Source organism: Molossus molossus, unplaced genomic scaffold, assembly GCF_014108415.1.
Source record: "Molossus molossus isolate mMolMol1 unplaced genomic scaffold, mMolMol1.p scaffold_m16_p_3, whole genome shotgun sequence".
Lineage (NCBI taxonomy): Eukaryota > Metazoa > Chordata > Mammalia > Chiroptera > Molossidae > Molossus > Molossus molossus.
The window spans coordinates 47,638,306-47,782,484 of NW_023425366.1; positions in this window are offsets into that span (position 1 = coordinate 47,638,306).

The following is a 144,179-nucleotide window of genomic DNA, read 5'->3' on the forward strand; positions in this document are numbered from 1 at the left end:
GCGCACATCTCCTTATTCCTTTTGTGTGCCCTATAGGTCAAGTCAAATATAAAGCCAGCTGGCAACGCAAAACTGTGGTTTGCAGAGCATCAGCCCCAGTATCACAGAACACACAAGGGGGAGAATAGAGTTGAAGTCGAGAGTCTACAGTTTAGCAACTAGCATAGGATTCTTATTCCAGAGGTTAAGCCAACCAATATGAGGTTTTACCAATGCACACTCATCCCGATTATGCACTCAAGAACCAGGGAAATGAACCAAAACACAGGGAGGGTCTACAAACACACTGGGTTTATAATAAGCCAGACTTGGGCCCAGACTCCATTATCACTGGGCCTCCAATGCCTCCTCAGTTACATGAGGGCCCTGATGATATTTTGAGCCAGCAATTGTTCTATATCCAATAGCCCTTGAAAAATCATATGGATATTCTTATTCCTTTGATGTATATTCAGGTAAATGGCTTTGTGCTTTGGGAAGGGCTGGTAGAATCACTACTGTGTACACTTGCTGTGGCATTGCAGAGTTCTCCACAAGGGAACCCAACCACTCCTTCAACTGATTTGCCTTAGATCTGAGAATTGGCTCAGGTCTGGAAACTGGGTGAGTGATTATAAACTTTCACTGGGGTAGCTGATAACAGCTTTCTGCTCATCTACTTTTAATCTCTTGAGATTATATAGATTAAGCAATGTTGGTTGTCCTCAAGAACAACATGACAGCCCTAGCAGCCACTGTGATCTTTCTGTCCTTAATGATAATGATGGCCCATCATTATCTCCTCAGCTCTTCATTCCCACTGACACTAGGGAGCGCAATAGCTGTCCTCTTTAGGCTAGTGTTAGCAGCATGAGACACTAGAGGTGCTGCTGATGCCAGGGGAGCTTCATCAGCCTGTATCCTAGTCCATGACAGGAGAGAGTCTGTTCATTGTTATGCTCTAGCACACTGTAGGTCATTATCACTCCACTCATCAGAATGCTTGGATTCAAGTCTAGATTCTACCAGTTACTTGCAGTATGACCTTGGGCAAGTTGCTTGGTATCTCTGTGTCTGAGTTTCTCTCCCTATAAAATAGGAATAATAATAGTATTTACCTTGAAGGACTGTTGAGTGGATTCAAAGGGGAAACACCTAAATTACTCAGAACAGTGTCTTGCATATCCTAAACTCTTAAATAATATTAGCTATTCTTTTTCTCGTTAAAATTAAAGAACTTGCAACAATGCTAACCATTATTGTTCAACATCACTCTAGAAGTGATAAAAAGCAATTAGAAATAAAAACAAGTGAGGTCAGATATTGGAAAAGAAGAGAAAATTATAATTATTTATGGGATTGTGTAACTGACCACCTAGGGAAAAAAACAAGACTACCAATGAAATTCTTCAGAATTAATAGCAAAATATAATAAAATGGCCCAAAGCAATAGTTTCTTCACATTCACAGTAGCCATTCAAACTATAAAATAATTACAGGGGGAAACCTTTGTAAGAGTCAAAGCACTTATAGAAGGGAAGCTACACAACTTTAAAAGCAGCTAGACAAACGGAGGGTGGTGAGTCTCACTATTGTAGAGATATCAGTTCTCAGAAAATGAACTTAGAAGTTAATCCCACAATTCCAATTCAAGTCCAAATGTCATATTTTAACTTGAAAATGATTCTCCAGTATATTTGGGAGAAAAATAATAACAAGTGTTAAAATAAGACCAATGGAGTATCTATCACTACCAGATGTCAAGAGTCATTTAAATAGTCAAAAAGTTTAAATATTTTTATGGATAAATAGGCAAAAGAAAAAAAATTAAAAAAACCTTTAAAAGTCTATAAAGAGTCCTGGCCGGTTTGGCTCAGTGGTTGGAGTATCGGCCTGCGGTCCAGAGAGACCGGGGTTTGGTTCCCGCTAAGGGCATGTACCTTGGTTGCAGTTTGTCCCCGGCCCTGGTTGGGTTGTGCGGGTGGCAGCCACTCGATGTGTCCCTTTCACGTCGATGTTTCTCTCTCTCTCTCCCTCTCTCTCCCTCTCTCTCCCTCCCGCTCTGTCTGAACAAAGGATGAAAAAATGTCCTCAGGTGAGGATAAAAAAAAAATGAACAACAAAAAAAATCTATAAAGAGACCTTAGATATATATTAAGTTAGTATGTTACAAAGATTTCATTTCAAATTAGAAAAAGGTAGATTAGCCCGTAGTTACTTTCCCGAACTCATGACTTATTCCAAAATAAATTCTTAATGGATAAAAAAAAATGAAGCTTAGAAATATGAAGCCACAAGAAAAAGTAAAATTATATAAATAATACATGATCTTGGGGTGGAGAAGGGGAAGGTCTGTGTAAGGTAGAAAACAAAGGATGAGAACAATAAATTTAAATATGTAAAAATTAGACTTGGTGTCATAAAACATCATGAATAAACAGAAACTGGGAAATATTTATAAAATAAATGATAGACAAAACACTGTTTGCTTTTTTTTTTTTTTTTTTTTTAAAAGAAGAGTTCTTACAAATTTATGGAAAAGGTATAAGCAGCTCAGTGTAGAAATGGCAAATAGCACAAAGGAACAAGCAACAAAAGAAAAAATAGTATATACAAGATAAATGTGTTTAAGAACCAAAAAATTAAACTGAAAGCAATGTAACACTATCCCCATTTTTTCGTATCAAATCAACAAATTATCATTTAAAAGTTGCAATATCCAGTGATGGTGGAGGTATCGGCAAATAGGCACTTCCATACATAGTTGGGGGAGGGTAAATGGCTACGTTATTTCTGGAAGTAATTTTGATACTGTGACTAAAAGCATGGAAAGTATGTCTTATAAGGTCTTCCTGAAAAAAATCAGCAGAGTTGTGGCCAAATATATACGCAAAAAGATGTTCCTCAAAAATGTTTATAATAGTGAAACAATCTAATATATATATAAATATATACACACACACACACAATCAAAATGGATCTGTTAAGTAAATTCATGTAATACTATATAGCTATTAAAAGTTAAATTTACCATCTCAGAAAAATGTTGTGATACTTTGCTGAGTGACAAAAGTAATGTATAAAATAAAATAAAATAAAATAAAATAAAATATGTACTATGCGATCAGCTTTGTAAAAAAAATACACGCACGTATCTATGCATGTGTAAAGAAAAAAGACTGACACACAGTGTTAACACTGGTCACCTCTGCACTGAACCTGTATCAGTTTTGTAATTGGAAAAGGAAAAAATAGGCATGTAAGAGGAAAACAAAGAAAATCTAAGGGCTCCACGACGTGACTGACCTCTGCTCTCAGGCTTTGGGTCTCAAGTTTACACGGAAGTTCCAGAAAAACAGAGAATGTAGCAAGTATATAGTGCAGCCCAATATTGTGACAATGTCTCAAACAATAACAAAGAAGTCTTTAAAAACTTATGAAATTCTGGGTCACTCTTTAAAAAAGTTGTTTCTCAATATTGTATTTCTTTTACTATTAAGAAATTCATGTTGGTGTCAAATGCATAACAAGTTACCCACTAAAGTTGATATTAATACAAATGTTTATCTTCTGTAGCCAGAAGGAAAAAAATTGAGGACAACTGCCCCTCTTCCCCTCTTGCCCCACAGTCATCCTCCCACATGACAAACCCCAAGATACCGGATTTAAGGGCCTCCCATTTGCAAAACACCTCCACGTTCCTCTTCATTTTTGGTGATAATCCAAGGCTACCCTACCAAACTCATATTTTCTCACCAAATAAAGGCACACTCCTTACCAAGGGCTGGCTCCGGCCATGGGAGCTGTTTTATCAGTAGTCGGAGTCCCTGGAAAACAATGTAAACTGGCTGCAGTATTTCACCAGCACTGGTCAGCATCAGTGCCTGGCGGGCCTCCTAGTGGATGGCGTACCCATAATTGATAACTGAATCTGAGTCTGAGACTACAGTGTGTAGTCTTGTTAAGGAGGAAGAGAACATGCTGAAAAGAAGTACAGCTGCAGCCATTGTTACAGTTGGATTTTATCTCAAGGACAGAAAAGCCTAACTCAGTGACTGCAGAAGCTAAATTCTTCTTCAGTACAAAGGAGAAAAATGCATGCCTACTACTGACTAGTTGATTTCACTCCATGGAGTAAACCAGGATGAGGAATATTGTTTTCATCCATGCATTCTACAGGACCCAGGATACTGATATGTAAAAGCACTTAAACATACACACTGTTAAGGCTCAGGGATGGGAAGAGCTGTTTTGAATTAGAAAGAGCTGGAAATATCTAAAGAGATCTGCCCAACAGCCCAGCACTATAAATAGTCCTGAGTGAGCCTGGCTTGTAGCTCAGGTTGGCCCGAGGCCTAAACTCCACCCTGGGGACTAAGACCCAGGAGGAATGAGGCAGACATGGAATCTGGGCCTTGTCTTACTGCTTCTCTGGTCATTATAGTTTTCTCAGGATAGTCAGTAAATACTTCATCCTCCCCCTCCTTTCTTCCTTGCATTTCTAAAAAACAAAACACATACAAATCCTCAAAGACAGAAATAAGTAAAGCAAACCTTTCCCGGTCACTTTCTGGAGTTAGTTACTAAGCACTGGAGGTACACAACCTAATTATTGGTAACTTTAAATTCACATTTCAAGTCTAGCAGGTTCATTGGCTCAGTGGTTGAGTGTCGACCCATGCACCAAGAGGTCACCAGTTTGATTCCTGGTCAGGACACATGACCAGGTTGTGGGCCAGATCCCCAGTGGGGAGCATGCAGGAGGCGGCCAATTGATGTTCTCTCTCATCAATGTTCCTCTTCCTCTCTCCCTCTCACTTCCCCTCTCTCTCAAATCAATAAAGGAGAAAAACATTTTTTTTTTTTACATTTAGGTGTCAGGAATCTCTGAATGGCTTGTTGGTAAACTAATGCTGTGTGGAAACTGTGATGATGACCCCACATTTCTCAGTTTTACTGTCTGCTGTCACTGTGTTATGAAGCCTGTGTTACGGGGGAGGTAGCTGCTATATTATCCCCATTTTAGAAATGAGGAAACTGAGACCTTGAGGCTTATGCAAACTCTCCCAAGGTTCCACAGCTTGCAAGTGGCAGCACCTAGATTCACAGCAGGCTGTCTGACTCCATGGCGCACGCTCAGCCCCCTGCACTGCACTCCAGGCTGTGAATGGTGTGGGTGGACTCATCCGCTCCACCAGGGAGCCTGCTCCTAGGCTGAGCAGTTCCTAGTTGAGTTGACAACCGGCCAAAGTTGGCTTCTGCCCTTCCCTTTCAGCATCCTCTTTGTCCCACCTCTCCACCTCCCTCCCTCTCCTTTTCCAGTTCTTCCCTACTATTTGAGACTAAATTGCTGGTCTCCCTGCCTTCCTTGGCTCAGGTCTTAATTCTGTTTAGGGACTGTCTAGAGTATCATTGAACAATGATTCTCAAACATGGTTGACCATCAAAATTACTGGAGGAACTTCCAAAAAAAAGCAAACTCCTTGATTTACAACTTGGGATGCATTAGTAGTTCTTCATCAGTAGTTATGCTGATGTTCCCTCAGTTTGAGAATAAATACCATAGTACACAATGGTCATAGTCCTATTGTTACGGGAGTAAAAAGTTAAAACCTGGCTGAACACAATTTAGCTCATCTGGTTCCCTAAAGATAAAAGTTGACCTAGAGCGCTAGTTTCTTGCCTATAGAGAATAGCTGTGTCTCTGCTTCGATGTGCTCCAAAGGGTCAGTTTCAGTGCCCAGACATCAGAAAAACACCACAGCAGCTTCCATTTGGGTGTTTGAAATGAATGTGTTCTTGGCTTGTGAAACTTACCCTGAAATGTTAGCACTTTGAAGGAGAATCGGCACTGGTGGTGGACTTCACCCGTTAGTACACAGCCGCGCGCTGGGGCAGAGCTGTCAGAACTTGTAAACATTGATTGCGCTAGTCCTCCAGGGACCTCTATAAAAACAGATAATTAAACAAACACTTTAAATGATTTTAAAAAATCAGAGCTGGTAAAGGTCCTGCTTCTCCCTTTTAAGTCTTTAACTTTATAACAAAGAAGTTCAGGAATTCATCCTGTTTTGAAATAATACATCTGCCGTCACAGGCAGATTTGCGGCTGCTTCTGATAAAGTTAAATTCTGCTGATTCCTGGAAGACTTTTTTTCAGAGACAAATGGTATCTCTGAGGTTCCTTTAAGTCTTCATTACTCAGACCTTGTATGTATGGCACATTTTTCACTTGGATCAGTCTGGGCCATGAATCTCAGATCACGAGGACTAGAAACTGTTTATTCGCAAGTCAAGAGTGTCATAGGCACTTTATGAATCTCAGAAGAGGATTAACCAGGGGGGTGATATAAATGTCACACTCAATCTTCCATTTTGACTGTGACAATTAACAATGCAAGTGAAACAATCTGAATACACAAAGAAGCTGGAGATTATCTGCCAAGGGCGGGCAGGTCTCTTGCAAATTACTGATGGAAAAGTCATCTTCCTCTCTGTAGTTAGAAATAACACACACACACACACACACAGAGAGAGAGAGAGAGAGAGAGAGAGAGAGAGAGAGAGAGAGGCAGCAAACTTCAACCATGTTTTAAAAAATAGGAAGCATCTGTCCTGCTTTCCCTCAAGACAGAATAAGAGAGAGGGGGCTTGCATTGCAACGGGAGGCATTAAGATTAAACTTTAGGAGAACTTCCGCATAGGAGGGGTTGGGAAGGGTCAAGGATACGTGAAAAAGAGAGTCTGCAGCAATCAGTTGATTACAAAGAATGAGGAAAATAATTTATATCTTGGTTTGACATTCAGAATATTTCCTAAATTGTGCCGAGAGAAAGATGGCATAGATTTGAAGGAGATCAGAATATGCTGTCCCCAAATATGCCACTTTGACATGATTACATTGAGCTGGAGGCAAACAAGAATCAACAGAAGCAGAAAGAAGCCTCAAATCTTTTCTCATCTGAGCAAAGGCAGAAACTTCTGAGAGATGAGACCTCTCCTCTCCTATGGGAGCGTTAAGGCATAAAGAAGACAAAAAGTCAGCACTGGGATGGGCCTGCAAACAAACCTCACTAAAGTAACCTTTATTTCCCAGTAGTTCCCCCCATTATTTCCTACTCACTTTCCCAGAATTTGCCACCCCTAGCCCCAACCCCCTTTTTCCTTGTCTTGTCACGACTCCACAATTTGTCAGTCTTTGTTAAAAAGATATATAAGCTCTCTCAGATATATATGCTCCCTCTCTCAGGCCTATCTGCTTTTTGGAGGTCTTCATTTTTCTATGAAGTCCTCCATATGCATATGTAATAATCAACAATTTCTCTTGCTAATCTGGCTGTTGTCAGTCTAATTTGCAGGGCCCCAGGCACTGAACCTAAGGGGGTAGCATAAAAAGTTTTTTCCCCTCCGTTATGGATTTATGTGAAAAGAGCAACCATAATAGTAACAACAAGATTCTTTTAGACACAGGACCCTCTGGAATAGAAGATGCTTGTGTTTAAATCTCACCTCTGCCACTGATTTGGATGAGTAATTTAATCTCTCTCAACCTTAATTTACACTTGTATGAACCGGGAATCATAATAGTAATATCTACAAAGTAGTTAAAATATGTGTAAAGTACTTAAGTATGAGACATCATCTATCTATGTATCTATCTATGTATCTTTTTATGTATCTATGTATCTAAGTATCTATCTAAGTATCTATCTCTATCTATCTATCTATCTATCTATCTATCTATCTATCTATCTATCTATCTTTTACTATTCTCCATATGGATTAGCTATGACTACTATCCTAAATGGCTTGCATGCATTTCTGTGTAGAGAAAAGGAGAATGAATTGACCAACATCTTGAGGTTCCATTGAGCCCTATGACTTCATAGTCCTGTGAAGACTCTAATGATTATTCAGTTTCATGCAAAGGCAAAGCCAGGTTGTCTCCTAAATTGTCCAGAAGGAGACTGAGATAGGAGACTCTTACATACAGCTACCTAATCATATTAGATCACTTGACATTTTTGGATGAGCAATAAGTTGATAAATGAGGAGGGCTGGTCACTGTCATGGTTGTTAATGAGAAAACCTACTATCTTGATAGTAATGAATTCTGATGAGGGAAAAGAAATCACCTCTGGGTAAAACTTGAAAATGTGCAGTCACTGCCTGGTTTTTGCCTGTGCATTTTCCTGGGCTGGTGTCAAAGAGGTGACTCAAGACTTAAACCTGGATAAATGCCATGCAAAGGATGAGCCCTGGAGCCATGGAGTGTGGTTTAGGGCAGAACACATCAGTGCCACAGAACTCATTCTGGGCTGCCCTTCCCTGCCAGCCCTTCAGAGAGAGGTCAGAAGAGCAAGAATAAGCATGTGCTTGGCCTTGACTGGTTTTAGTAGGAAAATTATGCAACTAAAAGCCCCACCTCTCGCCATGTTTTGACATGAAGTTGCATGTAATTGGGAAGGGCAGGAAGATTTTCTGCTATGGAGCACCTCTGAACATGCTCAACCATGGCTTAGGGGTGGTCCTAGCAAATGTGCAAGTTTCTCTGTTGCTAAAGCCAAAAACAAACAAACAAACAAAAGCCACTAGTATTATCCAACACAGGTCATCGTCAGCTAGAAATGTACCCTGTGGGTTAATAGCTGCTGTCTTCTGCCTCTAGGCAAGTCTGCTTTCATACTAGGTCAAATATACAAAGTTCAATTCTATTTCTTAGTCACCTTTCTGCTTAGTCCAGACTTTCCAAGACTAGGTTTGTAGTTGCTACTTGCCTGTATTTTGTAAGTTCTGAGATTTACTCTATTGGAGAAATAGTGCCCAGGGAAATGCAGAGAAAATAGTCTCTTTGATACTAGTCCAGGAAATGGATTTCCTAAGAACTAGGGTTTTAACAAGTCACAGTCTTCGTAGGTCTGTGGCATCATCTTATTTCTTACCTCCACCCCCGTGGCACAGCCAAACAGCCCTTCTCTGTTCCTTCTGCCAACCTGCCCACTCCTAAGATTTTTCTGTTTAATTCTGGGAAATTTATCTAAGAAAAGGATAAGCCTTAAAGCAAATAATGTACTGAAATGTCCTGGCGAGGAGTTGCCTGAGGAGTGGACCTATGGCTCTTCTTTTCCTCCCTAAAGCAGCTTTGGCCCAAGAACATCATGAACTTGGTAACTAGATATACTTTTAGAAGACAGACCTTCTATTTTAGAAATGGATTTACTGGCTGCTTTAAAATCATAGCTGCACACCAAGTAAATCAATGCAAAGTACTCTGTGTGCCAATTTGTTCCAGAGATACATACAGCTCCCTCAGCAATTATCAAGGGTAAGAAAGTAACCAACTTTCCATGTCGGGTGGAACTAAGATTATCTGTTGGGTACTCCTGTCCAGTTTGAGCGATGGTTTTGGAAGAGGGTTGTTGTCTTCCTGCTTCCTTCAGTGATACCTATCTTCTAAGGGTAGGGGACCCCCATGAAAAACAGTGGTTGTTCATCTCCCAAATTTTGCACTCCTAGCCTCTGCTCCCAAACACACTCCTGTCTGGAGCGCTGGCTCGCTAGGGCACTGGGCTAGGAATAAAGTGAGTGTGTGAGCAGGGGCAGGGGCGTGTATTAGTTTCCTAGAACTGCTGTAACAAATTTCCACAAACTGGTAGTTTAAAATAGCAGAAATTTGTTGATTCACAGTTCTGTAGGCTAGACATCTGAAACCAAGATGTCAACAGGGCCATGTTCCCTCTAAGGCTCTGGGTGAAGATCATTCCTCGCCTCGTCTGGTGGTTGCCGGTGGTCTTTGACATTTCTTGGCATGTGTCCATCGTCACTTGGCATTCTCTCCTGTCTTTGTGTCTTAATTTCCTTCTTTTTAAAATAAGAACACCAACTATTGGACTACAACCCACCCTAATCCAGTCTGACCTCATTTTGGCTTGATTACATCTGCAAAAACCCTACTTCCAAATAAAATCACATTCACAGGTTCCAGGGGTTAGGACTTGGAACATATCTTTTGGGGGGACACAATTCAACCACTCCAGGATTATGTTTTGGAAACTAGCATTCAGCCCTAGTTTCATCTTTGTTTACTCCTATATTGCAGGGACTGAAAGCCTGGGAACTATATTCTTCAGAATCCCTGAGTGTCAATGTTTGGATTTATTTTCTGCCAATAAGAGGCACTTGTGCAAAGAGACTTATGGCTCCTGTGGTATACCGCAAACACACAGGCCTCAATAAATGGCAGATGCGAGGTTCTGCACTAACTTCTGAGCGTCCTTCTGCAAATTGTCTCTTTGGGTGTTACAGGAAGCTGAGATCATCCATGATGGTTTTCTGAAACTCCTGTAATCCCAGACTTCTTGGAAGTGAATGATATCTTTTCCCAACCTTTGCTTCCTCCACCTGGTCAACAATTTTGTAAGCGTCCAGTTCCCTGAATTCAGTCTCTTCATTGAATACCTTGAGTGGTTCCCGTTTTTCAGACAAATCCTGATTATCAGGATTTGTGTGTGTTGGGGGGTTCATGCCTTGCTAGAGATATGTTTCAAAATCTTTAAAGGCATACACTCTGTCTGAAATCCCCTTCAGATTACTGAGTGCGGAAACACCTTGCCCCTCATTATACAAGTTGAAAATCACTTGTATAATGATTTTGGATTTTCATAATATGCTTAAAAGAGAGACAGAATGAGATTTCTCTGGAGAAGGGTACAGTCTTCAGGAGCCAGTACACTTCATGAGGTTACATTACAGTAAAATAAATAACCTCTAACCCCCGTGCACTTAGATGACCATGGAAACTGCAAAAAAAAAGTATGTATTAGTTTTTCTCTGACTCTCCATTGACTGATGAATTAGGTACAAACACCTCTCCTGACGTCCAGGACCATTTCCATAGTCCGCCAGGATATAGACTCCACGCAGACAAGGACTTTCACTGTTCCATCCTCACCCCCTATAACTGTGCCCAGCATGTAGCAAGTTTTTATAATTTTTCTTTATTGATTTTAGAGAGAGGGAGAAAGAGACAGAAACATTAATGAGAGAGAACATCGACTGGCCACTTCCTGCATGCCTCCCACTGGGGGTCGGGCCCACAGCCTGGGCATGTGCCCTGACCAGGAATGGAACTGGCAACCTCTTGGCACGTGGGTCGATGCTCAACCACTGAGCCACACCAGCCAGGCATATAGCAAGTTTTTAATAATGATTGTTTAATACATCAATGTACTTACTTTTCTAAATATGTTTCTCATTGTTTACCTACATTCCTATAGACTGCAGTCAAATTGCACTCATCCATCCCAGACATCTATCTCTTCTTTAGTTTTGCTGTACCTTTGCCCATGCTGTCATCTCTTTGTAATGGCTTCCCTCTCCCACCTCTTCCTTTGTTGAAATCTAGCATCTTCTAAGGCTTGTCTCAATCACTAGCCCATTCTACACAAAGGCTTTCCTGGCCTGTACCCCTGATTAGAGGCGATCTCTCCTTGCTTTGACCTCTGGAGCACTTTTAAAAAAAAATGGAGATACCATTGACATATAATATTGTACTAGTTTTAAGTGTACTCTCATCCACTTGAAAATTAATAACTTTACTTTTTAGAACAGTTTTAGGTTTACAGAAAAAATTCAGCAGATAGCACAGAGAGTTCTCCTATCCTTCCCCAGTGCAAAGTTTCCCCTATTATTATAACTTATTATGGTAAAATATACATAACATAAAAATTACCATTTTAATCACTTAAGTGTAGATTTCTGTGGCATTTTATCTTATTTTTAGAGAGAGTAGGAAGGAGGGAGGAGGTGGAAGAAGAAGAAGAAGAAGAAGAAGAAGAAGAAGAAGAAGAAGAAGAAGAAGAAGAGAGACATTAATGTGAGAGAGACACTCGATTGGTTGCCTCCTGCACACGCCCCGACCAGGGCCGGGATCTACATGCCCTTGCTCAGGAATCAAACCCACGACCCTTCAGTGCATGGGCTTGCGCTCTAACCATTGGACAACACCAGCCAGAGCACTGTAGCATTTTAATGAAGTATACTTACATTGTTGTGTCACCATCACAAGTATCTATCTCCGCAGCTTTTTGATATTCCCAACCTAAAATCTGTATCCATTAAACAATAACTTCCCATTCCCCTTTCCCTTAGTTTCTGGTAACTTTGACTTTACTTTCTGTCCCTATGAATTCTCTTATTCTAGGTAACTCATACAGGTGAAATCAAATAATATTTGTTCTTTTGTGTCTGGCTTATTTGCCTTAGCATAATGTCCTCAAGGTTCATTCATGTTGTAGTGTATGTCAAAATATCACTTCATTTTAGGTCTGGATAATATTCTGTTATATGTAGATTCACATTTTGCTTATCCATTCATAGCATCAATGGGCATTTTGGTTGTTTTCACCTTTTAGTGAATATGGGTGTACAAATACTTGTTTTCAATTCTTTTGAGCATATACCCCAAATTAGGATTGCTAGATCATATGGTAATTGTATGTTTAATTTTCGAAGGAGCCTCCATGCTGTTTTCTATAGTGGCTGCAGCATTTTACATTCCCATCAGCAGTGCACTGCACTCCAATTTCCCCACATCTTTGCCAACACTTGTTATTATCTGTTTCCTATATTATTAACATCTTGCATTACTGTGAAACATTTGTTACACTTAAGAACTGATATTGATACATTATTACTAAAGAAAGTTGATAGTTTACATTAAGGTCCACTCTGTGAGGTACAGTTCTGTGGGTTTTGGCAAATGTACAATGTCATTTTTCTACCACTATGGTATCATATAGAATAATTTCACAGCCCTAAAAGTGTCCTGTGCTCCACCTATTTATTCCCCTCCCTCTGAACACTTGGCAGCCACTCATTCTTTTATTGACTCTATAGTTTTACCTTATCCAGAATGTCATATAGTTGGGATCATATAGTATGATTACCTTTTCAGATTTCCTTCTTGCATTTAGCAATATGCATTCAAGGTTCTTTCACATTTTTTAGGTGGCTTGGTAGCTCATTTCTTTCTTTCTTTCTTTCCTTCTTTTTTTTTTGGTACATGCCCCTAGCGGGAACCAAACCCGGTACTCTCTGGTCTGCAGGTCAACGCTCCAACCTCTGAGCCAAACCGGCCAGGGCGCTCATTTCTTTTTATTGCTGAATAATATTCCATTTTATGGACATATTACAGTTTATCCATTCATCCATTAGAGGGCATCTTGGTTCTTCTAGTTTTTGACAATTTCTCCTGCACGTTTAACCTATTATCATACTGAAAATATTTTGTCTGTTATTATAGTTTTTAATGTGCAAGTTCAATCAGTTTCTACCTCCTCCACTCTATGAGATGATACATTTGTGATGGCAGAGCCTAATGTCTTTCTCACATGATTAGGCATAAAGTAGTGACGAAAGTACCTTGCCCCCAATAGGAGCTCAGCAAATGCTGTTCGAATTAATTACATTTTTAGATTTCTCACCCTGCTAGACATCCTGGGCCTTCAGGGTAGTCTTTTCAGGCTCATGAGAGTTGCAGTCCTGGGTAAGTCAGCTTGTGATAGCATTGGTAAGACTCGTCATCATCTGTTCTTCAAGGGAAATTGTGTTGGCTCTGCTAAGGTTGAGATAAGACTTTCATACCAAGGAAATGACCTAGTTCAGCTTTTGGCTGAGTCTCCTTGCATGATATTTGTGGTGCTGGCCTGGTAGTCATGAGAGGGATAATAAGTAAGAAAGATGGGTCCTATGGAGCTGGGGGCTCATGCAAGGAACCCATGCCTGCCTGTGGGGACCCAGAGCAAGAGTGCAAATGCAGACCCCCTTCTTGTACCACCCCTAGTTCTATCTAGTACCATGAGGGGCATTGCAAACAGAGTTGAAGACATCCCAGTCTGAATGTGCAACTTCTATCTACTGCTCTGGCCATGAAGAGCCTCCCCTTGCTCACCACTCAAGCCTATGGGTGCGCACATGCGCAGCAGTGGAGTTTGCCCTCAGAAGGTCAGATCCAGTAAAAAGGCCTACAGAGTTCTGGAAGTGGGCCCCCAGACACTGGGCAGGGAATCCTACCTACCTCGGGGTATGGACTGGAAGGGGAGGCCTGAGGACCTTGTGGGCACATCCTCTTAGCTCCATAAACTCCTCATCCGGATAAAGAAGGGCCAGAAGAGGGCCTTCTAAAGTGGGGGGTCTAGGGCAAGGGTTGATCTCCCAGGTCTAAGGTGAATACCGAAAGAGGCTTAACTGATGCTCAGGTCAAAAAAACAGGCCAAACTCAGGACAATACCTAGTGGGTCAGAAATTAATATGACTTTAGACATGAAAAAAAAATCTGTAGCTTTGTGTTATTATTGTTGTTGTTATTTATCATTGAGGTAGAGAGTTTTCTTCACAAATGTCACCCTGCAACGAGTGCAACATGAGTGCAGGAGGGGGCGGTTGGGCCGTGATGAGCTGAGCGGCTCAAACCAGCTCGGCAGAGACAGTTGTTAAACTGCCAGGAATCTTGTGAACCCGTTGTTAAGCACAGCTACTATTAGAAATTAAATTATATGAGTTTACAACTAAACAAATTATATTAAAACAGAGATAATAAACATACAAAACATTATTTCCTAATTATTTTTACTATTATCTGTGCCCTTGGAACTATTTCCATCACTGTGTCTGCATGGTAGAAATACTGTGTCCTGATATTACTGCACATCTCTTCCCAACTCCACATTTGGTAGCATCACATTGGTAACCTGAAACTGACCACAGAGGGACCATCTACACCACAGAAATTGGCAAACACCCAAGGTCCCTTACTTCGCTGCCCTCCTTCAGGCTCAGGCAGAGGCCCGTGCATCATTCCTAACCTCTGTTCTCGGCTCTTCCGAGCCACGTGCTTGGCTCCCAGGTCTGCCTCTAGGCCTGGTTTCTGCCCCAACCCTGTCCCCTGTCCTTCCCCAGCGGGAGAACACATGTGTACAGTTCACCACCTTGCAAGGTCAGATTCACTTGCTTTTGCCCAGACCCTGGGGTAAACCTTTTCCTGCCATTTCTGTTGATGAAGGAGAATCCTGGAACTACAGGATGAGCTGTTATAAAATGTGCTTCCTTTCAACTGTTTATCTATCTGAATCAGGATGTCCTTGACACCGAAGAAGAGGAAGAACAGGAGAAGGAGGGGTGGACGGAGGAAGAACAAGCCTTGGCAGCTGAGGCGGGTGGAAGAAAAGCCGCAGTTGCCCCCACAGCCCTCGGCACCTGGACGCCGATTCGACATAGGCTGCTCCTGTGGAGGAGGGATAATAGCTTAGATTTTCTTTCTCCGCATCCTCTCTGCCATTTGGCCCCGGGAAAAGGTGGAGGTGAAGGCCACAGCTGGAAGGAGGGAGATGTGAGATAAGAGCCAGACTCGTGGCGGGGAAAGCCTGCCCGACTGCCCCCTTTGGGGAGTCAGGAAGGCAAAGATCAGACACATAAACACCTCTGTGACAAAACCCCAAGGGGACAGTGGCAGTCTCAGATTGGTTGAAGGTCAGGTCAAAATCATGAGGGCAGCGGGGATGGCTGTTAGGCCAAGAAATGTCATGGGCACCAAGGTACCTGTTTGGGGGAGGAAGGGACCAGGACCTAGTCTTCTAATTCCTGATCCAGACCGCTCTCTGCTTTTCTTTTCTTTCTTAATTTTTAAAAGCTGTGTAATCCTAAAATATGGAAGAGATCAAAGTGCTGGAGGTGGGAGCAGAAGCCCACCCTATCTCATAGTTTCAGTCCTTCCCCAGATTCCCATTCCTCAGAACGTAGCTGGAAAATGACAGCAATGAGATGTGCTGCCTCCCATACCTTGAACTTGTTTCCATAAATAAAACAGAAGCGTTACCATGGTAACCTGACTGTCTGTCTAAATTGCCCCGTATAGACCAGATTAGCTAGGATCGATAGTGCCTCCTGAATGCAGAATTCCTTTCCTTTCATAACAAAAAATTTGAACAAATTATAGAATAAACCCCTGGGAAACGAGGTCTGAGTCAACAGTTAAATTGTTATCTGCAGCAACTCTTAAAAGCCCACGGGAGGATCTTCCCAGGGCAACATGGTCTCCAGGCCTGTGCTTTCCTGGCTGCTGTGACAGTCACTGTGTGGCCCTTCCCCAGCGAGCTCATCCTGTAGCTCAGCTTGTGTCATCAGAAAGGACGCTTCTGTCTATAGCATCCTGCTTCCCCGGGCTCGGCTGTCATGTGACGAGATGCTGTCTTTGGAGATGGACAGATTTTAACTGACACTCCCCGAGTGGCCTTGTGCAAACAGACCTCAGAGCAGAGGTAGACACAGGCCTCACCCCAGCGAGGAGCTTATTAAGAGGCATCAGCGAGCCCTGAAACCAGCGCGAGTCTGCTGTCCTTCCCCAGCAAAACCTGGGGGAGAAGCTCAGGGAGGGTGGTAATGCTGAGCTGGATTGCCTTTTTGAGTAGGAAGAGTTGAATATGGCTTTTTCCCCTGATCTGAGGGTCTACACAGAGTCTTGAGTCTCAGATTATCTTCCAACTGACTGGGTGTCTGAAATTCTGTGTCTTTTGCTTAAAATACAGATACTCCTAAGAAGGGCAGCAATTTAAACAAATCCCCAAGTTCCCATTAAGGTGTCAGGCTAGAATCTTGCTGGGCAGCATGGGGGTGTGTGTGTGTGTGTGGTTAACATGACCCACCATGTCCCAGACCTGCTACTGAGTCCTCACTCAGTCCACCCAACAATTTCGTGAGGTCTTATTATCTGTGGTTTTGTGTTCTTTTCCTTTCTTCCACAAACTCCCTCTTGTCTTGTCATAGCATTTTTTAAAGAACTTGCTATTAAATGTAATTTTGAGTGAAGAAAGATTAAAATTTTAAATTGCTAGCATGAATTTACAATTCATCTTTATATGGTGCTATCTTCGTTTTAAATGCAAATATAAGAGCATTTAATTCACATGCAGAGTCACCAAAATCACACAAATCGTATTTCGTAGCTCATACATGCATATGCAGAACAATGAAAACGAACAACTGTTTTCATTTCACTTCTTGATATGTGTAGATTCTACCACCTCCTTCTACCTTTGGCTTACTGGTGAGTAAGGAAGGTCTGAAAAGGAAAAAAACTACAGATTGATTGGCCTTTTTTTTCTTATATACCATCATTTTTTTAGTAAATGGTCAGTTAATACAGGGAAGTACCCTGAGTAAGAAAGGATCTGATAGAGTCCTCAGTGGTTTGTGTTCTTTAAAAAAAGTTTTTATTTTCTTTATTGATTTTAGAGAGAGAGGAAGGGAGAGAGAAACATTAATGAGAGAGAACATCGATTGGCTGCCTCCTGCATGCCCCCCACTGGGGATCAGGCCCACAACCTGGGCATGTGCCTTGACCAGGAATCGAACCAGCGACCTCTTGGTGCATGGGTCCATGCTCAACCACTGAGCCACACTGGCTGGGCTGGTTTGTGTCCTGTAGGATGCGATTGCCTTCTTTCTCCATTTGAAGCAAGTCTTCTGTGAAAGGAGTGTGGCCTCTCGGGGCTGTCAGCGCCTCTGTGACTCAGTCATAGCTACAGCAGTAACAATATTTAACCAAAGATCTGCTCCCTGTGGTTCATCCCAGTTGGCACAAAATGAACCATCACCCAAGAGCATAAGTGATAAGATAAGAAAAAGAGTATGTCTGTGTCCATGCAGCTACAAATAACTCTTTGAGTCAAGGTTAAATCTCATTGTATGGTGGTGCTGGATCCATGGCAGGAGTGTGTGTGTGTGTGTGTGTGTGTGTGTGTGTGTGTGTGTGAGAGAGAGAGAGAGAGAGAGAGAGGGAGAGAGAGAGAGAGAGAGAGAGAGAGAGAGAGAGAGAGAATGTGGGGGAGTATATTTGCAAAGACACATCTCTCTTATAAAAAAATGTGCTGTTGGTCTGCATTATTTCTTCACTGTCTTCTTCCCATGGGCGGGCAGCTCCTTAGATACAATGTTTGGGAATCCTGAAAGCACCACTGTTGAGACTTAAGGCTGTGGGCTCTGGAGCCATGCTCTCTGGATTTGAATTCCGGACTTGCTACCTGAGTCTTAACCCCATAACCGCAGGCAATCTGCTTACTTTCTTTGCCTCAGTGTCCTCAACTATCATATGGAGATACAAACGGAATCGACCTCAGAGGCCTGTTGTGGAGATTAAATGAATTAACTCCTGTGAAGTGCTGGACAGTTCTTGACACTTGATAATGGCTTGGTGTTACGCTGCTTTTCACAGGGCAGGGACTCAGATACGAAGTGTTTTGAAGAGCTGTTCAGCATATCATGAGATTTGGAAGCACACGAGAAAAAGAAATGAATTCTGCTACGGACTGGGTTTCAGTGACATAATAGCCATTAACAGATGGCATTGGAGAAGGAACAGCGATCACATTCGGGGGACATGCTCTTCCAAATGCTGGGACAGATTCCTCCTGTGAGTCTCATGAGTGAAATCACAATAGACATTTGTGTCCCTGAGTGCAGTGGGCCTGGGTGGCAGCAGCTGTGTGGGGCCAGGGGGGGATGGGTGGATCCTGGGGCTTCCTTCCTGGAGAGGGGCCTGGCTGGCAGGACCAACTTTGCTCACCCATTTTCTTCTCCGGCTCATAGCTCTGCTTACAGCATCTCTGAGGTTGGTAACTTTCTCCATTTCCAAGCTAACTTGTATAAGGAAGGGCATCCTTCAGAATGGGTTTATGTGGCATTCCCAAGTAGGTTGTGGGTGCTGAGATTGGATTGGGGCCTGGAGGAATAAAGCAGGAGGCTGGTGTGTGTATGTGTGCGTGTGTGTGTGTGTTTGTGTACACATACATATGGGATGATGGAGTGTTTGGAAGGACAAGTGGATGACATGGTATTCATTTGCACTGAGGAACATCTGGGGAAGCAAACCTCTTTCTGCTTCCCAATCCTTACCACATTTCTAGTTCCTCCATGTGAACTTCATGTACAGATCATCCACAAAACACTGACTTTGTGTTCAGGAAACACTGACTTAGGTCATGGACTGTCATTCCCAATCTTTGTGACCTTTAAAATAGAGCACAGGCCTCTGCTGGATGCTTAGGCTGTTTGGAGAGTGAGTTCAGTCACTATAAGTAATTTACCAGATAGGAAGAACTCTTGGACTCTCTCAGGCTGTCAATGATCTCAAAATGTGTTTTTCCCCATAGTGGATTATCTGTGGTCACCCTGCTCTGCTCCCCTAGCTGTCTGCTTCCCTATAGCCTAGGGGTTAGCTAGGAGAGAATCAGAGTTGCAGGGTAAGTATGAGTGGAGGTGCATGGTCCGTGGAGGTGCGGGTGACTTTCCAGAGCTGGAGAATGATATGGCCCATGTGGATATACAAGGTTTATGTGTATATACGTGGCATATATACATGATCATATATACATATGGCCTTTGAATGACCTCTTAAATTCTGTCTTTTTTCCTTTTCCTTTTTATGAGGAATAGGAATTAATGGTCTAACCTCACTGCACAAATTTGAGAAGATACTGGAGAAAGGACAGCTGGAGATGGCAAGATCAACCTTCAGTTTTCACTTTGGAACATGAAAGGGAGGTGAGAGAAGAGGTGAAAGGGAGAGAGAAAGACCTACTTCACATCCTCACCCTCCTTTTGAGGGCAGGTGGGCAGCCCCGGACTGCAGAGGATGAGGGCGCCTTGCCTCCTTGACCTAGCATCCCTGGGCAGGCTCTGGGTGCAACTTGGCTCTGAGTGTCCTGCCACTCTGGCTGCATGGGAGGGAGGGTTGAGAATGGAGCGCTGCCCTGACTCCTGGGTCAGCTGGGCCTCCCAGGTGACACTCTGCAGCCAGCTTGGGTCATTTGCATTTTCACAGCCAAAGGGCTGCTCACAAGATGTCCCCTGGAGATATTTAAGTTGCTGGACTCTAGAGCATCCCCAGGTCACTCCTGGCCCTTCGTCTTCCGGTTGGTCTCTGCAGCCAACTTCACATTTCTCAATTATGAAGAGGACGTTGTTGGGAACTTGGTGCCTGTGGGAGTTACAGTAATAACAAGATCAGAGCCAGTTCTTTTCCTCCTTTCCTCCCTCCCTTCTTTCCCAGTCCCTGAATTCTTTTCCTCTTCTTTCAAGCTTTTAAAATATGTCAATTCCTAGAAGCAAGACAGAGCCCAGTGGCCTGGGCCAGGCTTTGTCATCCTGCTTCCAGATGTGGAAGGAGGTGTCCCGGAAGGACAAGCTTGTCATGTTAAAGTAATGCAATTGTCAGGGACATCCTATGTATTATTTTTTTATTGCTGCTATGACAAATTATCACAAATTTGGTGGTTTAAAACAATACCCATTTATTGTTTCACAGTTCTCTAGGTCAGATATCTGGGTACAGGATGGCTCAGTGGGTCTCTGCTTATATTCTGGCGGGTATTGGCAGGGCTGTGTTCCTTTCTGGAAGCCCTGGGAATAGATCTGTTTCCAAGGTCCTTCAAGTTGTTGGTTTAATTTGGTTCCTTGTGGTTATTAGACTGAGATTCCTGTTTCCTTGGTGGCTGTCAGCCAGGAGCTGGTTTTATGCTCTTAAAGGCTGCCCATTTTCCATCTCATGCTTTCCATGTAACCCCTTCTCATACCTTAAATCTCCAACTTTTCCTTTTTACAGCATCTCACCAACTTCCAGCCAGAGTAAATTTTCTGCTTTTAAGGGCTCACATGATTAGATTGGGCCAATCTGGAGAATCCAGGATAATATCCCTATTTTAAACTCACTGACTAATAACCTTGATCTCACCTTCAAAGTCCCTTTTGCAATTAATATAACACATTCACAGGTCCCAGGGATTAGGGCGTGAACATATTGGGGCATTATTTGGCCTACCACACTCTATAAATAATTCATTGATGTTCTTGGCCGCCCAAGAATGAGAAACTGTCGCAACCATTGTCAGCGGGGTCTGCCTACCATTCCAGGGCTGAGTAGAGAAAGTGAAGGAACCTGAAGCAGATGCAGGGGTGGTCCTAAGGCACTGCTGTCACCGGAGGGAAGAGGGAGCCAGGTGCCTCCACTTGTGGGCAGGAGGTACTCGCAACAGCGTCAGAAAATGAATTTTCTAAGACTCACATGGGAGAACGGATGTTTCTCGTTGGCGTGGAATTACATTTCTGGGGTTGTGAAGTGCCATGTCTCTTAGTCCAGTCAGGAAGAGCAGCAGCTGTGGGTTTAGCAAGGCCAGAAACAAAGCCAAAGTCCAGAGTATCCGTTCCATGGTGTGGCTATGTCCAGATTAGTCTAGATTTAGTCCATTAATCCATTATGGGGGTCTCACATGGCCATAGGCCACAGGGGGCTCCAGGAATCTGGCACAGCAGCTAGGGGGGAGAGAGAGAGAGAGAGAGAGAGAGAGAGAGAGAGAGAGAGAGAGATCCTTTGTCTAGGTCTGACCCAGGGGTGGGGAACCTTTTTTTCTGCCAAGAGCCATTTGGATATTTATAACATTATTTGTGGGCCGTACAAAATCATCAACTTAAAAATCAGCCTCTAAATTTGGTCAGGCTAATTTGGTGAGGCATGTCATGTTAGTTGGAATTGGTTTCTCAGGCCTTATATGGCCCTTGGGCCAGATGTTCCCCACTCCTGATACTGTTCAAGTGTCGCACGCTTGCAGTGGCCACACCTATTTTGGTCACTGACTTGCTCCCAGGTGTGACGGACAGGTAGGCACCTCCCAAGACAGGTAGGCACATCCCATGTCACTCAGACCTCACTGGGCATGCATCTAAATTGCCTTTGTCCAGACCCTTCCCTCACCAGTTCGTGGGGAATAGACCTGGAGTATTAAATTAGCTTTTTTCCATTACCCCTTTCCTGTTAAATAATAAACAGTTTATTGCACCGATTATACTTCCACCCTCCAAATAGAAGCACCGTCTTCTTCTGAAGCTTGGAACTTCTGAACTGGACAGGCTCATAAGATCAGGATCTGCCCCTCCTTCAAGATGGGGCCATGGAGGCCCAGAGAGGTGACATGACTTGGCCAAGGTCAGTGGCCACACCAGAGCCGAAGAATTCTGAAAGCAACTGTTACAAAGCCTGCAGGGGCTTTACAGACGGGGACATCCCTCAGATCTTGCCTTTATGCACTGAGCCTGCAAAGGCAGGTGGCTGAACCAGACTGCACGGCCTTGAAGAGATAAGTGACTGTGGCTTTTAGGCTCTAAAAATTTTAAATCCATAACATTATGGCTTGGGGTCTATAGGATACGCCCGTGGCCTCCCTACAGCCTGAGGATAGTTGGTCAGGAAGGCCAGCAAGGCAGACCCCATGTTATCCTACAATTCTTACACATTCTCCTTGTCAATTCCCGGTGCCCTGGTGGCCCGATTCCACTGTCCCACCTTGGGACGGTCAGGACCTCTCAGGCTGATGAGGAGACGCGGCCAGGGACCTTTGTGAATGTTCTGACACCTCTGGGGGAGGAAGCCGGAGAGGAATTCTCTTCCTCTCCCTCTTCTCTGAGAGAGGGACGGCAGGCGACCCACGGGCTGGCGGCTGTTGCACATCAGCAGGCTGCAGGCTGCTTCTGTAAAGAGATGTGCTGCGTGTTCCGGGGCTTCCTTCTCTGCCCCCCTCTGTGTCTGGAGACACCCCGCTGCGCGGCTTACACGAGGCAAAGCAAAGTGCTCTTGGCTAAGAATACATCCGCCCCTCCCCGGCCATGTGCTTGGGAGGTGAGGACAGTGACTCACTGCATTTCTGACTCCGAAGAGACAAATATCTGAAAAAACTGCTGGACTAATGACAGGAAAAATATTGGTATTTTTAGCACATGAGGGCAGAGTTAGCTGCTGTTAAGTCCTGGAGGAAGGAAGCTTTTATTTGAAAAAACAGCTCTTTGCCTTGAGTGTGTGGGACGGTGAATAGCAGGGGCTCTCGAGTGGCAGGGAGGCCGAGCGGGGCCAGACGCTGCCCCCAGACACGCCCGGGGGTCTCGCAGCACAGCAGCCGGCGGGGAACCTGCCCGCGAAGCCCAGGCAGGGCTGCCTTCCCCACAGCCCAACGCCTCCCTCGGATCCCAGGACACGTCTTTGCCGATGCCAGTGAAGTGCCGCAGGGACAGTCAGCACCCTGCCTGGGCAGAAAGGAATTTTCTTAGAAAATTCATTTTCTAAAGCTGTTGCAAGCCCCTCCTGCCCACGAGCGAGCGAGCGCGGAGGCCTCTGGCCCTCTTATCCCCGGGGCGGCAGCAGGGCCTTAAGTCCAATCCTGCGTCCGCTCCAGGTTCCTTCCACTCAGCCTTCTCTACTCGGTGGGCTGTGCTATGCGGAGCCACAGGAGCACCCAGAGTCTTCCATGCGGGTCGCCAGCCCTCGGTTGCCATCCTGCTCTTGGGAGAAAGCTGGTGTATTCCCCAGAACTCATGCCAATGTCCCTGGTAGGCATGGGCGCTCTTGGTTGGAGATTTCTCTCGGTAGAGCTGCTGCTACTGTTGCTTCTAGGGTGATTCCAATCATTGCTCAGGGGTTCCTGCTGCCTGTTGACTGGAGACTCGGGTCCAGAGAACATGGGAGGTGTTCACAAAATGGCCAGTGTCAGTCACGGACAGCTTGGTGTGTGCTGGTCCAGGGCTGCAGTTTGGACATTTGTTCCCAGCGAAAAGCACTGCTCGTTGTATATCTACCAGCTGTTCTTCTCCCTTCTTCCCTGCTGGTGGGAATCACTGCAGGTAAAGGACTTAGGAGAGTACCTGGTGCACAGGAAGTGTTGGAGAAAGCTTAGTGCCTATGCCCAGTCTCTCCTGAAGCTCAGGCGTGGACAATTACACATTACCGGCCAATTGGACCTGAGGGGAAGGCTACTGGGGACTTCTGGGCGACATACAGGAAGTCATGGACATCATCCATTTCGGCTTCTTATGCTCAGGTCTCTATGTGATGCCTGATACTGTAGAAGCAGTTCTAGCCCGAGAGTAGTCCGACTTTGGATATTATGTTATTTGAGATTTAAAAATTGTTTCGTTGGCCCTGGCAAGCATGGCTCAGTTAGTTAAAGCATCATCCCGTGCACTGAACGGTTGTGGGTTCAAGTCCCAGTCAGGGCACATAGCCAGGTTGCGGGTTCGATCCCCAGTTGGGGCATGGACAGGAAGCAACCCATCAATGTTTCTCTCTCTCCCCCACTCCCTTCCTTGCTCTCTAGAATCAGTGAAAAACATATTCTCAGGTGAGGATTAAAAAGAAAAATTGTCTCATTGTTTAAACCTTCTAGCACTTACAGTCAAAAATATCTTAACCAATGTACCTTGTAACTGCACAGAAGGCCTTGCTAGACCTACAGTGCATTTAAACTCTGCATGTAATTAAATGTATCTGACAGTATTGTTAGGATGGTTCTTTGCTTTAAATTATTTTTTTTTATTATCATTATTTTTTTTTATCCTCACCCGAGGACATTTTTCCATTTTTTGTTCAGATAGAGCGGGAGGGAGAGAGAGGAAGAGAGAGAGAGAGAAACATTGATGTGAAGGGACACATCGAGTGGCTGCCACCCGCACGACCAACCAGGGCCGGGGACAAACTGCAACCGAGGTACATGCCCTTAGCGGGAACCGAACCCGGATCTCTCTGTTCCACAGGCCGACGCTCTAACCGCTGAGCCAAACCGGCCAGGGCTGCTTTAAATTATTTTTAAAAATTGAACAGTAACACATTCCCATGATAAAAACATCAAAAAGTATAAAAAGCTTACAGTAAAAAAATTTCCTACCCATCTTGGTCAGTCATGTGCCCGATTCCCAGGCCCCACAGTTTTTTGTCTTTATTTATCCTTCTAGAGATTTCAAAAATGAATATAAATAATAATACAAATATATTGTTTTTCCTCTTTGTAATATACATTTTCATATGCTATATATATATTATTCAGTACCTTGCTCTTTTCAGTTAATATGTTTTAGAGAATTTTCTGTATCAAAATATAAAGAGCTTTCTTATTTCTTTTTGTAGTTACAGAATATTTCATTGAATTTATTTAACTAGTCCCCCACTGACGAGTATCCAGGTTCTCTCCAATCTTTTACTGCTGACTATAGTGCTGCAATAAATAAACTTGATATATGCCATTTTGTAGATAGGCAAATATATATGTACTCTAACCTCCCCAGAGTGGAGTTGCTAGGTCTAAGAGCACATACATTTGGAATTTTGATAGCTATTGCTAAATTTCCCTCCATCTGGGTTGTAAAAATGTGTACTCCCACCAGCAAGGTATAACAGTGCCTGCTTCCCACAGCCTTGGCAACAGAACGTGTGATCAAATTTTGGATTTCTGCTAATTTTATGGTGAAAAATGATCTCTTAGGGAAGTTTTAACTTGCATGTTTCTATCGTGAAATTGAGAATGTAGAAATATATTTAAGAATAAATTGCATATTCTTTAAATTGTCTGTTTATATTTTCCATTTTTAATGGGTTATTGGCCATTTTTCTTATCAATCTCAAGAGCATTTTATATAGTAGAAATATTTTTCCATGTCTATAGTAAGTTGTAATTATGTTTTCCAGTTTGTCAGTTTTTTAAATGTTAGGGTTTACTTTTTTCAGGCAGAGATTTAAAAAAAAATTATATAATTGAATTTATTGATTTTTTTCATGGTTTCTGGATTTAGGGTCATAGTTTAAAAGCCCTCCACACTCTGGGATTATGAAAAATTATCCCATCTATTCATTTACTACCTTTACTTATTTATATTTTATATTTAAAGATTTAATCCACTTGGAACAAATCATGGAACACAGAGTGACATATGAGTCCGACATTAATATTCCCCAGATAGCTACCTAGTTGTCCCTCCCCCATTATTCAATACCTCCGTTTTCCCCATTGATTTGGTATTTGTGTGTGTGTGTATGTGTGTGTGTGGGGGGGTGTTCTCTCCTAGATGTGATTTTCTATTCTACTGGTTCATATATTCATGTGCCAGTACTATGTTGCTTTAATAACTGAGCTTTGGAGAATATCTTTATATCTGGCAATCCACTTATTTTGATTTCTTTATCAGAGCTTCCTTTTGCAAATCATTTTTGCTTATTTTTCAATATGAACTTTAGAATTCTTTGTTTAGCTACCCCTTCCCCCATTTTCGCGTTTATTGAGATTATGTTAAATTTAAAAATCAAATAAGATCAGCATATTCTTGATATAAGAAAAGTATAATCACATTGAGTCATCTTGTCCAAAAATAAGGTATTATTTGTTTATGTGCTCTGATGTGTCCTTCCTGTCTTAAAGATTATTTTAGTATATATCTTGTATTACTTTTTTTGTTGAATTTATTCATAAGAAAATTATCTTTGTTGTAGTTCTTATTAATATAAATGGAATTTTTCCATTTATTATCATCTTCTAGCTTCTAATTATTGACTGTTCTAGTTTTGTGCTCCACAATATTATTGACCTTTCTTACTGTTTTTGTAAGTCTATAAAAAATTGACTTCCTGGGGTTTTTCCATTAAACAATAATATCACCTGCAAATAGAATTAGTTTTATCTCTGCCTCTCGGTTTTTATTCCTTAAATTCTTCTCTTATTTGCATTTTATTGCCAGAGCGCCAGTAAAATGGACAAAAACAAAAAGAGAACTGGACAAATCCACACTTACAGTGGGCAATTTTAGTACATCTTTCTCGGTAACTGATAGAAGAATCACACACAAAAATTAGTAAGCAGTATGACTGACAAGCTGACCTAACTGACATGTGTAGAACCTGGTATCCAACAACTCCACCATGCACATTTTTTCCAGTGCACATGAAACATTTACCAAAATTGATTATATGCTGAACAATAAATCAAGTCTCAATAAACCTCAAAGGACTGAAGTAATCTCAAATGTGTTCTCTGACCACAGTGAAACTTATCTAGAAACAAAAAACAAAAAGATAACTAAAAAATCCCTAAATATTTGGCTTGGAGATTAAACCATATACTTCTAAATAACCCATGGGTCAAAGAAGAAATTAACAATGAAAATAAGAAAATATTTTTACCTAAATCATAATTAAAATATGACATATTAAAGCATATGATGTAGTTAAAGTATACTTTGGGAGAAATTTATGGCATGAAATGTATATCTTTGGAAAGAAGAGAGGCTAAGAAATTAATCATCTTAATTTATCTTTTAAAAAAATTCAATCTATCTTAATAAGCAGGAAAAATAGCAAATTAAACCCCAAGAAATACATAAGAAAGACATAAACTACATTGATTTTTAAATGCAAAGTGAACATCACATTAATAAAACAGTTATAATATATTATCCTTTTTATGTATCACTGAATTTAATTTGCTAATATTTTGTTTAGTAGTTTAGCATTTTTGTTCATGAGATTGCTTTGTATTTTTTAATTTTTGTAAAGAACTTGATAGGTTCAGGTATCTTAAAATGAGTTGGAGAGTTTTCTTCTTTCTTACTTAACTCATTTAGAGCTCTTCTGATGATGCCATTGGTCCTGAGGGGTTTTTTTAGTTGCTGTTTTTGTTTTCTTGTTTGTCTTTTGTGGGAAGTTTTTCTTTATGGGTTCCATTTCTTATAGGACTATTCAGATATTTTTTTTCTTTTGTGTCACTTTTGGTAAATTGTGTGTTTTTTAAGGAATTTATCCATTTCAACTAAGTTGTCAAATCTAGTGGCATAAGTAGTTTATGATATCCTTTTATTAACTTTTGAAAGTCTATATTATTTATAGATTTGTCCCCCTTTTCATTTCTGTTATTATTACATGGTGCCTTCCCTCTTTGTGACTGGTCTTGCCAATGGTTTATCAATTTTATCAGTCTTTTCATGGAACTAACTTTTGGCTTTGTTGATCCTTTCTCATATGATTGTTTTCTGTATCATTCATTTCTGTTTTTTAACTTTTATATTTCCTTCCTTCCTTCCTTCCTTCCTTCCTTCCTTCCTTCCTTCCTTCCTTCCTTCCTTCCTCCCTCCCTCCCTCCTCCCCTTTTCTTTCTTTCTTTCTTTCTTTCTTTCTTTCTTTCTTTCTTTCTTTCTTTCTTTCTTTCTTTCTTTCTCTCTCTCTCTCTCTCTCTCTCTCTCTCTCTCTCTCTCTCTTTCCTTCTTTTTTCTATTCAAGCACAAACTTTAATGTTCATCTGAAGGAAAAAAGAAAAGAAGTGGTTCATAACTATTAAAATAAGGAGAGCTTGTGATTCACCCATGACAAGCACACCTCATTTTATGTAACTCTTCTATAATCCATAGAGGATCCAGGAGGGATTATGAGGAATGAAATCTCATTGACTTAATAAAGGAGAAAAATTGTATAGTTATCTCAATAGCCTTAAAAAATAATCTGATATAATTCAGTATCCATTTATGAAAACAACAACAATAATAATAGTAATTTCTTAGAAAACTAAGAATGGAAGAAAATATCTTTAACCAGACAAAAGGTATGTATAAAAATTTATAGCAGCCCTGACTGGTTTAGCTCAGCAGTTAGAGCATTGGGCTATGGACCAAAGGGTCTTAGGTTTGATTTCAGGTCATGGGCATGTACCTGGGTTGCAGGTTCAATCCTCGCCTGGGTTGAGGTCATGCAGGAAGCAGACAATCGATGTGTTTTTCTCACATCAATGTTTCTCTCTCTCTCTCTCTCTCCCTCCCTCCCTCCCACTCTATCTAAGAAGCAATGGAAAATATCCTCAGAGGAGGGGAAAAAAAAAACCTATAGCAAATATCACCTTTAATGGTGAAATATTGAATATTTTCTCTCAGGAATTAGAAATGAGACAAGCATGCTTGCTAATATCACTTCTATTTAACAGTGTATTGGAAGTTCTAGGCAGTGCAATATGGTAACATACTTTATTTTTTAAGGATAAATGGATTGAACTATCATTATTCACAGAAGACAAAGTTGTGTATATAGAAAACACAAAAGAATCTACAGATAAACTATTGGCATTAATAAATGATTTAGTGAGATCACTGGCTAAAGGTCAATATGTAAAATTGAAGTATATTTCTCTATTCCAAGAACAAAATATTATAAAATTGATTTAAAAAATTATATTATTTAAAATAACATCAAAATATATCAAATACGTGATAATCTAATATAAGATGTGTAAGACCTCCACAGTGAAAACTAGAAAATTGTTGAGAGAAATTAATTAAACCTAAATAAGTGGAAGGATAGATTATGTTTATGGATTAAATAACTCAATTTAATAAAGATGTCAATTCTCAGCAAATTGGTCTATAAATTCAATGTAGTCCCCTTCGACACCCCAGCAGCTGTTCTGGTGGGAATTGACAAGCTGACTTTAAAATTTATACAGAATTGCAGAAGGCCAAGAATAACTAATACAATCTTGAAGGAGAAGGAGGAGGAGGAGGAAGAGAAAGTTGGAGGACTTACTTTAATGGATATCGTGTCCTTTTTTATTTTAAAGTTTTAGTATGTAGTTTAAAAAACAGTGTATAAGTGCACAGATAAACTACCTCCACCCCCACTTAAAGAAAAAAAGCAGACAGAATTCTATTGAGCTCTCAATAGAATAGAGCTCAGAATAGACCTACATGTATATGGACAATTTATTTATAACAAAGGTGGGGTTGCAAAACAATAGAAAAAAATGATATTTTAAATAAATGGTACTGGGACAGTTAGACATCCATTTGGAAAAATAAATAAATCTTAATGCCTAAATTCCAGGTGGATTGTAGATTGAATGTGAAAAGTAAAACAGTAATCTTAAGGAAGATTACATTTGAGAGTATCCCTATAAACTTATGAAGACAAAGATAAACAGAACACAAAAAAGTACTAATACGAAAATAAATATTTATAAATTGAATTACATTGACATTAGGATTTTCTGTTCATCAAAAGACACCATTAAGAGTTGGAAAGACAAGTCAGAGTGGAAGAAGATATTTTCAGTACATATAGCAAAGGGATCATCTGCAGAATATAAAAAGATATTCTCATATCACTAAGAAAAAGACAACAATCTAATTTTAAAAATGGGCAAAAGCAGAGACGTGGAAGTGGGGTACAGGCTGACAATCCCCAGAAGAGTGGGTGGTGGGGGAGAAATAAACCACAGAACTTATATGCATGTGTGCATGAACAATGGACATGGACAACAAAGCTGGGGACAGGGCGGGGAGGGAGAAGGAGGGAGGAATCAGTGGGGGAAAAAGGAGAAACATCTGTAACAAAAATAAATTAATAAAATAAATAAATAAATAAAAATGGGCAAAAGATCTGAAAAGGAACTTGGCAAATTCAATGTCCACTAAACATATAGGTACTTAGTCATTTTTGTGGTCAGTGATGTTTAAATTAAAGACCACAGTGAAATACCTCTATATACCTGCCAGAATGACTAACACTAAAAAGACTGATAATAGCAAGTGTTGTCATGGATGAGGAACCACTGGAACTCTCGGTCTCCTACTGGGAGTACAAGTTGATACAATCACTTTGGCAAAGTTTGGCAACTTCTAATAAAGTTAAATTCGCATCTATCCTTGGACCTATAAATTCACTCTTAGATATCGTGGGGGAGGAAGAAACTTTCCTCTACCTTTCTAGGTTCTTTCAGTTGGTCTAATAATCAAATTGATATGAGACAGAATATAAAGAAAAAATAACTAAATTTCAAATGTGTACCTATGGGAACCCCACATACATGAGAGGGCCAGGGGCAAAGTTAAAATGAGGTATATGTGGCATTCTGAGCTGAGGATGAGGGAAGGTGTCTTGGGGCTTCAGAGGGGAGGAAGGTTATTTGCAGAATATTAAGAAGAGCAGATATTCAGTAATTAGAAGTTTGCCTGGTCAGGGTCACTCATAAAAAGTTATTTCTGGCCCTGGCCAGTGTGGCTCAGTTGGTTGGAGTGTCATCTTATACACTGAAAGGTCTCGGGTTCAGTTCCTGGTCAGGGCGCATACCTAGGTTGTGCGTTGGATCCCTGGTTGGGATGCATATGGGAGGCAACCAATTGATGTTTCACTTTCCCAGTGATGCTTCTCTCTCTCTCTCTCTCTCTCTCCCCTCCTCTCTCTAAAATCAATAAAAAAGCATAACCTCAGGTGAGGATTAAAAAAAAAAAAAGTTAACTCTTATTATGGGTAAGGCCCCAAATTTAAATTCTTTAAGGGACAGGTAAAAGTTTCTCATGAGCCCACAGGGCCTGATTGCTTTCAGCTCGAAGTAATTCACATGCCAAAGTGGCTCATCTTGGGGAGGCCTATTCTAGACTTTATTAATATATAGGGTTGGGCAAAAGTAGGTTTACAGTTGTTCATATGGAAAATAATATAATTAATAAATAACAATACAAGAGTAAACTGTTTCGCATAATCACAATTATAAGCCCACTTTGGCCTCCACCCTGTGTAGCCAGCAGAAATACTTTTATATGTAACAAAAAGTGATACAAGGGAGTGTTCATTGCTGCATTCTTTGTAATAGCCCAACGCTGAAAACAGCCCAAATACCTTTCCATAGTAGAGAAGGTACACGTATGTAGCATGATATATGCATGCAGGGGTGAAAAATGAGTCAAGTACAACTCTATGCCTCAACATGGAGGATTTTCACAATCATGCATACTATACAATTGCATTATTTTTTTAACTTATCTTTATTGTTGAATGTATTACAGATGTTCTTCATTTTTCCCCCATTGACCCCCTCCTCCCCATTCCTGCCCCCTCCTGCCTTTTCCCACACTGTTGTCTGTGTCCATTGGTTATGCATATATACATATAAGTTCTTTGGTTTATTTCTTCCCACCCCTCAACCCCCCTTCCCTTTGAGGTTTGTCAGTCTAACAACCAATTTGTACTTCTTAATCCCTTCACCTTTTTCACCCATTCCCCCAAACCGCCTCTCATCTGGCAACCAACAAAATTTCTCTGTATCTATGAGAATGTTTCTGTTCTGCTTGTTCATTTTGTTTGTAGATTCCATTGTCGATAGATATGTATTCACTGCCATTTTGTTTGTTTATATTTTTTATCTTTTTCTTCAAGAAGACCCTTCAACATTTCATACAATAATGGTTTGGTGATGATGAACTCCTTTAGCTTTTCCTTGTCTGGGAAACTTTTTATATTGGCCATCGATTCTAAATGACAGCTTTGCAGGATAGAGTAATCTTGGTTGTAGGTTCTTGCTTTTCATCACTCTGAATATTTCTTGCCACTCCCTTCTGGCCTGCAAAGTTTCTTTTGAGAAATCAGCTGACAGTCTTATGGGAACTCCCTTGTAGGTAACTAACTGCTTTTCTCTTGCAGCTTTTAAGATTCTCTCTGTCTTGAACCTTTTGCATTTTGATGATGATGTGTCTTGGTGTGGGCCTCTTGGGGTTCATCTTGTTTGGGACTCTCTGCTTCCTGGACTTGTATGTCTGTTTCCTTCACCAAGTTAGGGAAGTTTTCTGCCATTATTGTTTCAAATAGGTTTTTGATTTCTTGTTCTCTCTCTTATCTTTCTGGCACCCCCAAGATGCGAATGTTGGCACGCTTGAAGTTGTCCCAGAGGCTCCTTACACTATCCTCAATTATTTGGATTCTTTTTCTTTTTGCTATTCTGATTGGGTGATTTTTGCTTCCTTATATTCCAAATCAATGGTTTGCTTCTTGGCTTTATGTACTCTACTACTGAATCTGTGTAAATTATTCTTTATTTCAGTTAGTGCCTCCTTCATTTCTGACTGGTTCTTTTTTTTTTTAATTCTCACCTGAGGACATTTTTCCATTTTTTGTTCAGGTAAAGTGGAAGAGGTAGAGAAGAAGAGAGAGAGAGAGAGAAACATTGATGTGAAAGGGACACATCAAGTGGCTGCCTTCCGCACAACCAACCAGGGCCAGGGACAAACTGCATCTGAGGTATGCGCCCTTAGGGGGAACTGAACCTGGGTCTCTCTGGACCGCAGGCCTACGCTCTAACTGCTGAGCCAAACCGGCCCGGGCCTGACTGGTCCTTTTTTATGCTCTTGAGGCCCTCACTAAGTTCACTAAGGTTCTCACTAAGTTCACTGAGCATCCTTACAAGCAGTGTTTTGAACTCAGCATCTGTTAGGTTGCTTATCTCCATTTCGCTTAGTTCTTTTCCTAGAGTTTTGTTCTGTTCTTTCATTTGGGACCTGTTTCTTTGTCTCCTCATTTTGGCTGTCTCTCTGTGTTTGTTTCTATGTACTACTGAACAAGAGGTATGGGGCTAGCTGAGACCAGATGCTGCTTGTTTGAAAGAATGTAGGAAAACCTGAAGCAGGATCCAAGATAGGCCAATGCTATGGTTAAGCAACTGGCAACAGCTTGGGTGGGCCTGAAAGTTGGGTGGGGCGGGGCCTCAGGGAGTCACCAGGGCGGGGCTACCAGTGTGAGCCAGGTCGCTGAAGTCCCAGATGTGGCAGCTGTCTGCCTCCCAAGGGAAGGGCTCACCAAAGGAACAAAGGCCTCTGACAGCACATCTGTCCAGGAGAAAGCCCCCTCTCCAGCCCTCACTCCAGTGCCAAACAGCTCAGTTTTTCCCCATATAACTGTGGTGCCTTTCAAGCTGCCTCCACCACACTGGAGCCTGGCAGGTGTGAGTTCAAGTAAGTCCATGCGCGGGCCCTTTAAGAGGAGCTTCCTGGGGCTCCAGCCACCTCAGCTCAGTTCCTGCTGGTTTTTCCAGCCAGAAGTTATGGGGATTCTCTTCCTGGCACTGGAACCTGAGCTGGGTGCTTGGTGTGGAACAGGGCTCCCTTAGACCTCAGGGAGAACCTTCCCAGCCGAGGTGTCCTCCTGATTTTTATCCGCCACACGTGGGTGTGGGACCAGCCGTGTGCCTCTGCCCCTCCTCGCAGTTTCGATGTGGCTGCTGCTTTAATTCCGTAGTTGTAGAACTTCCATTCAGCTCGATTTCAAGCAGTTTTGAATGATGGTTGTTATGTAGTTTAGTTGTGACTTTGATGTGGTTGTGGGAGGACACGATACTGCATTTATCTACGCCTCCATCTTGACCGGAACTCTACAATTGCATTTATGTGAAGTTCAATCACAGGCAAATCTAAACTATGGTGTTAGAAAAAACATTTGTTGTTTCTTATGCGTCAGGTGTCATGGTTATAAAACGTAAACTATGGTGTTAGAAATTAAGACAGTGTTTACCTTTAGGGAGAAAAGAAGACTGTAACCACAGGGGCTCTGGGGAGGCTTCTGGGTTGCTGATAATGTTCTGTTTTTCTGTCTGAATTGTGTCAACTGGGATGCTTTACTTTGGAGCAATTTACTGAGCTTATTAATTGTGTGCTTTTCTACATTTGATTAACAAGCCATTTGTTAAGCATCTAGTTTGTATGTGTAAGATTGTGCAGGGCACGGTTCTGTCTTCCTTTCACCTCTTTGCTAGCAGCACCCTGATGGAGGAAGCCACTTCTTTTTCTTCTTCTTCTTCTTCTTCTTTTTTTTATATTTATTTTATTTTATTTTATTTTTGTTACAGATGTTTCTCCTATTTTATCCCATTGACACCCTCCTACCCATCCCCTACACCCTGTCCCCAGCTTTGTTGTCCATGTCTATTGGTTATGCTTACATGCATATAAGTTCTGTGGTTTATCTCTTCCCTCCCCCCACTACCCCCTCCGCTGAGTATTGTCAGTCTGTACCCTACTTCCATGTTTCCGGGTCTACTTTATTCCTCAGACGGTTATGATCATTATATTCCACAAATAAGTGAGATCATGTGGTATTTGTCTTTTTCTGCTTGGCATGTTTCATGTAGGATAATACTTTCCAGGTCCCTCCATGTCGTCTCAAAGGATAAGAGATCTTTCTTTCTTACAGCTACATAGTATTCCATTGCATATATGTATGACAGCTTTTTTAATCCAACCTTGATAAACATATACACACCCAATATAGGAGCACCAAAATATATTAAGAATCATCTGGAGGACTTCAAAGGAGAAATTGACAGCAATACAATTATAGCAGGGGACTTCAACACCCCACAGACATCACTGGATAGATCCTCTAGACAAAAAATTAGCAAGGAAACAGAGACTCTAAATGAAACACTAGACCAAATGGATTTAATAGATATTTACGGAGAATTACACCCCAAAACTACAGAATTCACATTCTTCTAAAGTGCACATGGGACATTCTCAAAGATAGACCACATGTTATGACACAAACTAAATCTCTACAAGTTCAAGAAGATTGAAATCATATCAAGCATCTTCTCATATCACACTGGCATGAAACTAGAAATCAATTGCAACAAGAACATGCAAAGACATTTGAACACATGGAGGCTAAATAGCATGTTATTAAACAATGAATGGGTTACTAAGGAGATCAAGGAAGAAATTAAAAACTTCTGGAAACCAATGAAAATGAACACACAACAGCACAAAATCTATGGGATGTAGCGAAAGCAGTTCTGAGAGGGAAGTTCATAGCATTACAGGCCTACCTGAAGAAACAAGAAAAAATTTTAATAGACCATCTAACCTCACAACTTAAAGAACTAGAAAGCAAACAAAAAGAAAACCCCAGAGCAAGTATAAGGAAGGCAATAGTAAAGATCAGAGCAGAAATAAATGACATAGAGTCCAAAAATACAATTCAAAGGATCAATGTAACAAAGAGCTGGTTTTCAAAAAGATAAACAAGATTGATGGACCCTTAGCTAGACTCATCAAGAAACAAAGAGAGAAACCAAATACACAAAATCAGAAATGAAAGAGGAAAAGTAACAACTGACACCACAGAAATACAAAGGATCGTTAACAACTACTATGAACAATTATATGGCAACAAATTTGACAATCTAAGGGAAATGGACAAATTTCTAGAAACATATAGTCTCCCAAAACTGGACCGGGAAGAGATAGAAAACTTGAACAGACCAATAACAACTAAGGAAACTGAAGAGGTAATCAAGACTCTCCCAGCAAACAAAAGCCCAGGCCCAGATGGCTTCATGGGGGAGTTTTACCGAACATTCAAAAAAGAACTAACACCATTCTTCTCAAACTATTTCAAAAAATTCAAGAAGAAGGAAGACTTCCAAACTCGTTTTAATTCTAATTCCAAAACCAGAAAAAGACACTACAAAAAAAGAAAACTACAGGCCAATATCCCTGATGAACATAGATGCCAAAATCCTGAACAAAATACTAGCAAATCGGATCCAGCAATACATCAAAAAAATTATTCACCATGAACAAGTGGGATTCATCTCAGGGATGCAAGGCTGGTACAATATTTGCAAATTCAATAAATGTGATACACCACATAAATAAAACGAAGAATAAAAACCACATGATCATATCAGTAGATGCTGAAAAAGCATTCGACAAAATCTAACACCCATTTCTGATAAAAAACTCATTGCCCTGGCCGGTTTGGCTCAGCGGTTAGAGCGTCGGCCTGCGGTCCAGAGAGACCCGGGTTCAGTTCCCGCTAAGGGCACGTACTTCGGTTGCAGTTTGTCCCCGGCCCTGGTTGGTTGTGCGGGTGGCAGCCACTCGATGTGTCCCTTCACGTCGATGTTTCTCTCTCTCTCTCCCTTCCTCTCTCTCCCTCCCACTCTATCTGTACAAAAAATGGAAAAATATCCTCGGGTGAGGATTAAAAAAAAAACATATAAAAAAAACACACACACAAAAAAACTCATCAATCTGGGAATAGAGGGATCATATCTCAACATAATAAAGGCCATATATGAAAGACCTACAGACAACATCATACTCAATGGGCAGAAACTAAAAGCATTTCCCTTAAGAACAGGAACAAGACAGGGATGCCCACTTTCACCACTCTCATTTAACATAGTACTGGAAGTCTTAGCCACAGCAATTAGACAGGAAGAAAAAATAAAAGGGATCCAGATTGGAAAGGAGGAAGTGAAACTGTCATTATTTGCAGATGACATGATATTATACATAGAAAACCCTAAAGCCTCCATCAAAAATCTATACTTAATAAATGAATTTGGCAAAGTAGCAGGATACAAAATTAATGTCAAGAAATCGATTGCATTCTTATACAGCAATGATGAACTCACAGAAAGAGAAACTGAAAAAACAATCCCATTTACCATGTGGCAAAAAAATTAAGATACTTAGGAATAAACTTAACCAAAGAAGTAAAGGACCTATTTGCAGAAAACTACAGGTCATTGAAAAAAGAAATAGAGGAAGATATAAAAAAGTGGAAGCACATACCTTGTTCGTGGATTGGAAGAATTAACATCATTAAAATGTCCGTACTACCCAAAGCAATCTATAGATTCAATGCAATCCCCATCAAAATACCAACAACATATTTCACAGAACTAGAAGAAATACTTCAAAAGTTCACATGGAACCAAAAAAGACCCCGAATAGCCACAGCAATCTTGAAAAAGAAGGACAAAGTGGGTGGGAATCACAATATCGGATATTAGGTTATACTACAAAGTGACTGTAATCAAAACAGCCTGGTACTGGCACAAGAACAGGCATATAGATCAGTGGAACAGAACTGAAAACCCAGAAATGGACCCAAGGCAATACACTCAATTAATATTTGACAAAGGTGGCAAGAGCATACAGTGGAGTAAAGACAGCCTCTTTAATAAATGGTGTTAGGAAAATTGGACAACTACATGCAAAAAAATGAAACTAGACCATCAACTTACACCATACACAAAAATAAACTCAAAATGGATAAAAGACTTAAATGTGACTCATGAATCCATAAAAATCCCAGAAGAAAATGTAGGCAACAGAATTTCAGACAGCAAACGCAGCAGAATTTTCACGGATACATCACCTAAGGCAACAGAAACAAAGAAAAAAATGAACACATGGGACTACATCAAACTAAAAAGCTTCTGCACAGCAAAAGAAACAACCATCAAAATGGAAAGGCAACCCACTGTATGGGAGAACATAATTGCCAATGATACATCAGATAAGGGGTTAATTCCAAAATATATGGAGTGCTCATATAACTCAACAAAAGGAAGACAAAAAACCCAATTAAAAAAAGGGCAGAGGAGCTGAATAGACACCTCTCCAAACAGGACATACAAATGGCCAAGAGACATATGAAGAAATGCTCAACATCACTAATATCAGAGAGATGCAAATTAAAACAACAATGAGGTATCACCTCACACCTGTCAGAATGGCCGCCATCAACAAATCATCATCAAACAGCAAGTGTTGGTGAGGGTGTGGAGAAAAGGGGACTCTAATACACTGCTGGTGGGAATGCAGACTGGTGCAGCCACTATGGAAAACACTATGGTGTTACCTCAAAAAATTAAAAATTGAACTTCCATTTGACCCAATGATCCCACTTCTATGAATATACCCTAAGAAGCCTGAAACACCAATCAGAAAGAATATATGTACCCCCATGTTCATAGCAGCACTATTTACAACAGCTAAGATCTGGAAACAGCCCGTGTCCATCAGTAGACAAATGGAAGCCACTTCTTACCAGTTGGCCCGAGGAACAGAACAACGATGAGTGCAGCCAGGCTCTGCAAGTCCATCCTGAAAGTGGACAGTAGGCCCTGTCAGGCTTAGGTTGGAGGTTCAATTACTTTGATTGGTAGAGTCCACTTTGGTACTTTTCAGTTCATGACGGTTCTTTGTGCCATATTTAAATTTCCAAAGATAATTTTGCTGCTGATGGCTAGTAGGTCAAGCTCAAGTGACTCTCCTTGATTCAGGTATGTGACTCTGCCATCTGGAAGCACAGTTGGCAGGCAGCTTGCTGTGACCCCGGGATGCTGGGGTGGGTGGGAGGCAGGGTCAAGTCTGAGTTTGTGAAGAATAATGTTCTGACTCCAGACTAACTAGATCACTAAAGCTAAAAGAACAGTAATAACACATGTTAGTATTTGAGGAGGACTTGTTTGCATAATTAAATTGTTAATGACATCAGTGTGTCAGTCTTGTTTGTATCCAGAAGGAAGTTTTAGTTAGTTAAAGTTAAAGAAATAAAAACATTTTGATTTGCAGAGGTGATTAAATTGTGAGCAATTTTTTCTCTTAATGTTATAATATTTTTGTTTATATAATCAATGATAATAAAAACAAACCAAAGCACTGTCCCCCCAAACAGAAGAATGATCTTCATTACATGTATATTTAGGCAAAAGAAAAAATAAACAAAACAAAAAAACCCACTAAACCAGTATTTTATACAAATTGCATGGAGACATTTCTTAACTAATTTGCAAATTTAATCAAGCGATTTGGTCAAATTTGAATCTGACATTTGCTTATTTTCATGTGTCAGAAACAGAAAAATAACCTTCCATTTATAAATATGAAACTAAATTTAGATTAAGTTTTAGAACTCATTATTTTGACAGGTTTAGATGTAAGAGCTGACACTTACTGATGAAAATATTTCTTCGAGTGTATTTAACATATGGCCTCCAGCTATTGGAAAGATTTTTGCTGTTATAACAAAAGGTGGCTTCCAAATTGATGGATGACTGTTTTAATCAGAGTCTGGTCTCAATCTGGCCACTAAACATACCAGAATGTGTTTGGTTTGTTTCTTTGTGTTGAAATATACTTATACCCAAGAATGTCAGCACCTTTATTTATTTCTAATAAACTAATATTTATTGAGATTTACTTTGGGCAGGGACCTGCATACTAGAGTCTGTATACAGACAGTTGCCAGCTAAGTAAATAGTTGCTTGGAACTGGGAACTACTTTTCTTACAAAAAATAATATTATTTGCATGGTAGTTGCCCAAAATAGTCCAAGAAAGGAAATTTAACTCAGTATGTAGCTGAGCTTGTGCTGTTGCAAATACTAACCTGATTCTGGTTGCGGGGAGCAGGAAGACTTCAGTGGAGGTGAGCAGGGTAAATAGGGACAGGGAAAAACAAAGACAAGGAGGAAATGAGAAGGGAGGGGGGATGAAGGAGAAGATGGAGGAGGAAGAGGATAGGGAAAGAAGAACATAAAGGAGAGGTAGAAGACAAAGAGCAAGGTGAAGGAGGAAGCTGTCTCATTTGTTCTTTTCTACCACGGGGCTGTGTTCACTGACATTTCTTTGGCAGCTTCTCCTGTATTTTTGCACCCCTTCTTTTCCGATGCCCCTGTCCCAGATTCTCCAGTGTTCCCTAAGGCTGCTCTGAGTTCCCCAAGAAGGCGCCACACCCAGGTATGCTCACCCATAGGAAGGGATGTATGCCCTGAAAAGACCATTCTCCTTTCATTCTCGAAAGGTCTTGAATTCACTGCTGATCTCTCATAGGTGTTAAGAGGAAAGTCATCTGATCAAACTATCTCTAAGATGTGAATGATTATCAATCTGTATCTTTAAGCATTGTTTGAATTGTTAAAGTAGAAGCTGACGAATCTTTAGTTGGCAGGATTGTGAGCACCATGAAAAAACAAAGTGGGACATTCTGACCTTTTGGAACTAAGGGTTGCCATCTTTGGTCAGGGCAAAACCCTATGGACAAGCCAGGCTTGTCTGTGCCACTGAATCTGTTGTGGTCAGCTCCTGTAGGCTGGCCCGCTCCTTCCTTTCTTCTCTTCTTTCCATTTCTGAACCTGGATACTCTCAGAGCTTTGTGGCAGAAGTACACACCTGTATACATTTGTTTTTGTAAGGTAGAGGCAGGCTATTGGCGACTTGGTGACGACCCGTATCTGTGCTCTACATTATTGGTCCCACGTTGATGAAGAGAAAATTGAGATACTTAGGGACTAAAGCCATATCCTTTCCTGCACAAGGAGTACACGCATGTGACTTGTAGTGTCGGCCGGCACTGTCCAATGTGGCAGCCAGTTGTTGCATGTGGTTATTACGTACCTGAATAGTGCAACTGGGGAACTGAATTGTTAATTTTATGTACTCTCCCTGCATTTAAATGAAAACTGATACGAACCTTAGTTATTGGGAGACTTTTAAGTATATTTGGAACAACTTGGGTATGTAAATTTATTTATTAAACTGTAAGTTTTGTAAAATTGAAATATCTATCAAGTATGTCCATTGAAATGTAGCGTTTGAAGGCTGGGCACCCTCTGCTCCCACTGAGGACAACTCTGAAAGGCCACCTCAGCGTCTGGGCTTCTCAGTGGAGTCGCCGAAGCCTTAACTGATCACAGGCCACGTGCTCCTTTGGCCCAACCTGCGTTTTCCTCTTCACCCCCAGAAAGGTTGATTCCAAGAGTTTTTCTAAATAAACCTTCTGCCCACCAATGCCAATCTCAGAATCTGCTTCCTGGAAACCCAACCTGCTACAATGTATTTATTTTTAAATAATATAATAAATGCCTGGGATCTCTGGGACCTCAAACATTTGGGCTCTTAAATATCCATGATTGTAGGTTATAGCCAGTCAGCAACCTCATGAGCACCCAGCATGTGAATGCCCTTAACTGAGGCCTGAGAGTAGAATAGGCCTGAAGAGAAGGGTGGCCACGGCGAGGCTGGACCAGAGTAACTCTAAAGTTGTTCCCTGAGCCTCTACAGATATATTTGTATAGATAAAGGGAATTCTTGTCCCTAACACTCAGGGACTAGACTCAAAACTGAAAAAATGGTAGAAGTCATTTTCTGGGTGTTTGTGGCTATGGGCGGGAGGGAAAGATATTTAGTGAGTATTGAAAACCGAGCATAATCAAACAGAGCTCAATGCTCTGGTGGAAGTAGTACCTTGGGGAAGAGAAATTCTCCTAGTGGGCGGAGCTTTGAAGAATCCCCGTCATTGTCCGTTTGTAGGGAAAGAGAGACACAGGGAAAGAGTGTACCCTGCTTCGTGGGTGGTACATAGTGGTTTGGCCCATGGTTGGGGATCCAAAAGAAGCAACACTGGAGGATGGGAAAGAAGGAGGTTTGGAAAAGAGTTATACACATTGGCTCCTCTAAATAAACAGAATGGAAGAGTATTTGTAGTCTTTGAGGTCTCTCACCAAAGACTCCTCGCTGCAAAGAGGGGTTCTTAATAGTCAGATGAACAGAAGCACTTTCATTCACAAAGGCAGGTGACTGCCACTTCTGTGTGCAATTTGACAGCACAACCCTGAACTCCACTGAGGTGCTCAGAGAGGGTCAGCCAGGCACCCTGGGAAGGTTGATTGCTTTGGATTCTTTCTCTCAGATGGAGGGCAGTGATTTGTCCTCACTGGAATAGATTCTTAAGTTTAGATTTATTTTCCTACCTACAATATGTCTACTACTATTACAAGCTGAGAAGGAGTGAAGTTCACATGGCCTTGTGTCCAGTTGAAGAAATACTGTATTACTTATTCCAATTTCACACATGTTTAAGTTTAAGTTTTTTTTTCTTCCTCTATTTTTATCTCACTGACCTAGATAGGCCATGTTAGCCCCAAATTTGCACAAATCAATAGGGGATTGTGATAGAGCTAGAGGAAAAAACATCACCTAGAAAATCATGAATTGCCGCTGAATGCACAACTCATGAGATTTTGTGAAGATAGTTGCGTATGGCAGTTATTAACATTTTAATGTAAGTTTGTGAATCGTGAATATGGAGAGAGGTACATTTAAAGATAGTGAAGAGTCAGGGGGTGAACTCCAGTGAGCTTTTATTATTTTGGTGTTGATGGCTTAGCATCTGAAGCTTGAAGAATCTACTTGAGTCTGGGTGAGAGGGAGAGTTCCTTCCATAAAGAAATGCAGATGATTTTTCTCTGGTTTCTGAAAACTAGGGTAGTAGCACGTGCCTAGGCTTAGAGAATCAAGGCCGTGGTAGTGGTGGTGATCTTGGGAGTGCTCTGCAGGGCCCAGCAGTAGTGGCAGACCTACTGGAACCAGGCTGTTCTGTGGCATGACTCTACTCTTGTTTCTTGGCCTCCCTTCGTTTCTGCCTATTTTCTGAGCCTCTGCCTTAACATCCTTTGCAAGAGAGCATATTGATCATTTTTGTTGTTGTTGCAACCAAGAACCTCTTTTCTTTTCTCCGGATGCATTTAAGATTTTATTGATGTCATTTATGTTCCAAAACATTCCAGTGAGGTGATTTAACAGAGTACTTCTGAAATGGACTCTTCTGAACGTTGAGTGAGACCTTTCACCTTCAACACTTGTATCCTCCGTCAGCTTTGGGAAAGTTTCTTGTTATTTCACTGATTGCCTCCATCCTTTCATTTCCGCTCCTCTTTCTGGGAATCCTGTGAGTTGGATTGTCCCTATGTACCTCTTTCTTTTCTCTCTCTTTTCCCCTCTCTTTGTCTTAATGTTCTACATTCTGGGAAATTTTCAAGAATTTAATCTTTCAGCTTTAATTAACTTAAAAAAATTTTAGCAAACATATTCTTATTTTCTAAGAATTTTTCTTTTTTATGATGGTTTCTTTTTTATATTTATGTATTATGGATGTAGCATCTTATTTTTTTAATCCTCATCTGAGAATATGGTTTTTTAAATTGATTTTTAAGAGAGAGAGAGAGGGAGAGGTAGAGAGAGAGAAAGACCTCTCGGTGGCCTCCCACACATGCCCCGACCAGGGATCAAACAGGTATGTGCCCTGACTGAGAGTCAAACCCACAGCCTTTTCAGTATACGGGACGACACTCCAACCAACTGAGCCATTCAGCCAGGGTGGGTGTAGCATCTTTTTATCTCTCTCTGGAAATACTAATTAGAGTTTTTCCACTTTAATTTTCTTCTATTCTTTATTTTTCCTCCAAGGTCGTTTAATCTTTTATTCATCTTGGTCTTTCTATTTCACATTTTAGGTTTTCCATTTCACAGTCTGGTGGTTGTGGTTGTTTAAAATGAGACCATAGCAAAGCACCCCAGAAAGCTGTGTTGGTGGGTGAGTCTCGCTGACTGCGGTGGGCTCAGCTCTAGTGAGTGAGAAGGCAGCCACCCGTTCCGTGGGGGGTCTCTGCATGTCAGAACGGGGCATGTGGCGGCACACCACGTCCCACGCTGGATGTGCTGCTTTGTACCGGAAGGTTCATTCACATATTTTGTAGAGACAAAATTTCAGCTTTAATTTTAACATTTTTTTCTCCTGGGCTTGGAAATATATCTGGTTGCCAGATGTTTTGCAAGCAGTTATGTTGGAGGGAAATGTCAGGGGTATTATTCTATGTACAGACTTTCAATTAGTGACCTTGTTTCTATTCTCATTTCTCATCCTGCCTGCCATTGTCTGTATCTTCTTGGTACTTTCCAGTTCAGCTCCTACTTAACACTCCTCCATCTGCTTTGCATGTTTCAGAAAGATTTTGAAATCTTAAGTCTCCTGATGGATCTCTCTTGTGTTCTTTGTAGAGAGAGGAGAAAAGAAGCCCATGGGCTGAGTCTGTCACTTTGAACTAGAAGCCATAGGTCCTTTGAGTTGCAAATGGCTCTTTAATGGGCTCCCAGTTGAGAGTCAGCCACAACAGGACACATGACAATGTACCCTAGTCTGGGAGAATGCCCATGGTTTTTAGTGTACTTTCTCTCTTTTTTTTAAATCCTTGCCCGAAGATATTTTTCCATTTATCTTCAGATAGAGTAGGGGGGGGAGAGAGAGAGAGAGAGAGAGAGAGAAACATTGATGTGAGAGGGACACATTGGAGGGACACATTGATTGGTTGCCTCCCACACAATCCAGACCAGGGCCGGGGACAGAACTGCTACCGAGATACATGCCCTTGACCAGAATCGAACCTGTAACCCTTTGGTCAGTGGGCTGACGTTCTGACTGCTAAGTCAAACCAGCCAGGGCTGTACTTTCTCGCATGATCCTTATAGCTCTGGGATCCCCAGAGAGGCTGGGTGAGTGGAGCTGGAGAAGTAGCCTGGAAGGTGTCACTGGGTAGGGAGCACTAGGTCGGAGTGAGAAGACACCTCTGCTATCGGTCAGAAAGCTAATGGAGAGATATTCCCGTCTAGCATCAGTGTCAGATGTGGGCTTGGAGGTGGAAACAAGTGAGCTGGGTATAGGAGCAGCGCTGTCTCCTGGGTTGTTGTTGACTCTGAGGTGGTAGAAGGGGGACATGAGAGATGAGCTACGTGGGAAGCCAGTGGTAGAGCTTAGAGTCTGTGAGATGATGTAAACCATCAGTTCTGTAGGAACTTGGAGCAGACGTCCTGCTGATGAGGGTAAGTTTGGAGCCAGAAAATAGCACTGTCAGCAGTGTCACTGGCACACACAAAGGACAATGATAGATTGCACAGTCCCCCTCTCACATTTCCGGGCTAATGGAAGCGACAGTAGCATAGATGAATGAAAGCCACAGCTTGCCCATTAGTTTCAGCTTCCTTCCCCAAAGGCTTTCGCTGGAACTTGCAAAATGTGCATTTCTCCTCTTTGTCCTTCCTTTCCCAACTGTCTAGGAGAGACCATAGGACAGAAGAGGCAAGTCCCTGGAGAGAGAGGAAGAGATGAGGGACACCCCCAAGTTGGCTGATTGCAGACCAGGCTGTTTTGCATAATTTTTAGATGGGGGTCAAGGCAGGGTGCAGGCATTGGCTCAGCATTTGAAAGGCTCCCCTAGGTTGGTGGTGTCCGTGCCCTCCTCTGTCACCTTCTCCCCAGCACAGGTGACTCATCCAGCAACCACAGTAGACCAGGCTCTTGGTGGACGCCCTGCACTGTGCTGGTCCTCAGCCGTGCTTCCAAGACCAGCCTCTCAAAGACAACCATGGGCTCTGCCTTGCTGAGTAGAGGAATTCTGTCTGCCCTGTAAGGTTTTACAGTTGCTTTTCTTTCTCTTCTGGCTCCTCCTCTGAGAAAATTTTCTGGAACAGGTGCTTTTATTTTTCACTTCTTGCTCATTCTGGGCAGCGATCCATTCAAAGCCTGCCATTCTGAATTTGCTCAGCATAATCATAGTAGCCTCATCTGCAGTGAGTTTGCAGCTTCACCCTGTCCTGTCTCTGTCTCTGTATTTCTGTCTGTCTCCGTATCTCTCTCTCCACTATACATTTGGCCAAATCTTCCAGAGCTCTGGCTTTAGGAAAGCAGCCTCAGACGCACCAGACACGCGCATCCTGTGCCCAGTAGCAGGGCATGACACTTACTCCCCAGCCCCACCCCCAAGCACAAAAAGGTTTCAAAGCTTCCAGATTCTCTAAATAAAAATAGCCCATAACCCTTTTCTTCTGACCAGAGGGAGCCGTTTCTACCCAGAGGCCCTTCTTCTTGCAGGGCAAGCCCCAAAGCAGGCAAATAATCATTCATTTATGAAAATGAAAGATTCATGAGGGACTCTGCTGGGCTGCCAGCAGAGTTCAGACAGGTCTGATATTACTTTAATTTAATTAAGCTGTGTTTATTTAATCAGCCCAGAGATCCAGATCCTCAGGCAGGAGTTTGCTGCCTGCCTCTGAACCATGCTTTTGTCCGTGGGAGGAAGGGGAGGGCTGTGGTCTACCCAGCATGTTTGAAAGGTTTGGGGCCCAGGAGGCAGGCTGGCTGTGGTCTGGGTTCAGACCAGGTGCTGCAGGGACACTGTCTGCAGCAGCTCTGTGTGTGTGTGTGTGTGTGTGTGTGTATGCACGCGCGCACATGAGTGTGCAAAGCCCCGGGATCTCATTCTGCAGCAGGAGTGTGGGGGAAGCCAGGCCTGCCAGCTGTCTGTGTTCTCAGCCGCCCGGGAGGAAAGCAGTGGAGAAAGAAGGCTGCGCCCTGGCTCAAGGAGAGTTTCTGCGCGGGCCGCTCCACAGATCTCTTCGGGGTGCTTGTTGCGCCTGCTCGTTCCGGGCCCCACACCGAGACGTGCTGAATCACACTGAAGTTTAAGCTGTGTTCCCAAGTGTTACTATCCTCAGGAGTAGTTCTATTTTAAGAATTGAGGTGGGTTGGGAGAGGACAATAACTGAAACCCATTTGGATGGAATCATTACGCGGGTTTCAGGCACAGTGGGGAGACATTTGGAAACAGAGTGTTTTGAAGCCTCCGAAATCGCTCATGTTCAGGGCAGTGTCTGTCTTCCACATGGAAGGGTGGGTTTGAGGGGACAGCTGTGCTGTGGTGTCATGAACCAGGATGATTGGAGTGGATGTCTGAGCCGATGGTATAAGTCCCAGTTTGAGTCCAAAGGCTGAGACTCAGGGACACCAATATCCAGGGGCAGGAGAACATAGATGTCTCTGCTCAGGCAGAGAGCACATTTGTCCTTTTTCTTCCTTTTTATTTTATTCATGCCTTCAACTGGTAATGACTCTCTCTGTAGGTGTATATTTCTACTTTTATAGCTATCTCCTATTGGCCCTGTTTCTCGGGAGAACTCTGACTAATACAGTGTCCCCATGCACTCCTCGTAGGTGTGAGATGGCAGTGGCCATAGAAGGAGTCACATAGGATCATCCACTGACCAAGGTGAGTCCTCCTTCTTCTGCCTTATTTTGCTGAATAACTCTGATATTGAATGGAGATGGGTAGGAGAGGGATAGTGCGCTGAACCTGCTTTTATTTCTTGTCTTTTTTTACAAAACACACTGTCGTATACCTATTCAACACTTTCACTTATATTAACTCTATAATTCCTCCCCAAGGCATTGTAATACAAGTGTAAGTAGCCCATTTTAGAGGAAACTGAAGGTCAGATTGCCTTAAGGTCAGCCTAGGACAGAACCTGAACAGTCTAACTCAGTACCTTTTCCTCTAGACTTGCCCAATGTGGCAGCCACCAGCTACACGTGGCAGTTCAGCACTTGAGATGTGGTTAGACCGAATTGAGATGAGCTGTGAGAGTAAAATACAAAGATTTAGTACCAAAAAAAAAGTAAAATATTTTGTTAATGTTTATACTAATTACACATTGGGGCGATACTATTTTGAATATATTAACTTCAATACAGTATTAAACTTAATTTCACCAGTTTCTTTTCATTTTTCAAATGTAATATAGATACTATAAAAATTGTAAAATATACATATGGCTTGCATTTGTGGTTTTCATTCTAGATCTACTGGAGAACATTGCTCCAAATCAAAGCTGACATGTTTTCAGACTCACAACCTCAGGTCACACCAATACAGCCCTCAAATCACCCCAAGACTCCTGGGAGGTGAGAGAAAAACCCAACAGATTGCATGTTAGCTAAACCCCTGTTTTTCATGTTTTGATTTTTTATCACGAAAGGGAAGAAACTGAGCGCCATGGGGGTAACCCAGGGAGGGACCAGATGCTGATATACCAGGCGGCTTTCTTTGAAGTGTGATCTTGTGTCAAAAGGTCTTTCCAAACTTATTTGGGTTAACAAAGAACTGAGAAAAAGTTCAGATCTCCTCCACATTAAGGTCGGGTGAGTATGTGGGAAGAGATGGGGGTACCCTCTGTACTGAGACGTCTGTTGAAACAGGGGCCGACCAGCTAAAGGAGAGGGCCAGAGAGGGAGGGCAAAGCAAAAGCCTGGCCAGAAAGAAACGGAGCCAATGAGCAAGTGATTCCTTTATTCTCTGACTTACTCATTCACAAGCACATGTTTACAAGTTACTTATAGTTACTTATTGTCTAATGTTATCTACTAGGCACTGACTGTTCCCAGTTCTAGGGATCAAGTGATGATCTGCCATCACTAGATGTGGTTATCAACAACGTAGAAGATGGCTCACTACCTCCTCTAGGTTACGTTCAGGCAAGTGGGAAGGGGAGAGAGAAAGTGAGAACACTCCCTTTCCTTTTAAGGATATGACCTGCAAGTTGCCCACATCACTTAATTCACATTCCTTTGTCTAATGCTTAGTTACAATGCCACACCTAAAAGCAAGGGAGTCTGGGAAGTGTAGCCTTCATACGGAATAACATGTATCCAGCTAATTTATTTTTAATGAAGGAAGAAGAAAACAGAATTGAGGAATAATTCTCAGCACTGATAAACTGCACAACTACTGTGCTGACAATGTCAACAATAGGATTGCATCACTGGAAAGGCCAGATTCTGACAATTCTTATTTATTTATTTATTTATGTATTAATTTTTGTTACAGATGTTTCTCCTTTTCCCCCCACTGATTCCCGCCTCCCCCTCCCTCCCTGCCCTGTCCCCAGCTTTGTTGTCCATGTCCATTGTTCATGCACACATGCATATAAGTTCTGTGGTTTATCTCTCCCCCACCACCCCCTCTTCTGGGGATTGTCAGTCTGTACCCCACTTCCACGTCTCTGGGACTACCCCATTCCTCAGACTGTTATGTTCATTATATTCCACAAATAAGTGAGATCATATGATACTTGTCTCTCTCTGTTTGGCTTGTTTCACTTAGGATGATACTTTCCAGGTCCCTCCATGTCATCTCAAAGGATAAGAGATCTTTCTTTCTTACAGCTGCATAGTACTCCATTGTGTATATATACCACAGCTTTTTTATCCATTCGAGATTCTGAAAATTCTTAATAAATCTAACAGAATTTACTTATTTAAGGATAGAGAAGGAAGACAGCATAGTCAGGACTCAGAGAGATCAGCATCATTTTCCAGGACATACAGAGGCAAATGCTTCCAGAACACAAAATTCCTTCCAAGAGAATACACCCAGTTGCAGATGATAATATCCGAGAGTAGGGTTCATATTAAATTTTCAGGAAACCTAACTGATCCCTTTTAGGCCAGGGCCTATTCTAAAGAAACAAAATAGGGTAATGAGATGGAAGAGAGTTGGGGTGGGACATGTCTGGCGATTTAGTAGCAAGTGTGTATCTCTAGAGAGCTAATATTTACATCCCTGAAGAAGTGGAATGAGTTCCTTATAGAAAGTGTTCCAGGCATAAGGAACAGCAGATGCAAAGACTTTGAAATAAAGATTAATCCTGATGTGTAATCAGAAGCAAAGTTTTCCAGAGCGGCTGGAGTGTCATGAGTGAGATGAAGAGTGAACACAAGAGAAGGAAAAGAAAGGAGAAGATGGGAGGAGGAAGGCAGGTCTCAAGTGTAGCACTGGGGACAGGGAGCATCTGTATGAGACGGGGGAAGTAGCATGTTCCCGCCAGGTATTCTCTGGTGGTTGGCCCTTGGCCAGTTTCCCTCAGATTGCCTCAACCAGAGCTGAGAAAGGGAATTCTAACATCAGCTTTCCCCAAGCTCACAGTCTTCTTTCCTTCTATTCATTTTCCTTATCTGTTTACTCAGGACAAAAATCCTGGCCCTGCCCTGCCCTCCTCCCAGGGTTGTCATGAACATCAGATAAAAAAAGTGTGAGGGTGGCTGTCCTGTGAAATGTTGAGTTCTGAGGGAGGGAAACACAGTGTCCCACACCCAGTAAGGTTCAGGATATTATTATCTATATTGTTATGGCAGCAGTTGGTTTCATCAATTTTCAGGCCTTGACTACAGATCTCAGTTTTGTTTTGTTTTTTTTATCCTCACCTGAGGACATTTTTTCATTTTTTGTTCAGATAGAGTGGGAGGGAGAAAGAGGAAGGGAGAGAGAGAAACATCGATGTGAAAGGGACTGAGTGGCTGCCACCCGCACAACCCAACCAGGGCCGGGGACAAACTGCACCTGAGGTACGTGCCCTTAGCGGGAACTGAACCCGGGTCTCTCTGAACCGCAGGCCGAAGCTCTAACCGCTGAGCCAAACCGGCCAGGGCTAGATCTCAGTTTTGATTTTGAAAAATCTTTCTTTTCCCAACATACTAATTAATTATGGGTTTGTTTATCCTGTAAAAGTGGGTGCTTAGATATTTTTAGGAGATTCCCCTTTATCAAAGACCCCTGAGGCTTGGTGTGGAGTGGTATGTGTTGTACCCAATGAAACATTTGGATTGTTTGTTGGATGATAGCTCTGCCATCTCCATGCCTTTAAAATGTATATATGGATAGTCTGGCTGGAGTGGCTCGGTTGGTTGAGCATTGATTGTCCTGTGCACCAAAAGGTCGTGGGTTTGATCCCCAGTTAAGGAGCCTACAGAAGGCAACCAATTGATGTTTCTTTTTTACCTTTTTCTTTCTCTCAGCATGTCCTCAAGTGAGGATTTTAAAAAATGTATATATGGATATAACTTTACATAGAAGCCATCATATTCTGTATTTCTTTTCATGCCAACCTAGACATAACCTGTTTTTAAAAAGTGCCTCACTATTAAACTCTATTTGTTTACTTTCTCTGTGCCATATGCTTTTCCTGGAAAACTTTTTGAGTTTTGCTTAGCACAGACCTTTGGAACTGTTTTTCAAGGTTACTTTCTATTCCTGGAGGATGGGGAGTTGAGAGATGGTTTTGGACAGATCACTTCTTTAACTCCAGTTCCCTCTAAGTTTGAATCATTTATATCTACCCAGCTGTCCATTCATCCTTCCATTGAACATTTCTATATTCCAAATTTCCTGGCAGTACAAAGGACTGCAAGTACAAAGATGAAAAAGACAGTCCATGCCCATCAGGACCTTGTATGGTATTATAGAGCAGTGTTCTAGATGCTGTGAGAAAGGAATGTATGGGAAGAATGGGAGCCCAGAGGACAATCACTAATCCAGAAGTGATTGAAGAAGTCTTCCTAGAAGAGATTATATTTGCACTGAGTCTTGAAGGATAAAAGGGGTCAGGGAAAGCTTCCCAACTAGTGGGACCAGCAAGCACAAAGGCATATACTGGGGTGGAGAATTTAGTATGTACTGAAACTATAATCTATTTTATTTTTATTTTTTATTCCTTATCCGAGGATACTTTTCTATTTATCATCAGATAGAGTGGGAAGGAGGGAGAGAGAGAGACAGAGAGAAACATCGATGTGATAGAGCCACATCAACTGAATGCCTAGAGCACGACCCAACCAGGGCCAGGGACAAACTACAACCAAGGTATATGCCCTTGACTGGAATCAAATCCATGACTCATTGGTCCTCAGGCCTATGCTCTAACCGCTGAGCCAAACCAGCCAGGGCACTATAATCTGTTTTAATATAGTCAGAGCATCAGACACAGGATAAGGATGGAGAATGCTAAATGATGCTAGAAAAGTAGGTCATCAAGAGTCTTATAGGCCATGATAATAGTTTAAATCAAGGAGAACACTACGATAATTTAAAGTAGAGGAGGTATGAACAGATTTACAATTTTTGGAGGCTTCTTCCAGCTTGAGGGTGGAGCATGAACTAAAGGAGGCAAGACTCACTGAAGAAAATGAGATCAGTTGCTTGCTGTTAAAATGGTTGTAGGACACAATGAGGCCCTAAAATGAGGTGGTAGTCATGACAGAGAAGTGGATAATTAAAGACCTTGCTAAGGATGTAACCAGAACCCAAGTTCGGCTGCCTGCCATCACAAAAAACAACTTCATGAGACATATACTGATGAAAAAGAAAAGAGGTTTATTCATGTGCCAGAAGATGGGGGACTCCTGTAGCAAAGCCCATCTCTCCATCTCAGTGCAGGCAGAGGTTTTTATGAGGAGAAAGAGGGAAAGCAGAACAAAGAAATCAAGAGGAGGAGGTTGAAAAGTTCTTTATGTGCAGGCCAGTACAGTCCATTCTGATAAGGATCTTTAAACTGGTCAAGTGGCCCTGGCTGGCTTGGTCAGCGGTTAGAGCATCAGCCTGCGGTCCAGAGAGACTTGGGTTTGGTTCCTGCTAAGGGCACACATCTCAGTTGCAGTTTGTCCCCAGCCCTGGTTGGGTTGTGCGGGAGGCAGCCACTCGATGTCTCTTTCATGTTGATGTCTCTCTCTCTCTCTCTCTCCCTCCCACTCTAGCTGAACAAAAAATGGAAAAATGTCCTTGGGTGAGGATAAAAAAAAAATACATAAAAAATAAACTGGTCAATGATGTTCTAGTGTGTGTCATTCTGATCTTCGTCATCCTGGTTCTATGGTTGAAGGTCAGTAAATCTCCCAGAATTGGGATGACTGAAGGTCCAACTTTGCATTCTTCTGAAGTTAGTTCCTTGAATTCTTATACAAATATGCTGTTTATCTACAAGGTACATATTAGTCAGAGTCAGCATTTACAGAAATAACGTCAAAAGAATGGTAGGATAGGTTACAATTTCCCACTGTTACAAGGAGTGGGATTGACAGGATTTGGTGCCCGATTGAAATGTGGAGGTGATAGAGAAGGAGGAGGCTTTGGTGTCTGGGCGATCGCGATGCTATTAGTTTTTGTATGTGACACTGGAACGAGAAGAGCTTTGTGGAAGGGAGCACTGACTTCAGGTCAGACAGTCTGAGTGTGAGGACAGGGCCATTGTCTAAGTCTTGGGTGAAGATCTGAGAGGGAGACAGATTTGACAGAGATGAGTGTTAGTGTGGTTGCCCAGAGAGTGGTGCAGGAAGGAGAGAAGAGAGCATGGGCTGCAGTCCTGGGGACACCCACTTTTACTGAAGAACAATGAAAGAGCAGCGACAAAGGGACCAGGGGGACAGTCAGAGAAGTAGGAGGAAAGCTGGAGTCCTGGCAGCTGAGGCAACAGAATTTCCAGGAGTCACACATTACTGAAAGGTCACGTAAAATGGGTGTGGAAAGGGGTCCACTGGACTTAGTGACGAAGAAATCACTGACTGTCTTGGAGAGAGCATGTTTGGTGGGGGCAGGGATAGAGCTAGGACCGGAAAGGATTGAGGAGTGAGCATGTGAGGAAGTTAATAGAGAGAGTACAGGCAATTCTTTAAAACTGTGGCTGTGGAGGAGATAGAGAGGTTACTAGAGATGAACATGGGAAGGGTTGGCGAGTCCAGGGGCTCAAAGTGTTATTTTATTGCATTAATTTATTCACCTATTTCTTTTTTTTTTTTTTTTTATCCTCACCCGAAGATATTTTTCCATTTTTTGTACAGATAGAGTGGGAGGGAGAGAGAGGAAGGGAGAGAGAGAAGGAAACATCGATGTGAAGGGACACATCGAGTGGCTGCCACCCGCATGACCAACCAGGGCCGGGGACAAACTGCAACCGAAGTACGTGCCCTTAGCGGGAACCGAACCCGGGTCTCTCCGGACCGCGGGCCGACGCTCCAACCGCTGAGCCAAAGTGGCCAGGGCTATTCACCTATTTCTTAAGCATTTGTTATGTAACAGATATTGTGCTAGGAACCATGCAGGTACAAAGAAATGTAAGACATCTTTTCCAGTGTGCACAATTTGGTTAGTGAAGCCACAGAAATGCAGATTCCAGACCCCCCTTTCCTCATGTTTGCTAAGAAATGATGTGGTATAGTAGAAAGTACACTTTGGAGTTCAAATAGATCTGGGTTCAAATCTTGGCTCTGCCCCTTTCTGGCTGTGTAACCTTGGACAAGTTATTCAATCTCTCTAAACCTCGGTTTTCTCATCTGTAAAATAGAAATAACTATCTCAGCTGCGCAGATTCCTTGAGAGGATTTGAGATATTGTCCATAACTCCACATGCGTGAGGATTTTGTCTATATTACTCAATGTCGTGTCCTTGGCACCAAGCATAGCATAATGCCTGGCCCCTAGCAGGAAGTCAGTAGATATATGCTGAATGAATGAATGACAAGGTACGTAAATGTCTTGGGCCTACATTGGGAGTGCTCCAGAGGGGCAGCCATTCTTCCTCACTGCTGGGGAGCCTGTGACGATGTGTCACTAGATTTGTGAGGATGAGATTATGAATGAACAGACAAAAGGCTAAAGCAGCGGTTCTCAACCTGTGGGTCACGACCCCTTTGGGGGTCGAATGACCCTTTCACAGGGGGCCGCCTAAGACCATTGAAAAACACATATTTCCGATGGCGATTCATAACAGTAGCAAAATTAATTATGAAGTAGCAATGAAAATAATTTTATGGTTGGGGGTTACCACAACATGAGGAACCATATTACAGGGTCGTGGCATTAGGAAGGTTGAGAACCCCTGGGCTAACGCCTCTGGTTGGCAATAAGCCATAGGGTGGATGTCATCCTGACATTCCTGATGGGCGTGGATGGCTCAGGGAGAGAGGCCCTGGAGAGTCGCTCATGCCTGGCCAGAGGCAGGCCACAGATAGTCTTACCCAGGTACCAGGTAGGTGAGGAGAAAAACTGTGCTGACCTGCAAGTGGCCTCAGGTCAGGGGACAGGCTGCCCCAATCATGTCATCTGAGTGAGCGGCGTCTGGCTCTGTCCAGCTGCTCAGGACTTGTGGCTCTCGGTGGCCTCGGTCAGCTAAGATGGGCCTGCCTGACCACAGGTGCTGGGCGTCCCTGGCTCCCTTCCTGCCCACAGCTTAGATCCTCAGGGCAGCAGCAAAGATAAAAGCAAGAAGCCGAAGCAGTTCACCTCTGCACGAACCCCTGCCTGGTTAAATATAGAAACGTGTGGACTTTTTCTCTTCGGAAGAAGAATGCCTACTCACTCATTTTAAAAACATAGGACAACACAAAGAAACGGTCACTCAAAAATAACTAATAAAAGTATTTTGATGTGGTTTCAGGGTCTTTTTCTCTCTTTTTCTGCCCAGTTTTTAATATGCTTTCTGTCTAGTGTCCTTCTGTTTAGGGGCTTAGAGGAAGGTCAGAGCCTCTCTTCCTGGAAAAATGGTCCTCTGCGACCGGCAAAACCAGAGCGAGAGAGACGCGGTGCATGTCACGGGGAAGCCAGAGACTCGTTAGTGTCTATTTACCACCTTGCAGAACTCTCCGGAGGAAGAGCCTGAGATCATCATCTCCTGGAACAGGCTCCCCAGAGATTGCGAGCTCAGCATGTGCATGATGAATGCTGGCAGCCTGGGTGAGGGGATCCCAGGGGCGCTTTCATCTTCCCAGGGCTCCGTGGACAGCCAGGCGTTCTGGGAGGGCAGCTGATTTACTGTGTCGGGAGCGTGGGAGGGAGGCGGGAGGCTGCTGTGTGCAAGGGTGGGGTCAGAGCATGGGCATGTGCGTGCGTACACACATACACACACACACAGTGCTGAGAGGGTCCTGGACACAGCTCACATGCAGTAATTATGGCTGTCAGGTCTGTGGAAAACCGAGTGGTCATTTGTGCTCCAGTCTAGGAGCAGACACCAAGGCGTGGGAAGCAGATGTGGCCGCTGAAGGTCCACGGTTGGCCCACGTGGGAACAGGGAGCGACCCCATGTTCTTCAGCCTGCACGGCACTGATCCGTCGGTTATATGGCTTCCAGGCAAGTCACCTCTCTTGGTCATGAGTGTTCCTGTCTGGAAAACTCGGTTGATGTTCCCTGCCTCTCTCTGTCTCAAAGAAATGTTTTCAACATAGTATATGAAAGAATACAAGCCTGGGAGTCAGCAGTGCTGGATTTGAGGCCTGACCCTTGGGATCTTGGGCAAGTTGCTTTATCTATTTGAACCTCAGTTACCCTCTGTAACAGGAGGGGAATGATAACTATAGCAATAGTAGTAGCAATCTTGAATCTTCACTGTGGCCAGGCAGTGTGCTAAGTGCTAGGGTTATTTCATTTAATCCTCTCAACAACCTTATGAGGGAGGTGCTATTCCCATTTTAAAGGTGAAGAAACTGAGCCTCAGAGTTTAACTAACTTGCCCAAGGTCTCATACTTAGGTGATAGTATCTACTTCACAGGGTCTATGTAAGAATGATATGAACCGTTGGTGTGCTTTTCAACCATGAAACTATGAGACACGCACATGCAAACATACTCTATACTGAGTTGTTTTTTTTTTTCAATGTAAAAATACATTGAGTTTTTTTGGGGTAAAAGCCCCAAATTCTAAGTTATTACTATTTGATTTTATTCACCAAGTGCTATTGGAATTGCTGCTGAATGTCAAGAACTGTGTTAGGTGCTGGAGAGGAGGGTACCTCGCGCTCCCCGCCGTCATGGAGGTCACATTCGCAGATGAGGCGGCCACCCAAGTACACATGATGGCTGTGGGGCTGGGGCCGGTGGGGGCTGAGCTTTGTCCGAAACAAGTTTCCAGCCCTGGCCACTGCAGCCACGTCCACACATTCTAATCCCCCTGGGGGAAGAGGGGGCCCAGGCATCCCTGTTCTTTAAAGCCCTCCCAGAGAGTTCTGTGGCCCCCAGGGTTGAGAACTGCTGATCTGGACAGCTGAAGACACCTTGGAGGGGAACATTTAAGCTAGGGGCTGCTGCCGTTAGAAGATGGTTCGTTCTAACTGCAGCTGACAGCTTTGCCGGATGGAAGTTTCTCTCTTCTGACAGCGCGGGCTGCAGCCGCCCCCAGGGGTGGCTCCCAGGTGTGCTGCGCGTCCTGAGAAACAGGGCCGGACTGCAGGCCTGCCCACCCACACCCTCCTACTTGAGTTTGTCTCCTCTCATGGCATCAGAAAGCAGCTGAGAGAAGTGGTTTCCTTGGGAACCCGATGGCCCCACCTCTCACCTCTGCTCCGCTAGCTGCTGCTGAGCAGGGGCTGGGTGAGGAGTACACCAAGGGTCTTGGAGATACAACTTTGAAGACAGGTTTCTCCTTTTATCCATCAGTCTGCAGATGGGGCGCTGCTCCCCAGACAGGCTGCATCATGGGGTCCCCCTTCACGGCACACGGCCAGGCTTTGAAGACACAACCTCAGAAACCACATGCACGAACAGCTCATACAATTCTCACGTAATCCCTGCGAGGTGGACAGTATCACACACTGGGAGGCGTTGGAGAAGTCAAATAAACTCTGAGTCTCAGTTTTTTAATCTGTAAAATGGGGATAATACCTCCCTCACAAGGTGGTGGTGGTTGTTGTTTTTAATAAAAGTCTCAACAACATATAGGGACCCCCTCTGATGCTGGCATATGGGCTGAAGGCTGATGCCTGCCTCAACATTCAGGCTAGTAAATGAAGTCACACCGGGAATGTCCTTAGGAGTGTAGCCAGGAGGGCTGGCTAGTGCTGAGGCCCCGAGTGAGTGACACCTACATTGTCCCAGGCTTTGCTGGATGCAGGCAGGCACCCGCCACAGACAGGGGCTGCTCCTGGGACAGCAGTGGAGGCCAACCACTTGCCCCCATGCCAAGCAGGGAGGCTGGAGTCGAACGTGCCCATGCATTCCCCCCAAAGTTACCAACCAGATAGGTCCCCACCTCACAGATGTGGTGCAAGGTGCAGGGCAAAGAGAGTCCCGAAGTGTCCACTGGGGCAGTTTCCTCTATCCAGAGACATGTCACACATTTACACAGGAAACCTTGGCATCTCAGAGCTAAAAGTACTTTAAAGATTATCTAGACCAGCCTGCTCATTCACAGAAGAAGGAACTGAGATTTAGGGAGAGAGAATGACTTGGTGCAGGAGCAGAGCTGAGGCCAGGACAGGGTCTCCTGGCTCCTGGGCCTATGTCCATTTCATGTCTGGGATGGAGCTGGCAGAACTGTGCTCAGGTCCCTGCCCTGGAGCGTGAACATCTCCAGCCAGGCTCACCCCCAGCACGCACTGTGCGTGGGGCACCTACACCACTCACACCTTGCCACTCCTTTCTCTGATTAAATATCTCATGAATAAATGAGAAGAGATGGAGCCAGGCAGCATCTACTCTGTTCAGTTGTAGCATGTGTAACTATTCATTAATACATAGCCTTACTGTGCATTTATTAAGGAAATGCCCATTCTTTAACATGTAGTACTTGTCCTTGTGTTCAATGCAAAACTGGCACCAGACAGAAAAAGCAGCTCTGAACAGTTGCCTTCCTGCTGGATATGACACCTTCTCATCCGGATTGTTTCTTCTACGACTCAGGCTTTGCCTTTGACCACACATCCAGGGCAACACCACTCCCAGTTTGACCCAGCTCACAGCAGAGCTACTTGTCTTCCTCATTCTGGCCATGTGGGAGTCTTTCTAATCATAAAATGTTATAACTGGAAGGGATCTTACAGATGATCTGGCCCAGTGGATTTTAAGATTCTCATTTCCTTAGCGAGACTCTTTATAACAGAAAATCTTTTATTTTAATTTTTAATTTATTTTTTTGTTACAGATGTTTCTCCTTTATTACCCCATTGGCACCCCCCTCCCCACCCCACACCCGCCCTGTCCCCGACTTTGTTGTCCATGTCCATTGGTCATGCATACATGCATATAAGTTCTGTGGTTTATCTCTTCCCACCCACCCCCACCCCCTTCTGACGGATGTCAGTCTGTGCCCTACTTCCATGTTTCTGGGTCTACCGTATTCCTCAGACTGTTATGTTCATTATATTCCGTATATAAGTGAGATCATGTGGTATTTGTCTTTTTTTTGCTTGGCTTCTTTCACTTAGGATAATACATATTTTTCCATTGCTAGCCGGAGGGGTTTCTCAGGATACTGCTGGAATAAATATTTCTGAAGGCCACTGCAGGAGATTGAGATGTGGTAGAAAGATTTATTTGCATGGAATTACGTCCCTCAGTTTCTAAAATTCCGTTTCCCTTAATCTAGTCCTGGAAGAGGTGCAGCTGGGGATTCAGCAGAGCTAGAAGCAAAGCCAGTGTCCAAAGTTATCATCTCATGGAGGAGCTGGGTCTGGTTTAGCGTGGATGAAGCAGGGGCCGCAGGGCTAGAGGCACACCCTCTGGGCTTTCCTCTTGCCCTGCTCCCTCCACTCTGCCCAGCCCCCTGAGATAAAGGGTCCATTTCACAGATGAGCAAATGAGTCGCAGAAAGTGAAATCAGTTGGTGAGCAAACTTCTGAACCTAGAGTCTATATTCCATGACAAGTCACTCACCAAAAATAAGACATGCTTTTTTTCCATTTGTTAAGATTCTGATATTTTTGGCATTGAGTGAATAAAATGAGCTTTTTCTTTCCTAATGGGGTTACTCTTTTAATTAGCTTGTCAAACATTTGTCAAGCAGGTGATCTTACCAGGTGCTTAAAAAGTTCATGATCTGAATGGAAATATAAACAAAAATCAGTCCCTGGAGCTCATGAAAATCAGAGTGCCTATAATGAAGATCAAATCCCATTGCGAGTAACACGCGCCCCAAGTAATGTGGCTTAAACAAGATGGAAGTGTGTTTCTGTCTCACATTAAGATCTGGAGATAGACGGTCTGGGGATCGTATGGTGGCTCTCTTCCATAGAGTTCTCTGCCACACCTCAGAGTATTGTCCTCGACTTCTTGGACCATGATGGTGGCTGGAACTCAGCCGTATCGATCAGACAGCAGGATGGAGAAAAGGACAAAGGAAAAAGGGGGCAATGGGCCCAGACAACATGCATTTTAATGGAATTTTCCAAACACTGTCAGAAAGAAATTCTGTTTCTATGTCATCGGCTTGAAACAGTCACATGTCATCCCTAACTGCATTCCACGCAGCCATGTGCCCAGCGAAAAACTAGGGGTTGTATATAACGAAAGATGGGGCAAATGAACACTGAGGGTACTCTGCCCCAGAGTGAGTTTCTTGCGTTTTGTCCTCTATTCTTTGATTTCTATAAACAGAGTTTGAAGGAGCCCTAAGGTATCAAGTGTGTAAATGAAGGAAGTAAGGCGAACCCCAGAGAGGGAGGGGCTGGTGATGACCATTGGAGGCAGATGTGGGCCAAACGAAGTGGGAGTGGCTCAGTGGTCTGGGAGTCCATGTCAAGTGCTCAGCAAATTCTGTGCCTCCATGAGCTCACCTATCTCGCACCCTCGGCAAGGTCATGTAGGTCAATCGTTTGTTAACTGAACAATAATAATGTTGCTTAGTACAATAGAACATTATCTGGCACTAGCTCTTGTCGTGGAGGTAGAGGAGTTTATGGCGAAAGATATAAGGAAACAAAACAAGACAACAGGAAAATTTATGGAAACATTTAATACCAAATAGCCAAGGTGTGCCGAAGACCAAACATCGATTGCACAGAAACACGACAAAGCTAACGTGGAGGGGAAAAGCTAAAGTGAGATGAGGGTGTATAAAGCACCACTATTTCATTTTGGGACTAATGTTGGCAGCTGTGGACAGTTGGGCTGCTTTAAATAATGAATAACAATTATTGAATTATATTATCAATAATGACAGGACTCCTTTTTAAATGTAAGATCAGGTTTAAAAAGCGCTTGGGTCTTATCTCTGTGTACAATATATGAAGTATGGACAGTTTCCGATCTGCTGCAGTGCATCCCTGCACCTGAGATAGCAGTGCACCTGAGATAGCAGTGAATCTGAGATAGCAGTGCACCTGAGATAGCAGTGCACCTGAGATAGCAGTGCATCTGAGATAGCAGTGCACCTGAGATAGCAGTGCACCTGAGATAGCAGTGCATCTGAGATAGCAGTGCACCTGAGATAGCAGTGCACCTGAGATAGCAGTGCACCTGAGATAGCAGTGCATCTGAGATAGCAGTGCACCTGAGATAGCAGTGCATCTGAGATAGCAGTGCATCTGAGATAGCAGTGCACCTGAGATAGCAGTGCATCTGAGATAGCAGTGCATCTGAGATAGCAGTGCACCTGAAAGAGCAGTGCATTTAATAGACAGAACCGGTGCAGCTTTCTTTTGGGAAATTTCAATCTCATTGCAAGCAATTTACATAGAGAGTCCCAGCTTGAATTCATAGCTTCTATCTTGGTTGCTCTGGAGATGGCTTCTCTGTTGGAAAGGCAATTACAGTCCGCAGGAGAAGCCGGGCTACCATTAGTCTCCAGTTTTAAACATTGACAGGTGGAGATAGAAGTGGGGGTGGGGTGATTAATAAAGGGCTTAGTCTTTCTAGTCCACAGGAGGAAAAGGATTTAAGTGTCATGACTTCCCAGTTTCCAAAGATTTTTTTCCCCTGAACATTTCAAGCTTTTGACCAAAATGAGAACACGAGTCTTTTTGTAGTAATGAGTTTTGTTACATTAGGAATATAGGGACAAATACATGAAAGGACCAAAAGCCAACCCCTTGAAATTTTACCAAGCCATGGAAAAATAATCTAGCGAGACTATGAAATTTGTCTTGAGCTCCTGAATGTGGATGGCTTTGAAATCTATCCAGTAACTTTTGCTATAACCTTTGTTCTCAGGGAAAATGGACTCGCTCTCTGGTTGCGGGTGCTCGGTGCTATTGCACCACAAAGCCGTCTTTACGATGTGCCTGAGATAGCTTTTCCCCTTAACAGCTGAAAAGGTGAAATGGTTGTGTTTGCAAACTAGATCATGCTTCAGCCCAACAAACGTGTGTTTTATGAGTGACTCATTCTCTTCGAGGCCTGGCATAGCCCAGAGGCTTGTGCATTCAAATCCGAGGCCTGAGCTGGGACCTGCCAGCGTTGTCCTCTAATTGACTTCGGCATGAGGACCCCTGATTCCTCCTTCTTTAATCATCACCTTATATTTGAGGCCAAAAGGCTATAATTATTTGAGGTGGCTGAAATTTGAGTGACCCAGATAATTATCTCAGCAAGATGGCCTTAAAGTTTATTGACACAAATGCCAGTTTCATAAAAGGTTTGGTACAGAAGGTAAGTCCGTGAGACAGCTGGTTGACTGAGGTGAATTGACCATGAATGTCACCAAAGACACAGGACTCACCGGGGACTTTGAAGCAGTTATCGTTATTTCCATCATACAGTCAGCAGAGGATTATGGGAGGCCAGTTATCACACTTTGCATTGCCCACATTGAGGCTAAGTGCTCATCCCTCATCGTGGACCCCACAGCACCATGGTTTAGACTCCACACAGGCATATGCTGAGTCAGAAGGTGGTTGATGCGTCGAAACAAGTCAAAACTGTACTCTTCCCTACACTGTGGGTAGCCAAATTTAATACTCCGGGTAATAGTAAAATTGGCACACGTACAGATTTTTATATCTTACTTTATGCATCTATTTCTTTTATATGTTTAATGACTAAAGATAACACAATATCTGCCTGCTATCAAGTTTAAAAAATATGTAACAATCATCATTTGAATTTAAATGCACACAACTAAACCCTTGATACTCTATTTTAGGGTTTACTAGTTGTTGTTAAACAGTAAGACTTTCACATGTAGATAACCTAGATCACTTTGGGAATTAAACATATTTTTGTACCACTTGTCAAATCTACCTCTGCTGTGGGTAAACATAGTAGGCATGCCATGTTTCCCCAACTAGATTATAAATTACTGTGGATAGGTTTATATACATATAAACACATATACATATAAACAACACTTTTTTTTATCCTCACCTGAGGATATATATATATATATATATATTTTACATCAGATAGAGTGGGAGGGAGAGAGGGAAGAAGAGAGAGAAACATCGATGTGAGAGAGACACATCAACTGGTTGCCACCCACATGACCCCAACCAGGGCTGGGGACAAACGGCAACTGAGGTACATGCCTCAGCGGGAACCGAACCTGGATCTCTCTGGTCCACGGGCTGACGCTCCAACTGCTGAGCCAAACTGGCCAGGGCAACAACACATTTATTATCTCACAGTTTCTGTGGATCAGGAATTCAGGCAGACTCTGCTTCAAGATCTCTCATGAGACTGTAATAATGTATCAGTCAGGGCTGAGGTCTCATCTGGGAGAGTTTGAATGGGAAAGGATCCACTACCAAATGCACAAAGCTCACATGCTTTTTTTCTCCTCCAGCACTCAGCACATGCAATAGATACTGGTTAAAAACAAATAGGTGCTCTGGCCAGTGTTTCTCAGTGGTTAGAGTGTCAGCCCTCACACCAAAAAGTCACAGGTTTGATTCCCAGTCAAGAGCAGGTGCTTGGTTGCAGGTGCTAGTCCAGGTTGGAGGGCATACAGGAGGCAACCAATCAATGTGTCTCTCTCACACCGATGTTTTTTTTTTTTTCCTCTCTCTCTCCCTCCCTTCCACTCTCTCTAAAAAAAAAATCAATGGAAAAAATATCCTTGGGTGAGGATTAACAAAACAAAACAACAAATGAGAATTTTTGACTTATGTATATAGAAAAATATGGATTGGTAACAAAAAATGAGGGAAGCTAGTGTCCTGGGATTGACTACCTCTTTGAGGGAACAGATGGGGATAGAGATAATTGTTTTCCAATTTGACTGAACTATAACCAGCTTGTGAATATGCATCTGTACCAATCACAGCTCTGGGTGAAAAAGTGTAAATAACAATGCTAATGGCTCCTATTCATTGAACACTTAGCACGTGCCAGATACTGTGCTGAGCAGATGAGAAAGCAGAGGCATAGAGAGGTTAAGTAAGCATCTTGTCTAAGGGCTATGAAGCTAGTAAATGGCAGAGCTGGGAAATCTTATTCTATTAATGCCAAAGTGCACATTCCCATCTACCATGCGTTCCTGCCTCTGATAGATGATGGCCCTTTGGGCAGGGCGCAGAACAGTTTAGCTCTGTGGGGAGTGAGGTATACCACTGCCTTAATTGCAAGGTTCTTTTGTCCAAGGAAAGGGTTAAGAAGGGATTAAAAACTCTCCCAGCAAGGTACTGTTAAAATTACTTTCCTTCTTGTATAGGCCAATTTTAACAGCAAAGAGGCAATAAATCAACGTCTAACCCCTAGCATGTTTTAGCAGCTAGGGCCGGGGGGAGGAGGCAGTGACCATTCACTGTGGGCAGCAGGGTCTGCAGACTGGCAGTGAGGCTGGTCTTCCGGGCGGGGTGTCAGCAGAGCATGATGCCATGGAGGAGGGCAGGAAGCCAGTTGCACACAAACAGGCTATGCTCCTTGTCAGCTGTCCCCTTGGCCTCCAGCCAGGGCAGGATTTTCTCCCTCAGGTCAGGTTATTGTGCCCTTGTGGTTTGGGGGCTTCAAGGTCCCAAACCATTAATGTAATAATCATACCGCTCTGGGCAGGTTTCTGCCCAGTGTCCTCTGTGACATATTGCAAAGACAAATTAGAAACACATTAATCCGTCATAACAAGTCAGCCACCAACCATCTCAACTAGTAAAAATAACAACACTTGATATCACTGTGTATGACACCCAGACATATGTCCTTAAATACAGCACTGAGGAAGTGGCAATCATTACGTGGTTTTTTTTGTTTGTTTTTGTTTCTTTTATCCTCACCCGAGGACATTTTCCCATTTTTTTTGTTGTTGTTGTTGTTCAGGTAGAGTGGGAGGGAGAGAGAGGAAGTGAAACATTGACGTGAAAGGGACACATCGAGTGGCTGCCACCCGCACGACTGACCAGGGCCGGGGACAAACTGCAACCGAGGTACGTGCCCTTAGCGGGAACCGAACCCGGGTCTCTCAGGACCGCAGGCCGATGCTCTAACCGCTGAGCCAAACCGGCCAGGGCGGTTTTTCAATGGAAGAAGAGAGGCCATGATTTTCTTTGAACATTTTCAGACCCAGCATTTCCTGGGTAATAATGATAGAATTTATTTATTATTATTTTAATTTTATTTTTCAATTACAGTTTTCATTCATTATTTTGTATTGCTGTCAGGTGTACAGCATAGTGACAATAGTATACTTTATTTATTTTTTATTTTTTTATCCTCACCCAAGGACATTTTTCCATTTTTTGTTCAGATAGGGCAGGAGAGAGAGAGAGGAAGAGAGAGAGAAAGAAACATCGACGTGAAAGGGACACATTGAGTGGCTGCTACCTGCATGACCCAACCAAGGCCAGGGACAAACTGCAACCGAGGTACATGCCCATAGCGGGAACCAAACCCGGGTCTCTCTGGATCGCAGGCCGAGGCTCCAACCGCTGAGCCAAACCAGCCAGGGCGACAATCGTATACTTTAAAAGTGATCCTCCGGCAGATCTAGTATTTATTGTATGTCCTTTTATTATTAGTTACGCTTACAAGCGAGAATTTTTTGTTTTTGGGTAATCTTCACCCAAGAACATTTTTGCATTTATCTTTAGATAGAGCGGGAGGGAGAGAGGGAGGAAAGGAGGAAGAGAGAGAGAGAGAGAAACATCGACTGGCTGCCACTCATACAACCCCAACCGGGTTCGGGACAAACTGCAACTGAGATACGCGTCCTTAGCAGGAACCGAACCTGGGTCTCTCTGGTCCGTGGGCCGATGCTCTAACCGCTGAGCCAAACCTGCCAGGGCCAAGCTAGAATATTTGATGTTTCCTTATAACTGTGTAAATATTGCCAGGATGTATCACTAATTGGTCAAAAATGTAATATCGCATCCTAGATCTCCAGCACTTCCTTTCCTCCTGACAGGCACTGCCGGCCTAACTCCCCACCTGGACACCTTTACCACTGGGTCCAGGTGCAGGGGTCCCAGAGACCTATGTATCTCTTTTCTAAGTATCACTATCTATGAACACCCTAAAAAACACCCTACTTACTTCGGTTGCAGTTTGTCCCCGGCCCTGATTGGTCGTGCGGTGGCAGCCACTCGATGTGTCCCTTTCACATCGATGTTTCACTCTCTCTGTCTCTTCCTCTCTCTCCCTCCCACTCTATCTGTACAAAAAATGAAAAAATGTCCTTGGGTGAGGCTAAAAAACAACAACAACAACAAAAAAACACCCTACTTGACTGGAACAAAGTGGTAAAGATTGAGTATGGACAAGGGGAGGAAGCACTGTGGGTACCAGGCAGACCAACGAGTCTGAAGTGAGTAAGCAGTGAGGTGATGTACAAGAGAGAGTACATCAACTGCAGAAACAAACAAACAAAAGGTGACAGCTGAAAAAGAAGGGAAACCTGGAGCAACTACCTTTGCAGCAGTTCTCAAATTCTGCAGCATATTAAATCATCTAAGGAGTTTCAAAAAGTTTGAATATGGGCTAAGCTCAGACCAATTAAGTCAGAATCCCTGGGAGTGGCCCGCAAGCAAATGTATCCTTTAAAACTCTCCAGCCCGGGACCGGCGGCCTAGCAGAAGAGGCTGGCCCATTTCAACGTGTGGATGTGGTATCAGTTATATCTTACCGTGTAATTGCAATCTGACCCTAAAATTTATGTAGGAAAGCAAAGGCACTAGAATACTCAAAGTAATTTTTAAGAAGAATAGTTGGAGGACTCACACTACCTAATTTCTAGATTCAGTGTAAAGCTATAGTAATGGATATGTGTGGTAATGGGAATAGATCAATGGAACCAAACAGAAATTCTAAATGTGCATACACACATCTTCACAAACTACCTATATCTCTATCTATAAAATTGATTTTTAACAGGGCTGCAAAGGCAACACAGTAGTATGTTCAACAAACAATGCTGGAAAAATTGGATATCCTCTGTAAAAAAAAAAAAAAGAATCTTGACCCATAACTTTACCATATGAAGACGTTAACTTGCAAGACTATACACCAAACTAAAATCTAACATTATAAAAATCCAAGATAAAAAGATAAGAAAATGTACTCGAGTTAGGCAAAGATTTCTTATAGGAGATAAAAAGGCACAAACTAGCCCTGGCTGGTTTGGCTCAGCGGTTGGAGTGTCGGCCTGCGGTCCAGAGAGACCCGGGTTCAGTTCCCGCTAAGGGTATGTACCTCGGTTGCAGTTTGTCCCCGGCCCTGGTTGGGTTGTGCAGGTGGCAACCACTCGATGTGTCCCTTTCACGTCAATGTTTCTCTTTCTCTCTCTCCCTCCCACTCTATCTGAACAAATGCTAAGGATAAAAAAAAAAAAAAAAAGCACAAACCATAGAAGAATAAGTTCATAAAACAAACTTAATCACAATAGAAACTTCTGCTATTTGAAAGGTACTATTAAGAAAATGAAGCCCATCAGTGGTTGAGCATTGACCCAGGCACCCAGAGGTCACTGGTTCGATACCTGGTCAGGGCACATGCCCAGGTTGTGGGCCAAATCCCCAATATGGGACGTGCAGGAGGCAGCCCATCAGTGTTCTCTCTCATTGATGTTTCTATCTCTCTCTCCCTCTCCCTTCCTCTCTCGCTAAAAATCAATTTTAAAACATTAAAAAAAAAAGAAAATGAAGACAAGCTACAGGGTATATATATATCCTTTTTCTTTTTTGAATTAATTTGTGTTTTTTTTTTTTTTTACTTTCAACATTATTTTGTATTAGTTTCAGGTGTACAGCATAGTGTCTAGATGGTCATATCCTTTACAAATGGATCCCCCTGATATTTCAGGTACCCACCTGGCATCATACACAGTTATTACAATATTATTGACTACATTCATTCTGCACTTTACATCCCCATGACTATTCTGTACCTACCAATTTGTACTTCTTAATCCCTTGACTTTTTTCACCCAGCCCCCCAACCTCCTTCCCATCTGGCAACCATCAGTTTGTTCTGTTTCTGTATCTATTTTGTTTGTTCATTTATTTTGTTCTTTTGATTCCACTTGGAAGTGAAATCATACGGTATTTGTCTTTCTTGATCTGACTTATTTCCCTTAATATAATACTGTCTAGATCCTTTTATGCCATCGCAAATGGTAAGATTTCATTCTTTTTTATGGCTGAATAATATTCCTTTGTGTAAATGTATCACAGCTTTTTTTTATCCACTTGTTTATTGATGGGCACTTGGGTTGCTTCCAAATCTTGGCTATTGTAAAGAATGCTGTAATGAACACAGGGTTGCATATATTTTTTTGAATTAGTGTTTCTGTGTTTCTTTGGATATATATTCCAGAGTGGAATTGCTGGGTAATAAGGCAGTTCTGTTTTTACTTTTTTGAGGACCCTCCATACTGTTTTCTATAGTGGTTGTACCAATCTGCATTCCCACCACCAGTGCATGAGAGTTCCCTTTTATCTTCAGCCTCATCAATACTTGTTGTTTGTTGATTTATTATGCTAGTCATTTTGAGGAAAACATTTTTTGGGGAAAAAGAACAGAAATCTTAAAAAGACTGATATCCAGAATATATAAAAAACTTTGAAAACTCAATAATAATGAAACAAACCCTCAATTTTTAAAAGGAGGTAGAAGATTTGAATAGACACATTACCAAATAAGAGAGCTGGATGACGACGGGGTGCATGAAAAGATGCTCGACATCATTAGTCATTAAGGAGGATAAAATGTAAAACAACAAGGAAAATCACTAAATACCTATAAGAATGGATGACATTTTTTAAATTCTGAAAATAACAAGTGTTGATGAGGATGTAGAACCAATGGGACTCTCAAACACGGCTGGTAGAGATGTCACTTTGCTACAGCAAATGTCCCTACAATACTACAGCGAAGTGACGTTTGGAGAACAGTTTGACAGTTTCTTAAAAGTTAAACATACACTTATTGTGCAACTCAGATATCCTACTCCCAGGTATTTACCCAAAATAAGTTCAGACATATGTCCAGAAAATATCTTGTACATGAATATTTACAGCAACTTGATACATAATTTCCACAAATAAGAAGCAACCCAAATGTCTATAAACTGGTGAATGGTCCAAAAAAAATTGTGGTACATTTTAAAAATGGAATACTGCTCAGTTATAAAAAGCACTGATTTAGGCAAAACTACAGAAATGAAAATCAATCAGTTATTGCCAGGAGCTGGGGTGAAGGCAGGGAATTGACTACAAATGAATATGAAAAACCTTTGGGGGTGATGGCACTATTACTATATCTTGATTGTGGTGGTAGTTGCACAATGATCTATATATCTACAAAGGATACATTTTACTGTATGTAAATTGTATCTCAATACACCTGACCTTTAAAAAATTATAAATGAGAAATAGAAGCTCAATCATGATATCATTACTTCTAGTCAATACTGTACTGGTCCTGGTTGGTAAAATACCACAGAAAAAGGAAAGAAAAGGCTTCAAGATTGTCAATAGTGGCAGATGGTATAATTTTTCACATAGAAAACCAAAAATAATCAAAAGTTATTTTATTTTTAAAATTGATTTATTGATTTTTAGAGAGAGAAGAGGTGAGAGTTTATATATATATGTATGTGTATATATATGTATATGTGTGTGTATATATATGTATATATATACATATACATATATATATATATAGAGAGAGAGAGAGAGAGAGAGATTTGTTGTTCCACTTATCCACTTATTTATGCATTCATTGGTTGATTGTTGTATGTGCTCTGACCGGGAATTGAACCCTCAACCTTGGTGTATCAGGACGATGCTCCAACCAACTGAGCTACCCAGCCAGGGCAAAGAAAAGTTATTTTAATTAATAAAACTTTAGCAAGTGTACCAGTTAAAAAGAAATCTATATTCAGAAATCGATTCCATTGTTTACCTAGATTTTCACTTTTATAAAGATGTCATTTATGATGCCACCCAAAAGACTACCATGAATACATTTAATGAAAGATATGAATGATTTTCATGAAAAATTTAATACAGGAAAAGGGAAATACCTCTCCAGCTCAGTAACCGAGGTATTGTCCTGTTAGACTATCTATGAAATTATTAATAGAAGAATGATGAACCCATTGCTAGACCAGATTGGGATAGACTGAGAGGTTAAACTGGGGCACCTAAGTTTACTTAGGACAATATGAGGATGGTACATGTCCAGCAGCTGGGGCAGTCAGCTCTTTGTACTCCAACCTCACTTTTCATCTGGATGTTCGCAAAACCTAGAACCCTCTGATGAGTGGTAGAGATGGAAATAGAAACAAGAAACTCAGTCCAGATGACCTTCCTTTAATATCTGATTTATTATGGAATGTTAAAAATCATGAAATGATTGCATAGATTTATATAATGATCCCCGTTGTACCCACCATCCAGCCTTATAAACAGTTTATCATATTGCAGTAATGTTTTCACTTCATTCTATTTCTTTTCATGAGGAAACAGTTACGTGAAAGAAAAGGATAATTTTGTCACAGTGGGTAGCAGGGTAAGTGTGTTTACCATGGTTATAATGGGGAGCGAGGATTTCATTCACAGCATGGTTCACTGCATGATATATGTGAACACGTGTAGCTAGAGACGTGGTGCCTGGAGGGCTCACAGGAAAGGTGAAGGGTAATCGTTCTTTCCAAAAACCCTCAGAAGGTGAGCAAGGTGCCAGAAGGAGGACAGGCGGCTGTGCATTAGGATCACTGTCCACGGTGACGTCCTGAGTGTAAACCCAAGGGCATACCTAGCTCCAGGGCTCACAGGAACCAAAAGTGATGAACTGTGGCTAGTGGTGAGCAGAACTCCCTAACCCAGCTCACTTGGAATTGCTGGTGCTTATCTCTACTTCCATCGCCTGATTTTGGCCTGAGTGACTCACTAGGGTGTTTCCTTCCATATGGGCAGTTATTCAAGGCCAAGTTGTAAAGATTACAGGAGTGTTTGCAGAGTTTAGGGATCTGCATTGTCCTTGTTAAGGTTTCAGACAGTGTCTAAACAAACAAACAAAAAGGATGCTAAGAAAATCACAGGACCTTTAGGGTATAGTCTCAGGCCAGGGACAACTGTCTCGAGGAGTAAGCAGGGTATCTGGAGGACCTCAACCTTTCACGAGGCCCAGCCTCTTAAATTGGCTTTGATAGATATGTCCCCTTACTGCTTAAGTGTTGTTCTCTTATTTATTTTAGATATTCTTGTCCCATGGTTTAGCTGCATTTCTTTCACACTCAGTTTAAAAATCTCTCTCTTATGTGCAAAATCCTCCTAGGGATGTTTAAACCTGCTTCATTGATCCAGGAAATGGTGCCTGGTAAGAACTAAAAATCAGAAACGCTCCAGCGAGGTTTCAGTGGCAGAATCCAAGGAGTCCCAGAGATTTCTAAATTTGGCCAAAGGCTTTCCTGATTTTCTATTTCAAGTTTATTCACTTGAGGGTTTTTAAATCTGAAGATCGTTCCTTCCTTTTTCTGGTGTTATAAACAGAAGAACCCCGGCTTTACTTTGCAGCAGACTACAATTTACATTTTGGTCCTTCTGTGATGAGGTAATGGTTATATAATGAAGTGGTCAGGAGCAAAGCCATCGGTCAGACCACCTGGGTTCAAATCCCAGCTCTGTCACTATTTGTGACCTTGTGCAGGTGACTCACCCTCTCTCAGCATCAGTCTCCTTGTCTGCAAAATCAGAGTTGATGTGAGGATTAAATAAGATAAGGTGTGCATTAACACAGGTACTGAAACACATTAAGTGTTCAGTAAATGGTAACTCTTACCTTACTCTTATTATTATTTGGGTATACCCATACTCTTATTATAGTAAATATAACCATCTCTTGGCTTTCTGTAATGGCCTTGGAAATGAAGCATTAGTATTCCAGTTTGGGGGCGGGTTGGAGAGAGGATAAATAAACATACATCCTGTGTTATAGACTGCTAGCTATCAACTAATCTGTTTCCTCACATTCCTGAGGATATAACTAAAACTACATTTTCCAGTATCCCTTGCAGTTGGGTAATGCCATGTGACTAAGTTCTAGCCAACTGAATGTGAACAGAAGTCACATGTCTCATTTCTAGGCCTGGCCCATAGAAATCTCCCATAAACATTCCTCCATGCTGTTTCCCTTGGCATGGGGTGAGATGGTAGAGCCCCATCAGTCTGAGTTCTTGAATGACACTTGGGTGGTAGAGACAAGCCAACTTCTAGTTGAGTAGGAACAACCGCCTTGAACTGAGGTAAATAAACTTTTATGGTGTTTCAACCATTCTGTATTATTTGTAACAACAGTTAGTTCCAAATGCCTAGTACCATCTCGATCACGTCCTTTTTAACTAATACTCCTTTCTTGCTTCACGTTCCAATTTAAGATTCTTGAATTAAGAAAAAACATTACAACAGAAAGCTTCTTGAGGGACCAATTAACCAAACTCAACATCTGGGAGCTCCTATTGGTTTTATGGAGCACTTCAGCTTTTTATTTTCTAAGACCCAGGAATCTTGAGAATTAAGTTTTTTTAAAACAGAACTTTTAGGGTGGATGTGGGAAAGCTCAGATTGCCTGGATTTTACTATTCTTGACATTAAAACCTTACATGTAACAAGTAGGAGTCACTTAGCCATGTATCTCCATTTGAACATACCCAAAAGGGTTCATGAACATGAAGAAAGGCATAGTTGAGGACGATTGAAATTATTAATAGAAGTTAGATACAAGTTAGGATACACAGTTAATTGCAAAACCTTTAAAGAACATACAGTGGCCTGGGCAGTGTGGCTCACTGGTTGGACATAGACCCATGCACTGGGAGGTCGCCGGTTCAGTTCCCGGTCGGGGCACGTGCCCAGGTTGTGGGCCCAGTCCCCAGTGGGGGGCATGCAGGAGGCAGCCAGTTGATGTTCTCTTCCATTGATGTTTCTGTCTCTCCCTCTCCCTTCGTCTCTCTCTAAAATCAACAAAGAAATTTTTTTTTTTTTAAAAAAATGAATATACAGTGGATTTTCATATAAGTCTCCACTTCCTGCACTTTACAGAACACTCAGTCACCCTCAACAAATGAGGTTGAGGAAAGAGTCTTTGTTCCAGGGGCAATCCAATCTGCATCCTCTTCTGTGGGTTCCCTGTTGCTACTGTCCCAAGTCACTCTGTGCCCAAACCAATCCACCTTCCTTCCTTCCTTCTTTTCTTCATGTACTTGCTTTAAGTACTGAATCTTACTAATTAATGTTTAGAGACAGCTCTGCCTTTCTCCAGTGTGCCTGGCAAAATGTTGGCTACTTCCTTTACCTGGTAATAAAAGTGGCTGACTGACAGACCTTGATACTTCTGTAACTATGTGTCACCTCAGTAATCATCTCTCCAGCAACAGAGGCTGAAAAAGTTACAGACTTAACCTTGTTTCTCACACAGAAGGGCTTGGCAATGTTACATTTTTTGATTCATTTCTAATGGCTTATGATTTAAGGAGTCATTATGTAAATACAAGATGTACCACAAATTCAAAGCCTTTATTGGGTCCCCTAAAGGTAGGAAGACTTCCCCATGAGGCATCTAAGAAAAGTTCTGGCAATCTGAAAACACGTGTCAGGAATTTGGGAGCAGTGACTCACCAAGTCAAATAGGTGCTATGTAGCTCATAAATAGATGTGTAGATGGATAAATAAAACCCTAAGTGTCAATGGGTCAGCATTGTTAGTTTAAAAAAATAACCATAATCGCCCAGCCAGTGTGGCTCACTGGTTGAGCATTGACCCATGCACCAAGAGGTCACTGGTTTGATTCCTGGTCAGGGCACATGCCCAGGTTGTGGGCCCAATCCCCAGTGTGGGGCATGCAAGAGGTGGCCAATCGATGTTCTCTCTCATCGATGTTTCTATCTCTCTCTCCCTCTTCCTTCCTCTCTCTCTAAAAATCAATAAAGAAAAAAAAAACACCCATAATCAAAGATATAATTTCTCAGGATACACCACACTATAGTTACAAAGATTAAACTATTTCTTAAAAGAAAGGAACTTGTACAAAGGACAATTCCAAAATTCCATACCCTTCATATTCCAGAAGCATTTTCTATGAAGAGAATTCCAAGATGCACTGCAAAACTAAGAATTTTCTAATTTTTAGATCCTTTTTGGGAAAACACACATTGAAATTATGACCATAGCAACAATAAATGTGAACAGGTACTGAATAATTAATTGAAGTCAAGCCTTAAATTAGAACTCCACTTGCAACAGATTCAGTCTTTCTTGTCCTGCAGCTGGCTTTTTCCCAGCAGTTTTGATTTGCATTAAATTGGTTGTGAAGTTTTCCTTAAGAGCTCTCCATGGGATGAGAAAAAGGTTAGTATGTGGGCATACATCCTACTTAGAGAAGAAGAGAAAGGCATGTAGGTTGGACAAATAATATGCAGCAGGTGCTTTATAGATATATTTTTCCCCCAAAACCCAAGTTTAGTGTTCTTATTCCCATTTTGCATATATAGTTAAGCAACTTGAATGAGGTCACTGGCTATTAAGTGGAAGACACAGAAGTCCAATGCAGGTCTGCCAGGCTCCAAAACTCCTGTGTTTCCACTGTGCAATGCTCAGTATTTATCAACAGGGTGTGCATATTGAGTTCTTGTCCTATTTAATGGGGATGATTTAAGAAGACAATGCAAGAATGACTATTCTAATGTCAGCATGAAATTCTAGTGCTACATCTGAGCCCTAAAACTTTCTCTTAATACTTTAGTCAGGGTCTTGCTTCTTCCAATGTTCAACCCCTTCTGATCCATGCTGAGAGAACCTTTGAAATTAGTAGGTTTTGACTCATTGTGATGTAGTAGTACAGACACACGAGTGGGCTTTGATTTTCCAGTTCATTTCAGTCATCAAAGCTCACTCTGTTCTCCTTTCTCTAGCGAAGCGATTGTTAAATTTTGGTATACATAAGAAATGTCTGATGAAATTGTCTAAAAATGAATTCCTTGGCTTCCTCCTCGGAGATTCAAGAGGTCTATGATGAGACCAAGAATCTGCATTTTCCACACACTTCCAGGTCATCAGGAAAATTTGAGTTTGTAAGTGCCCTAATTTTTCTTATTGCTCTTATTTTCCTTTTTGTTTTTGTTTGTTTGCTTGTTTTGTTTGTTTGTTTTTAAATCTCACAACCACTTAGGGTTGGGATTTCTTTCATAAGCTGTGCTCTTTGGTTCTCCGAGCTGAACTGCTGGTGAATGGTCTGGGCTTATGAAGGATCAAGACTACGCAGAGAAACAGAGGTAAGATCTCAGAACCGGAGGCGCTGTAGATACACCGGAGAAAACTGCAAAGAGGTCCAAGCACCAGGTTCCGCATCCTGGGCGTCTGCCCAGTAAGCCATTCTAAGAAAAAATGGACCCCACACTCTGAAAGAGGCCTGCTTAGAAACCTGATAATTTAGATCCGTTTCTGGACTCAACCAGGTGGCTTCTTATTTCCTGTTCCTCTTTTACACCATCCAGACTCACATCAGTGTATTCCATTGAACAAGTTGCCATGGTGACAAGGCTCCATCTGGCTTCAGATCCAGGGACTGAGGGCTGTCTCATCTCCTTGGTTTGCACTGGGTGTTCAGCTCTGTGTCTCTCTCTAACTGCAGTTCCCTGTTCTGACTCCACTTTCTCAAACAGAACTGCCACTCCTTATCCAGCCCACATTCTGATGTTTCAGCCATCTTTCTCAGCTCAGTGCTCACCATGGTAACTCTCTGGACTTCCTCCATGCTCCAATATACCAACTCTCAGCATAGTTGTCACCCTGTATCAAACATCTAAACCACGGCTCACTGGTACTACAGGTAGATGAATTCAAAGCTGCCCATACAGCTATGACCAAGATTACTCTTTTATGTATGGACAGATCTCTCCATAGACAATCCAAAAACCTCTGTCATCTTTGTCAATATATTTATTAACAACCTGGATGAAGACACAGAAGGATGGATTTTCAAATATGCTGATTATGTAGACCTTAGATGAGAACAAATATGTTGGAAGGTAAAACTGAGATTCAAAAACATAGAGAGATAATAAGGTAACAATGAGTAGGGACAAATGTTGTCTTTAGGTAAAAAAACAACAACAAAAAAACCAACTGCACATACCAGGCACTGATAAACATTGACCCTTAATAGGAGTTAATGCAGGTGTGGCGAACCTTTTTCTGCCAAGAGCCATTTGGATATTTATAACATCATTCTCAGGCCACACAAAATTATCAACTGAAAAATTGGCCTGCTATATTTGGTCAAACAATGAACTCACCCCTAATATGATGGCTGGAACTGCTGCTCTTTGGTGATGTGTGTGATGGTAGCTGTTACTGATGAGGTTGCTACTCGCAATTGCTTTTCCAGGTTTGCATTGGTCAGTCTGGAGCATAGTTGATTCTTTGCGATGGTAGGTTTTGAAAAGAACTGCTCGCACCAGTAAGTTGTTCCCAACACAGTTGCGTATTTCAATGTGTGTCTCTCAAAGTGGGAAATTCCCACTGGCCATTTTCATCCGTGGGATAACTGCAGAGTTTGACACGCAAGAGGAACTGCTGTCACTGGAAGCCATGCATGGCACTGCAAAAGTGAAGACTTGTTTGAGAGACTTGTTTTATCAATGAAAAAACTTGAGCTAACATTTGAAAAGTTAAGTGGCCTTACTACAGATGGAGCTCCAGCCATGGTTGGCTCACAAAAAGGGTTAATTGCATTTGTCAAGAAAGAACTGAATTGTCTCAGTCTTGATCTAAGTGATTTAATTATATGCCACTGCATTATGCACACTAATTGAGACTCAATAATGTGATGTCAATAGTAGTGTCATGCATAAATTTTGTCAACAGTAGAGGGTTTGCCCTGGCCAGTTTGGCTCAGCAATTAGCGCATCGGCCCATGGTCCAGAGAGACCCAGGTTCGGTTCCCGCTAAGGGCACGTACCTCAGTTGCAGTTTGTCGCAAGCCCTGGTTGGGGTTGTGTGAGAGGCAGCTACTCAATGTGTCCCTTTCACATCGATGTTTCTCTCTCCCTCCCACTCTATCCGAACAAAAATGGAAAAAAATGTCCTTGGGTGAGGATAAAAAAAAAAAAAAAAGTACAGGGTTTAACAGCCACCAGTTTAAGGAGTCACTGAATGATCTTGACTCTGAGTACGGTGATCTGATCTTCTTTATCGCTGTGAAGTGCAGTGGCTGAGTTATGGGAACATTCTCATGAGGTTTCAAGAACTGAGAGATGAAGTCAAACAGTTCACAGATATGAAGGGAAAACCTGTCAGGGAACTCAATGATCACAAGTGGCTGTGTGATCTAGCGTTCATGGTGGACATTACCAAGTACCTCTCAGAGCTGAACGTCAAGATGCAGGGACCCAACCAGCTTCTCAGCTTCCTGCTTTCACACATGAAATCATCTGAAGCTAAACTAAGGCTGTGGAAAGTGCAACTCGAAATGAATAACATGGCACACTTCCCCACTCTGGAAGGACAAAGCCTTCTAGGACACTTGGATATGCTGGTGAATGTGTGAAACTAGTTGAGGCGTATAATGAAAGATTCAAGGACATAAAAAGTAAATAAGTGGAATTGAACATCTTTGCTACACCGTTCAATGTGCAACCAGCTGATGTGCCTGATGACCTACAACACAAAATCATTCGGCTGCAAAGCAATGATGAGCTAAAAGCTAGGTACACAACCTCCCACTGCTTGACAGCAGTTCCTCTCGCGTGTCAAACTCTGCAGTTATCCCACGAATGAAAACGGCCAGTGGGGCAATCATTTGTTATGTTCGTTGTCTTGTCACAAGCCAGAGAGAAAAAATGGAAATCTCCTGCAGAATCCTCCAGCATTTTTTCAATATCTTGTGTTAGGTCAGTAATCCGATCTGAGACGTTTCTCTGAGACAAACACTCTGAAATAATTTTACTTTGTCAGGTGCTAACAACTCCGCAGCAGCCACCATGCACTCTTTCAGCAACTCGCCCTCTGCACGAGGCCTCGGCTTCTTTGAGATTAGCTCACTCACTACATAACTTGTCTGAATAACACTGTCTCTGTCACAAGGAGGCCTAGTGAAAGTGGCTTGTGATTCCAAATTCTGCTGAAGAGCATTGATTTTATCCAGACACATTTGGCCTCCCAATTCATTGAGCTTAGCATGTTTTGAGATATAATGATGCTCCAGATTGACTTTTTTTCACTACTGCTAACGCATCACCACAAACTAGGCACATAGTTTGTCTTTGATGTCAACAAAAACAATAATAATCACTTGTCCATTTCTCTTGGAAAGACTGACACTCTGCATCAAGTGTTCTTTTCTTTGTAGTCGCCATTTGTAGGATGTCACACCACTTAAGTTTTAACAACTAACCAGTGTGTGTATCACCAGCGACATGATTGTTTTGCTTTGATCGCTGTTCTAATCCTGCATCTTGGATTTGGAACATATCCAATGTTCATATCATCGGCTTTTGAGTTCTTTTCTGTGTACTGTCATTTCCTTAATCATCATCTGAGATTCAGTTTTTGTGAGGATTGTTGATCATGGATGTGTGGATAAAGGTTGGATTGGAGTTATCATCTATGTCGACAGAGGAGTCAACAACATTGTCATCAGACACTGGAGGCAAAGTCATCAACGTCGTGAGGAATCATCTCATTGCATCTTGTCTCATCCTCACCAGATCGCTGTGGTGTGTTAACACTTTCACAACGTGTACACTTTTGCAGCGTGTACACTCCCAGCCTGCCTGGCACTGACTGTCCTCTGAGTCACCACAACACAGGCAGACAGGCCACGGGCAGCCCAGGAGAGAAGCATACGTGTCTGTCCCGTCATGTACGCGTATGTGTCCTGTCTATTCTGTAATGGATATTCCTTGCTTGTTCCTCAAAATTTATGTTATTATTATGATTTACTTAATATAAATGTATGTTGCTATGAAAAAAGCTCCTAGAGTTATTGAATTTTGAGTCCCACCTGTGGTTGCCTTGGCAGGGCCAGACCAAATGATGTTGCTGGCCTTATACAGCCCATGGGCCAGATGTTCCCACCCCTGAATTAACTTGAAAGTCACCTTAAAGCTTTTGTTAACTACGAGCTCACTGTGGGTCATTAATGTGACAATGGATATCAGGAGGCTAATGTTATCATCAGCTGTGTTAATAAAAATATCAACTCAGTATTAAGAGAAGTAGTAATCCCACTGGTTGAGGACATGGGGAGAAATCCCAACATCCCAAAGACGACACAAACCTGAAATAATTGTGTAAGGGCAGTGATGTCACAGAATGAGCTGAGACTTGCAAAAATAGACTATGTCTAGGGGATTTATTACACAGGTGGCTGGTATCAACTGCAAAGAGAAATGGTAAAAAATGAATAATGTGTGGATTTCATTCTGAATATATGTCTTTTGATGGGGACACTGGCAAGGAAACACATCCAGGCTAGTGCTGTGTTTGTAAATTGTATCACAGGATCGATATTCTAAGGAACTGCAGTATTTCACCTCTGGGAGAGGAGAACGGGGAGACGTGGTAATGCATCCGATATTTTGATGGGCTCTCACACAGAAGGAGAATTAGTGCCGTTCTTTCAAGGGTGGGCCCCACAGACTCAGGCTCTAAACACAAACTCGATTGGCCTATGGTCATGTCCCAGCCCCAGGAGCATGGGGTAGAGGCCTCCCCACTCCCACCAGTGCTCTGTGCTTTGGGGGGAAGAGGTCCTGAGCTATCCTAGGACTTGCTGCAGGTGTGTCTCCACAGTGTTCATGCGCACAGCAGGAGTGCGTCTGTGACCAGAGCTGGACGGCGTGGGGAAAGGAGTGTGTGTAAAGGAGTCAGGTCCCTACACAGGCTCAGGAACCTCATGAAGGCAAGGCCTGCCTAGCGCGGTCCGTTTTGAGCTTGGACCCTTGGTGTGGCGCTGCCTGGTGTCAGGGAGCTGGAGGTTGGCTGTCGCAGGGGAGGCCTGCTGGGAAGCAGTGTGCTCAAGAATGCGAACAATTTCCTGGCAACAGCATTGCCCCTGCTCTGCCAACGTCTGATGAGAAAGGGATGCAGGGCTGAGGGTGGAGGTTGGGGGTGGGGGAATAGGAGAGAGACACAGAGGCAGGGGTAGCAGGAGGGAGGGAGAGAAAAGGGGAGGAGGGTGAGGAGAGAGGCTGGCCTCTGGGCTTTGGTCTGGCATCAGCACCTGCTAGCCTCCAAGCACCACCAATTACTGAATCCACGAGAGTCTAAGGCAAAGAAATAGCCTGATAAAAGGAAGAAGGTGTTTTTTAAAATATCATCAGATCCCTCCTTGATCCTCCTAGCTGGTGATGTTACCAGAAAGAGGGCAGGGACCTCTGAGGAAGGAAGTGCTGACCACCAGAACCTCTGTAAAGATGTATAAATGGGCCACTGTAGTATCATCTTAATGCAGAGGTCGTCCGTGCAGGGAAGGAGAAGGGGTGGAGCAAGACTGCTCCCCAGGGGACTTTTGATGATGTCTGGAGACACTTGTCACAACCAGAGGAAGGGATGCAACTGGCATCTAGTGGGAAGAGGCCAGAGACACTGCTATAATACACAGGGCAGCCCCATAACAAAGACCTGCGCAGCCCAGGATATCAACAGGGCTGAAGTAGAGATATCACGCCTTAGGATTTAACACTGAAGCCTTTGCTGCCCAGTACCCAGAGCCACCCAGAGGAGCTGTGGGAACCGAGAAGACCTTAGGAATCATAGTTTTCACCTCCTGCAAGTGAGAAATTTGAGGCTTGTCCTCAAATTCCAGAGAGTGAGGAGGCTTGTCCAGGGACTCAGGCCTTGTGCTGAGGTGTTAAGAACCTTGGAGTAAGACAAAACTAGGTTTGAATTCCAGTTCAGTTATTTGACATCCATGTAACTTGGACAAGTTACTTCACCTCTTGGCACCTTGAATCTCTCGCTTGTTAAATGGTCAATATATTATAACTCTTTTATAGCACGATTTTAAGGAATGTGTGAGATAATGCATGTAAAATGCTTAACATAGGACATGGCATAAAATAAGTGGCACCTGTAATTATGAGTAGCAGAACTAGAGCTAAAATCTTGGCTCCTATCCCTAAGTCCTGTTTTCTTTGCACTGTATCACTTTAACGCATCTTAAACCACAGCTAGGCTTCAGTTCTGAGAGGCATGTAGTGTGTGATTGTGAGCTGTGGCTCTTGGTCCAAGTGGATCTGGATTCAAGTTCAGCCTGCCACTTACTTAATCTCTCTCTGAGCCTCAGTTTTCTCATCTGTAAAACAGAATAATGCTAAACCTACGTTATCGGCTTATTGTGAGACTTAAAGTGAAAACTCATTGAACACTTGAGTCCAGAGTTTAGAATATAGTAAGTATTCAATATGTTTTAGTTATAGCTAAAGTTTGTAACAGGTTGCTCTTTTTACATTGCAACTGTAACTCTCCTCCCCCCAAGAGGTGGAGGCTGTCTTTTTTATGAATGTGGGTGGACCTATGTTCTAGGGGGAGTGATACTTTGTGACTTTTAAGGCTAGCTAATAAAAAAATGATACAGCTTCTGCCTGTTTCTCTTAGGATGCTCATATTTGCAACCCAGCCTCCATACTATGAGGAAGGCCAAGTTGCCCCCACACAGAGGCCTGTTTGAGGAGGTACTACTGACAGCACTGAATTGCCCGCCGTCGTGAGTGGAACAACCAATTCTAGTCAAGCTGCCCAGCTGATGCCCAGTGAAGGGGATGAGCAGGCTCCACTGAATTCTGTCCAAATTGCAGAATCATGAGCAAAATATATGATAATTGTCATTTTAAAAAACTAAGTCTTGTTATGCAGCAATGGTAATTGAAATGATATTAATTTTTTTAAACTTTAAAAAAGGAATTTTTCTCCTGCCTGTATCTCCTCCTAAGCTTCATCATCAACACCAAGAACGTCAGACATGGTAGGAAGTATCGTTCTTCTCACCAAATCTCCTGTCACTCATCTGGAGAAGAATATCAAATACCACCACCAGTTGAGAATGTGACACGTGGAGACCGAGAAACCTGAGGGCTTATCTGAGAACATAATTTGACCAGTCTCTTTTGGTAACAGATTATTTCCAGGGCCTGAGAAGTTTCTTGAAGCTTATGGGTAAGATTCCCCAAGAGCACATAGTCCAGTATTATTCCCCTCCTTCCCTGTTTCCGTGGTTTCTGCCACGGGTGTGAGTGACAGGAAGGGCCTGTTTTGTCCACGTGAGCTTAGTCAGTCGCTGTGTCTCATTTATGGTTTCAAAGGATGTAGGTGGGATAGAGGGCAGGGTCTGGTGATGGACTGAGGAAGTTTTTGTCCTTCTCGGGGAAGCAAACCAGTTCTTTACACCAGCCGTGGTGAGTACACGTATGTCGGCGTGTGTGATGGAAGGGGGGAGGAGCGCTGCTGACCTTAGACGTGAACTTCCCGCTCTCCTTCTGCACACAGGAGTTGCTTGGAGTCCCCTTTCTTTTACCCCAGTGGGAACGTGGTGTGATTACTCAGATCCTAGGACTACTGGACCCAACAAGATCTCTTCTGAGGGATGGGGCAAGGGAGAACCCTACACTTCATTCACCAAGACAAATGAGTCCTTTTTGTGTTTTTACCAGAAACATAGAATAATAATGAGCTATCTGTTCCCTTCCCCAGGGAACTCTACCGATGGGTTTGGGAAGATGACCCCAGCTCTCTTGGGGCAGGTGTCTAAACCTGGGGTCCCAGGCTCGGGAATGGCACACGGTTACTTGCCAGTTTCTGGAGAATTGACAACATGTTAGATGTAGGCTCCTCCTACATCAAGCGGCAGGGAGACGTTTATGGTCTGAGAGCCCCTCTGTCTCCTCCACCAGCAGGGGTCCCCCTTCCTTGGAAGACCAGCAGGAGAGCCCTGGGTTCCACTCTAGGATGTGCTAAAAAGAAATGAATGGAACGTGGACTTGGTACGCCCTTTATATTCCTCAGTGACCCTGGCATTGGAGCCCACTTTTGGAAATGGCCTGGGAGAAAATGATCCCATGTAGCTGGAAGATGCTTTTAACCTTCAAGAAGCAGCTGCCAGCCCTGGCCAGTTTGGCTCAGCGGTTAGAGCGTCGGCCTGCGATCCGGAGAGACCCGGGTTCGGTTCCCGCTAAGGGCACGTACTTCGGTTGCAGTTTGTCCCCGGCCCTGGTTGGTCGTGCGGGTGGCAGCTGCTCGATGTGTCTCTTCACGTCGATGTTTCTCTTTCTCCTTCCTCTCTCTCCCTCCCACTCTATCTGTACAAAAAATGGAAAAATATCCTCGGGTGAGGATAAAAAAAAAAAGAAGCAGCTGCCGGCTTCTCAATGCCTCTCCAGGCCCGTTGGTGAGAAGACAGCCGAAAACCGGCACCTCTGCAAAGTGCTATTTGAGGAACTCGTCATCAAGATGTGCTTAATGTGGGAGCTGTTTTCCTGGGCCCCCCTTCATAGCTCTTCCTGTGCGAAAAAAAAGAAAAAGAAAAAGAAAATTGGCATGTTTCCTAATGACATTAATAGGGGATGATTTCTAGCATGTTGCTAGCTGTCACACACATAAGTTATGAAAGTTAAGAATCTGGCCCAGATGAGACATCCAGTGAGGCCGTCTGCGGGCAGTGGTGGTGCTGAATGGTTTGTGAGCAGAGTGGTGAGAAGAGGAGACTCTCCATTATGTCACTGGAGAAGGATGGGGCCCAGTCTCCCTTGATGGAGACTGACCCATGAATTATGCCAACACAAGTGGGCTTGTTGGCAGAGAAAGCACTCTGAGAGCTCCGTGGCATTCGATAGCTTTCCTGGGGGAGGGGGTAGTGTCTGCCCCTCTTTTCTGGGTCACAGTGATCTCGGTTTTTTGTGTTTTTTTTTGGCTTTTTATATCCAGTAGTGAAAATAGCCTTTCACCTCCAACAAATCACAGCACAGGACAGTGTGATTTATTTGCTGCCTTTGGACTTCCTGGTGAGTCCCAGGGGCAAATCTGTGAGGCCCCACCAGCAGCGACACCCTGTGCTCCCTGGACAGCGCTGTGGCACAGAAGATGCTCTGAGGAAGGTGAGGGGGACACAGACAAGGAGAACCCTCTTCATCCCACCAGCAAGCTGCCCCCTGGTCAGACTGAACTTGGGCTGTGAAACGGTTTGCTGATGCTCAGCTAAACCCCCTCTTGGCTGGGGCCTCCTTCCCTGGGTGCACCGGAGACTGGATTTTCCCAGGGAGTGAGGCTGGATCCAGAATGACTGAAGGCTCTCATCTGGCTCCCACCAGGGGTCTTGTAGCGGTGCCAAGCTGCCTTCGCCGCGTGACTGGGGATGGCAGTGGCTCAGGGGGGCAGCACACTGGAAGGGAAGGAGCTGGTGTCATCAGAACAGAGGCGCCTAGGAGGAAACTCTCCAGTCTGGGAGGCCTCAGCTAGGTTGCCTAGCAACAGTGCCCTGCTCCTCTCCACAGGCCGTCCAGGCTGCTGGGCCTCCTGTCAGCTTCTATCTACTCATTTGCTCCTTTGAAACTGCCCTTCATATGCTTTTAAACCCAGTTTCACCTGGTTAGAAATGCTCCTGGGGGTGTGGAATATGGGTCAAGGCAGCCGGGGTACATGTTGCTCTGGACCACAGAATGCCTAAGGGAGTTCTGCTCTGGGTTCAAATTCCAGAGCCAATACCCATTGGATATGTCCTCTTGGGCAAGTTTCCTAACCCGCGATGCTCGAGTTTCTCCATCTATAAAACAGGAAGAATAACAGTGCCCACTTCTACTGAAGCAATGTGAAGATTTAGTGCAGATGGGTAGATAGGTAGGTAATAGAAAATAGGTAGGAGATAGAAGGTTAGATAGAGAGAAGGAAGAAATATATATAGTAGATAGAAGATAGATTGGCAGAAGGAAAAATAGGTAGACAGATGGAAGGCTGGATGGATGGATGGATGGATAGATAGATAGATAGATAGATAGATAGACAGACAGACCTAGAAGGGAGCCTAGCACAGTGGAAGTCTATCTGTGTGTCAGTTATTAACACCCGGAGGGCAGCCACCACAAAGGCTTGCTCCCGGGTAGGGCAGAGATGGGTAAGATTTGGTTCCAGGCCTGCTTCTGCCAGTGCCTTGCTGTGGGGTCTTGAGCAAATAGTAACTTTCTTTCTCTGCCCTTAGTCTCCCATCTGGAAGATCAGAGGATGGAACCCAAAGGGCCTGCCTTTCCTCACACCCGTCCTTGCCTTATGACGTTGGGGTATGGATTGTGATTTGAGCCACCTCTGTCCCGACAGCTATGGAGGGAATTGGTGGCAGTGGGAGGGCCTGTGGTTGACCCCAGAGGGAAGGTAGAGAGCCATGGGCTACAAGCTCTCAGCATTGCCTCGAGGGGGGGTGTCTGGGCCAGACCTGGGAAGAGGTCAGGGCCCTGCTCGTGGCTCCTCTGCAGTTCCTCAAACTTATTTCTGGTAGTTGTTCTAGGGATGATAATGTTCGTACCTAAATTTTCACTTTGACCACTTCAAGTGGAATGCAGAAACCTTACCACCACATGTGTTCACTTCCGCTTCTACTTTATGTCATACATGTGTCATGTGTATTACATCTATATCATTACAGCCCCCTACCCTCAACAATGTTATAATTTTGGCTTTCAATAGGCATACATATTTTTAAACTTAAAAGGACAAAAGTAGTTGTATTATATTTACTCAAGTGCTTACCATTTCTGTTGCTCTTCCTTCATTTCTGAAGTTCTCATTTCCCCCCTGGGATCATGTCACTTGTATCTGAAGAACTTGCTTTGACATTTATTTTAGGGCAGGTCTGTTGGCAGTGAAATCTCTTGGTTTTCCTTCATCTGAGATGGCTTATTTCACCTCTATTCCTGAGGGATATTTTCATGGGATATAGAATTCTGAGCTGAGAGTTTTTTCCTTTCATGCTTCCATCGTTGCTCTGAAAAATCTTCCATCAATCGAGTTGTTATTCCCTTACTTGAAATGTGTCATTTTCTTCATTGTCTTTTGTTTTCAGTTTGATTATAATGGGTTTTATTTGGAGTTACCCTGTTTGGTGATCTCTGAACTTATTGAATCCATAAATTTGTCTTTCACTGAATTTGGAAAATTTTCTGTAGTCATTCCTTCAAAAATTACTGTTTTATCTACCAATACCTTTCTCCTCTCCCCAGGGACTCCAATGACATGCACATTAGACCTTTATTGTCCCGCAGGTCCTGAGGTTCTATTCATTTTTTTCAACCTATTTTCTGTCTGTTCTTTAGATCAGATAATTTCTATTTATCTATCTTCAAGTTAATGGACTTTTAAAAAAAGTTATCATCACTATTTTTTTGAAGATAAACTCCAACTATTTGAGTCGCTAGTGAATTTTTTTTATCCTCACCCGAGGACATTTTTCCAATTTTTGTACAGATAGAGTGGGAGGGAGAGAGAGAGGGGGGAGAGAGAGAGAGAGAGAGAGAGAGAGAGAGAGAGAGAGAGAAACATCGACGTGGAAGGGACACATCGAGTGGCTGCCACCCGCACAACCAACCAGGGCCGGGGACAAACTGCAACCTAGGTACGTGCCCTTAGCGGGAACCGAACCCGGGTCTCTCCGGACCGCAGGCCAACGCTCTAACCACTGAGCCAAACCGGCCAGGGCGTTAGTGAATTTTTAATTTTGAACAATGTCCTTCTCATTCTGTACCTCCACTTGGGTCTGTTGTTATTGTTTCTGTTTCTCTGGAGAGAACTTCTCATTCATTTCAGGAGTGTTCATTTTTAGCTCATAGAAAATGATTATAATAGATGCTTAGGGTCTTTATCTAATAATTCCAACATCTGGGTCTTCTTGGGATTGGCATCTGTTGACCGTCCCTTCCCTTTGAGAACTGGTCAGCTTTTCCTGGTTTTTGGTATGTTAGGTAATTTTGGATGATATCCAGGCCAGTTTGTATATTAAGTGGTGAGACTCTGGGTCCTGTTAAAATCCTCTGGAGAAGGGAGGAGCTTTTTGTTTTAACAGGCGACAAAGCCAGGATTTAGACTGTGAGTGCTGTCTCTCCTACGGAGAGTGGTCCTTTCAGTGCCCATGCAGTTCTCAAAGCCTTTGCTCTGCTTTGGGGGGCTGTCCTGCATATGCTGGGACTTCAGCAGTGATTTGTATGGTTTAGTTCTCACAGTTTTTGCTTCTTGGGGGGTGCTCCACACATGAACACTTGGCTGTGAGCTCAGGGTTTGTGTCAGCTCACACATAGAACTGTCTGCCCTTACCTAGCTTCCATGTGTACGAACATCTTACATGACCATGGTACGTTAATTAAAACTAAGAAATTAACATTGATATAATACTATTAACTAAACTAGAGGCTTTATCCATTTCCCCAGTTTTCCCATTAATGTCCTTTATTTCTGTTTCAGGATCTAATCCAGGGAACCACATTACATTTATTTATTATGTTTTCTTAGCCTCCCTCCAACTGTGACAGTTCTTCAGTCTTTTGTTGACCTCCATGACCTTGACTCTTTTAAAGAGTAGTGGTCAGATATTTTGTAGAATGCCCCTCAATTTGGGTTAATCTCACATGTTCTCATTAATAGGCTGAGAATATGGATTTTTGGGAAAATGTCGCAGAGTTCTCTAGAGTCTCACCTGATGACATGAATGGGCACATGATATTAACATGATTTATCATTGTGATGTTAACCTTGCCCACTTTGTTACAGTGATATTTGCCTGGTTTCTCCACTGTAATGCTACTATATTACTTCCACAGATGATTTATTAGAAGTGAGTCTCTACTTCCCAAGGGGGTGGGAATTAAGCATCACAGCCTGGAGGACAGGATATCAAAGAATTTATGATCATATGTTAAAACCACCACGATAATTAGTAAATTTTAGAAGCAATACTTTGAGGCTGTTTCCCTGTAAAATTTCACCCACTAATTTTAGCATTTATCAGTGGATCCTCCCTGGTGGCTCTTCCGTTTTGCTCATTCCTTTGACATTTATTCATTGGCATTCTTCTGTAAGAAGGATATGTTCCCAAGTCAGACAGAGAAAGACAAATAGCATATAATTTCACTTATGTATGCAATCCAAAGAACAAAATAAATGAACAAATAAAACAGAGACAGATACAGATACAGAGAACATGGTTGCCAGATAGAAGGGGATTTGGGGGGCTGGGTGAAAAAGGTGAAGGGATTAAGAAGTAACAAAATAGTCATGGGGATGTATAGTACAACATAGGAAATCTAGTCAATAATATTGTAATAACTATGTATGGTGCCAGGTGAGTATCAGAATTATCGAGGGGATTACTTTGTAAATTATATAATTATCTAACCACTATGCTGTGCAACAGAAACTAATATAAAATAATATTGAATGTCAACTGTAATTAAAAAATTAAATTAAAAAAAGAGAGATTTGCCTCTTCTTTTTCATTCATTCATTCATTCATCCATTCATTCATTCATATCAGAATGGGCTCATGGATATTTATTTTGTTCTTAGGTTATACTCCAATATTATTGTTATTTATTTTGTGGCTCAAGTTGTTCTAGCTTCGCTTATTGAGAGCTTTTTCATGTTGGCGCCTGTGTCCTTCCGTCATGCCCCCAACCCCCACCCCCTAGAATCAGCTATTTTCCCAAACAGCCTTGGGTTCTTATATTGGAGAAAGGTACTTAGAAACCAAGATCTGGGCCTTGGCCATGCTGTGGCTATAAGGATGTCTCTGTTTCTAGGTGCTCTCAGAGGGTAGGACTACTCATCCACATATAGCTCATAGCATCTTGTTCAGATCGCTCCTGTAAGAAATCTCCAGCTAGGTGCTGCCATCTACGCTATTTCATGGTTGAGTGTGTCCACAGCTTACCACTCCGTAAGCTCTTAGAGAGCAGAGCTCATGCCTGAGACCTTTTCACACCGACTCGGGTGCCTCGCACACCACAGGAGCCCAGTGCATGCTCACTGGCTGCATGAAGGAGCTGTGGGGAATCACAGGCTTCAGGATGATTATTATTTTTTATTTAATGGTAAGAGCCCCAGGTGTTGATTTGAAGGACAATATTTAAAGTTGTTAATATATAAACGTTTTGCCATTTGAGGGAGATCCTACTCCTGTAGATCGACTTGGACTTTTACAATGCTGGAAGCTGGAATGGTTGCTACGTTGTCACTGCCGCTTGGAGAACTCTGGCTGCCTGGAGGGGGCAAGCTGTGCGTTCGTTTTAGTTTCCTGTAGTTAGCTCTCCTGCAGATGCCCAGGGCCAGCTTCATCGGTCTTGCCCACACAGGCCTGGCCCACTGCCTCAGGCCCCCATTAAACAGTCATTCCAAACACATGAGAACAAATATTTTGTGCTTTGACCAGTCCAGTCCTTCTGTGGTCCCTAAACCCCGGGTCAGTGGTTATAGTGTCACAAGGAAGGAAGCCCGTCTACCTGTCAGCGTGGTTTCTTATTTTTGCAGGCCTGTTTTGAACCTTTGTTTTTTCCTAAGGCCTCCTGGTGGGAATCTAGACTATCTCTGTTTCTGGTTGGGATGTCTTTGATGCCCCTCCTGGCCGCCAGCACCCCCTCCTGCCCTCTCCTGACCCTGGAGGACAGGCCATCATAAACCTGCGCAGCCAGCACCCTGGGGTGGGAGCATGTGGAGCTTGGCTTGCTGGGGGAGGGTGCAGCGGAGCTTCCAGGGCCCAGCTGACAGCTGGGAAAAGGGCGCCCACCCCACCCAGACAGTGACTTTGCCCTCCTGCTGGACTCTCCTGCCTGCTAAGAGGCAAAGCAGCCTGCAGTTCCCAAGCCCCTGGGTTAGGTGCCAGAGCCTGCAGCCGAGTCAGCTATTGTTTGATCTGCCTAAACCTGGCTCGGCAGCTGACAGGGAACCAGGCAGGGGGAGCCGCACTTTGCGGGTTCGTGGTTCAGATTCACATGGGTTGCTGTGAACAGCTATCTGGTATTTGCTCTGGCTGTTTGCTTTGGGACATCTGTGAGAAGCCATGTGTCTGGCGAAGGGTGGATTTTCTGAGGAGGCAGAGGGGGAATTCAGAGTATGAAAGAGCCTGTAGAGACAGGGGTCAGACATGGCTAGGAGGTGGGAGGAGGCCTGAGCATCTTCCCAGGACCTTGAGGCCAGCAGGAGCTCAGAGCCCTGCCTAGAGCGTCAGCGATGACTTGGCATCTTTGTTGCTCGTGTTCTCTCTCTCTCTCTCTCTCTCTCTCTCTCTCTCTCTCTCTCTCTCTCTCTCTCCTTCCTTCATATTTCTTTCCCCCTCAGAGAACTGCAATCCAGAGTGGCAGAGAGCAGCACCTTATTCACACCCTGAATGTCACAAATGGAAGCAGGAGGGATTCCTTTGACTATCACCTGCCCCTCTGAGGTTCACAGTTGCAGTGTCCCTGCACCACGTGGAGCAGCTGGCCCTCCTCTCCACCCCACTCCAGGGGATGTTTCCTGGGCAGTCTCTTAGGATTTCTGCAAAGGACCAGCCTGCATTTGCTTCTTGCACACCCTGGGCCTCCTTGTCCCTCGGGCCCTGCCCATCTGTTACATCCCCGCTGATACCAGGCCAGCAGGCAGACAGGGCTGGGGTAATGCTGTGTGTTTGAGCACTTAACTCCCTTCAGTGGCTTCAGCCTGGCTTCCTTCTCCCCTTCATTAGGAGGCTATACCACAGTATTAATCTCCTTTGCATAATTTTCTCCCTGGGCCTGGCTCACGAGCCATTGTCCTGAGAACACAGACAGACAGCATCAGACTTCTACCTGGACTTAGCCAACGCCTTCGAGCCAGTGATGATTTTCTGAAGCAAATTCACTTGGGAAGGTTCCAAGGTAGAGGAGACCCCAAGAACCACTGGGAAAATGCCTGGTGGCCCTGGTGGCCACCAGGTGACACTTGATCAGGGAAAAGAGAAGACACCAGTATCTTAGCATCCCTGAGTGAAACTTCTACAAGAGAAAATGTGTTCTAGCAAATGTCAAACTTTAAAAATATTGCCATTTAGATGGAGAAACACACGTATCTTTTTTTTCTTGAATAGCAATTTTGAACCTAATTTAATTTTTGGGGGGAGGCTCATTATCATGGGCTGCTAACACTGGTGTGGTCAGTGTCTTTTGAGATGTTCAGTGCTGCTCATTCCTATCCTGAATGGTCCTAGACTACTGAGCAGCTGCAGTTCTTATATCTTTTTTTAAAATCATTTTTCATTTTCAATTACAGTTGACATACAGTATTATATTAGTTTCAGTTGTGTACTCCAGTGATTAGACATTATATATGGGTCACAGATCTGGTCAAGGGCATGTACCTGGGTTGCAGGATCAGGGTCAGGTAGGAGGCAACCAATTAATGTGTCTCTTTCACCTCTCTCTCTCTCTCTCTCTCTCCCTCTCTCTCCCTCTCCCTCTCTCTCCCCCTCTCTTTCACTCTATCTAAAAATCATTGGAAAAATATAACTTACTAAGTGATCATCCTGATAAATCTCCTACACATCTGACACCATACATAGTGATTAGAATATTACTGACTATATTCCCTATGCTGTATTTTACATCCTCATGACTATTCTGTAACTGCCAATTTGTACTTCTTAGTCCCATCACCCTTTTTTCACCCATTCCCCTAGCCCCCTCCCATCTGGCAACTACCAAAATGTCTCTGTATCTGTGATTCTGGTTTTGTCCTGCTTGTTCATTTATTTACTTATTTATTTTAAGATTCAATTGTTGATAGATATGTATTTATTGCCATTTTGTTGTTCATATTTTTTTTTCTTTTATTTCTTCTTCTTAAAGAAGACCCTCTAACATTTCATATAATACTGGTTTGGTGGTGACAAACTCCTTTAGCTTTGTTTTGTCTGGGAAGCTCTTTATCTGTCCTTCGATTCTAAATGACAGCTTTGTTGGGTAGCATGATCTTGGTTGTAGATCCTTGCTTTTCATCACTTTAATATTTCTTGCCAATCCTTCTGGCCTGAAAAGTTTCTGTTGAGAAATCAACTGACAGTCTTATGGGAGCTCCCTTGTAGGTAACTGACTGCTTTTCTCTTGCTGCTTTTAAGATTCTCTCTTTGTCTTTAACTTTGCATTTTAATTATGATGTGTTTTGTGTGGGCCTCTTTGGGCTCACCTTGTTTGGGACTATCTGTGTTTCCTGGACTTGTATATCTATTTTCTTTACCAGGTTAGGGAAGACTTTTTGTCATTTTTTCAAGTAGGTTTTCAATTTCCTGTTCTCTCTCTTTTCTTTCCAGCACTCCCATGATGTAAATGTTGGCACACTTGAAGTTGTCCCAGAGGCTCCTTACACTATCCACATTTTTTTGGATTCTTTTTTCATTTTGCTGTTCTGATTGGGTGTTTTTTTTTTTTGCTTCCTTATATTCCAAATCGCTGATTTGATTCTTGGCTTCATCTTCTCTAGTGTTGATTTTGTGTAAGTTATTCTTCATTTCAGTTAGTGTATCCTTCATTTCTGACTGATTCTTTTTTATAGTTTCCATGTCCTTTTTTTATGCTGTTGAAGTTCACTAAGTTCCTTGAGCATCCTTATAACCATTGTTTTGAACTCTGTATCTGTTAGTTTTATTGCCTTCATTTTATTAAATTTTTTACTTGTTCTTTTGCTTGGGATCTATTTCTTTGTCTCCTCATTTTGGCAGCTTCCCTGTGCATTTCTATTAGGCAGAGCTGCTATGTCTCCTGGGCTTGGTACAGTGGCCTAATGTCGTAGGTGTCCTGTAGGGTCCAGTGGCACAGCCTACCCCTTCACCCAATCTGGGCATTCCAGGTGTGACCCCCCCCACACACACACCAATGTGGGCCGTGTACATTTTCCTATTGTAGTTGAGTCTTGATTGCTGTTATCACAACAATTTATCCCTGGACCAATCAGCTTCAAGGACTGGCTGGGACCACTGTGGAGGCTCAGCTGTGCAGGGCCCATCCCACAGAGCAGGACTTATTTCAGTGGGACTCTGTGCCCACTGAGTCTGCCCCTTGAGTGTGTTACTTGTGGAGGTGGTTGGTGGTACTTCAATGGCTCTGATGCAGGATAAAAAAAAAATCAGTTGTATTTCTATACACGATCAATGAACAGTTGAAAAATAAAATTCCATTCACCATATTATTAAAAAGAATAAAATAGTCAGGAGTAAATTTAATAAAAGGAGTGCAAGGTTGTACACTGAACACTACAAACACTGCTGAGGGAAGTTGAAGAAAATAAAAATAGATGGAGAAGCATTTCATGTTCATGGTTTGGAAGACTTAATAGTGTTAAGATGGCAATTCTTCTCAAATTGATCTATAATTTCTATAAAAATTCTAGCCCCTGTTTGTTTGTTTGTTTGTCTATTTATTTATATTTTGCAGAAAGTGATAGGTTATTCCTAGAATTTATATGGAAAAGCAGCCCTGGCCGTTTTGGCTCAGCAGTTAAAGCATTCGCCCACGGATTGGAGAGTCCCAGGTTCCATTCCTGCTGGGGGCACGTATCTTGGCTGCAGTTTGTCCCCGGCCGTGGTTGGGGTCGTGTGGGTGGCAGCCACTTGATGTTTCTCTCTCTCTCTCTTCCTCCCTCTCTCCCTCCTGCTCTATCTGAAGATAAAGCAAAATCAATAAATCAATAAATAAAATACATGGAAAGGCAAAAACCTAGAATAACCAAACCAATTTGCTTGCCAAAGGGGAGAAAAAAACAAAGTTGGAAGACTTTCACTTTCCAATTTCAAAACTTACTGTAAAGCTAAATTATCAAGGCAGTGTAACACTGGTATAAGGATAGGCATGTAGATCAATGGAACAGAACTGAGACTCCAGAAATTAACCCTTACAGACGATTGATTTCAACAAAAGTTCAAGGCAGAATAGTCTTTTCAACAAATGGTGCTATGATTATTGGATAGCTCTCTACGAAAAGATGAACTTAGACCCTTACTTCTCACAGTATATAAAAGTTATCTCAAAATGGATCATAGATATTAAATGTAAGTGCTAAAACTATAAAAATCTTAGAAGAAACTGTAGGAGATCTTTGAGTCTTTGAGTTAGGCACGACTATGACACCAAAAGCATGATTTTTTGCTGTGATCTGAATGTTTGTGTCCCCCCAAAATTTGTATGTTAATAACCTAATCCTATCAACCTAACGTTGATATAGTATTATTAGGTGGGCCCTTTGGGAGGTGACGAGGTCACGAGGGCGAAGCCCTCTTGCATGGGACGAGTGCTGTTATAAAAGAGATCCCACTGAGCTCCCTACCTTCCCAGGACACGTTGAAAAGGTGCCAGCTATAAGCAAGGAAGAGGACCCTAACTACAATGTGATGATGCTGGCACCTCGACCTTGGACTTCCCAGCCTCTGAAACCGTGAGAAATATATTTCTGTGGTTTATAAACTACCTATCTGTGGAATTTTTTTACAGGCGCCCGAATGGATGAGGACATCCATAAAAGAAACACATTAATAAATTAGGCTTCATCAGAACTAAAAACTTTTGTGCTTCAAAAGACACCCATTAAGAAAATGAAAAGAGCTCAGCCTGTGCGACTCAGTGGATTGAACGCCATCCCAAGGACTGAGAGGTCCCGGTTCAATTCCTGATCAGGGCACATACCTGGGTTGCAGGCTCAATCTCCAGTAGGGGGCGTGCAGGAGGCAGCCCATGGATGTTTATCTCTCACATTGATGTTTCTATCTCTCCCTCATTTCCTCTCTCTAATAAATCAATAAAAACATATTCAAAAAAAGAAAAAGGAAAAAAAGTTCTTAATCACTATGCTGGGAACCCAATGGAGCACAGAGTAATGGCTGCCCACAGTATTCGCAGCCTGAACTCAAGAACCTGTGACTATTCTGGACTTTGCAGGTGTGATTAAGTGAAGGACCTTGGACGGGGAGATTATCCTGATGGACTTAATAGTCACAAGGATTCTTATAAGAGGGAGACAGGAGGGTCAGAATCAGAGAAGGAGACATGACGATGGAGCAGTGGTCAGAGAGGTGTGATTGCTGGATGGAGCCCGGAGCCAAAGAATGCTGGCAGCCTCCAGAAGCTGGGGAAGTTCAGGATGGATTCTCACCTGGACCCTCCGGGAGGAACACAGCTCTGCAGACGCCTTAATTTTAGCCCAGTGAGATCAGTTACTTACTTCTGACCTCCCAAACTGTAAGAAAATAAATGTGTGTTGCTCTAAGAAGAAAAGATTTTTAAAAGATATTTAAAAATAAACAGATTTAAAAAATTTAAAGATTAAAAACAAGATAAGGACTTGTATTAAGAATATACAAAGAATTGCTACAACTCAATAGTAATAAGATAAGCAACCCAATTTTTAAAAATAGGCAAGCTCTGGCCATTTGGCTCAGTGGTTAGAGTGTCAGCCCATGGACCAAAGGGTCATAGGTTCGATTCCTGGTCAAGGGTATGTGCCTGAGGTGCAGGTTTCATACCTGATCCCAGTCTGGATTGTGCGGGAGGCAACCAACCAATGTGTCTCTCTCACATTGATGTTTCTTTCTCTCCCTCTCCCTCCCTCCCTTCCTTCCACTTACCTAAAAATCAGTGGAAAAAAATATCCTCAGGTGAGTAACCCCCCCCCCCCCAAAGAGCAAAAGACCTCAATAGACATTACACCCAAGAAACTATATGAATGACCACTAAGGACTTGAAAAGTTGTTGAACATCATTAGTCATTAGGGAATGCAAATTAGAACCATTTCACGCCCACTAGAATGGCTACATTAAAAAAGACAGATGATAACAAATGCTGGTGAGGATGTGGAGAAATAGGAACCCTCTTACATTGCTGTGAAAGTGTAAAATGCTACAGCCACTTAGGAAAACAGTTTGACAATTTTTTTAAGATTTAAACATAAGTTTACCTTACAGCCCAGCAGTTCTACTCTAGGTTTCTACCCAAGATAAATAAAAGCATATGTCCATACAAAGACTTACACAGAAATGTTCAAAGCAGCACTATTCATAACAGTCAAAAAGTGTAAACAATCCAAATGTCCATCAATGGTGAATGGATGAATAAAATGTATCCATACAATGGAATATTACTCGACTATGAAAAGGAAAGAAGTATTGATATATATTACAACATGGATGACTGCACAATCATTATGCTAACTAAAAGAAGCCAGACATAAAAGACTATACATAATATGATTTCATTTAAATGAAATGTCCAGAAAATGCAAATATGGAGACAGAGAGTAGACAAGTGGTTGGCTGGGGGTGGAAACAGGGATTCACTACAAATGGGCATGAGGAATTTTGTTGAGATTATGAAAATGTTCTAAAAATAGGTAATGGTGATGGCTACACAACTCTGTAAGCTTACTAAAAATCATTGAATTAGCCCTGGCTGGCATGGCTCAATGGTTAGAATGTCGACCTGTGCACCAAAGGGTTGTCGGTTCAATTCCCCATCAAGGGGATGTACATGGGTTGCAGGTTCCATCCCCTGCCCCCGTGGAGGCATGTGTGGGAAGCAACCAATATATGTGCCTCTCATATCGGGTTCTCTCTCTCTTTCCCCCTTCCTTCCCCTCTAAAAATCAATGGGGGAAAATCCTCTGGTGAGGATTTTAAAAAAAAATTGTATGTCAATAAAATTAATTTTTAAAAAGGTTAGGAGCTAAATGAGGGGTCCAGGTACTTTCCCTCATGTGAAGTACTTAAACTTCAGGCATGTAGTAAATTGCAAGCTTTTCTACCCAAAGGAGTGTCTGGGAGAGCAGAGTCCTGCTTCATTCACCTCACTATCCTGTTTTCTGTGCCATGGTAGGTCTCAATGAGTCTTAAAGGAAGAGGGGCGTGAAGGAGCTATGGGGCTGGAGGTACCGCGTTCTTTCTTTCTTGGCTCTGGAGCCGTGGTTGGTGTTCCCCAGGTCACATCTGTTCACGCTCTCCTGACTGCCTGCCTCTGGTCTGCAAGTGACGGTCCCACGAAGTTAGTGCAGTCCCTTCATCATGCTACTGCGCCGGGTGTGCCGGGCAAGAGGACAGAATTCGTGTTCTGCCACTGTTTCAGAAGGCCCAGCAAGACCATGGCAAGCTCTCTGCAGCTTGAGCCTTTGCTCTTAACCCTGAAGGTGTCAAGTCACTGGAGAGGCAGAGCCTGACGGACGGACGGACGGTGCTTCGGACGGCGCTTCCCGCAAAGGCTAAGGGCTGAGAGGCGGGGGGCCGGGGGAAGGGGAGAGCTGGGTAGGGTGCAAAGCGGGCCTTTGAAGCTAGAGGCTGGGTCTTTCAGGCTTTGCAAACCAGAGCACTTCATTCCTTGTACTCTTCAATTTACTTATTTTTTCCTCATTACTCATTCCCTCCATTTGGTAAAGATAATAAATGTGGCAAATGTTCTCAGATCTGCAGAAACGAGACGTTGCTCTTCTCATAAATGGGGAGGAGAATGGACAAAACAGATGCATTCAGATAGATGTTGTTTTTGGAAGCTTTGTCCTTTGGCTGTTTCACGGCGTGGAGACAATCTAATCTAACCCGTGTGTTTTACAGATAAGGAGACTGAGATCCAGAGAGGGTTAAAAGCAAACAAAAAACACCTCGCCCTGATGAACACAGGCAAGATTCCAGCTCAGCTCAGACTCTCCCGAGGTCAGCCAGCTTCAGTCACCAGAGCCAGCGCCATGTGGGAAGTGCCGGCGGGAAGGCAAAGTGGAATAACTTGACTTCTACATCTGGGTAAAAATAATTCCCCAGTTTACAGACACTTAGGAGATCACAGGCTTGAGGTAAAAATAAAACTTGCTTTCTGACAGCACAAATCTTGTCAGACTAATCTAATTTCTGCTTGCCTGGGAACTGAGCCTGGCTCTTCGCAAGGAAACAAACCGGGGCAGGGGTTTCTGCTGGACCGGGCAGGGCCTCTCCGCTGATCGACGTTCCCTTGTCACCTTTGGCCTGGTGTCTCCAGAGCCTGTTGCCAGGTTGGAGGAAGCCACTCTCCTCCCTAGGAGAGGAGTCCAGCCAGAGGGGGATATGATCACAGAGAAATGAGTGTAGAAGATACCATGAAGCTGAGTCTAAACAAAGGTTCTCACTTGATCTTTATTCTCTTTTATTTAATGCCAGGCATTTTCCACATTGCTTCAGCCCTCTGCCTAAAGGTAGGACCATTCAATCCTCCAAATAGTTTCAAAACCCCCAAGCTGGTGTCATGCTTGGTGACAGGGACAGACTGGTAAGCTGTTTGCAACAAATTATCTGCAGATGAGCTCTGAGTTTGCAACAACTGACCCTGCAAACAGGCTCTGAGGGTAGGGACTGTTCTGGCCCATTTCTTGTCTCAGCACGGCAGGAATTAAGAGCAACAATGACATCAACTCTCCGTTACCTTGTATCTTTTCGATATGAATGGACAAGCTCTCCCCTCATCTTTCCTTTAAAAAAAAAAGTGTGGGCATGGAGATCATGTCAAAAGAGCAAGCTATGGTGGTTTCTAAACAAAAGGATTGTTAACAAAAGACCTTCAGGAGTGCATGTTGCCTGCCGCTGCAGGTTCGCAGCCCACCTGTGGAAGGGCTGCAGAGTCATGGGCGCAGCTCGTTCCAGTCTGCTGTCCAGGCGGGAAGAGCCCTCCCCGCAGTGCGTGTTCCCCAGGTGCCCAGTGCCTGCGGGCTAGCGTAGCTTAGGTGCTTAATAAATGTCTGCTTCACTAAGTGAGACCACCCATCAAGCGACATTTGAAGATGCTACAAGAGCTCGGTGAAGGGTCTTCCTGGTAAAACAGGGGGCGCCTTTTACTGTTTCCTTCCTTATTCCCGTTCGTTCACTCCTCTGTCTCCTTCACCAAGCCTGGACCCTCACAAAAACACTCCCTTCTGCCCTTCCCTAACTTCATGGGCGCATCACTGTAGACATCGCCAACAGTGGCCTTGCAGGCCTTCCTGTCGAGACTGATGTTCTGAAACATGGTTTCGATTCCGACATGTCGCCTCGCTCAGTCCGAGCACTGGCCTGGCCTCCCAGGGTCATCACTGAGCCCAGGTTCTTCTGCATGCTTTTCAGGAGTTTCCGAGATCTGGCCCCCACACCACCGACCTGGGGCGTATTTTACTGCTCCCTAGCCCACGCCATGCTTCGAGCACGGTCTGCTCTGCTCCTCACGGGACCAGGGCTGCCCCCACCTGTGCTCCTGCACTCCCTCACCTGGTTGTCCTCTCTCTTCCCACAAAGAAGAACTAGCTATCATGATTTCCAAACAAAACTTACTCTGCTACTTTTGATGAAAACTTGACCAAATAGTCTAGCCTACCCTAGGGATGATGGTAACGGTGGACATGGTGGAGGCGGTGTCCCCAGTAGAAACAATGGCAGATGACCAAGCACCTGCTACATCAGCCAGTGTGCGTGCCATAGTGGGTGAGACTGCTCGTAGCCGGTCTGTCTGGGTACAAATTCGGGTGACTCTGAGCAAGTTATGTACATTTTAGTGACTCAGCTTCCTGATTTATATATTGGGAATTATAATAGTACCTACTTCATAGAGCTCATTTAGGTAACAGCATCTGGCATATGATACGTACTATAGAATATTGTCACTATATATTATCTGTAATTCTTAAAACAGTCCAGAAGGGTGAGCATTATTATTCCCATTTTGCAGATAGAAAAAGTGAGGCTCAGCAAGATGAAGTAACTTATCCAAGGTTACTCAGTTAATATGCAGGGGCACTGGGATTTTGACTCTGGTCTGCCTGCACCTGCTGACCAATATTTACCTTTAATTTCCATAGTACTTATGTCTGTTCCCACAAGTTTTAATGTCTGAATGCCCTCTAATTCTTCCACACATGCATGCTGGTTTACGTCCCTAGATTTCAAGCCATTTGAGGCCAGGATTGTTTCCTGCACACCGTGCAGGAAGGTATCAAGGACACAAGTGTGCTCTCTGCAAATACAAGACACAAACGATGAACTGTGCATAGCCAGCCACTCAGCAGGATTCTCCCCCCGGAGGAACCCAGTCCTCTGCCTTACAGTCCCCGTGGGCTTCTCACAATCAATGATGCCACCAGACCAGGGAGAGGTTGTGTCAGGTTCTCTTCCTTATTGTCAAGGTCATGGAGTCGCCTGGGGCTGGTTATGCTTCTCAACCAAAGGCCGCAGCTCCTTCCCGGCAGCCTTTTCCACACAGCTCTTTCCTCGGGGCTGGTCCTTGCCCTTCTCCTCAGCCCTCTGGTCTGGGGAGGGGGGCAACTCTGCTGTTCCTACCCCGTGGTCTCCTACCCCTGCCCACACCTTTGTACATACTCCTTTGTGAACCCTCCCCAAACTAGCCTGAGCATGGCCGCTGTTTCCCGCTGAGACCTAGGCTCACAGCCTCACAGGCTTCCTCCCTCCCCCGAGACTTCATCCATGCTCATGGCCAAATCTGGGTCCCACGGCCACTTGCAGCTGCGGGGGTGGCTGGGGAAGCAAGGGCGTAACTCTTACAACCTCTGGAAGGGACGGCAGCAAGGGAGAAAGGGGTTGGGAACCAAAACATCTGCCGTCAACAGTACAGATGTGGACAGAATTTTAAAAACGAAGACTTCCAGGCCCAGGACGGACTCGCATGGCCCAGCCCCCTGTCAGCTCAGCACTGCCCTTTCACAACTATGAGCTCGAGCAAACGTTCGACCTGCTTGACGTTCACCTGCTGCGAGCCCACCCATGTGATTGAAGCCCACTTGTGACAACACTGCCATGTGGCCATTCAGACTCGATTTCCGCACTTTCCGGGCAGGAGTGCTCCCTGGCGTGGAGCTGGACTCTTGCACCTTGCGCTGCTCTGCCCTCCGGGGGGCACCGACTCCCGGTCCTCAGGCCACCTCTCACCTGTGTGAGGGCCTGGCATCCCTGCCTCGGTGTTTCCTTCTCCCGGTTAGGCATGCGCAGTTCCTGCGGTTTCCTCTTACTCTTGCAATGCAAGGTTCTTTGCAAATAAGCCTCAGGGTGAATTTTTAAAGACAAATTTAAATAATTTCCTTCTAAGTATATCAGGTTTAGACACCGGAATTCCCACATTATCACTGATGCAATTGCTTTGTCTCTGCCTTTGTTTCACGTAAAATGCTTCTGGCCCAGGGAGGCTCACGTGCAGCGGGGGTGGAAAGGGTTTGTGTCTGAAGCACTCTGCCTGTGTGCGGGGCTGGCTGGAGACACCCTGCAATCTCACATTCTGCTCTCACACCCCTCCTCAAGGCCACATGGGGGAGGGAGTGGATTTAAGAAAAGGAAGTGACCGATTAATAGTGTGCATGCTGGACTGGTGTTAATTAGTAATATCTATATTGCAGCATGTCCTCCAGTCTGTTTGCTCAAATGCATTAATAACACCTCACATGGCAAATTAAAAATGAACCCTCATGAATGTTCCCTGATAGGCTACGAGTCTAGAGAATCATTTTAAAATGGAGCCTGAGATTCTAATTAGAGGTGTGGAAGCTCCTGCGTGTGTCCTGCCCGCGGGGGTGGGGCACAGAGGAGGGGCATCGCCTTGAGGACCAGGACTAGAGGAGGAAGCAAATTAGTGCTTAGGGAGGTAGTTGAATTGACCAGAAAGACTCCGACGTGAGGATCAAGTCGAAGGGATGATGTGGCAGACAAGTTGGTCCCTGGGCAGAGAAGCAGCAAAGGGACCAGGAGGGGTGGGGGAGAGCAGAGCTGTGGGCTGCCCGGCCAGGAAATAAGTCCTTGAACTCGGGGTCTGAGGAAGAGCATTTCTTCACGCTGAGCTTGGAGCATCTCACTTGAACAGGTATCTTTGTGAAGGAGCTGCATGGACTCTGCCCAGCCTGAACTTATAGAATTGCAGCATTGGATGTGACCTTGAGGAGCTCAAGTCTACCTGCTTCCATCTGTAGAAACGGCAACATAAGCCCAGAAATGCTAAATGATTCATTCAAAGGTAGACAGCTATTAAACAAGGGAGTTGGACTTGAGGGCGGGATTTCTGATTCTACATCTGGTGCTCTCTCCATTGTATAAAGCTACCGCATTGTTATTTTGTTGTATAATTATTTAGGAAATGTTTTTGGTCCTGTGCTGATTCTATAAGCATCTACTATGTATCAGACATTGCGCTTGGTGCTCCTCTCCCCCACGAAAATGCTCAGTGTCAGAGGAAAGGCAGATTGAGTAAATAATTGCAAGCAAAGGCAATGTGAGCCATGCTAGGGACAGTCGTAGGTCTGCTGTGAGCACACAGGAGGGACCTAGGGCTAGGGATGGCTTCAGGAGGGAGAACCAATCGAAAAATGTCATTTTTAGAATTATTAAACTTGAATCCAATCCCAGCTATACCAGGCACTGGAAATAGCTCAACATCCCAGAGAAGGGGAAGCTGGGAGGCCGGAGTCTAGCACACTGGCGGAATGCACAAGGGGTGGGCTTTGTTCAGACAAACCCACCTTTAACCTTTGACCTTTGTCTCCCTGGCCTCCTCGCTGGGTGACATCGGCAATGACATTTCCTCACAGGTAAGGGTGGCTAATCCCAGCTGTCAGGAGGATGAACTGGGAGAACACAGGTAATGGATTTAGCACAGGGTCTGACACTGAAAACAATCCTCACAGGTTTCGTGTCACACATGGTCCACGTGAATTTCTGGCTCCGTGATTCCAGCTGCCGGTGTGGCTGGCATTGGAGATGATTACTTTGCCCTAGATGCCAGCCTGCCCTCTGTGGGAAGCAGTCAGAGGCCGCTCTCTGAATTCCCTGAATCAAAGAGGATTAGCCTGCACTTCCCTGAAAGAAACGAGCAGCTGCCTCGAAGTAACCCGACGTGCTCGCTCTCTGGGCCAGCAGTGCTAACTGGGAAGGCTGCATGCAGAGCGCTTGGCTCTTCCTTTTCCAAGCTCTCCGAAAAGCTCTTTCCATCAGCACCATGAGTGGATGTGAAGGTCTCGCGTCTTGCAAAGGCCTGTTAGGAATATGCAGAAGGTGCTGCCCCCTTGAACACCTGCCTCTGCACATCCGAGAGGGAGCTTCAGAGCATTGTGTCCTCTGTTCCTGGCTCCAGAAGGCCTGAACGACTGCTGCTGCCGCTCGGACCAGCTCTCCGGCGTCCTGCTCCCACCCGAGCCCGGGCCTAATGCCTCTGTGCAGAGCGGGAAGGATGGGCCCAGCTGGCTCTCGGGAGTGCGGGGAGTGTGCAGGACCGGGGTGCCTTCATCTGGACCCATACAGCCTGGGCTCACTGGGGTTTCCCCAAGTACTGGCTCTGCCCTGAGAATGATCACATGGGTGGGCTTCCCTTGGCATAGGGGCGGTGGAGAGGTGGGTGGGGGGCACTGCAGAATGTGGACAGAGGCCAGGGCTGCTAAGTGGGCATAAAGGAATGTGGGGTCAGCCTTCCCAACTTCAGTCTTTCCCCCCCTCATTCATCCCACCGACCATCTGTTAGGACTGTAGGAATCAAAGAAGTATGTATGTGGCTGTTCCCTCATTTTCCCTCATGCCACCCCCAAAGCAGGATTTAACATTTTCTTGTATCGCTTGAAAAGAAAACTCACTCCACAAGGCATTAGTGAGAAATGTAGACTTCACTAATGATTTATAGTGGGCCAGAGAGGGTCTATATGGCCTAGCACTCAGAATTTCATGAGAGAGAGGAGGAGAATGAGGAGGAGGGGGAGGGGAAGGGGAGAGGAGGAGGGGGAGGGGAGAGGAGGAGGGGGAGGGGAGGGGGAGGGGAGAGGGGAGGGGGCAGGGGAGAGGGGGAGGGGAGGGGGAGGGGAGAGGAGGAGGGGGAGGGGAGGGGGGAGGGGAGAGGAGGGGAGGAGAGTGGGAGGGAAGGGGAGGTAGAGAAGGAGAAGGAGGAGGAGGAGGAGGAGGAGGAGGAGAAGGGGGAGGGGAGTCTTACATTTCTGTGTTCAGTCACAGGCTCTCCCAGTCTCCAGTCCTTCCCCGAGAAGCCTCTGATTCTCCCCTGGCTCCTGTCCACCACTCACACCTCTCAGAAGAACCTCTCTGTCTCTTCCCACCTGAACTGGGAATTTGGCTCAGGCCTATTCTTTCAGCCTGCATCTTCTGTCTCATCGCTGGCTCAGCAGACAGCGTACTCCCTGAGTGGCTCAAAGCAGTGGGATCACAAATAACCAACATTTTTCTTGTCACCAACAAAATAAACTTGTAAGACTCCAAACAGTACAGAAGTGTGTAAAAAGTGAACGACCCCTGCCCCTTTCTGCCTGGCCTCATTTTGCATCTGATTTCCCTGTGGTCCTCCAGCTCCCTTGCCCACCCTCTGAATGCCTGTTAGGTGACTTGCAAATGCCTCAAGACTCCGAGCAGTTCTATTCCTAGGACCCAGGCGGTATTATTCACGGTTGCATTTGGGTTGGGTAGAGTGATAATCTCACAAATGTAATGGAAGTAATCATAGAAAATTAGCTTTTATTGTACAGAACATTCTTTCAAAATATACCAGAGGCTTTGTGCTGCACGTTTTCCCCTGGAGTAAAGCGAAGGGCGCGGCTTCCCTAGTCTGTCCCCTCCATCCCCGGCTCAGCCACCAGCCGGCTGTGCCCACGGATGGGAGCAGGTGTCATTCCTGCTGGGCAAAGGTGTCAGTGAGACCACGCCTCGAGGGAAAACACTCATGTCGGCTTCCCGTGCAGCACGGCACTGGCAGAGGTGGTCCACCATGACAGCCGTGTGTAGCTCTCACCCGCATTTCTCGAGTGGAAGGCTAATCCATTAGCAAACCTGCAGGAGCTGTGCGGGGAGCTTGGGCAGGGCTGAGGAGTGAGGTCTGTCAGTGGCGGTAATCCAGCACACTCCCTCATCGGAATCGGTCAACGACAGCACACAGTAGCCTCCAACGAAGAAAACTAAATGTTTGAATTAGTCCATGGAAATTTAAGTAGAAACAAGAGGGGGTGTTGGCTGAAATTTTCATGTTATACTTTGTTTCCCTTTGGAGAAAATGGAATCTAGCTTTTGATTACATGACAGAGCCAAAGCATATGACCCACTTGTTTCAGGAATTAAATATATGAATATAAAAGTATATAATAACAATATAATACAATAGCATATGTATCTATATTATCATATATATAGAGTCCATAATACTTTGCATTAAGACTATCCAACCTGCCCTGGCTAGTTTGGCTCAGCAGTTACAGCGTCAGCCCATAGACCAAAGGATCTCGGCTTCGATGCCACTCAAGAGCACGTACCTGGGTTGCAGGTTTGCTCATTCGCCCTGGTCGGAGTTGTGCAGGAGGCAACCAATCGATGTGTCTTTCTCGCATCGATGTTTCTCTCTCTCTCTCTCCCTCCCTCCTTTGCACTCTTTCTAATAAATCAATAGAAAAACATCCTCAGGTGAGGACTGACAAAAAAAAAAAAAAGAATATCCATCCTGTCCCCAGCTTTCTGTAAGTGCCTAAGAGCATGTGTGTGTTATGGGACAATACCTAGAAAAGCTGGAAGACTAAGAACCAATCCCAGATTCCAGGTGCTGGGAAGAGGACAAAGTATCGATCTCATGAAGGTCTGGCCGGTTGCAGCTCAGCACCATATCTCCAACTGTCCCTTCCCCAGGTGGCTTTCTGCATTCCTCTTGTCACAGCTGTGCAGGGTTGCAGGTCCCCCTCAGATGCAATGAAACCCCGAGGGCTGGATGCCGGCTCGGACCCCAGCCCCCTCTGCGCAGAGCGGGCCGGCCCTCTCACAGCCCCACCAGCCACCTGGCAGAGTGCCTCAGGACAAGAGTGGGGTCTGGGCAGAGATGTGAGGCAGAGGGGTCCGAGGCGAGGACTGCCATCACAGAGCCGGGTGGCTCTTCACCTGACTCCCATCATCTGGGGCTGTTTCCCCTCGTGGGGTTAATTACACCAACCTGACTCTCAGCGAGGGTGAATTAATTGCCCAACACTTTACAATTATCAGCAGCCCGTGAGGTGTTTCATGACCATAAAGCATCACATCTAATTATTGTTCATAATCATAAAAGTCCAGAAGTGCCCAAGGCTCCCATGGCAACCTTAACTCTTCCCTTTTCTCTCTCTCGCAGGGACAGACCTTTTCATTACGGTATTAAATGCGGCTCATAAACCTGCCATATTATTGGGTAAATATTTATTTCTATAAGCTGAGATAAGTAGGCAGTGCTGGAGTAATGATTCCTTTTCTAAATGCTCCAGACTGTCCCAGGCCTCAGCCCGGCCACATCCGCTAAGGCACCCGGAGTATCAGCCAACGTGCCTCGCTTCATCGGCAGCGGCGAGAGCTTTATCAGCTGGACGTCATGAAGAAGGACATGGGGTGTGACTTAATTTTTATGGCATGTCAGTAGGAATAGCCCAAGTCGACGGAGAGTATCTTATAAATGTAGCAGAAGCATATCCCTAAACAAGCGCTGCAGGAGAATTACACCATGGATCAGCTGAAAGGCTGATGTCCGGGGGTGGGGTGGGGTGGGGGTGTGTGTGTGTGTCCAGAATGAAGGCACAAGGTTGTAAGACTTGGCAAGTTTATCAAGCTGGCTAAATGAACCGCCGAGTCTCAAAGTCCAGTATAACAGCAGTTCGTCTCTTACACACTTATGGCTGCATGCATAGTAATGGTGGCATCAGTGGAAGGAAATCAACCTACATGCGTGGAAGTACCTGAGATTCGGCTGTGGGTCTAGCCCGGGGCATCTGAATATGAAGTTTCCTAAAGGGGGTGGTTTGGGGTCGTCTGGAGATGCTGCCACCAGAGAGGTCTCTGGTGGACGCGCCATGCTCCCTGTTTGATTGGGGAGGCACTGGTTGGTTCTGTAGCTACCAGGCGGGACCAGCGGTGGACTTGCTTTCTTCGGTTCCGTGGAACTTTCCTCCTTGACGAGCAGCTCTGACCACTGCGCTTGACTTACGTTTGGAGAGAAAGACACTGGGTGCTTCCAGTAAAGTCTTCAGGTCTGGGGTGATGGCCAGTGCGCTTGGCTGGAGCCCACTGACCCCACTGGCGAGAGCTGTGCAGGCAGCAAACGAAGGGGAATATTTATCCACAGACAGTAAAGCCAGACCTCGAGCCAAGGGAGGAAAAGCTAATAACGAAAGGCCACAGTGCCCTAGAGAAGATGCATCCCAGAGGAGCTGGTCCTCTGATTGTGTCTAGTGACCAGGCCAAGTGACTGAGTCAGTATATACGTGGTGGGTGTACTCTGTCTGTACTGTCCAGGGAGGGACTACGAAGGACATTTTAAAAGACAGTGGACTCGCTTTCCAGAGCTCACGGACTGGGTGTGGTGCCTGGGGCTGGGGTAGGAGATTCAAATGGGAAAAGACCTCAAGGGGCTACAAAGAAACAGATAAATAATAGAGAGTTGATACGGGGCAGACTGTCCTGCAGCTGCTGGTCAGCAGTCAGGGCTCAGGGTGTGGTTCCGAAAGCTTCTATAGACAATGCAGGGAGCTGATCTGGCCCCTTAGACCTGGACTGGGATCCTGGCTCTGCCTCGTTACCACTCCAAGACTTTGGGCAAAGTCCCTCACCCTGCCAGGCCTCCGTTCCCGCTTCTGTGCAACGAGGGACAAAAATGGTGTCTGTGGAGAGGTAATTCTGGAAATCAAATGAGAGACGGATGTAAAGCTTTTGCCACATTGCCTGGCAAACAGTGAGTGCATCATAAGAATTAGAGAGTGTTAGTGTATTGATACCTTTGAGAATGTGGGGAGGGGTGTATGGTTAATGAGACCACGTGGAGATTAGAGTCATTAAGATTTAAGAAGGGGGCACTCTAATGACACTGTTGTTTTAGGTAAATTTAGAAGGTGTGGGGTTTTATAGCTTGGACCGGACTAAGGTTGTCTGGGTTTACATCCTGACTCTGCCTCTTACTAGATGGGTTAGGCAAATTATTTACCTCTTCGTGCCTCAGTTTGCTCATTTGTAAATGGGGACGATTACAGTAATACCTATCACTTAGGACTGTTACGAGAAGTACATGCTCTAATATGTAAAGAACTTAGAGCAGTGTCTGGCACATAGTAGATGCCATATAGTACTGGCTGTTATTATTGATGTTATTGTTATGTTGTTCTGTATATAACTAGTGAAAGCGTTTCCTAAATAAAATCCTGTACTGGTTATTAATTATAAAAACAAAGCATTCAACCTGAGTGTTTGGCTGACAAAGTACTCAGCGAGCTACCACAAGTCATAACCAAGTGCCTGAGGGGCACTCAGGAATAAAGGACATTGCTGAATGGGCAGTCTGTGTATTCCACTGTGCCAGGGGAGTGCCCATCATTTTAAAATCATGTTCAAAATGAGGTCTTAGTTGCAAAATGAACACCAGAGGAGAGACCTCCATGTCCAGGAGGCAATGAAAATTCAGGAGCACACAGAGGCCAGCAGTGAACGGGGACAACTAACGGAGGATATGAAGCCTCGGGGGTGGCTGTACCTCATGCCAGCCAAGGGACCGGCCCATCTTCAAGCCACCACCTGTGGTAATGAAAAGGAACAACCATACAGACTCAGATGGCAGTGCTGGGGAACACACCCTGACATTTTGAGTCATTAGTCAGTTGACATATTGCTTACGTGAGTACGGAGTCCTGGTTGTGTTTTAGTTTCATCAGGAACCACAACACGACATTCCCAAGGCCTTTTGCAGATGCAGAGACCAAGCCGGTGGTGGGAGGCAGCTCACGGGCAATGGGCAGGTTCCGGCCTCCTCCTCCAGCCAGTGGGTATGAACAACGCAGAGCTGCCGGCAACCTGGAGGGAAAGCCGGGAGCGCATTCCCTGGGGCTTGCATTCATCTAACTCACCCATCCATTAGTCTACAAATGTTTACTGAGCATTTGCATGCGCCAGTCTCTGTACTGGGTTCTGGGTTACAACAACACACAAGGCAGACGTGGTCCCTGGGCTGCTGACAGGCCTTACGGCACAGTTGGTCGGTGTTAAGGTGGGGAAGGTGGGAGCACACGCCATTTCCGAAAAGAGAAAGTGGAGGTCCTGAGTTCCCTGCAGTGGCTCAGAGGTCATACTCTGCAGGAAAGAAGACACACACCCACATTTGGTGTTTATGTTAAGCAGAATCAATAATTTCGGTGCAGTCTGATGGAGTGCTGTAAGCCACAGGGCTAGTCCCACGACGTGCACCTATTCCATTCCGGAGCACAGGACCGCTGAGTTAAGCTGTCCAGCAAAAACTTTGCCTCCTGATGTCACAGGCTGTGGACGGGGCAGCAGAGTGCCAGCCACAAGGACAAACACAGACAAGACCTGCGGCTGAACAAAGGCTGTTCTTCTGCAGCGAGTCTACAGAGCTCTCCAAGGAACAGAGCAAACCGCAGAGGAGCACAAAGACCACCGACATGTATAAGCAGATTTCGGTTCCATATCCGAAGAGCCTGAAAGACATACACAAAAGGTTTGAAACACATCACAAAATCTGTGACAAATGGGTCTCCCCACTCCTTCTCTCACCTCATGCCACCGTTCTTTGTCTATCTTTAGGGAACATGTGAATTTTTAAAATAAAGTTGCAAGTAGTGCTGCTACAATGATGGGCACACCAAATCACTTTTTTCCCAAAGAAAATAGGAGCCACGTTTTTCTGTTTTTAACCAGTCCAGAGGCCTTTTATTTTTTCACACTTATCATGCCATGAATTCTCAGGACTGGGCTCCAGCGGCTCAGGCTCCCTTCCGTTGGAACCCAGTCCCAGAGATGCTGGCGCTTCGGGCGGGCCAGGCACCTTTCTCTTTGGCTTCCTTCTTTTTCTGATCCTGTTCCCGTGCATGTTTCAGGAAGCTATCTTGGCTCTTAGAGTGCTCCGTACACTCAACACGTACATCAATTCTCTTGGCAAGTATCTTGCCCTTATCTGGTTCACAACAGTGCTCACCGCATGCTGGGTGACATGTGGCCTCCTCCAGTGTTGCCATGGGAACACTGTGGGGCACTCCTGCTGGAACAGTGCCCTTCCCTTGATGTCCACAACATCGCCTTTCTTGTAGATTCCCACGTGCGGCGGAAGGAACCACTCCGCACTTTCTAAAAGGCCCAGAAACATAGAGCAGGTGCCTCTCCTCTTTCCCTCCGGGTGAGTTATTCTGGCGAATGACTGAAAGGTGGAGGTTACCGCCTTGACACCCACCTACCAAACCTGAGAGAGGCCCCTCAACCATGTCATCCTGACCTTTATCACTGACTATACCTAAAGGATTCTTTGGGTTGTTTATATTAAGTTTAACTAGGTCAATAGCGGTTTCTCCACTATACAGAGAGAATGCAGTAGAATCAGAAGGTAAATTTCTACAGCAACTGAGAAAATAGAGAGTAGCTAATAGCTTAAAAGGAAATAGCATGGAAAGCATGGAGAATCCTCACTCACACATTAAAATTACTCAGTACGGCTTGGGCTGAAAACTGTGCCATCGCTCCATATTTTAAGCATCTCTCAAATAAGATTAATTTTTAGAATGACAGGTAATGCCACTCATAAGGGGAAAATATCAATTTACTCATCATGCTAGATTACATATTAAAAAGCATTTTATTTCATTTTAATCCGGTGAGTCAGACTCTTCACCTGGAGATCGGTTATCACCAGCCTGGTGAGAAGCTCATTCACTGGGGGGAATGGAAACGAGGCAAAGAGTTTGTGGGGAGCCCAAGAGGAGACCAGGAGGCTTGGGGTGAGCCCGTCTGCGGGTGGGTCCCCTGTCTGGGCTGCAGGAAGAGCCTTTTTACAATATAGTTAGGCAACTACATTTAAACACACAGTGCTGTCCTTTATGATCTTGGCTTTGATTTAAATCATGTTTATTTTCTGATTACAAAATAAATGTATAGTAGTCATTGAAAATAATTAGAAATGTTTTTAAAAGCATAAAGGAGAAAGTAGTAACTTTCAATCCTATCTCTGGAGACACACAGTGGTAACACCTCTTTGTCTGACAATGTTTTGAAAGAAGGGTATTGCTTGGTGGGAAGTGCAAAGGCTCTGCGGTGGGAGCTGGTTGACGTGTCCAAGGAGGAGCAAGGAGGCCAGTGTGGCTGGCGTAGAGTAAACCAGGAGGGAGATTGTGAGAAGAGGCCGGAGAGATAAATGGGGGCTGGAATTTAGGGGCTTACAGATCAGAGTAAGGGTTTGGGGTTTTATTCTGGAACTGACTAGAGGGTACAGAAAGAGCATGGCATAAGGTGACCAACCTTCTAAAATGACCTGGCTTCTTGGGAGAGGGAGAAGGGTAACACAGGGTAGTAACAGGAAGTCATTTAAGTAATCCAGAAGAGACGGTGCTGGTCAGATGAGGATGCAAACGGAAGAGGTGGTTTTAAAAGAAGGGGTTAGATTCTGGATGCAACTTGAAGACAGAGCCTAAGGTGTTACTAATAAATTGCAGGTGGGGTGTAAGAGAGAGAGGAGCGAGAATGTATGCTTTTGTCCTGAGCAACGAGAAGAATGGAGTTGCTGTTTACTGAGAAGTGGCAGACAGGAGAAAACAGAAAAACAGATCAAGGTCAGGACAGCAAGAGCCTACTTTTGGACACATCACATTTGAGACATCACTTAGCCATCCAAGTGGAGGTGACAAGCGGGCAGTGGATTTATAACTCTGTTGTTGGCAGGAGTAGAGGGTGATGTCTAAGCTAAAGAATTAAATTTTGAACCTGTCAACAAGGAGATGGTATTTAAGGCCACTGGGCTGAACGAGACCACCCAGGGAGTGAGTGTACACAGAGACGACGAGAGGTCTGAGGACCAAGCCTCCAGTTTAGAGGGTGGTAAAGGAGCACATGAAGGAGGCTGTGGCTCACAAGTCAGTTGAATAAAGTCGTTCAAGCGGGAGGCAGTAACCAACTACCAAGCAAGACTGCTGGCAGGTTGAGTGAGATTCGCTGAGCAGTGAGCACCGGACTTGGCAGTGCTGGTCATCTGACCTTGACAAGAGCAGCTGCAGTAGGAATGCAGGGGACACACAGGGAGTGGGGGAGAGAAAGTAAAGACAACAGGCACAGGCCAAGGTAAATACTCTACAAGATGTCCATTGTCAGTGCTGCAGAATTTTGAAAAGTCCATGTAGTCGCTCTGGGGAGAGGGACAGTTCGTCTATGGGGGTCAGCTCGCCGGCTGCCTGCCAGAGTAGAGGCGATGCTGTGCGTGACCAAGAGCTCCAGAGAAAGGCATGTGTCATCGGCACACCTCTAAAAATGGAATTAGGAATGTTCGTGGCCGTCCATTAGTTGTCACCAGAGAAGCAGTGCAGAAAGAAAACCAAAATAATTTGATAAAAGCAGCTCATTTTTCTGATGGTTTTCACTTTGCAAAGGTGCCTTCACACACGTCACCCGATCCTCACACTGGCGGGGGAGGGAGCCATTACTTCCCAGGTGAGGAAACTGGGACTCGGTCAAGGTCATAGGTGGTGTGACTAGAGGAGGTGGGACTCCACTCAAGGTTTTTTACTCTAAATTCCAGCCCTTTCTGATTTATGATCCTGCCTCTCTTAACAGGCAGGCATTGCTTTTTTTTTTTTTTTTTTTTAAGTTTGTTTACAACCACGCAATCCTTACATGGGTCAGGCCCTGCTCGATGGGCTTCCCGTGAACACACCATGCAGTCCTCAAACAACCCTATCAGGTAGTCACTATCATCACTGTCACGCTGTGGATGAGAACACTGAGACAGGCTGAGCAACGTGCCCAAAGTTACACAGCCAGTAACTTGTGAATTTGGATCAGAACCAGACCTTTGACTTAAGAACCCATGTTCTTAACCTCTTCATTTTCTCATTTTATTTTCCATATACACAGACCTTCAAGCAGAGAAACTGCTAATTAACTTGACCGTAGTCACATATCGATTGATGTTTACTTTAGTCCTGAACTCTGATCATTTTGACCAGTTAAAAGGCATTTTATTGAGCACCTTTGGAAAGTGGCCCCTAGGGTTAGATACTTGGATGCAGGCACAAAAGAAGTTGAGGTGTGGTTTCTTCTTTCTAGGTGGTTACAGCGTCAGCCTGTGAGCCGTCAACTGTCTTGTTTGGCAGTGAAACTGATTCGGGGCAGTAGAGACAAATCCATGGGCTAGTCGGTTACATTACTGTTCAGCAAATATTCCCTCTCTCCTTACCTTCGAACCATGGGAAGAGTGTACTTCCCACCCACGTTGGGCTTGGCCGTGTGACCTGCCTTGGACACTAAAAGATTGGCAGATACAACATGAGCGGAGGCTTACTAGTGCTTGTTGAGTTTGGCTCCGCCTCCGGCAGTTCTTCCACACCCCCTGAGAGGAACATGTCCCCGTAGTGTCCTTATCCTAGATCCCAAAACGAGAGACACAGGGAGCAGACCTGACTCTGACCTGTAGCCTAGGACCATGCCTCGCTGACCAGTTCAGTTCAGCTGGGCCAACAGAGCCACAACTCAGGTGCACGAATGAGAAACAAGAATTTGTTGTTTAAGCCACTGAGGTTGTTGGACTTGTGGTGCGGTGTCATTAGGTGGTAGATTGACAAGGCACATGTGTGAAAGTTTAGCTGCCCTCTTACAGCCACACACTGACAGGCAATGTCTGCTGTGAGCTGAGAACAGGCCAGTTCACTGTACCCCGGTTCACAGCTGCTGTCTTTCCCCTGCAAGCCCTCTTGGAGTTCATCTTTGGGTTTGTTGGTTGTTGTTTTTATCCTCACCCAAGGACATTTTTTGCATGTATCTTCAGGTAGAGCGGGAGGGAAAGAGGGAGGAAGAGAAAGAGAAACATCGACTGGTTGCAACCCACACGACCCCAACCGGGGCTGGAGACAAACTACAACCGAGGTACGTGCCCTTAGTGGGAACCGAACCCCGGACTCTCTGGTCCACAGGCCGATGCTCTAACCGCTGAGCCAAACCGGCCAGGGCGGAATTCATCTTTGAAGAAGAGAAACCCAACTGCTTATTCATCTCAGCCCTCTCTCTTTTTTCCTCTTGCTAACCATGATAATTGCCATACCTATATACTAATTTAGGAGAAAAAGCAGCATCTGGTGAGGGGGCAGACATAGGCAGCCACATTTGAAGTCACTTATGAGAACCCAACTTCTCCCAGCTGCCTCTGAAATGTCGGGCAGATGCCTGACCTAAGCGCAGCTGACCCATAGGTTGGCCTGAAGAAAGTGATTAGCCTAGCCAATCGAATCCCTCCAAAATTTAACTAGGAAGTACAGAAACTTACAGGGTTATGTAAGTGAAGTTGCAGGAAAAAAAACTGAGCAGAAACAGAGGGGACGCACTGTGTCGTGAAGGCGTGACTAGACAGCGGTAGAGTGCAGATCCATGAAGCCCTCGGGAAGGGGGGGGCTGTGCATACAGCTTTGGGGTCCAGAACTGCCTTCCAGCTCCATTATCCATGCAGCTTGGCCCCAGGTATTTCTTATTCAAAATTCCTGAGATGTTCTCTCCATTATTGCTCAATGTGCAATCTCCTAGCAGAGCCCCACATTGACCCCAGCTAACTTCAAAATGTTCTGTTCTTTGTACCCTTACATTCACCCTAGAACACCCCCCCATTCTTCCTCCCCATCACCTCCACGGCTCTGATTGAGAGAGGAAAGGCAGCAGCCCTTTCTTGCCTTGTTTTGATGACCTTCCATGATATTACAATATTCATTTGAAATGCAAAGAGAATCAGTTGTAATAAAACACCACCAAGTGTGTCCCTTCCAAAGTGGAGCGCAGAGGTGTTGCAGGCTGTTGATTTGCATGCACAGCCAGAGAACCGAGCTCAGATGCAGTGCTCATGTCAGACACCTTAGACAAGGTGTGAGGACATGGTGGCCTGGAAGAGAAAGCTGCAGAGGCGCGGAGGGCAGAGAGGGACAGCAGGTCTCAGAGAAAAATCGTCTCCTGCAATAAATTGAGTACCACCAACACCTTTGCATTCAGAAAAGATATTCTAATTTCTTCTGAAAGTAATAAGAACAAATAAGGTTTTGAAAACTGTTTCATCACCCTTGAAAGCAAAATGAGTCATTTGTTTTTCTCGCCATCCCTGGACAAGACAAAGAGGAGGTTCAAGAGGTTCATTGTACTTTCTTATTCTACATACCCAACATGAAGTCAGGGGGCCCTAGGCAATCATGTGGACCACAGCAATAATGGAGGCTATAATTATGACAAGAGTACATGGATGGTGGTTAAATTGACACATATATAAAAATTCATTAAGCTATACACAGGATTTATGTACTTGACACATTTCACTTTTTTATTACTTTATATCTCACTTTAAAAAACACACAAATACCACCTGGCCGGTGTGGCTTAGTGAACTAAGCACTGTCCCATGGACTGAGAGGTCCCAGTTCAATTCCCGGTCAGGACATAAGCCTGGGTTTTGGGCTTCAATCCCCAGTGGGAAACATTCAGGAGGCAGTTGATCGATGCTACTCTCTGACATCGATCTCTCTCTCTTTTCTATCTCTCTCTCTTTTCTTCTCTCTAAAAAAACATACCAAACATATTTTAAAAAATACCCAATAGATGAGTGAATAAAAAAGCTGTGGTACATACTATATACAATGGAATATTACTTGGCCATAAAAAGGAATGAGATCTTAAAATCTGAGACAGCATGAATGGACTTAGAGGGTATTATGCTAAGGGAAATAAGTCAGACCGAGAAAGATGAATACCATATGATTTCACTTATATGCGGTATCTAAAGAATAATTTAAAAAAAATAAATAAACAAAGCAGAAACAGACTCATAGTCACAGAGAAGGGACTGATGGTTGCCAGAGAGGGAGGGGTTGGGGGGCTGGGTGAAAAGGTGAAGGGGTAAGAAGTACAGATTGGTGGTTACAGAATAGTCACAGGGATATAAAGTGCAGCACAGAGAATACAGTCAATAATAGTGTAATAACTATGTACGGTGCCAGCTGGGTACTGGAAATATCAGGGGGAACAATTTGTAAAGAATAGGATTGTCTAAATACTACGCTATACACCTGAAACTAATACAAAATAATATTGACTGTAAACTGTAATTGAAAAAAAACACACAAATAAGTAGATATGCAAGTGAAACAGAAAACAAAAGTGTACAGTAATAAAATAGTAATATTATTTCCTAATATGTGACACCTCTGGTTTGTTTGACCTTCTCAGCCATTTTTAAGAGGCAAAGCCTCAGGGCACAGATACTATTGTAAATCCCACTTTGCTATTAAGTCGCTTAGCATCACAGTGTTGTGATTTTACCTGATCTTACACTTTTTTGGGTCTTGGGGTCTCTGCTCAACTCTGGCCTTTTCATCTGCTGTACCGACTTCTAACCTTCCTGGAATAATTTTCATTTCTGAAGCAAACTGCATTCTACAAAACATGAACGTGCCCCAGCTCTCTTTCCCAATCCTCTAAATCTTCTCGTGCTGCTGCTGTCCCGTCTTTTGCACTGGAAGCATTTGATGTCCCTATTCCTCAGCTTCGTTCAATTACCCTGTCACTTCCCTCTCCCCTCCCCCAAAGCTTCCTGGGTGTGAATGATTTAGCCAGACTTGGTCCTCAGATATTTAAAGGGACCAGCTTCATCCAAAACAAGACCATTTTTTTCCTACACAAAATTAACTCAGTTAACACCATGATGAGCTATATGCAGCTTTGTTCCCATGGTGAATATGCCAGGCAATGATCTATGAGTGTTGGGGGAGACAGGTGTGAAGGAAGCTTTCTATTCAAGTTATTTAACCATTTTCTTCATCTGCAAAATAGAGAAATGACGGGAGGTAATAGGATTGTTGTGGGAATTATGTCAGTAGACATAAAACACTGAAACAGTTTCTGACAATGGTGATACCTTAAGGAGAGTTCTGATCGGAACCATGATGCTCACTGAGCATGTGCGGAACACATCCATGGAAACTGACAACAGCAGGACAATGTCTCCTTGCAAATAAATGCTCCTCACTTGGGAAGGACGAGTTCCACACAGGAACCCTTTTCACAGGCAAAACAGAGAATGATTTAAGTTACGTAGCGAGAACTTCTTTAAAGACTGAGCTGATTTAATTATTAAAGAAGTATGTAGTGAGTAGGCAGGATAATATCAAGGAGTTCTAAATTATTTACATTTTATTGCTCTCAGTTGGTAGGCATCTGCCATGCCTCCTCTTCTATTGGGGGATTCTGCAGAGTGTTCCTGGCCCAGAATATTTTCTGATAATACATTTCCCTAAGAGGACCTTGAAACGTCTTAATCATTTAAAATAATCAGAGTTTCTTAAATTTCCAGGTGCGCTTTGCTGCTGCTTCTACTTGTGTCTCCTGGTTCTTGGAGTTCCACGTTGTCCAAATATGCCCGCGTACCGCAGTTTGTTAACGTGAACCGACTATTGTGTCATGTCACACAGCCCCTGGGCCAGATGCATGCAAATGGGAGGGGGACTGAGAAGTTCCCATGGTACCAAGCTGCACCAACATGAGAAGGGGAGCGTATTTGGGAACAAATATGAGGAATGTGGACAAAGCGTGAGGGCTTACTGACCAATCTGGGGCTCTTTCTCCTCCTTCACTGTAAGTAGAGAATCAGGCATGAAAGTTCTGTGCTAATTAGTGGTTGTGGGTGTCTCTCGAGCATGCCAGATTGCCACCCCTGCTCTGCCTTCTTTAGAATGAATGCTTTTGGGGTCCCAGCCAAGGTCAGGTGTCTAGGATCAGTTCTCGGAGAATCTAATATATCCATTATTTTTCACCTCAAACATCTCCCAAGTCTGCAAAAACCTGGCTATAAAAATAGCCTAGGATTGGGGTAGATGTGGGATGGGGGTGGGAGAGCTTGGCAGAAAGCAGGAGGATATACTGGGTTTCTCGTTGACCACTGTATCCTGATCAAGAGATTTCTGTCTAGGAATCTCTTTGTCAATATTCTTACTTTGACTGACAGTCTTTGGATTAAGGGAAAAACAAGGAATTTATGAGAGATGATTAAAAACCATAATCAGGGGCCATTCATAGCACTTATTTATTTTCTTTCCATAACCTTATAGTCATCTTTAGGCATCTAACTTCTTCTTGACCTTTTGGCCACCTACAGTCGGGCTGATTGATTGCAATGGGGTATTCAGACGGTTAGAAGACATGAAAGGAAGGGTCAGAAGTCCTCAGCCTCACCCTCGGGTGTGCCTGTGGAGGCCTTGTGAATGCAAACACCATTCCCTTCCAGGGGTTTGAATAGCCAGGCAGTCCCCGAGTGGCTCTGCTGGGCAGGTTATGGCAGTGCTTGAGAGGTGACGCCGCTGTTCCCTGGAAGGGGATGGGGACCGGAAGCTGTAAGCAAGACAATGAACGGAGATGCTCTGTCTGAGGTGGTTCTCACATCTTGACTGACACCCTCTGTTTGACGTTAATTACCAGACTCTCAGGGAGATTCTGATCCAAATGGATTAATTCAAGAGTACACCCCCAGGTTAATTAGGGAGGACTATTCTTCACTGTTCTTCTAAATCGGGGTGGATGCTCTCACTCCCCTTGTCCTTGCCCAGCCCTGACCACCCACAGTGTGGCATGAGCGGCCCTGCTATTTACCACTCATCCTCCCTGTCGTCTCCTCGTTTTTGGCCTGCATCTCTGAACGCTTTCCAGATCCTCTGCGTTTCTTTCCACTAGCTCTCTGACTGTTCCTAATTGTACTTGCGGACAATTCCCGACCTGCTTGTGGCTCCTTACGGGAACTCTGGATGTGGCCTGACCAGGGTACAGCTCCTGCTGGCCAACCAGCTGGCTGGCCCCTTAATGGGACTGAAGGCCTTTCTTTCTTAAGCCTCAGTTTCCCCTCTCTTCAGAGACCTCAGAAGGTCCTCTGTAGCCTTGCCCTGGTTTTATGATGGTGTGTTAGATCTGAGAGGTGTTGTCTTGCCAAATCCCCACCTTTTCCCTTCCCCTTGTACTAGGAGGAATCCTTTTTCCTTCTGAAAGAGAGCTCCTGGCTGCTTTCCTTTCCTTCTTGCCTTCCCTTAGTTCCTACCCACAGCAGCCCTGAAGCTTGTGTGCAAACGTGTGTCAGGGGTTCCGGCGAGGGGTAGGTCTTCGGGGGAATGGGCTCACAAGACCCTGGACTAAAGGATCACCGTTCCTTGCTTAGTTAGCTTGGGCAAGTGAGGAGCCCCAGAGGTGGGAATGCAGTCCCCTTCCCTGGATCCTTTCTGTCCTGTTTAAAAGCTGAAGCTCTGCAACCCATGGACAGCCGGAGCAGCACCCTCTTCCCAGACACCAAGTAGGAATAGCCCGCCTGTGCTGCTGGTAACCATAACGGCTAACGTATGCAAACCGCTTGTTACGTGCAAAGTTTGTATGGCAATTTTATGTCATCCTTGCTCTGAAGCCATTCTGAGATGTGGGCTGTATTATTTTCCCCGTCTTACAGATGAGGACACTGAGGTCCAGAAATCGGCAGAGGTCTGCTAGAAACTCAACTCTGAGCCCAGACCTGGGACGCTTGCCCTAACCCTGAGCTGAAGTCCGCCACTCCCGCCCTGTGACTGCCCTGCCAGTGTCCTCTTAGTGTCAGGTTATTTGGGAAGCTGCATCAACTCTCATGGAAGGGACACTGAGTAAATCAGTTGACAGGCACTGACAGCACAGCAGTGTGTTCCGCCCCATCGGCTGGTCCTTGTTCTCCAGGTGGAGCTCCAGCTCCCTGTCACGTTGGGCCATCGTCGGGTCTGCAACACGTGCATATGGTAAGATGGTCATCTGTGTGTCTATTCATTTGGTGCGGTTTGTTTGGGTTCAGTTTTGAGTGTTTTTGTTTCTTTTTTTTTTCCCCAGACAGAATTAGATTCAGACTTTCCGCTCCATCTCTTTTTGGAGGCACCGCTCTGCTCTGTGTGATACCATCTGGGACTAAACCTGCCGGGGGCCATCTCTCTTTCTCATTCCCCTGATATGCTTGTCTTTTGTACTTTTGAAACCTCTCGGGCACACTCCTACAGGATCACAACTGGGAACCTTCTGTTGGCTCTCCTAGAATAGCAGTGCCTGGAACTTAGTGGGCCGCCAATAAATGTTGAATGAATGAATGAATGAATGAATGAATGAATGAATGAATGAATGAAGATTTTAATATGTACAGTCCTGGCACTCTGACAGAACTGCTATTGTGATCTCCTTGAAAAGCAGCCACATGCTTAATTTCAGGACAGAAGGATTGTGACAGCTACATGTTCAGACTTTTGTTTGGGGACCCCTCCCCTGGCTGCCAAACAGAAGCCTACACATATACTCACACACTAGCTAGGTAAGGGGTAGACTAGTGACTATTGGGGTAGTCCCACCCTAGTCCACCATTTCCATTTAGGAGCTTAGACGTAAATTGACCTTTGTCCTTTTGTTTTGTTAGAGTCGGTGTAACATCCTTGTGCTCGTGTCAGCCATTGGGCAAGAGCAGTTGGGTGTGCACTGTGTCAGATGCGATATTCTTGTGAAGATATAAAACTTCAATTTCCAGCTCTGGAGGAGAGAATAGGCCTTATCAAGATTGCCTGGCAGAGCATGTTATTTATAAACCCACCTCCTTATCACCAAGAAGAACGTAATCTTCCCTGAGAGAGGCTTCAAAGATTTCTCTGTTAATATTTGCTTCATCATTTCAGCAAGTCTTTAGCCAGACCTGATCAGACAGTTATTTCTGGATGGGTACAAAATCCATTTTCAGAATATTGCTTGGCTCCCTGTTCTTTCCCCCTTCTTGGTATCCACCCCCTAGCCTGACTCATCCCTTCTAGAACCTTCTCCATCCTTCTGCAAACCACCGGGAGTGATTTACTAAGTGCATTTCCCAGCCAGCTCCCGGACACTGGCTAGAAAGACTAATTTATGGGAACAAAATGTCCCCAAGTTATCACTGGGTCATGGTCCAAAATTAATTGAGAATCAGCAATTGGAATTAACAATGTTTTTTCTCATCAGAACAGTGAAGGGGTGTGGCTGGGGGAGAGGGGGACGGTGCTCAGGATATTCCTCTGAAGCCATTTTATTCATAATGTAGCTGAAATGTAAGGCAAATAAGTGATCTAGTACATAATATCTGTGTAGTACAGAAGAGGGTATGGAGACTGGGATAAGAGGAGAAATGGGATTTTCCTCCTCTCTTTATTAAGGCAGTTCTAACCTAGACCAGAGTTTATAATCAGGTCTTGCTCATACAGCCTTGTGTGGCCTTAGAGCCAGAAATGATTGAAGTTCAGGTCTGACTCATGTTAAACAAACTTATACAAGCATGATGTACCTATCAGAATGGCAGGTTATTCACCAACATTACTGGCTTTCAAGCCCTGTGGATAAGCATGTACCTACCAGTGCATTTTCTCCTTGGAAGCAAATATGCAAGGGAAGCTGAAAAGGAATCAGAAAGCTAGTGGTAGACGTCACTTAGATTAGGTCACAGGACAGAATAGGACATCTTCTTCTATCTTGTCCTCTGTCACAGCATGCATAATCAGGACTCATGGCTTGCTTCTTTCATTCTCTTTTTCTTAGACTTCCTGGCCCTTTGCCAGACTCATTCTTGTTCTAACTGTGGTGATTTCTTCAATTAGATTAAAGCCAAAATTGGTATGTCTGGGAGCCATTCTGATTCTTTAAAATTGATGTAATATCATTCACTTTGTTCTGGTCCAACATGTGTGGATTTGTAGTTTAACTAGCAGGAAACAATTAATTTCTTTGTTCTCAGGGATCACTTCAATTTGAGTTTCCACCCCCCTTCCCCAAACATGTTCCAACTATACCTTCAACTATAGACAGCATCACTATTTAATGTGTATGTATAGGAGGGAGGGTAGAATCAGTCTATTTTATTCCATAAAATCCTCAAAATTCAATAGTGCTTGCTATCTCAAATCCTTTCCAGAAGTAGCAGAAATATAAAGTAAAAAAACATGAAAGAAATATAAAGAGTCACTCATTAACTTTCCTCCTTAATGAAATCTCCCTTTCCCTTAGAGCAAATAATCTCAGCTATATGTTAAAAAGAAAACTGGACAAACTATTTTATACTAGTGTGTAAATGACTAGCTAATACCTTTAGTAATAACATCCTGGGAGTTTTCTGTCCTTTTAAAAAATAATTTAAAATTTTTTAAGTTATAATTGACATATAATATTATATTAGTGTCAGTCAACAGCATAGTGATTAGACATTTACATAACTTACAAAGTGATCACACTGATAAGCCTGGTACCAATTTGATACCATAAGTGGTTATTACAATATTATTAACCATATTCTCTGTGTTATAGCTATACTTTATGTCCCCTTTTTGTTTGTTTTGGTTTTTGTCCTTTAAAGAGGATATACAGTGATATGTATTGCATCTTTACCTAGTGGACTTTTGGGCCATATAAGTGACTACTTTTCAGAGCAGGAAAGTTTAGGAAGTATTGTGGGCAAGATTTCAGGTTCAGTCTGGTCTTTTGCTCTGGAGTTCAGCTTACCTTAGCTGGTTATAGCATCTTTTCTTTCTGAGCACCAATCTCAGAGATTCACAAGGCTCCAAGTTTTATCACAAAAATTCCCATGACCTCTAATCATCGGGGTAAGCGAGGGACCAGGCTGCTCAGGGGAGAGTGAGGGCAATTGTTGGCACATTTGTACTCTCATAGCTTAACCTGACTTTTCGTCCATTCATATCTTTCCAAATGCCCCATTTCATTTCATTTTTTGGTATTGCTTTTAAAAATTAGCTTGGCACCTTGACAATTCAAGCATTTCCCTTGCAAGTTCCTGAAATCGTTCATGTTTTATTTCCTCTTCTACCGTTTTCCTGTTTCACCTAACCTTGATTCTCAGGAGCCTACTGGATCAAGGTCTTGTTTCCTAGCAACTCAATTTGATGCTGACTTTGCTGGGTTCTCCCCCAGCTTGGGAAGAACTCCTCCACCAGCTATGTGAATACTTAAGTCATGCCTTACCCTCAGCCCCTCACCCCCACACTCTGACCTCATTGCTGGATACTCAGAGAAGCCCCCAGTGCTTGCTCCTGACTATGGAGAGAAGACTGAGCATCTCTGTTGAATGATTGGTGATGTTATATGTCCTGTTGCTGGTGTTCGGTCAGGGTAGGGCTGGGACATTATATAGAACACATCTTTTTTTAATGTTCACATTGATTTCTCTCACAGTCCAAGCAGACATCTTGTGAGAGCTGGCTAGAATGACCTCTGAGGGCTTCTGCTGTCCTTTGGCTGTGCAGAGCTTGGCCACAATCAAAGCAAACCAGATGGGGACACCAATACTAGGGACCATGGGGTGTGATTGGGGCTATGTCCCATAGGAGCCTTGTTATCCTCTGTCAGGGGACCACTGATGTTTCCTCACAACTACTCTCTGCGTTAAAGAGATTCTTCGTCCTCAGTTTCCAGGAATCCCAGTGACCTGGCTAGATATTTAATGACTTGTCCCTGTGAATATGTAAAACATAACTCTATTCGTATCTGAAAGTTTAAGAAACTAATATTGTCATTACCAAAAGGTTAAAAATGTTTCCACATGTGTGGTTACTCTTTAAATCAGTTTGTAGAACCATTCAACAAATATGGGGTGGAGCAAAAGTAGGCTTACAGTTGTCCATATGGAAAACAGTACAATAACTAATAAAAAATAATACAAGAATAAAATCTGTGTGTTTTTTGTTTTTGTATGTGCCTCTAGCAAGAATCGAACCCAGAACTCTCTGGTCCATAGGCCAATATTCCAACCGCTGAGCCAAACTGGCCAGGGCTAAACTCTGTGTTTTTTGTACTCACAGCCATACACGCACTTTTGCCCCACCCAGTACTGACCGAATACCTACAGTGTGGGGCACTGAGCCTGGCCTCACGGACTTTGCACCAAGAAAAGCCCAGGTCTGCTCTTGTGGATCTTATGATGATCTTCAAGGGGAAGAAATCATGGTACTCATTTCTGCAGTGCAGAAGACTGAGCTCTCCCAGTGGCTCACGCCCACTTTATCTATCGCAGACAAATATTTGGGTTCTCAATTTACTTCTCCTTGTAGATTTTAAATTCCTTGAGGGCATCAAATGTTTCATTTGGGTGCCTTTCCTCAGAGCTTCTATCGTCCTGCTCCCTCGGGTGTGGTGGCTGACGACACTGAGTGCTTACTGAACGTCACGTCCCAGCATTCATGATCTCACCCAAACAACAGCCCGAATCGGAAGCTGCTCCTATGTACTCCATTTCACATTGTTCTTACCTCGGCCAACAAGGTGAACGTGACTGGACCCCCGCCTCAGCTCCTCCTATCCCCCCCCCCCCTTTGCTCACCACTGTCGGCCACACCAGGTGCTCCCTCCCCAGGGCCTCGCTCGTCTCTGCCTGAAATGCTCCTCTCCCAGACGGTTACCGGGCCCTCTGCCGACCACCCAGCTCTCTGCCCAATGCCTCCTCATCAGAGAGGTGTTCCCTCGTCCGTCTAATGCAGTAAACTCTTACATTCACTGTGGTCTCATCCTGCTCTGTTTTTCCTCATAGATTTACTATTATCTGACAATTACATATCTGTTGTTTTATTATTAATATGTTTGTTAATATCTGAATGCCAGCTTCACTTGGGAGGGATTTTGTCTTTCTGTTTTAGAGCTAGATCCCTGGGAAATGCCAGAGATGGGATTTGAACCCACATCCTCTGACGCCAAAGACCACATTCTTAATCACTGTGTGTATCTTTCGTTCTTCTCCATGAAGTTCTGAGTCTACATGACAAGGACTATTTGTTTTATATATTGTAGCCCAAATGCTTAAAGAGCCTGACACATGGAGGGGATTTTTATATGTGTCAGATGAAAAATATATGCTGGGCTAAAGGATGGTGGCTTGAACAGGCAGAGAGAGACACATTTCTGATGAAGACACAGTGTAGACAGAGGCACGAAGGCCTAAGGAACATCTTGAGGATAGCCAAGTACCATTCCACAGAGTTAACATGCCTGCACACTGGCTAGCTGATCACCAGGGGCAGCGTAGGCCGTGTGAAAAATAGTCTATTGGGTACACATAGTCACTGCCCATTCCTTTTAGGAGCTGGGGTCACGGGGTCACTGTCCCATGCCTTGCCTCACAGTGCACGTGCACACTGAAAGGCCTAGAATGCTTTGCTGATCTTCCAAAGACATCATTCTGCTGAGATGGGGCCAAGGTAAGAAGGTGCTTGTCTTGAAAATAAGGACTGGCGGCAAACTGATAGCACTATCCAATGGCCACAGGCCTGAACTGGTCTGGACAACAGGTGCAGCGTTCGAGTTTACCGAGAGGTCTGATGTCAAAGATCCCGATGAATTGGACGTCTGTGCAACCACAAAGATTTTGTTTTGTTACTGAAATGCAGAACGCTGGGCTCTCAGCGATAGACAGTGGCTTGGCGGAAGCCATGGTCGAACTGGAGAAGGGAGACAATGACCAAATGCAGACATGGGACTGTGTTTTGCACAAGTAACCTCTTCTAAGTTTCTCCTCTAGAAGCGATGCCCATGGGAACAAGGGAGGAGCTATTGGCTGGACACGTGGAGAGAAATGGATCTCTGTGGCACCGCAGTGGGCACAGCAGCCATGGAGGCAGAGGCTGTGATGGGGAGAATTGTTCATGGCAGCCTCCCCCGTTGCGCCCTGGGCTCCATCGCAGCATTCATGCTGAGGCCTTGCCCTCCATGAGTTGCTCCTACCCAGCAGCGAAGCAGGGTGAGGAGACCAGAGCCGGGCCATGCCTGCCCAGGGCGGTGCTCCTTGAATGGTCATCTCTACACCGGCTTCCTATTGGCCTGGCCGAGTCTTACCAGAGTCACTGCAGACTAACCCTCCCCCTGCCTTCTCCTTCCCCCTCCTTGAGCAGCTGTCAGCCCTGCGGAGTTCTGAAGGCTCTTGCTGCCCACTCTTTCTCCTTCTCCCTGTACCCTTCACAAACCTTTTCTTTCTGCGTGTTGTAATCTGATTGGCATCTGCTGCTTGGAGGATCCAAAGTAGCACAGGAGGCCTCAGAAAATAGTAACAAAATGCCTCCACTAGAAAAAAAACAAAGTAAAACATAAACCCACCCACTGCTGGATGAAGTGATCGAGCAGGGTTTTCAAATATCCACTTTCTGGACATTTGCAGAAATACAAGGAAACAAAAATAACTGTCATGGAGACAATCCTTAGTCCAAAGCTTTTTGTAAGTGTCTCCATAATTCCTTAACTTGTGTGAAGGCTCTTCGACTTGTCGAATCTAATTCCTGTCCTCTGCCGTGACTTGGAAGCGTCCCCGCTGAGTGGCCAAGGGCAATCATTGACCTCGTGGTCCCACTGGCTGAGGATTGGCCCAGACTTTCTCTCTCCAGTCTCTCTGGGGTCACAGGGATCATCAATGTGAAAAAGCATAAACAGGTTGCACTTTACAGCTTGTCCTGACGGACCACAGTGCACTCCTTACCCATCTTCTCGTTTCCAATCGTGCGCCCACCAGGTCAAGCGGAGTCTCTGCCAGCACCATCTTTTTGAGCAATTGGATGATAGGCCCCTTCCACCTCATTATGTGGTTAAAAGCAGAAGATAATTATAAACTGAGTTGTTGCAACCAGAGAGGCCAAACCAGAAAGGTGCCCCCGCCCTTGCTTTGGTGGAAGAAATATAAACTAGACCATATGGAAAATGACAGAAAAAAGCGGAGGCTAAAGATAGTTCAGAAAGAGAAGCACACCCCAGCTCTGCAACCGTAAAAGAAGCAGCAAGTGCTCTGTCTACAAGGCCATCTTCATATTCATACCTTTTGAATATCTGGCTTAAAGGGTAGTTTAACCATGGTCATTTTTCTTCTTTCAAATCAACAAATGAAAAAGGAAAATATCTATGACTCAGTTGAATCAACTCCTCTATCAAAACCTGAGCCATTCCATGAATGAAGAAAACCAGAAGAGTGGATTAAAATGGCCTTTGTTACAATAATAATAGCTGTAATTGCTGAGTGTGTTCAATATGTCCGAAGCTTTCCATAAGCTGCTGTCACCCTACAGGACACTACAAGGGCAGTGTAATCCCCCCCACCCTCCCACCCCCACCCCCACCCCTGAGGAGATCACTGAGACACAGAGATGTCTTTCCCCAGCCACCCAGCGTGGACAAGGCAGAGTCCAGGCAGCTCTGTGTGTCTTTAAAGCTAGTCCATCTGGCCCTGGCCAGTTTGGCTCAGCGGTTAGATCATCGGCCTGCGGACTGGAGAGTCCTGGGTTCGGTTCCCCCTAAGGGCACATACCTCAGTTGCAGTTTGTCCCCGGCCCTGGTTGGGGTCGTGTGGGTGGCAACCACTTGATGTGTCTCTCTCACATCAATGTTTCTCTCTCTCTCTCTCCCTTTCACTCTATCTGAAGATAAATGCAAAAATGTCCTTGAGTGAGGATTAAAATAAATAAATAAAAATTTAAAAATGAAGCTAGTCCATCTGTTCACCTTCTCCTCTTAAAGTGAGAGAAGTCAAGGGAGGGCAGGGAGAGGCTAGGGTAAGATGGTCTTCAGAGCAATGGCAGATCCTTGTAATGAAAGGAAATCAAACTGTGCACAATGAGTTTTATAACAGTTGGGAAGAGCGAGAGGCACACTGATGATTGGAGGGATACTGTAAGTTCTGGGGAATAATTGTAGTGAGCACTGTAGGAACAAGCAGAGAATTCCATCTCTTCTGAACTCCTTTGCACTTCATCTGGGCCATCTCAGGGCTCGATAGATGATACTTTGAAACAATAAATAAAGTCAGACCTCTACTGCATTGGCTTTTTGCCTTGTACCATAGGTATTTCTGTGTACTTTAAATCTCCCGTCCTGGATGATACGTTTCTGAATACCAATAGCCTCTTGCTATTGATTTATATAGTACTTCATGGTCAGATTTTGCATACATCATTTTACTCAGAGCAATTTTAGGAGGTTTAAAAGGTAGACATTCTTTTCCCCATTTTGAGGACTGTGAGGCTCAGAGAGGTTAAGTGATTTGCTCAAAGTCACATACCTGGCAATGGGTAAAGCTTGAACTTGAATTAAGGATTTATAACTTCACATCTGTTTTCTTTCAAACACACAGAGTCCTCTTATGGGAAAGTTCCCCTCTGATTCATCATTACAGTTTAGTAAGCCAAGCCCTACACCTTACTCATCATAACATTTTGTAAGTATCTGTTGGATTATTTTGACAAATGAATGACTGAAGGAGAGAAGGAATAAATGAACTTCCATAAAATGGTTTAATGAGGTTTGCATTTGGACTCTCAGATCTGGATGGATGGTGTTCTAGAAAATTCTTCTGACTGCTTATATATATTGTTTTAATTTATAAAAAATTTATTAAATTTATTAAAGTGATACCAGTTAACAGGACCATATAGGTTTCCAGTGTATATTTCTATGATACATGATCTGTATATTACTTTGTGTGCCCTCCACCCAGAGTCAAATAATCTTCCATCACCATATATCTGGTCTCCTTTAGCCTTTACTGCCCCCTACCCCCCTTTCTCTGATAACCACCATACTATTGTCAATGTCTATGAGCTTAAGTTTTATATCTCACATATGAGTGAAATCATATGGTTCTTAGCTTTTTCTTAATGACTTATTTCACTTAGCATGATATTCTCAAGATCTATCCATGTTGTCACAAATGGCAATATTTCATCTTTTCTTATGGCTGAGTAGTATTACATAGTATATATACGTACTATATCTTCTTTATCAAATCCTCCATCAGCCCTGGCTGCTTTGGCTCAGCAGTTAGAGCGGTGGTACATGGACCAGAGAGTCCCAGGTTCGGTTCCTACTAAGGGCACGTACCTCGGTTGCAGTTCATCCCAGCCCTGGTTGGGGTCGAGTGGGTGGCAACCAGTCAATGTGTCTCTCTTACATCGATGTTTCTGTCTCTTCCCCCCTCTCTCCCTCCCACTCTATCTGAAGATAAATGCAAAAAATGTCCTTGGGTGAGGATAAAAAAAAAATCCTCCATCAGAGGACACTTTGGTTGTTTCCATGTCTTGGCCACCATGAATGAGCTGCAGTAAACATAGGGGTGCATATATCTTTGTGAATAGATGTTTTCTAGTTTTTCGGGTAGTTAATCAGAAGAGAGATTGCTGGGTCGTGTGGGTAATTCTGTTCTTAATTTTTTTAGGAACTCCATACTGTTTTCCACAGTGGCTGTACCAGTTTATATTCCCACCAGCAGCAGATGAGGGTTCCTTTTTTACCACATCTCCTCCAACACTTGTTATTACTTGTCTTGTTGATAGCAGCCATTCTAACAGCTGTGAGGTGGTGATATCTCATTGTAGTTTGATTTAAGTTTCCCTCATAGTTAGTGAAGTCGAACATCTTCTTACATATCTGTTGGCCATTAGTATGTCTTCTTGGGAGAGGTGTCTGTTCAGATCCTCTGCCCATTTTTAATTGAATTGTTTGTTTGGTGTTGAGTTGTATGAGTCCTCTATATATTTCGGACATTAACCCTTTGTCAGAGCTGTTGTCTGCAATGTCTTCTCATATTTAATTTAAGTAAATGTCCTCCTAGATGTCCTCCAAAGAGATAGTTTTACTGCACTTTCTAATTGAAAAATGTTTGTGTTTGGTCCTTTCAGAAGCCATAAATCTCTCTAATTGGTGCCTAATGCTTTGGGGGATGACTCTGAGCAAGTATCCCATTATTGGAAGAAGAATGTTGTCATCTGCCACAGAGATTTCTCATTATGTCTCATCAAATTCAAAACAGAGCACGATTTGGAATTCTTTTAGGAACCACGTAATTATACCACATCCTATGGTGTTGGGAAGTAGGGCTCACAATTAGCCTCTCTGTCATGAATGGGAAGTGATCCATGCTAAATGGAACCTGGGCCAGATGGGTCCTGCTAAGACCTTCTCCAGGCCCCCTTCAGTGCCATTCAATTAAGCTGTCCTTGTGTGTGTGCAAAAGACATAAGTCAATCTTTTACTTCTGTGTGTATTAAAGAAATGCATCTGCTTCCATTAATTAAAATTAAGTGTTTTTATTTACAGTGATCAGGGTAGAAGAGACGCTTATGCCAAAGATTCCAGAGAAGCAGATCCTGGTACCATGTGACAGGCCTCAGCAGGCGCAAGAGGGCTTTAGACATGAACCAGCCTGTCCTTGTTCAGGGAGCTAAGGGGCAGCATCCCAGCACACCCAGGCCTCTGGTCCTCACTCCTATCCTGGGAACATGGCTGGTAATCTCCATGGGTACGTGGAGCACAGGGCTACTGGCCTGCCAATCACATGCAGCAGAGTACACTTTGTCTTGGATTCTCCAGTGTCTTCCTAACTGTGATAGTTGTTTCTGATTTTCATTTTCACTTCAACTCCTACCTACCCTACCTCCCATGCACCAACATGCAAGCATACTTATAATCTTTTCAGTCACTCAATGTTCTCTTGTTCCTCTTCTTCCCTTCTCTAGCTGCAGTTATTCCTAACTCATGTATCAATATTTATACCTTAGTAAGAAGCTTAGCCAATGTTTGACTCCCCATAGATTGTATTATACTTTTTATGTATGTGTATATATAGTATATATAATATAATGTAATATAATATAATATAATATAAAATAATATGTATATATAATAAGCTTAGTGTCTCATTATGAGGGTAAAGTTTTTGTGCCTGATTAGATCATTTTTCAGACTTCCTTCTATGTCTTTTTTCTGTCATAAAATAAATGTCAAAATAGACAAATTAGGGGGGATTTTTGAAGAAAAAAATAAAGGAATTTCACTATAAATATTTTGGTGTCTTTTTTCTTCTCTCTTCCATTTATAAAATTATGAAGTATTTTTTTGCTTACAAAAAAGTATGGAAAATGACATGATATTTGTATATATACACCCAGTTCAAGAAAAAAACATTGGATAAATAATTTCCCTCCTTACTCACCAGAGCGGCTAGTATCCAAAAGTAGTGTTTACTGTTGCATGTATTTCTTTATCCTTTACTACCAATGCATGTATCTATAAATAAAATATATTTTACATACTTACTTCAAGTTTCAAATAAGTGGTATTATACCATAGCTTGCTTTTTTTCTTTGTCCTTTTGCAACTTGCATTTTTGCTCAAATTGTATATTTTGAGGTATAATTTTGTGAATACATGTAGATCTAATCCATTCACTTTAACCAGCCCAGCTGGTGTGGCTCAGTGGATTGAGCGCTGCCCCATGGATTGAGAAGTCTGGGTTTGATTCCGGTCAGGGCACATGCCCAGGTTTCAGGCTCAATCCCCAGTAGAGGGTGTGCAGGAGAACAGCCATCTCATATTGATGTTTCTATCTATCTCTCCCTTCCTTTCTCTCTAAAAAAATCAATAATACATATATATACATATACAATAGTACATATACATATATGTATGTATATGTATAAATATATATGTATATACATATATATATATTAATCCATTCACTTTAACTGCTATATAATATCCTACTGTATGAATAAATATACCATAACTTATTACCCATTCTCCTGGTGATGGACTTTTAGGTAATTTTTGAGTCTGATGCTATTACATATAGTGCAGAACTGAACATGGGTGTCATGCCTCCCAGCACACATGTGCAAGGGTTCTCCAGGACATAAAGCCTGGTTCCATCACCCACGACCTGAGGGGATCATAGAGGATGCATGTGGCAGCTACGACCTTGAGGGGAGAAGGCAGCGCTCAAGGAAGGAGGGGTGGTTTTACAGCAATACCTCAAAATTGTCTTCTGATTTTCAGAATTCATAGCCCAGGCAGTAGATTAGTGACTAACAGGCCTTAGAAAATAACCTGTAACAAAATAGATGTGAATTTACAAGGTAGTTAGGAAAAAAATTATGATTCAAGAATAGAAACTTGAACAGAATAACGCATCCCTGTCTTTCATAGGATATTTGAATTATTAGGTTGGTTTTGTCCCAATTTAAAATAGTTTGCTTCACCTCACACCTGTCAGAATGGCCGCCATCAGCAAATCATCAAACAACAAGTGTTGGCGAGGGTGTGGAGAAAAGGGGACTCTAGTACACTGCTGGTGGGAATGCAGACTGGTACAGCCGCTATGGAAAACAATATGGTGCTACCTCAAAAAATTAAAAATTGAACTTCCATTTGACCCAGTGATCCCACTGCTGGGAATATACCCTAAGAAGCCTGAAACACCAATCAGGAAGAATATATGTACCCCCATGTTCATAGCAGCACTATTTACAATAGCTAAGATCTGGAAACAGCTCAAGTGTCCACCAGTAGACGAATGGATAAAAAAGCTGTGGTACATATACACAATGGAGTACTATGCAGCAGTAAGAAAGAAAGATCTCTTATCCTTTGAGAAGACATGGAGGGACCTGGAAAGTATTATCCTAAGCGAAAGAAGCAAAGCAGAAAAAGACAAATACCACATGATCTCACTTATATACGGAATATAATGAACATAACAGTCTGAGGAATACAGTAGACCCAGACACATAGAAGTAGGGCACAGACTGACATCCCTCAGAAGAGGGGATGGGGGTGGGGGGATGGGAAGAGATAAACCACAGAACTTATATGCATGTATGCATGACCAATGGACATGGACAACTAAGCTGGGGACAGGGTGGAGGGGGGGTGGGGTGGGGGGTGCCAATGGGGTAAAAAGGTAAAATATCTGTAACAAAAAAATAAATAAAAATTCATAAAAATAAAATAAAATAAAATAGTTTGCTTTTTTTTTTTTAAGTTAGGTTTATGGCTTGACAAACAAAATATGTATGTTTGAGCTACAGTGTGCTAGTACTGTCTATCCCTGTTTTTGATTCATGATGTGGTTCAAGACCCTGTTTTCACCAACATTTGGAGAGTGTTATTGGCATTTTAAAAAAAGTTTTAAATGCATAAATATGGGCTATGTTGCAGCCTCCCATTTCTACTGTCAAGCCCGAGGAGGTGTCCTGCTTTAGGGAAATCAAGTTAACACTTTTTTTTTTTTTTTATCCTCACCCGAGGACATTTTTCGATATTATGTTCAGATAGAGTTGGAGGGAGAGAGAGAGAGAGAAACATCGATGTGAAAGGGACACATCGAGTGGCTGCCAACCGCACAACCGACCAGGGCCGGGGACAAACTGCAACCGAGGTACGCGCCCTCAGCGGGAACCAAACCCGGGTCTCTCTGGACCGCAGGCCGACGCTCTGACCGCTGAGCCAAACCGGCCAGGGCAAGTCCACACTTTTTAAATGACCAATATCCTGTACTTACTACCACCTACACGGTGTTTCCAGGAAACGGCCGGACGATCCTGTTCTAGTGGCCACTGGCTGCTTGGAGTGGCAAAGGGAGGCTGTCGAAAGCTCACATTTAGTCTTTAGCAAATACAAATTTTAATATCACTTGATGCAAAATTTTTATTTCTTCTTACAATATTCTGACATGAGCTGGGAACATTGGAAAGAAGGGTGAGTAGCTCAGTGGGAGCCAGTGAGAGCATCTTTCTGTTTTCTTCCTGTTGTTAAAGCAGCTCCATTAAGCATCATGAGCCTTCTCCTCTCTTGTTCTCTTCTGACCATTTGATTATCTCCAAGTACTAACAAAGTTGCTATGTAATGGTAATTGTAATGTGTATACTATTTTCTATTCTTTATTTGTCATTGATCAAGGGAAACAATTACAAATGTTTCCACAAATTCTTTCCTTTCCTCCTTTAAAGTTGTGTGATACTTTCACTTACAAAATCAGTACCAGTTTATTTGACTCAATCATCGGACATTTTCCAATATTTTCCTATAAGTACCTTTTCTTACATGTAGTTCCTTTTTTCTTTTTCTTCTTTTGAGTTGTTATTTTGTAACCATTTCCCAAAGTTAAAATGAATAGGTCAAAGACTGTGAACACCGTAGTGGGGTTTTTGGTCACGTATTATTGTTAGAGCCTCCAAATAGTGTGAACAGACTTACAGTTGTGGAGGTGATTCTTTTCAAGAGACAATACAATAGAATTTTCTATTTTCAAGAAGAGAGAGGCAGGATAGGAGAGGAATTGAAAGAGATAGAAAGTGTGAAGAATCGCTTCAAAGGCCCTTTACAAACAGGATATAGATAGTCCTGAAACCTATGAGGTGGGGTCAGAACTGGCATCTTCAAAAGGAGATTGCTCACTTATGAGGCCAATCTATGAAAGAGCCCATCATCTTTCCCTCTCACTTCCAGACCATGTCATAAAGCAGCCTATCGGTCATGAAGTTTCACCACCAGTGTTTTTGGCACTCCGTCCTCAGACACTGCCCATTTATTGCTCGTCATTTCAATGTGCCCATGGTAGGTACTTTTCCCATCAGAAGAGTGTGAGATGAGCTTCCAGCAATGGGCAAAAGGTAGAACTCTGGAGTGCCAAATACTGGTGTTTATTTATTGAGCCATTTAATAAATGGGAGAAGGGAAAGGTGTCCATTTTGGAAGTCTTAAGTTTCCCACAAGTGAAATTTCTTCAAATAACAAAGCACTCCACATGTGTATTGCTGTTGCAATCCTGAGCTGACAGTCTCTTGCTTGGAGATTCCCAGGTTGTGTCAGGGTAAACGGAGTCAGCCGTGTGCCCAGGTAGTCTTCTTCTGTTGGTGGATCCTTAAGGATGACCTCACGTGATGGGGTCCATCTCGAAGCTTGTAGACTGAATTCTTTTTTTTTTTTTTATCCTCACCTGAGGACATTTTTCGATATTTTGTTCAGATAGAGTGGGAGGGGGAGAGAGAGAGAGAAACATTGACATGAAAGGGACACATTGAGTGGTCTCACACGACCCAACCAGGGCTGGGGACAAACCGCAACTGAGTACTGCCCTTAGAGGAAACCAAACCTTGGTCCCTCCAGACCGCAGTCCAACACTCTAACCACTGAGCCAAACAGCCCAGGGCTGAATTCTTGCTGTCTGTAAGAATTCCAAGCTCAGGGGCATGTTGGATTTCAAATGCTACATTGAGATGTAGCTTATCTTATGCTACATGTAGCTTACAATTTAATTTCCCAATGTTATATAATAATGACATCTCATTTTTAAATCATTTTATAGCTTTTAGATATTGTTCAGTTGTTCATTATAAATGGATGTGTGATTTCATTTGATCCTCACAACTTTGGGTAAGAAGTGTTATTAGTCCACATTACAGTTGGTGGGGAACAAGACACAGAGAAACTAAATTAAGTTTCCCAAGTTCATGGAGCAGAGAGCAGCAAAGCCAGACCTCTCCCCCAGACCTCTTCCCACGTCCTCGGACTCTGAGCCCAGTCTCTTTCCACATCAGCACTGGCCAGGTGCTGGTTCAACACATAAAACGCTGTTTCACCTACAACTACAACTACTGCAATTTAGGAAAAACATTTGCCTCTCAGTTTCAGGATTTGAGGCAGACTCAAATGGGGTGTGACATGATCTATAATGTAATAATGTGAAATAAACTATCTCAAGCTTGTCTTTTGAGCGTTGGGCTCTTTTCCTGCACCCCAATCCTCTTTGCACCGGCCCAGCTCAAAAAATACTAAATCAGATTGTCCAGTTGTGGGCCAAGAATTTGCATTTAAAAAAAAAAAAAAAAACTAACACAAAGGAAAACAAACAAAATGGAAAGGTAAACCAAGACTTCACAACGTAAAGATGTCATTTTCCCCTGAGTTAACCTTTACATTAATGCCCCAGAACAATATTCAAGAAAAACTGTTTGGGAGCAATCATATGATGCGAAAGTTTGCTTTGAAAAATGAACAAGCATGAACAGACCAGAACTTCTGAAAGAGGAGAGCGGCGGGGGATTTGCCTGCAGGGACTTGACACCATGTTACAAAGAAGCGGCTCCTTCCATCTCCCAGCTCTGCACCTTCCTCACGATCACTGTGCTTGTTGTCATCGGCAGCACCTCTCACTGTGAACGGCGGAGGAGGGGCCAGACCCGAGAAGAAGGACCTAGTTCTAGAGAACACTGCAGAGACCATGCTTGAAAGATTTAAGGCACATGTAGACGAGGGTCTGTGGAAACAGGCACTATCGTGTGTGTATTGCTGGTAGATATTTATCCTCCAATTCATGTATATGAAATACTGTACAGGGTGGGGCAAAAGTAAGTTTACAGTTGTTCATATAGAAAAGAATATAATAATAAATAAATAATAATTCAAGAATAAACTGTGTTTTGCGTACTCACAACTGTAAACCTACTTTTGCACGCCCCCCCTATATAGAAGGGTCTCTCTTCTTGAAAAATCTATCTTCAGAGCTTTTAAATTGTCATTTCTTTGCTCCCTTTTGAACCTACATGGTCTTCAAAAGCTTCTCATTTTCCAAATTTCTCCGTTTTTAGGAGCAGTGGGGCCTTTGAAGGGAACAGGGTGCAGAAAGCCATTTTGTCACGTGTATAGTTTGTAAAACACACATTTTCAAGTACTAAGCGGAGTGGCCAAAGTCCTAGTTTTCCCAGACACTCCTGGTGTACGGCTAGTGCCCCAGGATAATTATTAAGAGCTCCCCTCATAGATGTCCTGATTTGGGTGATAAACTGTATGGCTGTCCTACTTACAAGGCAAGACCCACGTGTATTTAAGTGTAGGGGGATGATGACGCTGCCTAGACGACCTTGCCTTCCTCTCTCGGACCAGGAAGAGAGCCCACCACAACCCAAGCTCCCTCAACACGCACTTACCTTTAGCTGACTCAAGGCTTTTCAGGAAGTGGGCCTGAGTTAGCCTCGATCCTCAAACAAGGTGGGATCCCTGAGTGTCCCATCCAATGTGGCCCCTCAGTGCTGCCACTCATCTAACTGGAACACAGTGTGTGTGTGTGTGTGTGTGTGTGTGTAAGAGAGAGAGTTGTGGTGTGGCTGTGTGTGCGCACACACAAGTAAGAGCCTAAGAAGAAAAGTGGAAATACAGAGAAAAATATTCTTTGTTACTGAAACTGCCTCCTCCATCTGTTTGCAATAAAAAAAGAAAGAAGAGGGAGAGAGGAGAGAGAGAGAGATTGATTTAAAGCCCTCAGTGACTTCAGGGCCCTCTCTCCCGGGTCCCCAGGGCTGCATTAAATGAGAACGGTTCTGATAGGAAGCCTGCTCCGGAAGAAGCAGCCTGTCTCAGAGCTGCTGTGAGCCCCTGTGACGTGGCAGTTTCTATAGAGATGAGAAGCAGGATACACAAAACCCTAGCAACTGGTTGAAGGCTTTTTTTAAACGAGGATCTTCGGTACTTGCAGTCCAAAGGCCTCTCCCTGGGAAAGCAGCTTGTGGCGGTCAGGAAAAGGTGGGCTTGTCTGCCAGGGGCTGAGGATTTGGAAATAAGACTTCAAGGCTGCTGGAGGCCTAGCATAGGAAGAGGGAGGAAGAGAGGTTGCTGTTCACTGTGTGGGTTGTCTGGTTACAGCCAGATTCATTTTCCAGCCTCTCCCATGGGAGTCCACCACCACTGCCAATGGATCCATAAAATGATACCCCTAGAGACAAGAGAAAACTGTGATTGCCATCGTCTTCCCTCCCACCTGACAAATTCCAGGCACGTTGGACAAGGAGAGGTCAACAGCTCAGGGGTGCAAATCTGAGAGCTATGCAACACGGTGAACCTGCTTACTTGGCACAAAGGAAATGCTCCATTGAGCTGACATTCAGTTCCTGTCTCTTCCAGTCACATCAGCACAAACATACTTCCTGAGGAAAGTCTTCTTTCTTAGGAAGAGATTGTATGCGGCTGCACGTAAGGAGACCTAACTGAGGAGTTTAAATAAATAGGGATTCTTTTCACCTAAGAGGAGCCCAGAAGTGGGCAGTTCAGGGGCCTGCCAGCTCCACAGTGTCACCCGGGTCCTAGCTCCTCTGTCTATCTGCCTGGCCGTTCCTGGAACGTTTCATCCTGATGGTCCCTCCGTGGTACTGTCAGATGGCTGTTCCGCCTGCGGTCATCGCTCCAGGCAGAACAAAGAAGGAGCAGACATTAAGGAGGAAGCAGTGGTGCCCACATCAAGAAGCAAGACCTTGCCCTGGCCGGTTTGGCTCAGCGGTTAGAGCATCAGCCTGCGCTCCAGAGAGACCTGGGTTCGGTTCCCGCTAAGGGCACGTACCTCGGTTGCATTTTGTCCCCGGCCCTGGTTGGTCGTGTGGGTAGCAGCCACTCGATGTGTCCTTTTCACGTCGAAGTTTCTCTCTCTCTCTCTTCCTCTCTCTCCCTCCCGCTCTATCTGAACAAAAAAATGGAAAAATGTCCTCGGGTGAGGATAAAAAAAAAAGAAGCAAGACCTTTCCCAGCAGATTTCTAGTTCTGTCTCATTGTCCAGAACTAGGTCATGTGACTCCGACCCCATGGGAGGCTGGGATATGGCACTTTTAATCTGAGCAAATTGCCACCATGAACAAAACAGTGGCTGTGTTTTAAGGGCAAAGCTAAGAATAAGTATGAGTAAATAGCGGGGGGCATCTGCTACCCCTTCCCTGATTATCTCTCCACACCACCACCTCCCGGTTAGCTTACTCCTCCCGGTTCTATGACCTCATGGGGAACTGTGCTGAAAAATATTTAACAACCAGCTCTCTAGGGCAGAAGTCAGAATTGATTCATAGCATTTGCTGATTTCCGCAGTGTAAATACCTCCATCATGGCCAGTTTCAAGTTCCCAACATTATATCATTGAATACAGAACTGGGAAGAAGTACACAGCAATACATCATTCTGGCTTTGTGAAACCAAGAGCAAGATGGAAACCATAGCCTCATTTTCAGGCTGTAAGGGAACTCAATTTATCAAAATGACATCAGGCGGAGTCCATGACTTGATTTATTAAAAACATTTACTCTTAGGCTCCTTTACCACTTTCAGGGACTAGAAGGCTCTAAAAGAAGTACAGACTTAGTTCCAGGTCCTGATGTGGAGCAGATAAAGTTCACAACTACTGTGAAGGGCCCATTATCCAAGCCTGGGGTCCCAGCATGCATGGAGTCCTCTAGGTAACTGCTTTTGGACTTCAGCTTAAGGTGTTTAAGCAAGTGTACACCACTTGGTTCTCTCAGGTTAGTAGACAAGACTGTCCCTCTAGTGGCAGGAACCTGAATTGCAGGCCCAGTGTCTTGAAGGGCCCCATCTGAGGAAGCAGGTATGTCTCACAAATTATAATAACTTACGTTTTTTATAGGATTTGTGATTTTAAAAGTTCTTTCCCATATACTCTTTCTTTCGAGTCTCACAACCATTCTATGAAAAACAGCTGGCATTTCATTTTGCCGATGAAGATATAAAAGATAAGCTATTTATTCAAGATCATATAGCTATTAATAGACTCAGGTCTGATGACTTTAAAAGGTCTCTTTCTACCACATTATGTTTCTTTCCTCTTCTGGGCATAAAAATGAACTTGTCTGTGTTTCACCCAGGTCTGAGAACTACCTAAGATGTGAAAATGAAAATGACTGTCCTCAGTGCAGTCACTGCGGTGCCCTCTCCAAGCAACGGTTCAGGGGAAAGTGGCTTTGCAGGGACATGTTCTAACCTTAAGAGACAAACTGTGAAGCTTGCAGGTAGTATTGAAGGGAAGTAGGTGAAAGTTTCCCGACCTGAGAGATCAAACTTTGGAAGCAGACTCTTAGTCGTCTCCTGAGCAGGACTGGAGTTGGGAGGAAGCTACAGTTCCAAAGACCAGAAATACTCCTGCCCCTGAAATGTCTCTCCTATCTGTGAGCGGGTGTGTGTTAGTCCTTTATAAAGTGAAACGGCTTTTACTTGGCAACTGGGGCTAAAGCTTACAAGGCAAATGACCCCGGGAGAGAGAATACACTGGCTCACATTTGTACTCGGTTGCAAAGAATTGATTTCCTGACAGCCCTTTTGCTGGACTCTGGTAGCGCAGGGAGGGGAGATTCAGAATTGCCACGTAGAAGCCAAGAGTGGGCAAAGCCCTGCCTGCAGGACTTTCTTCTGAGAAGCAGACCAGCCACAGCTGTCCCTGTCCCAGGCACCTGCTCACCTTGACCCTCTCACCTTGGCCCTCAGCTGTTGACTCAGCCTCTCCTTCCAGGTAGAGTTTCAGCCACGTAGCTTGCCTGGCCTGACCCCAGGATGAACTCTGCATCCAGCGGTCAGCTCCTCTGACAGTCTCGCCTTCTTCTCTTTCATGGCTCCTTGGAGGCCACTGAGGGGGCGGACATGGGAGAGGAGGAAGCCGCTGCAAGCCCTCGGCATCCTCTCCTGTTCCCAAGGGTCTGTCTGAACCTTTTCTCTCGGATCATAAGGAAAACAGCCCACTGGACTGCTACACAGCTGAAAGAAGTCTCCTTTGCAAGTAATGAACGTGAAAGAGCGTTCGTGGGTGTGTAAGTGTGTGAGAAGAACGAGAGCAGAGAGAATTGTTTGTTACATTCCATTGCCCTAAAATAACGGGCCAAAATGGAGTCACTTTTGCTAAGTAAGAAACAGTCACCAAACCAAAATGTAATAACTAACCAAATTGCAGTTTTAGCCTCTCCCAGGAGTGGAATTTTAAATCAGTCTGGAATTTCTTAATCTATACTTGTGAGGTAATTTCCCTGACAAATCCCCCTGCCTTCCCTAAGGGAAGGTGTTCCTGCCTGAATTAACCTACTCTTTTTACTTCTTAGCTTACCCACTTTTGCATATAAAATCCTTCTGTTTTGTACAATTCATCAGAGTACCCTTCTAGTTGCCAGATGGGGTGCTGCCTGATTCATAAATTGTTTAATAAAGCCAATTAGATCTTCAAACTTACTCAGTTAAATTTTGTTCCTTAACTTTAACACTACCAATGTTACAAGTATCACCCCATAGGCACACATAAACACGCATCACACACACACACACACACACACACACACCCCCGATGGGCTTTTTTCCAAGTGGATTTTCAATTCCTGCACTTTTTGCCACAGGACTTGTCTTTCTCATGAATGGACTGAGAAGAAAGTGACCAAACAGAAACCCTGAGCCCCTTCTCCCCTGATTCACCTAGTGCTCAGGGCTGTACCGCTCCGGGCCCGCCACCCTCAGCAGGACCCGGGCACCAGCAGCTGCCCAGCACAGAGGAGACACCGGGCATAGGATGGGGCCCGGCCAGCCTCAGGAAGGAACGTGCTTTCCTAGCGTGGAATTGCTCTTCTCGTTCTTATGTGCACAGCAAACCACTGCCCCCAGCTTCAGATGCATTTGCTCTGTCCGTGTGTGGAAGAACAGGGGCTCTATGGAAAGTAACCTCACAGGGTGATCTGATTATAAATTTCCACCTGGGCGGGTCATGGTGGGTAGTCATGCCCCAGGCTTGTAACCTCTTTAGTTACAGGCTTATCTTGCCCTGTGCAGTTTGGCTCAGTGATTAGAGCACTGGCCCGCGGACAAAAGGGTTTTGGATTTGATTCCTACTCAAGGGCACATGCCTGGGATGCAGGTTTGATCCATGGAGGTCGTGTGGGAGGCAACCAATCCATGTGTCTCTCTCACATCAATGTTTTTCTCTCTCTCTCTCTCCCTCCCTCCCTTCCATACTATCTAAAAAAACTCGGTCAATCGATCAATAGAAAAATATCCTCGGGTGAGGATTAACAAACAAAAAGTCTTAATCAGACCCCTCCAAATATATGACCTCCCTTTCAGACTCCTTTTAAAATGTGAGAGCACATAATCTTACCTAGTTTGGAATCTAATCCTAGCTTTGCTTTCTCCTACCCTCAGGTCATCTTCCTTAGTTCCCTTCTTAAATTCAAATGCATAAAAGAAACTGCAAAACTATTATTCTCTAGAGCAGTATACAGCTTGCTCCCTGGCATATGTCATCAGTTTGGCTCAAATACACTCTTATAAAAAGTTCTCTACAGGTTTGAACATTTTTTACATTGACACATGTAATTAGATCCTTTTCAACATCCAGCTGCTAAACTACAGATTCCCAGAAAAGGCCTGGGGCAAACTGTGCAGCCTGTCTGCAGCCTGGCTCCCTGCTTCTGCCGGAAGTGCTCCCCGAGGGGAGAGGACAGGACCTGAAGACGCAATCACTGGCCCAGTGCCCACTGTGCCGAGGCCACTGCCAGGGCTGACCACGGGGACGGCCGCGTGTGTGTGGTGGGAGGGGGCTTCTGATACCACGGTAAGATCTGAACTCCTCGATCTGTACGTCACTCATCTAGCCGAGACCAGCCCAGCAGGTGTGTGTTTTGAGAGGAAGGGTCGACAGAAGGTTGTGAACTCTGAAGAGAAGAAGGTATAAAAACATTTTGAAGGAGAAGAAGGATGTCAGAGTGGGTTGAGTAGAGAGACCAAGGGAAGTAAGTTACTCTTCCAGTCACAAGGGGCATGAAATGGGTGGGCTTTTTTCTGCAGCAAGGGAGAGAGAGGGCGGCTGTCAGGGTAGAGGGATCCAAACCAGACTGCAGTCCGGAATGGAGGGCTGGGCTTGGCCCTTTTGCTAGATAAGCAGGAGGGAAACCTTGAAAATTTGCTTGATTCCATCAAATGCTTTTGCTGATTAAAGGCGCAGAAGCTGCCAGTTATTTAACTCCTGCCTCTACTGAACAGCCTTGCTCGGTGCAAGGAACAGTCACATCTGAATTTAAAGGCAGCAGGAGAGATTTCGTTCTGAGGCATCAGGGTGGGGGCTAGCCTGCTCTCTGGAAGACACGGAGGCCCTGGAATCTGGCGGGGAATGAACTGCAAACATGAGTCCCCAGGCAGAAGGTGAGAGTTGGGACCCGCTGGCTGGAGTTACAAATGACATCCTGCTTCCGGTGGAATCACTGTCTGTGGGCGCTGCAAGAGAAAGATAAACTCATCTCCCCAGCCTCCTGCTGACCCCAGGATGGCTCCTGGGGAGTCCTAGTGAGGAGGGAGGGAGAGGAACAAGCACACAGGCCCAGGCCTAAGACCTTCAGCCCGAATGTCAACACCCTGCTCCCCAGTTCAGGCTCATGGCTAGCTCCTCCCAGGAAGCTAGTGATCCTCCCAGGGGGAGGCCAGCTTGTGGGAGGTGCAGAAGAGCGTCTATCCCCCAATCTGCAGCCCAGCACCTACTCTGAGTAGGGCCCAGAGCCCAGATTGCCCCTCAGGTAAGGACAAAACCTTGGCTGTATCATGGCAACACTTCTAGACCCGCCAACCAAACCAGAGGGAGTCCTGAGGGCTCCGCAGAGAAAACAGGGTCCCTTTTCTGCTCATACTTCTCCCTTTATGCCAAGGCACAGTGTTTCCTTCAAGAAGACAACCTGAAACAATATGGCTAAGAAAGACCATACTATCAGAACGCAGCTGTGGGCCCCGAGTCCGTCCTCCTCCTTTTACAGCGGAGGAAACGGAGGTCAGGACCCTGCAGTCACAGGCAGAGCTAGGAAGAGAGCCAGGTTTTCTGGATCTGGTCCAAGCCTCATGCACCTCACCCTGCTACCCCTGCAGGAAGTCCAGCCAGTCCACTGGGCACCGTGAACTGAGAATCTATTTTTAATAGATTTAATTTATTAGAGAAGTTTTAGGCTCACAGGAAAATTGGGCAGAAGGTACAGAGATTTCCCATATGCTCCTTCTCCCCACATGTGCCCAGCAGCCCATAATCAACACCCCCAGCTGAGTGGCGCATTGGTGACCATTGATGAACCTGCACGGACACATGATAGTCACCCAAAGTCCATAGTTTACTTTAGGCTTCACTCTTGGCCGTGTACATTCAGTGGGTTTGGACAAATGTGTAACGACATCCTATCCACCTCTATAGCATCACACAGAGTAGTTTCATTGCCCTAAAACTCCTCTCAGAGAGAATCTCCCCAACAACTCGTGTGACAAAGAACCAGTCACAAGGCTGTTGGCGCTGGTCGGGGATTCATCTCTGCCGCACAGCTGGCTGGGTGCTCTGGCTTGAAGACACATTCCTTGTTGCTGGCACCCAGGACGGAAGTGCCTCAGACACACTGGTCCAGGACCGGGATGCAGGCGCCTCAGACTGACAGGACCAGGCAGGACCAAGCTGTGACAGAGAGTTGCCATTGTAGACAAAATCTGCCCTTGGAAGCTCTTACCCCACATCCCCTGTGCGTGCCCCCTCCCCACCCCCGAAACACACGTTCTACTCCTCTCTTCTAGTGCAGTGACCTTCTCTGTCTTTCCTGAGGATTCTACTGTGC